Source organism: Falco punctatus, assembly GCF_963210335.1.
Source record: "Falco punctatus genome assembly, chromosome: 2".
NCBI lineage: Eukaryota > Metazoa > Chordata > Aves > Falconiformes > Falconidae > Falco > Falco punctatus.
In genome coordinates, this window is record NC_137581.1 from 75,961,926 (window position 1) to 76,072,256 (window position 110,331).

At 41.4% G+C, this 110,331-nt stretch overlaps 2 protein-coding genes across 4 annotated transcripts; one reads left to right on the top strand and one right to left on the bottom strand.

Moving 5' to 3' along the window:
- Window positions 1–10,320: 10,320 nt before the first annotated feature.
- Window positions 10,321–53,388, bottom strand: RCAN1 (regulator of calcineurin 1). The gene is given in 5 exon segments (XM_080374732.1): window positions 10,321–13,093; window positions 16,149–16,308; window positions 17,296–17,469; window positions 52,685–52,802; window positions 52,804–53,388. Coding segments are annotated over 5 exon segments (1,152 nt in total). The 5' UTR covers window positions 53,340–53,388; the 3' UTR covers window positions 10,321–12,929.
- A 13,107-nt stretch (window positions 53,389–66,495) lies between these two features.
- CLIC6 (chloride intracellular channel 6) lies at window positions 66,496–103,136 on the top strand. Of its 3 annotated transcripts, none has more exons than XM_080374712.1 (7): window positions 66,498–67,529; window positions 67,572–68,339; window positions 93,890–93,999; window positions 94,440–94,565; window positions 95,747–95,853; window positions 96,690–96,871; window positions 98,267–103,136. In XM_080374712.1, exons 1-7 carry the CDS (start codon window positions 66,780–66,782, stop codon window positions 98,426–98,428), a joined length of 2,205 nt encoding a protein of 734 aa, XP_080230838.1. In that variant the 5' UTR covers window positions 66,498–66,779; the 3' UTR covers window positions 98,429–103,136. The 3 variants fall into 3 exon arrangements, with proteins under 3 accessions (XP_080230837.1, XP_080230838.1, XP_080230839.1); XM_080374713.1 differs by having other exon boundaries at window positions 66,501–67,784; window positions 67,911–68,339; XM_080374711.1 differs by having other exon boundaries at window positions 66,496–68,339.
- The last annotated feature ends 7,195 nt before the right edge of the window (window positions 103,137–110,331 follow it).

The following is a 110,331-nucleotide window of genomic DNA, read 5'->3' on the forward strand; positions in this document are numbered from 1 at the left end:
TGAGTCCCAAACCGCCTCTGGCAGTGCATTGGATGTATAAGGGAGGCAAGGGCAGAAAGGTCAAGTATGAGCAGTACTATCACCCAAATGCATTTTGGAAACCTTTGGGAACAGAAGGAAGTTACAGGACATGTAGCTGAGTTCATTCATTGCCATGCTCTACGGAGAGGACAGATAGGGTGTTTACTACTAACCAGCAAAACACTCCCCCAGAATGGTGCTAGTTCATTCCCTGGATGGTTCCACAGACAAAGCATGGAAAGTTCTTACTAAATGTCTCTCCCACACAACACAGTTTGGCAGAGAGATTAGCAGCATAGTGTACTGCACCTTTTTAATCTCATGTAAAAATTTTGACGGCTAGCTAAACCACTCTCCTTAATCAGCAGCAAGCCATTAGAACCGCTCCTCAGCAAGTACATGCTGGAACACCACACTATGCTCGGGAAGCTTTTTGACCCACCTACAGGAACTGTATTATAGCAGCACTAACCTATAATTAAGGTTGCGTCAAAGTTTCCATTCTGTAATGCTGCCCTGAAAGGAGAGAGTATCCAGAGCTGAAGGTACCTAGAAAACTCATGGTTACTCATCAGTTTGCTTGGGGGTTTTATTTAGCAATTTTTAAAATATATTTTTTTAATAATCTAAATTGTTTTGTATATCTGAGACTTCAGACTGAATACTTAGTTGTGACACACCCAAATAAATTCAAGACCTTACTGGGAGGTACAACAGCCCCATGTCCCTTCTTGAAGATTTCCTACAGCATAAACTGCAGTATTTTCATGAGCCTGAAGTTTTTCATCTCATCTTCCCTCAAGAGATCTAAGGCAGTAGAAGTCTTCACTTACACTAGTAGCCATCCAGAATAATTAGGTTACCTTTTCCCTGCTTATTGTGAGCACACTGCTTCTCAATGCACTTCCTCATGGTGTAGTAACACCATCCTTCAGGTGATGAGCTCAGCTATATAGTATAGAACGCATGTGCATGTGCACCTGCTATCAGACTGAATTGTGTATTCTCCTTAAAGCATTAAAAAAAAACCTCCCAGAAAATGCCTAAATTCTTAGCTTTAAAAATAATCTAAGAAATTATATTCGCTCATAGTTTTAAAAAGAATACCATAGTTGTCCTTGGTTGAACCTTGAAACACAGAGAACCTGATCAGCAGCACCATGACTGACAAGGCCATTAGACCTGTCCCCTTGGTTCAAGTTCAAGTGGTGAAGGAAGGCCAGTGAATTACAGATGAGCAACTGGAGCATAAGAAAATAGAGGCTTACTCTCTGTGAACCTCAAAAATCAGGAAAGGGTAGGGAGTTGAGAGGTACCTGGTGATGCATGACCAACCTGGCATGTGTTCTGGGGGAGGAAGGTGAAGTGCTGGGGCACAGGTCCAGCTGCTGGATCAGAGCTATTATTACAGAGGATCAGTATGACAGTTCCTACAGCAGTACATTATATTGCCAGTGGGTATGAAGAACCTGGAAGACTCCTGCGTCCACTGTGAGGAGGCATGCGTGAGGGCACAGAGTGGTGGGAGAAGAAACGTGAGCCGAGCTTGCTTTAGTGCCTATGTCAAACTCCCCCTGTTTTGGTTCTTTCCTATATGCAGACTCCTCACCTCCACCTGCGGAATCTTTTGCCTCTCCTTTTCCTAATGAATTCATTCAGGCCTGGCATAAGCCAAGGAAGCAGCGCAGGCATCCAGCTGCCTCGCGCTCCAAGCTGTGAGGTGACCCTCTCATGACCAAGAACAAGCGCGGTTTCTGCTGGCCATCCCAGTTAGGACAATGGCAGAGTGAGAGTGTAGCAGAAGCCAATGTGTGACCCGAGATGCTTGACACTTGGCCACCCTGCTGAGCAGCCCGGTCAGTGGAAATGATGGTGGCAGAGTCCCAGGTGTGGTCTGGTGAGGCCATCTTCTCACTTGGGAACCACAGACTAGACAGAGGGACAGTGCACCTGCTGTGCTCACCCACTTCTTCCCCACACACCTGCTTTGCAGTTCTTGAAGTAGCTTGGATCTAGTCATGGATCAGGTCACAGATCACACAACCAGCTCAAGTACAGCAGCAAACCAGCAAAAGACACTAGTGACACCTGCCAATGACACAAAACTGGGAGGAGTGACTGACACACCAGGAGGCTGTGCTGTCACTCAGCAAGTCCTGGACAGGCTGGAGAGCTGGGTGAAGAGGAACCTAAAGAAGTTCAACAAAGGCAAGTGTAAGGTCCTGCACCAGGGAGGAACAACCCCACGCACCAGCACAGGCTGGGGGTGACCGGCTGGGAGGCGGCTCTGCGGAGAAGGACCTGCGAGTTCTGGAGAACAAGCAGCTGCCCCTGAGCCAGCAGTGTGCACTGGTGGCCAAGAAGGCCAGTGGGATCCTGGGGGGCATTAGGAGCAGCGTGGCCAGCAGGTCGAGGGAGGTGATCCTGCCCCTCTGCTCTGCCCTGGTGGGGCCCCATCTGGAGTGCTGGGCCCAGTGCTGGGTGCCCCAGTTCAAGAGGGATAGGGAACTGCTGGAGAGGGTCCAGTGAAGGACTACAAAGATGATGAGGGGACTGGGGCCATCTCCCTTATGAGGAAAGGCTGGGAGAGCTGGGCCTGTTTAGCCTGGAGAAGACTGAGAGGGGGTCTTACTGATGCATACAAATATCTTAAGGGTGGGTGTCAAGAGGTTGGGGCCAGGCTCTTTTCAGTGGTGCCCAGAGACAGGACAAGGGGCAGTGGGCACAAACTGCAACACAGGAGGTTCCATATGAATATGGGGAAGAACTTGTTTACCTTGAGGGCGACTGAGCCCTGGAACAGGCTGCCCAGAGAGGATGTGGAGTCTCCTTCTCTGAAGATATTCAAAACCCACCTGGACATGATCCTGTGCAACCTGCTGTGGGTGAACCTGTAGGGTTGGACTAGATCAGGGGTCCTCAAACTTTTTAACCAGGGGGCCGGCGCGCGGATGAAGTGGCAGGCAGCCATCTGCAGCTGCTTGGCTTCCCCCCCCAACCCCCAGCGAGGTTGGGGGGGACGGGACAGGGGGGTTCTGTAAATACCGGGGGCCGGATTGAGGACCCTGGGGGGCTGTATCCAGCCCGCGGGCCGTGGTTTGAGGACCCCTGGACTAGATGATCTCCAGAGGCCCCTTCCAACCTTGACTGTTCTGTGATTCTGTGGCAGCTAGTCTGTGTTCATGCTTCCTCCCAGTATCCTAATTCCAAATCAGTTCACCTGCTCCTAGGATATCCTTCTGCCCTCCCTCTGCCTCTTACCACCCTTTCCCATCACAGCATGCCACAGCATCTTCTGTGTTCTGCCTCAGTCTGACTGCCGCTTGCTCTTCCTTAAAATCTCAAAATAGAAAATTTAATGACAAAACCCACAGCTGGAGCAATGGGCTTCCTCATATAAAAGCTCTTCTTGAAATCCTCTTCCCTCTCTTTGAATGAAATCCTGTGCGTGGCTGAGGAAATACAAGCCTGACCCTTTCAGCCTTCAGAATAACTCCAGTATAAGTGTATGTTAAGACAGTTTGGGCAGCTACCTTGTTTCAGACGGAGCCACCTTACACAGACTGGAAAAGAAATTACAGGCAAGACTTTTCCTTGCAGCTTTCCTTTCTTTTTCCTGCCCCCCCCCCCCCCCCCCCCCCGAAGAAAAAAGTCCTTCCAGGTGTCCTTTATCACAAAGTAGCCCATTTGCCTTCAGCCAGAATACTGCAGGTTATGACATGCAACTGTTTCCACCTTCAGTATCAGAAGAAGGATGATGCTGCAGTTCCCTCTCAAGAGCTATATTAGCATGTGTATTCTCTTTGCAGACTCTCCCTCCTTTGAAGGAGGTACAGAGTACACACAACGAATCCAAAATACATGTCTGAGAAATAATTACTTGGCTGAACGGAAATTTCCTTGTAGCCTTTAGCGTTCACTGGCTGGCTGTTTCTGCAATTCTCGAGAGACCAGAAACAGCATTTTTAGAAACATTTGAACAGGACATAAGATACCAGAGGGAAATTAAGAAGATACTAACGAACACTGAAAGATCTGATGCTTTCTAGAGAAATAAACACACACAAAATCTCCACAAACTTGCCCTGGTAAAGTGACAGCTGACTGCTGATTTTTTTGTCCTTACAGTGCAGGGGATGAGCCAAAACAGGGGTGAGTCCCCCTGGCTTACCACACAGAAGCGTTTCAGCTCCTGAACCATTTCAGTCAGTGCTGAGTGTAACAAGTGCCTCAGCACCTTGCTGCTTCAAGCCATGACAGGCAAGCATGATTAAACCACTTCACAGAATGCAGAAAATCTTAAAGAGTGGAAAACAAGAGGTACAAAGGGCCGTGCAACTGCTTTTTATGTCGTCATATGTGTCCCCAGTTCAAATAACATAAATACATTGACTGTTATTTTACTTACCATAACAAAGCTCAAACCAACACTGTTCAGCTCCAATTCTGGAAAAGGCCAAGAAAATTCCATACTGCAATTAAAGGCACTTTACGTAGCTGCTCCTCCCTGTATTTGCCTGACTAACTTACAATTAAGAGATGCCTTTGGATGAATTTCTCTCTTTAGGTCAAATATACCCTGTGAATTAGCATCACTTTATATACTGGCCACAAAGAGCTGGGCATCTGAACTTCACCTTTTAAATTTGTAACCAGCTACTTTTCACTGTGCATCCTACACACCCTTTTAAAGCAAATGGTTTTAAGAAGAAATGTTGACAAAAATATTTTTATATTATGAGAAAAATTTCAAAGTATCTAATCGCTAGCAATTTTTACTCGCATTTATATGGCACAAAGCTAGTCCAAGGCAGCTGGTAGAGTGAATGATAATGCCATACCAACAGGACATCCCAGATAGTTTCTGTCCTCTGGCATAAAATTGTACCCCACTTTTAACAGGTAGCTTACTGCTGGTTATGCTTTGAGCTGGTGTGCTTAAATAGGAGGGTTGGAGTAACACTAGTTTGAAAAGGTATGATATAAAGATATCTGCAAAATTACGAGCATTAACCATCACTGCAAGCCTGCAACGCATACCAGCCTTTCATAACTTGCTTTCCCTGTTACGTCAGCATCGCAGCGATGACTTTTTTCAGTGATGAAAAACTTCTCTCCACTGCACTCCAGCATCAACAGCCCACATACAAAATGCTTTATCATCTGGATTAACCCCATGTTACAGTATGCATGCTCAGTTGCATACAGGGATAGCCACAAAGTTACTCAAGTATTGGAAGCAACATTGCTGTGAAATACTGGCTACACTTTCCACGTCCTTTTTAGAGGTTATACAGCACAAACAGAAACAAAAGTCTTTAAAATCTGTACTGCATCCTTGTGGCCTTCTAACAGGTTGAGCTGTGAAACTAACTGCTAGCTAACTTCCAGTAGTTAACCTGCCCTGAACATGAAGATTTCTTAGCGGGCACATTTTGCATATATGAACTTTTTCTCATGAGTGATATCAATGAAATTAAGCAGAGCACAGTGTGCCACACCACAACTCACAGCTCATGATTACCTTTTAATAGGATTTCACGACAAAATTTTCTATACACCACAGATATGTTTCAAATCAACTACATTCAAAGGGATCAGAGACAAGGAATACTGTACTTTCACAATCTAATAGTGAAATTATTTCTTTTCCACATCTGCTGTTGCGATGGAAGCCTCAGCTGGAGGCTGCGTTTTCAGTTTTACTCAGTAGTATGCAGTGACATTGCTTGATATTTAGCTCCACCTACGGGCACCTCCATGTACCTCTTCCATTCATTGAAATCAAACAAGTTAGTTGTGCCTTAAGGCTGTAACCATGCAAGTCTCCCCTATCCTCCACCCCCAAAGAAAGAAAAAAGTAGCTGCACAATTCCGTTGAGAACTGCATTCAGGTTAGGACGTAAGTTATTACTGAAAACATACAGTACACAGACTGGTTAATGGAAAGGATGGGAACAAGGGAAAACGGGGAAAAGAAAGCAACCCAGAAAACTGCACCTTAGAAATGAAACAAAGATTCAGGATCTCATTTTAGACAATATACAAGATTACTTCCTTATTTTCCAAGGCATTCCTACTGACTGACTCTTTTAAACCAAGTTCTAGTATATTAAGCAGTGTTTTGACTTTTTAAAAGTCACAATTCTGATCGCTTTCTCAAACAAAAGTTGACTTGCAAGCTACAACCTAATTCAAGATCTCCAGCTTACAGAACTTCTCCAGACCTCCTAGAACAGTTTGATATGAATTAGCAGCTCAGAGAACCATATACAATTTCACTTCTGCAGTGAATCACAAAATACAAAGCATGAAAGTCTCTAAAGCTTAAAAACTAAGTTCCTGTGAAAGTTACCCAAAGAGTTGTAACACTGTAACAAGAAATGGCCACTCACTATGAGATGGTCATCTTTTAGTTTTTTAATAGGACAGATGGACTTTGTGAGAAAATCAGACCATTTTATTTCATTTTGCAGACAAGAGACACTATAAGGAAACAACACTAAGTTGACTGCACCAAAACCCATTTAAAAGGCTGTCAGGTTTTGAAAGACGCATTTTAAAGCTTTAGAAGAACTGTTACAGAAAAGGTTGAAAAGATCTTAAGGATCAGGGGACATAAGTGTATGATGTAATGGAGAGGGGAGAGTAACGACAGGATTTTGGCAGATCACAGCATAAACTTTCAACCACTGAAATGCAGAGAGCTCCAAGGGGAACTTCGCAACATGCCTAGATCTAGCCGCACCCCTAGGCACCCCAAAAAGCACAACACATTCCCACAAAAGAAATCAAAATAAAATAATGGTAACATCTACCTGAAAGACAACTCAAGGAGCTCTTTAGCACTTTTATAGGCTTGGTATTGGAGTAATTCCAAATATTCAGTCAGTCAAGAGACATAATGATACAGTGGCACAAAAAGACTCAAAGACAGATACTGAGGTACTGCAAAAAAACTGGAGTAAGAGGTAGAAAATGTAAGCCCTATTCTGTCAAACCTTTAACTTGAATAGTGAGGCTTCAGATATGAAACTGAAGAAAACTGATTTGGAGAGAACGGAGTTGTGAGCAAAACCAGCTACCCACCAAAATCCTCATTATCAAATGCAAGGACTCTGAGGTATAAGGAGTCTATCCTGACTAACAAGTTGAAAAGTAATTAATAAATGATACACATTAAAAAAGAAAAAAAAAAGCAAAAGAGAGATACAAGTCAAACTCGTTCCAGTACCCTAAGGCTCTTTGTATATTTGTCCTTGAACGAGCTTCTCCTCACTGGACTTGGGAAATGGTAGAGTACTACAGACACCACCAAAATTTCTGGAGATTTGGACAATAGTAGGTAGCAGCCAGCACTGCACTGAGTCTGACTTGTTCCCAAACCTACAGAAGGTATCACAACACACCCTGTAAAATAGGGAATTGATTATGGCTTGGCCAGAGTTACAGATGCACGGCATCAGAACACAGTACAAAATCTGCATCAGTAAAATAAATGAAGGATAATCATGTATATGTGACAGTAGGAGACATGCAACACAGAGCAAACAGAAAATCAGATATAATTTCATTAGGATTACTAAGGAACACACCTTGGGCATTAGGTGGATATAGGAAAAGTCCTTAGTTGCACTTAGAGGTTTTGTTCAAGCAGGATGTGGTAGTAATGAAACTGCAACCAGAACAAATTCCTGGTACAATTTCAATGGCAAGAAAACATGCAGACACTCAAAGTGTAGGCAGGTCCACACAAAGTTAAAAATAAAAGTTAAGGACATAAAGGACCTGCTTGGTAGATGGTACACAACAAACTCCAATATGTAGGAAGAAGGACAAAAAAAAGGTAAAGTGGAAGAAAGATTTCAAGATGGGACAAAAATATAAACTACCAAAAAACCCCACCTCAACAAATTCATTCTATGAAAAGGATTGAGACTATGAGGTGCAAGCTATAAATACATAATCACTCTAAATACGGAAGTGGTTATTGACAGACTCTAAATCTAGCAGAAAGAGCAGCACCAGACTGAAAACTACTGAAAAATTTCCCATCGGTGCTCCACCCCCCCCATGCTGTGCTACCAGCATACAAGACCTTTACAAAACCTTTGTAAAGCATGTAGCAACGTTCTGAAGCCACACACACTGAGCTGTACCTACCCTTGGATAACAGAAAAAGTTATTTCAGAAAGCAGATCTAGGAAATGCTTGTAAACCTCGGACTTTCGATCTTCTGGAAACATGGAATAACATATGGAAGAAGGGCAGGGTGAGAGCAGGAAGCAACATTAGGAAGAACTGGAGCTTCCTGAGCTGGTCTTTGAGAACCAGAAAGTCCAAAACTGAACAGGTGACATGATTGCATGAAGTGACGAAGTGCCACTTGGAGCCTATGTCTCTTCCTCCACCTGTTCAACATTTCACCTTAAACTCCCATCATTTTCTTTCTTTTCATACCTCAGATGGAGTGTACTACAGTAAAATGCAACCGGCGGTTACTTAAAAAAAAAAAAAAAAAAGGCGAGATGACAGAGATGCTATAATTTTAGGTATATAAATACAGACCAGGTAAGTGTCAAAAAAGCTTCAAGTGTAATAGTCACTACTTTATCAATGGAAATTTTGTCAGAGAAGATAAATTCAATCCTGCCAGATTCATCCTGTCACCTACTCATTAATCAACTCACCTTTAAGCAACTAAAGCAAGACCACAATGTACAGTACCTTGGGGGGTGTCTTATCTTTGTTTTTACTGGTGTTTTCTTCTTTTTAGACAGCCAATTATGAATTACTAAAAGCATTAAGCAGGAGTAATTTTCTGTGAAATGCTTCTAAAGTGTGTCGGGTAAGCCAGCATAAAAGCCATGATGATACAAATGCAACAACTGAACCCAAGACCTAGTGAGTTTCTGAACTTGGTCTATGTTTAGAGTAAAGGTCCACCCCTTGCTAACATTTTGCATGTTTGGAACTGGGAGAGTGTTTGGGACATACCAGAACAAGCAAGCAAGCTTTATAGATATAAATCACAATTTCAAGTTAAAGAACTTGTCTTCCCCAAGACATTCCTTCTAGTGTGACAAAGCAAACTTGACTAGGCAGGTGATTATGCCTAGGGCAAAATCTGTGTGCTGTAACTGTTAAAATGGTATGAGAGAGAGTTGCTGGAGTTCATTCCTTCCCCACCCTTGACAAGTCTGGACTAGACAAGAACAACTAATACACTTGTCCAGTATTTCAAATATCAAAGTTACTACACTTGTTGCTGCTCTGAAAAATAAAACCCTGATTAGAAACAAACTTTAGTCTTTCATGTTGTTAATTCCCCTTAGTAACAAGTAAGGTCCTTAACGTACTAACGCACGCACAAACATGTAATGCAATGATAGAAACGTGTATTACTAAGCTGGCAACAAGTCTTGCAAAATGACAAACACTAGTGATCACTTACAGATTTATGGAGATTGTGCATGCTATATTTATGCAGAGGGCAAATAACAGAACATAAGCCATACTTCCAAAAAGAAGAAATTAAGTCTTCCACATAAAGCAGGATGGCTCAGCTGGAATTGCTATTTCACCTTCTATCTGTTGCTAGGTCACTTAAGGACTAAGCTATTTCTATTACTCTATGCAGGAATTCCCCTGGAGGGGCCTGCTATTGAAGAGCAGCAACACTTTGTTATTTCAAACCACTTCTGCATATAGAACAATTTCTTACAAACATCAATACCTCCAAGTCATAAGTAAAGAAGAATGATAGGCATGAATACCAGTAACTCCTTTCTGCCATGGAAGGACTTCTCTCCTTAGCAAGGATGAAACCTATGCATTTTTGCACAGCATGTTTTGCAAGCCAAAGATGCTGTTACTAGGTAAAGCCACTTAAATGCTGATAGATTTTCATATTTCAGAAGTTTTTAAAATAGAATTATTCATGTTGTAGAAGAAAACTGGTTAGAATATTACGAACGCACAGGGATTTCTATAGAATAGTAAGATGTTGATATCTTTATTAGGAAGCACATTAACTTCAGGCACAGAAGAATCAGTTTTTAACTGGAATATTCTGGACTATGTTTTATTCATTAGTAGATTCTCATACTTTGATTGAGATCATGCAAGTCTCTTAAGCAGAAAGCTGGAAAGGTTTTCTCTGAATAAATTCATTTGGTTGGCAAGGATATGACCTGGGACAATATTCTTACCTTTTTCAAATCAGAAGTGTTCGGAAGCTTAAAGTTCAGATTTTGGCGCAAAATCTTCAAAGAGATTCATGCATGAAATACCACAACATTTACAAGAAGACAACAAAATATTTTAATTTAAATATGCCCCATACTATACAACTGTATAAAATATTGACTAAGCATTCATTTGAACATTAAAAAAAAAAACCAAACAGAAAAAGCAAGCAGCACACTGTAGTAATGATAACAGAAGGTGGCACAGGCCAGGATGTACAACCAGAAACACAGGCAAGTTACTGTCTCACAACCTTTGTTTATAATTACCACCAGAAGGGGAAAACACACTGTAACCATCGCAAGACTTCCCTGGTTTCTAGTGCCCACCTTATTAGGCAGATGTCAGTGTACTAAAATGATGAAAACCATATTGGTATTTAACATTCTGTTCTTTTTAATTGAAAGGTAGCACTGCTTTCTTAGGATTGCTAGGAAACAGAACAGCAGCTACCTAGGTTTCTAATGCAAAACTAATGCTTCAATTGGTAATGATAGAAAGACGTAAAAAGGACAGAACAGGAATTATTCCAACAATTTCAAATTGAATGAAATGAAACACTACATCCAGCAGTAATTTGAGAAGCATGGAAAAATACCTTGGAAAAGCTTAAAGGCAGTTGTGGCAAACCTACAAAGTTTCTCTCAGTTTTATTTATTGTGTGTTAGTAAGCAGTACACACATATCCAGCTGATTGTTACACCTCAGTAATACAAAATAACCTCATACACTCCCATGTCCATAAAACACAGCTCCAGCAATATACGGTATTAGCTCTTCTTGACACTGTTAACACTGAGATAGTGCCGCTTGAGTTAGGTCCAAGACAGACGCCAAATACCAGTGTTTCTTTCAGTTCACAGGGCATACCAATCAAAACAAGATCATAACTGCAAGTATTACTAAAAGTTCAATATATTCCTGCTCTCTGTAGACACAGGATATCAATTTCTATTTTGCTTTGTATAATGACGGGCCTTCAATAACACCACTTCTACACTGCGCCACAGCTTGGAATGGCCTCATTATACATCTTACTTCTTAAAATATATATTTTTTATTTAAAAAACAAGGTGTGAACCTGGGAATTTAAAGTCAATGTTTGCTTCAAATGGCACAGAATGAGTTTCTTTGTATTAATTCCAGCTACAAACTCATTCTAAGACCAACTGTGGCAAAAGCAAATCAACAGAGAACCATGCTTTGATTTCTAAAAACACACTGAGAAGCTTCAGACACCCCCCTTCTAAAACTGTAAGTGATATTTTCCCACAGATATCAGTTACTGTCTCTTAAAAAAAATACTGCAACTGTTTCAAAGTGAGGATCTCCATTTTAAAAAACAAGTAATAAAATACAATTCTGTCATCTTTCTTCCTCTAAACTTGCATGTCATGAGCTGTTGTCTTTAAACACTGACATATAAAAAACCCTAAAGCTTCTCCCACATAAACCCATTACTTAAGTATGCATCACTACTTGGCATTAAGCATTTCTAAATACCAGCTTAATTTGGAAGCAAAGCTAGCAAAGTTTATATCTATGGACAAAGCCAGTAGAAAAAGATACAAGTGTGCAGCTTGTAGAACAGTTCACGTCAGGAATGAATGAGGAAAAGGCACTCCACCCCTCTTCGCTGTTCTACACACTGCGTGCAATTTTTCAATCACTGTAAAACCTCTGCTCGTAACAATGCAGATTCACATACTGAGTTGAGTTCACATCTCTCCATTACCATTTTTTTCATTGAAAAATTAACATTTCTGTGAATAAGAAACATTAACTTTATTTATACATTTGAGTACTTTTTTTTTCCAAATGAGAAAGTCAAAGCTACCAAACAAATACTATTGAAGATATAAATTATCTGAACTTAAATAATTTAAAATCGACTTATTTAAACAACTTTCCTATTGCACATTTTTCCATTACTTTGCCAGATAAAACCCTATATAGTCATTCAAAAGGTTAAAATTTTAAAAGCACGAGTTACACAGCACCAAAATAAGGTGCCGAAAAAACTGTAAGCCTGCTGGAAAAATGAGTGCCAATAAAACCAAATATAAATATATATGTATATACACATCTAGTAGTAAGTCCAGGATGATAAGATAATAAATACTTTAAACAATTTCCCAGATTTCCAGAAACATGTCAGAAACTATAGAAAATAATGCAAAGTTACTTTAGGAGACCAAGAATACACATGCACAAAATCTATAATAAGAAAAAGTTTTACAATTCTCATACTTTAATCTTCAAAACCACCTCCGTTATCGCTATATACTCCACACAATGACTAGCCTATTATTTTGAGGATTTACATCAGTCAGAACAAAGCAAGCTTCCCCCATTTGCTTTATAATGGAACAGCCTACAGTACCCCCAAAAAAGTAAACCTAGTTTTTCCTGTTATGTCTCAAAAGGTCATCTTCTGCCTATCTTTTGTTCCTAGTGATCTGGGAATGCACTCATGACATCCATCAACTTGCAGCATGAAAAATAAGGATGAAAATTCCTTTATATTTTTCTGAGCAAACATATTGGAATTTCTCCTACTATAACTGCTGCTGTTGCCACCAAACCTATGACCTGCTGTTTCCACAGTAAATGTTTCCCTTGCATATGTCTACTTGTAACCTTGGAAAAACAACAGCAGTTCAACTTAAATGGGTAGGAGTATAATCTGGCCTTCTTGTCTGAATAATTTTTGGTTTGGGTTTCTTTGTTTCTTCTTCCACATCATTTTCCTGGTCACTCTCACACACGTGGACGACAACACTAGGAGTAGTGTCAGTTGCAGCATGTAGTTCATACTTTTCTCCTGTAAGTTAAAATATTAGCAAACCTGGTTAAAAAGGATCTATTCTATAGAAAAAGTATAAAAGGAATTAATAAAAATAAAAGAATATGTAAAAATGTGCAAGTAATACACTGACAAAAGCCTAATTCCACAACACTTCAGACTGTGCAGGCAGCTGCATTGCCAAGTCATGTTCACCACCCTCAAGTATTTAGGTTCTGTTTTCAAAGCAACATAGCTCAGCTGCTCACTTGAAAGCAAGTTTACATAAATCACCCTAGGCATTCAAGAAAGCATTCTGCATGAGCAGGCATAAATTTTCTTGGTGGGTTTTTGTCATTTTAAAGCATAAAACATTTTCTATACACTGTACCATATTCAGGAAGACTTTGTTTTCCTGAATGATGGCAAAACTACAGGACCTTCCTTCCCCCAAAATCCTTTTACTGTTAAGAAAGCTGGATGCAGTTCTTCCCACCTCAGAGGTGCGCTAAGACTGTTCTAGCATTCAGCAGAGCTAGACAGCAAGCTTCATACCTATATAATGTGAAACACAATACACCTATATAATGTGAAACACAATACAATCAGTGTGTAGAAGTGCTATGACACAAATTTTATTAACCACTGATCTGAAATCTGTTTTTTCCATAACAAAGAATTTGTTTTAAATCTAACTAGGTGTTAAATAATTTAATCTTCCATTAGATCAGAGAAAGAGCAAACTATTTCTTTTTACCCCTTCTCTGGTCAGCTACCTTGAATTTTGTTTCTTGTTACTTTATAATCATTACCTCTCTGTGGAAAGAACAGTCTCCATTAAGACCATTACGGTTATCTGTACATCAGCTGCTCAAAAGAGCTAACACCCATGGCAAGCAGCACACACTAGTGTGTCAAGGCTCTGAAGTGGTCTCTGCTCTGTTTCCCCAAGAACTTTAGGAAAGGTAACTGGCACAAAGGGCAGTTCCATAGAAGAAAAGGCTTTTGCCTCCAGTTCTTCAGAAACACACAAGCCACTGGGATAAAGTAACCACTGCCTTGCTCCTGGGTACCAAGTCATTAACTCCATGTTCCAATGGACATCACAGTCAAGAGGCAGAGCTTTACAGGGCTCAACGTTTCACAATATAAATGAAAAATCTCATGGAAAAACAGGATCGCAGATCTTCCAATGACCTTACTGCAGGGCATCTCCATAACAGAACTTTCAGGGGAAAAAAGGACCAGCTTTTACTGCTTAGTAAATGCTTATGTATTTATTTTAAGACTTGCAGGGTGGGGTTTTTTTGTACTGCTAAAACTTAAAAGAAATGCCTGTAGTAAAGAAAGCAGCACTCACGGGGCAAGCTCTGAACTTTCATAAAAATCAGTAAGCTGCAACATTATTTATTTATTCATTCCATGTGCTCCGTCAAAAAACTTTTATTCCAGTGAGCAGAGTCTCATGGGACTTCTCTTTCAAAAACTGATTTCAGGAAAACAAAATCTTTGAAAAAACATTCAGTATGTCAGCTGTAATCTTGACAGATGGTTTTAAAGACCTACATGCAGGCTCATCTGCTTAGTTTACATATTTCTGGATAAACAAATTATTTGTGGCAGCATTTTATACCTCCACTTCTAACTGTAGTATCTTTCCTATAAATTGTTCTTGCCGTTATAATTCACTCACCATTTAAAAGATGGTATTTATTAAAAACTGGCAATAATCTACCCCAATTTTTATGCCAGCATAAGCATAGATTTTTTGTCCTTCCACAAACTGCAAAGGGCTGAATTTTCACAGGTAAAAATAATTCCCCAGCGGTTTGTGAGATGCCCGTTACTTTCACTAGAATCTTTGGGTATCACCAGCGTACAGTCAACCATAAACTGCTACATAGAAAGCTGATGCATGAGGAATAAAAGTCCTGCCCTACCCTCTTCTCCATCCTTTACTACTGACATAATAAGACGCATTCCCCAAGCTGGTAGGTAAACAGCTATATAAAAATACTACAGTAAAATGATTTAGACTATAGTTTTTATTCTCTTTGGTACTGCTACTAAATTTGGCCATTTTTTCTCTCCCCTAAACTTAATAGTACAGTTGCAAACAAGTTAAATCAGAGTTATAGAACTTGGGAAATATAATTTGCACCAATTCTCATTAAGAAGGTTGTCTTAACAGAGATCTAAAATGACATGAAGGAACGCAATCATTAATCACTGAAAAGTGGAACCATATTTAAAATAAAAACTTCAATTTAGTGAAATTTTACATCTATTTCTGAAAGCAGTACTTGGTTTAAAACACAAGTAGCAGGTAGAACTGTTTCTCCTATCTGTTGTGCTATCTATTTTTAATAAATAGACCTATAAACATGGTTAGATGAAATGACAAACACTTATGGAACAACACTAGAAATAAGTGGCAAGTGTACGTCCTTAATATCTCCTTTACTTTGGACAAGGGCGGGGGGGGGGGGGGGGGGGGGCGGGGAAGAGGAACCTGACATAAACTTTATTGCTTTCATAGGGTAAAGCTATCACAGAGTTTCCAATAAATGAATGAATTGCAGCAGATGATAATTAGAAGGAGCAAGGAGTGGCAGAAACTTCTCCCTCTTAACTCCAAAAGAAGACTGAGTTGATACTGATCATTTCCCCTCCTACACATACTGTATCTCAGATGCAGAGGTAATTCTAGCACAGAGCCACACAGCTGTTAATGGTTGATTGTCTCAATCTGAAACAGGACTTTCCCATCCCTTCTAAACTTATACAACTACACAATTGCCTCTTCATTTTTAGGAAGCTGCTTCTTGAAGTCTGATTAACATGCTAATATATTACTGAAGCAACATTCATACTCTCTACAAGCCCCAAAACAGAGCACATTGTGGAGGTCTGGGCCTTCCAAGTGATCCTGTGGAATTACAGTGTGCACAAGAAACCACCATTTACTAACACTTTTTCTGATATCACGGATTTAATTGGTAGGTAGCAATTCATTTAAGAAGTTCTAGAAATTCAGAAAGTTTTGAAAGGTGTTTTACCCAACCAAAATTCTAGTGTTTCTACTCCTCCTTACCTGGTCCTAACTTGGAGATGGCATATAAAAGGTCATAGTTAATAACTGGAGTAGCATCTTCTACTTGCTTCCAATCAACAGGTGGAGAGGCAGGAGGTGAAATCAAGAACTGTTTATCTGGATTTGGTGGTGCCAAATGTGAACTTCCAATGTGCAGAGTCTGAAAAAAGCATAAAAGCAAAAGCTGTTTCACTATTATCAATGAAACCATCATTCATGAGGAGTTTTAAGGTTTGGAGAGATGTTATGCTGTAACAGGCACTCAAGGTGGCAGCATGTAACTATACTATTGAAGAGAGCTATATGAAAGACCCAGTATACAAAATACAGACAAGCCACCACATTCATTAACTCTGATGAAACATGCAATGAAGTATGCACATCCGCATCTTCTCATTATGGAGCTTTACAAAAATTTCACCAGAAAATATCTGCCCTTAAAATACTGAAATAGGAGGAAGCTGGATATGGGCTTTAAGGCCTAATGACAAATGGTGTTGAAACTCATTACCACAAGTGAGAGTGGTGAGAATTCTAGAAGGTATATAAATAAACTGGCTCCTTCAGGACTGTCCCTAGGGACATCTGAAACAGACACACATAGATTAATTTTCCCATTAAATTTACGGAGGAAAATACACAGCAGCTACCAAAACGTACCCAGATTACCAGAACCTGAGAGTTTTGCATCTTTAGCAGTGGATGCTAGTCAGCTATGTTGCTGCACTGATGCTGATCTGCAAGTACAAATATGTGCTAAACAAACGATTTGCAGTAACAAGAGTAGGATCAACAGGCAGAATCCTGAATGTGCAGCTCTCTACACTTTGGATTCCCTCAGATACTACCTGAGCACACGTGTGTGTGTGTGTGTACTGTTGACAGAGCACACTTTGCTTCCCCCACCCCACTAAACTCTATTCCTATTACTATCGTCTATTCCCTTTCCCCAAGGTTATCAAAACAATACAGGAGACAAATGCAAAACTATGCAACAGTCTCCAAATACTTGTAGGTTTGGAACAATCTGTGATTCTTTAATCAAATAAAAAAATTAACAGTGTTTATTAGCATGATTGAAGACCTGTGGAAGCTTATCGTGAGTTATGCTTTAGTACCTTGTAAGGATAATCACAAAAACACTTACCTGAGCAAAATACAGTTTTATTTCCTTTCCAAGGAACTCTGTCTTGTGCAACTGGATCCTAGCATCTGCTGCAGATAAAGGGTTACTGAAATTTATTCGTACTCTTTTGAAGCTCTTAAAATACTGAAAGGTGGTATCTCTGTCGTATGTTCTAAACAGCGACTCAAATTTGGCCTGAAAAGAAGGGAGCAGAGAAGAAAGTGAATAGACAAACTATACATTTTCTCTAAAAAAATACAGAAATAAATTGCAGTTACTAGTAGGGGCATACTACCACTCTTGAATATTGATGTATTTATAACAGCTTAGATTTAGGTTTTTTCTCTTTTATAATGAATTTTTCTAACCTATCATTGTTTCTCTACAGCAGCTTTTTTCTTCCTTATTAAAAAATAGATTATCATCATTAATGACGTGTTGGACGTCATACTCTGAGATAGCAACATACTAGAAACAGTAGTATTAGTAAGATACTGAAAACAAATGCTTGTCTTATAAAATTAATATCCAAAGGCCTTGAAAAAAGTCTGCCAAGCATGCCTTTGTCTATGTGTGCAATTTTCAAGGAAGCCAACACAACAGTTTTAATAGAGAAAAAAATAAAGCATATTGCAAGCTAAATGTAATTTTCTTCAGTGACTCAGCATGCATAATGAAGTTCATGAACATCTGGTTTAATAGCTGCTACTTTCATTTAGGAAAACGAACATATTACTGAACTCTAGTTTAATAGCCTCTTCTATTTCTGGAACCAAATTCTCAAAAGGCTCCCACTATGTTTAAAAAATAATAACAATCTTGAAGTACTAACTATACAGCTCCTGAAGGGTCTTTGACACACCTTCTGTTTTGACTGTGTGGTAAGAGTAGGAACTGGACCAAAACTCCTATCTTCATAGATCTTCAGTTGAGTTACTTTGCTGTCCTTTTGGCATGAAAAGACCAAAGCACCTTTACCAACAGCTGGCTATCTCCATTTTGCACTTCAGGTTTGTGCTCCTAGGGCATCTATGCAAACCCAACTTGCCTATATTTCATATCTTTTTTATGACAACTGCTTACACTCTTACTTCAGGACGCCGGACCAAAGGAGGAGGAGAAAGAAACAGGAGGTTCTGAAGTGGCCATGCTCTTGCCAAGTGAGCTTTCAGGCTCACACTGAGAACACAGTAACCAGTCACAAACCTTATTTCAACAATGGCATGAGATCAAGCATTCAGATTTCAGATACTTTCAAGTATCTTCTCTTCATAAAAGCTTACTAGAAGTTCAATACAAAGCCAAAATAAACAACTATGTAAAATCACATTGCTTCATTTTTTTTTTTACTGTTAGAATTTGACTTAGGAAAAAAGCAACAAAGATTACATAAGAAGGCAGCAATTACTCCAAAATTTCATTTTCCTTCCTGAAAAGCTCTGCTTCACAGACTCACCACAGCTGTACAGAACCACTATATTTCAAAGATATTTTAAAATATCAAGGCTGTCCTGCCCCTGTCTGCTGAGCCACACTTAAGCTTCTTCAAAATGAGCTCTAAAACAAGACCAGGACCCTCTGCACACATAGCTTGTATTTGTTAACCTCCTCTACTCCAGAAAGAGCTGGATGCAACCATGAGAAATAAGCCAAACCCACACTAATTGCATTTTGAAGTTCACGTTCAACATTTAAATTCAGGGAGTACCTGCAAGATTTGTGCAATATATATAGTTTTTAAAATATGTGTGATTATAGAGGTCATAAATGTCATTCTATCAACACAACACTAAGCAAAAAGTTATTTTTGTCCTTAAGATATCTCAGCAGTCAACATTCCGCTGTATCAGGACTGGATTACTCTACATTATATTAAGTCTAATCAGTTAAATATAAATCCAAAAGGACTTCTTATAGTGTTAACATTATGCTCTTAACTACATTGCCAGCCAAAAAAACCCATGAAAAGTGTGAATTGTACTAAAAGTTATGTGACTCTTACTACCAAAACTACTATTTAAACGCTTGCTGAAAACACATATGCAAGAGAAGAATACACTATACAGATAGTCAAGACAGGCTGGAGGTAAACTTCTGATCGTTTTCAAAAACACATAGCTTAAGATCTAATAACTTCCAGAACAGTCATTTATATCAGAGCATATTGTTGCAGACTTGTATGACCCAAGACCCTTACATCAAACTGAAGTTTTCTTACAAGTCAAAAAGCTATCAAGGCATCTATATTTTAAACAGTGTGAATCAGCACCTATATACTTCAGTATTCCAATAGTTTGCAAAAATAAAACACAAAAGATAAAGCATACCCTTGTTTCTGCTTGATTGAAGACATCACTATCTGCCACACAGGCAATCAGAGAACTAAAACTGTAGTTAAAATTTCTAAAATGCATTTTGTGCTTTGCCAAAGCGATGCTTGCTGTTCCACAGAAACCAATGACTTTTAAGGAAGCCGTTGGTCCTGCAGGCAGCGTTTATAAGGGAAACAAGTCCAGCCCCTAAAAAAAAAAAAAAAAAAAAAAAAAAAAAAAAAAGGAAGGTTTCAGAGCATCCTGTATGTGACAGCGAATTCCTGAACAAAGTCCTGCATGCTTTAAGGCAGTCAGGAACAAAATGTAAGCTGGGACTGGAAAGAGGTGACGTCAGCACATTAGTCAGCTTCCCTATGCTAATTACCAGTGCTCGGGAGGATGGAAAAAACAGCTGAGGTTTGCACAGCAGCTGCTTTATCAAGCCTCTTGCAGCATAGTTTCCACTGGTAGTAATTCCATTCAGTGCTCAGACAACATGCTCTTCACTGGAATGGGACAAACCATCTTAAGATGGAAAATGTTACTGCTAAAGGACCAAAGTCTAGAGTAATAGGCTGTAATTAGCCAGGAGGGAAATTTCAAGACTTTGGAACGGAAAACAAATCCCTCAGGTCAATAGCTTTTGGTAATTTTGTGGAAAAAATACACAGACTGAAATGTAGAGATTAGGAGGAATTGATTTTGGAAAATACTTTTTCCCCCCATTACAGCGAGAATTCATTTTGAAGATTTCTTCAAAGCAACTATGTGAACTAATTACCATTCTCACTTTATTAAAAACTCATTCTGAGCCTCAAACTGTTGAGGTGTTTTGTTTGGGGATGGTTTGGGGTTGGGATTGGGTTGGTTTTTTTCCCCCTTTTTTATTTAATAACAGGAGCTTCATCAGAATTCTGCTGGCAGAGTTTTAAGAGGCAACCTGAACTACTGACAGCAGTGATGAGGTATGAAGCCTACATTTCTGACATTTTATGCTTTATTTGTATCCCAGTTACACAACATTTCCCAAAAAGTAGCACAGGAACAGTTTTTTTGGGTGGTGGGTTTTGGTTTTGCTTTTGTGGGGATTTTTGTTTCTTTGGTTTTGTGGTTTGCTTCGTTTAAAAAAATCATTAACACTTAAAGTAATTCATTAAGTTTAAACAGAAGCTTTTGCAAGCTATTTGGAACTCTCCTATGCAACATCCAATCAAAATTTACAATTAAGTCAAAATCCTAAGTGTAGTTCATTTTACTATAACATAGGGCTACAACAGAAGCATCAAGTTTTATGAAATACTACAAACAAGAGGCAGCCATAAGATTACAAATCTTATTTCATAAATATTTCATCAGGTATAACTATTCACACGAATAGCCTTCCCTATTTACATGGGCTCTACTTACTTGCTTAATTAAGGACGTTTACTGTTCCACAGGCTAAAATCCCCATTTAGTAGTCAAAATCTCTGCTATTGTAAAGTTACCTTAGCATGAAAGACTACTCAAGACCAACTTCCTAGCACCATTTTTCAGAAGCCCTCACTTAAGCATAAGCTCAGCTCAGTCAAACAGAAGGTGCTCTCTGAAGGACAACTCAACAAGTATAGATGCTGTCAGTGAGATCAAAATCAACTCTGAAAAAAAGAAAGAGATTACAGTACTCCAGGAGAACCTAACATACTGGGTACCTGACAGACAAAGATAGGAAGAAACAGCAGCTCCTTTCCTCTCCCCAAGCTCACAGGAACACTGTCCAGATCTGGACTGGGCACACATACAGTGAGAACAGGTCTGAGTTCCCAAGCCCATGACCTGTACCCAGAAACACAGATCCTTAAGAAGAGGATTCATAAACATCCATCATGTCAAATCACCTGAGCTCACACTGAAAATCACGCCGAGTATGTCTTGAATCCTGCCCTTGCCCTGGAATTAGGTTGTTGAGTATCTTAAAGACTTCAGAAGTGGAAGCACTATGCATGACTCCATAGACCAGCGGTCAGGATGCTCATCTGGAAAATATGGCCGTGAATCACCTGAGCGTAAAACAAAAACAAGCTTTCCACATACTAGATGAATGTTATAGCTACTGATAAGAAAGTAAAGAAGGTTCCCCCCTTAACCTACTACTGAGTCAGTCATTTGGCACACTCTGAGGCTACAGAGGTGACTGCAGCATCTCTGTGGGTGACAGGTGGAAAGAATACCTCTTTTGTAGAGCATCATTTGGCCTACACAGGAGGCAGTTTGAGCTGCTCAACAGAACGAAGCTTTCGGCAGCCTAGCTGCAGACCTTTATACAGCTAAGTGTGTCAAAGCTTCCTAGCAGTCCAGTGATTGTATAAGTCTTCAAAAGCCTTATTTTGGACTTCACAGTTGAAAGTAGGACAGGTAGATCCTAGGCACTTGTATCTCTTTAACTCTAGACTTACATTTTTATGCCCAGATCCCATGAAGAGTAAGACATTAAAAATACCTCTGATTGCTATCCTCAAGGCCACCAACACATTACTGAGACTCAAGGAAAATGACTTTTCAAGGCTTACTACAGCCATCTTTCAAATATAACTTTATTACTGAAAACAGGACAACAGCCTGCTGTATTACTGTTAGCTGTAAACAAACCATTTTTGAGAACATTTAACATCTCACAAAACAGATTTTTCACAGTGTTCTCCAGATTTAAAATATACATTGAGTTTTCTACTGATACACAGTAGCTTTTTACTTTGGCCATTTAAAAAGACCAAGAAAAGAAACTAGTTCTACTCTGTTCCATTTTATCATTATCAACATTATTTTTTTGGTAAGGTGCCGTCACCAATAACTCTTAAAGAAACAGGGGGCAGGGAGGTTGCATACTAAAAATCCATTTGCAACACAGAATAAACCAGGAACTAGGTGGGGGTGGGTTTTGGGGGTTTGTTTTTTGGTTTTTTTTTTTTTTGGTGGGGAGTTTACAGAATTCATGTTGAAGTGGTCTAATATCCTTACTGATATGCTTGATTAGAAAAAAAACGCAGTCTACAGTGTCTTGATTACTGGATTAAATAAACTACCTTGAATTATTAAAAAACAAACATAAGGACATACTTTCTCAAAATAAAATAAAAAAAAATATCACTACCCCTGCTTCATTTATTGAAGTGCTATTTAGGGTAGCAGCATTATGTTGAGGGCCCTGAGATCTACTGTAGAAATCAAGAGTCAAAGTTACAAAACCACCATTACAAAATCCTGAACAGTGTTGCAATGTTTCTTCTGGCATGTTCAGGTCCTGTAACATTTGCTAACCACATGCTAACGAACTGTCTGGAACAAGAACATGGCAAGACTATCAGAACTTCTAGATTAGACATTCTGATACTTATCAGAGCGCAGTTTTTCATCCCAGAGACTTCTGCTTTCTGTCTTCTCTTTGAGACTCCCTAGTGACCTACACAAAGAGAACAAGGGCATGGAGACCACCTGCGTAGATATTTGCTGTCATCTAGACACCAAATAATGTCTGATATTAAAGAACACAAACTTCATCAGTGCAACAGGATGCTGCTGTACTTTGGGCAACAAGAATCAGGGAAAGCAAATGGGTAAGAATAGTATGACATGGGTCAGCCCTGCTTCCTCAGGTTTCACCTTTCCCTTGAAAGGTACAGACTCTGGAGCTCAAGTTTTAAAAGCTGAGTTTTAAAAATTGCAGACAAGATGCTCAATGAAGACCTAAATTACTCCGTAACATCAATAGCACCTGACAGATTCTCCACTAGTAAGACTTCCCAGGCAGAGAAATTTAACACAGACCATTTTTTGATTACTTTTGGGGGTGAAAAGAGAAACAAGGAGTCAAATGAGCGTATGGAAGAGGGGGAACACAAAACGATTGAATGCCATAAATAGTTCTATATTTTAATCTCCACATGCAGTAAAATAGGTAAGGCACAGAAAAGGAGGAAATTAAATGAGACCACAGAAGGAGAAAAAAAGGCAACTCACAAAAATTACTTTCATTGCTGATAACTACATTAGCAAAGCTGACAATCTGAGGAAGCAAATTAACATGGATGTAAGCATGTTGGCAATTCTGTAAGCTAATAAAATGGTCGTCTACAAGCTATACATTAGAAAAATACAGTCCATTCTTCTCTCATATCCCTGGAAGACTTTTACAATTGCCCTTGGAGGGTGCTCTTTATGTAATCCCTGTACTCCCGCTATATATTCTTGCTGATCTTTTGCTATCAACATATAGTTTCTATTCCTGTTTTCATGTTAATCATCTTGCCTTAGCCCTTACAACAGGGACAAACACCTTGAAGTCAGCTAGAATGAATAATCATACTTACTAGTTTCATCTTCCTAGCGGTTGGAAGAGGGAAGGGCAGACAGCAAGGTATAAAGAGCTCGCAGAACTATCCATGCATGCCTAGGGCTCAGTAAGCTCTGCTCTGTGTACACTAGCACACACTTGAATTCAGGCAACCTTCTAGTCTGCACTGCTCTGTTGGTACAGGGTGCTATGTGTCTGCTTGTTTTAGCTTGCATGCTAAAAGAGAGAACAGGAAAAGCTAACAAATGTTCCTTTTAGAACTTAACACTCATCTAGAGCATGGCTTCAGTGTGCATTCAGGTAAAACCAAAAAATCCCCAGAACTCAGACCCACTGAAAAAGTAAGGAAGTTTAACATACGAACGTCTAAGGAGCACATGTCCTTGACAGTGTATTTTTCCCTACTGCCTTTAACTAACACTGCCATCAGGAGACAGTAACTTTCTCCATCATTGGAAAACCTTCTTTTCCCTGTCCTTGGGATCCAAAACATGAGCTGTTTTCATGTGGAGGTTTGTGTTGTGGGGTTTGCTTTGTTTTGAAACTTACTTGATGAGTGAGAGAAGTCACATCAATGCCGGCTGGCTCAATCAAAGAGCCAGGAGCAAGAGCAGCGAGTTAAGTCACTTGCCTTAAAATGTCTGCACAGTTCATTTTTGGCTGGTAAAATGAGACTAAGAATCAACATCCCTGCCATCCACCCCCACCCCAAAAAAAAACCAACCCAAAACAAAGACAACGTGGACATGATTCCTTTTTGCAAGTCTAACAGGATCTGTTAGGAAGTAAAATTCACAGCAGACCAATCACACTTTAGTATGCTTTTCTCCTAAAAATCCTTACAATCGCATAAGCACTGGGAGACTGGCAACCTTCATGTCTAATCCAGAACACTGGAATGGCTATACACCTACTCATGCAGTCAGGCAGTAACACACAGCCCCTAACTTAGCAGTACAAATTTTTCTCATGCCAGTCAAAACCAGATCAAAAACAGAGGCAGAAGAAGGGAGTCAGAATTATCATACAACTGAAAGCATTAATGGACAGTTTCTTCTGATTTGTGATTATGAAAACCAAAGTTTTTCAAACTTGTGTACTCATTGATTATATAATCTATACATTCATCAGATCATCAGAAAGATACTAACTCAATGTATATATTTATTTCACTTGTACCTCAGCAGAGAAATGATCTGCAGCAAAACACCTTTTTAACAAGCAAAAAGAGTCTTCAGTATTACAGAATAAACTGCACAAATAATATTTGCAAATTTATTTACAGTAAAGAAATCACAGAGCACAGCACTATAAGTACACAAACTGGTTTTACAAATTACACAGTGCTACGTGCAGCATTTTAAGTCAAGGTAACACCCACACAATGACAAAATGGAAAAAGGGGCATGAAGCATGGAGTTAAGACTGTCATCACCAGCTCCTCTCATTAACTTTGTTTATAATGTGGAACAGCAAACACATGACCATTCACTATTTCATATGCTTACAAGTATTTTAGTCACTGAATTTCCAGTCATAAAAATAGAGACAAAAATTTGTGCAGTTCTAACAAAATTTAAGCATCTGATTCCATGTAATAGGACACACAAAAGAAAAAACTATCTATCTGCACTACATCATTATGCCGAGTACTATATAGGAGCACTATTTGAAAAAAAGTATTCAATGGCTATAAACCTTTGAACTGTTGGATGTTATTTTCAGATCTAAAAAGAAATGTTTCAAAACTGAAGCTCAAATACTTGTCAACAATATTTATCAAAACATTAGTCCTGCACTATTATCACTAGCATATTTTGTATATTAGTGTAGATACTTATTGCAGATAGACATGGCTAGACTCAGTTTACGCTAAAAATTGAAGACCACAGTCCTGGTGTGCAGTGCCACCTCCATTTTTAAAGTTTTAGCTGTTCCAGGAAAATCTTTTCCTCTTCCAAACAGAAAACAGAGCAGAGAAATGAGTGACCATTTTCTAAGAGGTCAGGGAAAAAATGTAAAAGCAAAGCAGAAAAGCTATGAAGATTGTGCATCTTTACTAAGATGATACACATCTTAGTCATCTTAAGATGCAAGACTCATATACCTTTATATACCTAAAATTACAGAATAAATGCCAATCAAAACAAGTTTTTCCAAAAAACTCTACCCATTTCTCCTGTATTTATTTCTATTTAAATTCATTAACTGATTCACTTTAATTACAAAATTATCTACAGGTAATATATTTACAATAGAAAGAATATATCATGAAAAACAAAGTCTTTTTGCAGTATTTGGGTAGAGGGACTGAAAAAGGGAAGGAGAAAGTTCCTGCAAGGTCAGTCATAAACATTCCTCCACCCCCATCACAGAGAGAGAATTTGGTTTCAAATGATCAAAACAACCTTCAAGAAGATGCTTCTTAGAAGTATACAAAAATACCTAAAAAAGACTGTCCAGCAATACTGTAGTTCAATCCATTACAAGATTATAATCTTTAACCAAGACAAATGTAAACAAGATCATTCCCATGGCCGGATACAGTTGCAGTGTTGATTATCTATTTCTATTTAAGGCAGAAAGGAGAAAGAAAAGGCAACAGGGACAATAGTGCAGTGTATAACTCATCATGGAAGCAGTGCACATGCAACACTAGAAAAGGCTAACTATGGAAAGGGAAGGGCAGGAAATCCTTAAACAGCTCTTCTAACTTAAACTCGTTGAAGGCTTCTATAAATATAGGTGTCTATATAAATCCTTTCCTCCGAGTGGAGATTAAAAAAGGGGAAAGAGGAAAATTCTCCAAAGATCATCTATATTTATTATGAACTAAAAAAGAACAAGGGCTTTTAAACCAAAATGTGTTAATAGGCCATTTTTGCATACTATAGAAAAAGCATCTGTAAACTACTTACAGCAGAACTGAAGGAAGTTATTTGTTTAAAAAATGTTCCCACACCCCCCAAGATATAAAGTAATGTCTCATAAGCACTGTGTAACTATGAAATAAAGGAAGCATGAGGTATTCTTCCTACCACTGTAACTAGGAAAAATCAGCAACAGCCTGACCTTTTCAAGGTTATTTATTTGAATGCCAGCGAGGGGAAAAAAAAACACAAAACACCACCTAGACAGTAATTAACAGATAGGTAGACTTGTATGATGAAACAATTTAAGAAAGAAGGGACATGCTACACACATCAGCTACTAAAACAAAAACAGCCCTTCCGACAGTTATTTCTTGAGTGAGGGGCCACCTTCTGAAGATGAAGAACACTTTGTTTTGTAAAGAGGGAACAGCTGTAAAGTTATTTATAAGTTAGATTCAGCAGAGGGAGAGGTCCAGGGGATAGGGCACATGCTTAGAGTTGGATTCATGCATTCTTTAAGCACGTCATACATATTCTGACACTTACCACAGCTGGAGCATTGCACTCCAATGCTGCCTCTGCACATTGCCCATGTATTAGGGTGAACTAAGGGGCACTAAAGAAATGTTGCTGCTGGACTTGTACACTGGCATCTAAAAGATACCATGTTTCAAGACTGAAAAGGGACCAGATTTCAGAGAAATGGGCCTTTTAAGTGTTGACAGTGACATAACTAGAACTATCTTCAGCAGCCAAAGCAAGAAGTGATGAGGAATGGAAGTTCTTGCATAAAGACAAACACATCACGACAGTTTACAAGAGAGGATGTTAAGTGAAAGACACAGAAACCAAGTTCTGTAAATCTCTCTCATGGTCAGAAGGAAAAAGACCCCAGAAAGTGATCCAGCAGTACATCACATCCAGTCCCAAAACTGATACTATTTTATTCAAACCCTATCAAATCGAAGCCAGTGTGGTCACAGCTCCCCAATACCCAGATGTTCCAGTAGCAAGCACGCACTTTCAAAATGTCTGCCTTCCACCCTGGAGCTAGAAGCAGGATATACAACACAAATCAAAAACACTAACAGAACACCGAACCTAGATTTGATTTATGAAATAAAAAACCCAAGCCACTAAACTATGATCTGTTTTGATATATTCATATACAAGTACAGAGACGAAGACATGATAGGTTTTACAAAATGGGAGTTTTTTAAAACTAAACTTTGAGATGACTGGGTAAGGTTATGATCCAGATTCATATATTAAAGACTGTCTTCTAAATATACATTTATATTATAATATGTCAGAGTAAAAGCTTGATGTCAGCATCCTAGTCTCTTAAATCACTTGAGAAAAAAAATACTTGGCTTTCTGGCTATGAGAGACACACTGATCATCACAGCAGGATTAAAAGGCAGGTGGCATTTTTGGTTCAATATGCTTCCATATCCATTGAAACTTTTCTGAAAAGACAAAAAAAGTAAAGATATTTTTATCTCACTTTGTACATTCTAGATAATGAAGGAGATAATGATAAAAGGTCAGCACAGAGGAAAAAAAGCAGAAGGAATGAATCTATGTCAGCTTATCTTTATTCCCTACTCAACATCTAAATCAAGAGTTACCATTATAAAGCATGAATCATTGCATATCAAAGCTTCAGATAAACCAGTTTAAGATGGCCAACTATTTTTTCATTGAGCAGCCAAGGTTTTGTTTTCAAATCTTTTCTGAAACAGTCAGCATTTTAGTGGTTTCCAGACCTATGACCAAGGATCTCCGATGGGTATTTTGGATCAGCTGGTTAGACAAGGACTTCCAAAGTTTTGTAGTGCCAGAAAACTCTGAAGCCAGCCATCATTTCTACTGATGATTTTGGAGGCTGCTAGGAGCATTCCACCAACCTGTGTTTTGGTATGACTTACACCATTATCTCTACTCCTCGATTCCACAGAGTGAACTGCCATATGACATGTCTAGAATACGTTAAGCAAAAATTTCAAAACAAGTAAGTGACAACTGATGGTGGAAACCAAAACCCAGTCATTCCTATCTGACTGCACTCAAATAGAATCAGAGCTTTTGAGCTGCAAAGAATCTTCCATGATCACATTTGGGAATCAAATCAGTTCACCATGGCTAGTTAAACAAAACAGTAATAAATAGGGAAGCATACAGCTGTATTCACTCCTCAGTTCCACGTGTATTTTCCTATTGGAAGGCCTCGCAATTCTGCAGTCGTAGTTTCTCCAGAACAGATGCAGGCTCCTCAAGGCTAATGAAAGTAAAAAAAGGCAGCCTGGCCCATCACTGCAATAAACACTTTATTTATTCCCTCAACATAACAGCAAGGTGCTACCTTTATTCAAACCAGTGGTCTTGGTGGTCCTTCCTCACAGAAGCGGTTTCTCAATATTACTCTGGTAGACTTTTTAGAATTTGGGTATAGTCTTACACCCAAAGATAATACACAGGAGTTATTCTGTGGACTACTCCCCCTCACAGATGGAGTACAGCTGATTCAAAACCTTCACGAGCTATTATTACTCTTTGATGATATTTGCTGAAGTAGCATAACATCTTGTCTACAGTCCCATAACTTCATAGCAACTTTGAAGCACTTTCCTTTTGGAAAAAAAAAAAAAAAAAAAAAAAGACAGAATGGTTTGGAGCAATCAGTCTTTCCTCATAGGATCTCCAAAAAGTGTGAGAGAATTTTGTTTACCGTTTAATCAGTAATTCTTGAAAGTTCCAACTTTATTTCTTCTCCCTTCACTTAATTTCATCTATTTAAGACATGTGAATTGCAACCTGGGCTTGCTCCAATGAATGCCAGTTAACTTACTAATTTTCCTGATCTTAATTCAACAGCATTTCACATGACACAAGAAAAAACCTTTCAGAATATTACCTGCATCTATTGCTATTATTTCAAAAGGAGAATAAAGAAGAAATCCTACTCAGATTAGTTCTCTACGCAATTACAAACATTTATTTGAAGGCTGAAACTACAGACTGTACCCTGAAGCTGTGTGTCCTTTCAGCAGAAAGCCATAATGCCATGGGATCCAGAGTTTTTAACCACAGAAGTATGCATCACCTATGGACATCACTAAGGTTTCTATGAAGCCAAGCAATGAATTCAGCCATTTCTCTGCAGACAGAAGCTATCCACTCCACAATTACTCCACCAAGGGATTAAAAAAAAAAAAAAAAAAAAAAAAAGAAAACCCACACACACAATAAAAACAAAAAAACAGAAAAAGATTGAAATAACCCACTGATTATTTTTTTTAAACACGGATTTCAAAAGCACTGCCAAGAAGGAAAGTAGTTGTTTACTGAATAGACCCTTAAAAGATTTTTTAATAGGAGCTTAAAATACATGAACTGTTGTCAAGTTTGCATTATGTAGCCTACATATGTTCAAACAGAATACAGAGCTGTGCTCTATCACAGAAGGACTATTTACAGATTCAGTGTGTGACAGATTTCCAGCCAACCATCTGAAAAATAAATACCTACAGTGTGCTTATTCCTTCCTTGGAAAAATCCATGACTTACACTTCCATTTCCAAGCATTAAACACTAAATTCCTGTTCACTGACTGGTAACATAAAAGTGGTAGTTTGGAAATTCCACTACAGAATATTTGAGTAACCAACTGAGACTCACTTAGAAGACTTTTTAATATGGCAAATCAAAATTTAAAGTCTTTTTTTGACATGTTTCCACTCCTGCAACAAATTTACTCAAATGATCCATAGTAAATTGATTACAATTCTGCCCTCATTAAAATATTCTGGAAGGAAATAAACATTTTCACCCAGTATATTTACTGGCAGGTATTTTTCTATTCATATTTAAACACCATTCCCCCTGGAAAAACAACTTGTAAGTGCTAAAAACTAGCATACAAAAGTTTGCAAAATTGCAGTGACTAAATAGAACAGTGGACTTATGGGGGGAAAAGTATTTTAGGATTTTATATGCTGAGAGCATTTTAGATAAGATAAACAACTTCTGTTTAATTAAGTTTGTTTCATTGAGAAAAACATTTTTAGTAAGAGGCAAAACCAGAACAAGTAAATAAGAGCTGCATAGCATTCCATCAGTCCATACGGACAGATTACACAAACAGAGGCTATTCAAATACTCTAACGCTTGTGCAATCCAGCATCTTAAACTGATAATAAACCTCCTGAGGAAAGAACAGTACCCTCTACGAAAAAGTCTCCAAGAAACCTACCTACTTTGTTTAAAAGGTGACATTTCGGAACAAAGGTGATAACCCAAACTCAGCAACCATGATGCTCAGTGATCACAATTCACATCATGCCACCTGAAAGCCTGATGAGCACTAGAACTCCTTCCCATTCACTTATGCCTCAAAGCCAGAATCCTACATTTGGGAGCTACAAACCATTCAGTCCAGAATAGCTGGTGTCTCTTTGGAAAACACAAGAACAGAGCAAAGAATATTATGACTGCTGCATACCTACGAAGTGTGTTAGAAAGCCTATAAAGTTTATTCTCACCTGGAAAGCAGAAAACAGTCATAAGCAAATAGCATCTTAAAAGGAAATTCTGAAGACCATGCCACATTCGCTCAGAGGATTATCAAGAGCCTATAACCCTATATTCAGACATCATTCAGGGATAATCTCCTCAAGACATTACTTAATCCTTTAAAGCATGATCTGGAAAAAAAAAGAAAAAAAAAAGAAAAAAAAAAGGCATTGTGTTTTACTTTGAAAGAGCTCCTTCATGCAAGTATAAATCCACAGAAGAAAAATGTCCCTTAAAGTGATAGCAAAGTTTTCTCAAAGTCATCAGAAAACAGCAAGAAATGGACCGTCTTGAGCCTCTTATCAAGTTTCAATCAAGTATGATAGTGGGATAAAGGGTTACAGGATAGCATTTGTGATAAAGAGTTGCATAAAAATATCAGATACTGGGCAGAGTAGGAAGACCAAAGAAGCAGCATGCAGAACACTGTTATCAGCTATTTTGCTTGGCAGAAGCCAGCCAGGCAACTTATGTGGGCCTCCAGAAAAGCTAGAACAAGGCTCTAAAGAAGGGATAATTCAGAACCTTTATAGAAGGTGATGGCCAAGGACACAAATGCAAACACAGTCAGACATTTGTTCCACCATCTGAAATATGCTCATTGTACAAAGGAATCCGCAAGCTTTAGGGGCTCACTTAATCCACACACTATAATAAAAATTTTAAAATAAAAATCACTGAAGTTATCTTAGGAAAAAAATTGTCTTTGTTTTCCAGGAGTTTCCAGAGGTTAAAACAAGAGTTAAGAATGAGTGAGAGCTAAGGATAATTTAGAAGAACCACCTTCTAACCCGTACATAAAGGCTGAAACGCATACTGAGCAAGCAATGTGAATCTGAAAAGTATATCTGGCACAGTATGCACACTTTTGGGTTTGGAATTAGAGCGCAAAGGCCAGAGGTGACAAAGAATTAGAAGTGGCTATCTGGGGCATGGTAAAATGGAAAAAAATAAGGAGAAAAAAAGAATCCAAACGGATGGAGAAGTACAGTGATAGGTTCAAGCTTGGTTCTGTATAAGGAGCAGGGAGGACAGTGTTCAGCTTAACAGTATCTTGTATGGCTAAGAATTAACTTTTAAAAGTCCTTTCCTGTAATTAAATTTCTTCAGATATATTTAACTGAAAATGAAGCACCCATCCACTTTCGAAAGAAACTGGAAGTTAAAGTTGCCTAAGCACCATTCCTTTATATTGCCCTCTCAGAAATAGCCCAGTAAGTTAGCAAGACACAGTTCAGTACATCTGAACAGGAAAGTGAATGCAGCAGCCATCACTGACCTAACTGGTCTAATCAAGACTATATGAGTGCACAAGCTGTTGCCCACAAAAATACTCAACATACCAAAAACACAACAATAAATAAACAAACAAACAAAAAAAATCAGACCACAAACCAATTTCCTATGTAGCCACCTGAAGGAACTTGTATGCAATCATCTTGGCAGAACCAGCTCTCGTCAAGGAAGAGGAAGCAGCAAAAAGTGAGACTTGTCAGTCATCCAATACTCACAGCTTCATATCTAAGAAAGGATGTCAGTAAGTCCTCATTCCAAACACCAAGAGCTCCCCTAGGCTTTTGGATCAACAGCCTGTGTCACAAAAACTACTGCAGGATTCACACCAATGAAGACTGAAAGCTGTACTCCCTCACCCATGCACTTTTCTCTGATACACCAGATATATTTCTGATATACCCTTTTAGTCTTACAATGTCATAATTATTAACGCTATTCAGATCACACTTGCCAGTGCAAAAAGCATGAAAGTTTACACACTTCAAGGTATTTTAATCAGTGAGACACACAACAGACTGTAGAACTTGGCCGATAAATTGGAAAAAAATTATCATCCAGTAAGGACATATTTGGCCAATTTACTGCATATGAGGATACCATTTTCCACCAGTTCTCTGAACAACAGCAATCAATACTGCAGTGGATGTACATTATCAAATACATAACTTGGCTTCTGCGTTGGTACCCGACTTCATTTCTACAGTTAAGTTGTTCCAATTATGCATTTTTTGACTTTGCTTAGTTGTTACCTAAAAGTAAAAGCCTGACAAAGGAAAGACGACAAGTAACAGTTTCAGAAGAGAGAGTAAGAACACCCCCCCTTTTTATATTATACAAACAGGAAAACACAGATAGGAGAGGCAAGTTCAGGGAAGAAAGCAGGGAAATTCCCTGAGCATCTTAAAAACTTGGAAGATTTCCCCCCAAATACCCACACCTTTTGCCCAATATTAAATTTCCTATTTATTTCAAAATAAGCATCTTTAGAAAGCTATGAGAAAGTCAAAAAGCAGAAGCTGTAATTGCTTGCTATTCTAACTATAGCTTTTCTTACTTCTGCCACATGATTTGTATAAAATCATGGAAAGCTGCACTATTTCCTGATAGCAAAATGCACAGAGTGGTCACTCAAATATTCTTTGACTAATTCATTCCACTGGGTTTTCCATAAGTGATTCATGGCTGTAGTCAGCTTTCCTGGAAAACATTTCACAAAGTCTGCACAGTATGTAAAGTAGTGAACTCTCATTGTCTAGTTTCTAATTGTGAATCTTGGAGACTCTCTCTTTAAAAGCAAACAGCATATTTTAGTAACTTCATTCTATCAAATATGATTTTGTTAACTCAAGCACTCCTATATCCAGAATAACTGCCATCACAGCAAACATGCACACACTTGTTTTCCTAAACAAGTTACTCCAGGCTTACACACAGTTGTACTTCGAAATATAACTAGACTTAGTACATCCTCTAATAGTCCATTTCATCCTCTCACCCGTCCTGATCCTGAAATCACTATTTTGTATCTTGATTCTGTTCCCAGTTAAAGTTAATGCCTTAACATTGCCACTTTCCTAAATAAAAGGAGGATCAAGTCCTTATCTGTAAGCTCTTCTTACAAGGGATTTATCACTGTTTACATGTTGCTGCCAAAATGATACAACGAACCCCCTGAAACTATCAATAAATACAAAGTTACCTGCTCCATTCAACTGAAGACAAGACTATGAGGACAAGTTACAACAATTTGACATCACAGCAACCTGGACAGCCAGAGACTGTTAGGCTCCTGCAAAAATAGGAACAGTTCCTGCAAAAAGAAGCCTCAAAGAGCAGAGCTGTCAGCAGATCTAATGCCCTTCCCATTAACCCAGAAAATGCTACTGTGTTTAAACAGCAGGACACTTAGCCTCTGAGTGTGTGTGTGGGAAGAGAAACCAGTTAAGTATACGCATTTGAGTCCCAAATCTATAGACACACTCACGAACAGAACTGGAGTTTCCCAAACAATTCTTCTTGCTTCTTTATAGAAAGGTGGTAATTATAAACACTGGCCTGATTCAAGATTTAGGTGAAAATGATATTCCACATGGTGAGAAATTTACTCAGCCTCTTAAAAGCAGCATCTAAAAGGAAACCTCTGACAAATCCTATGAGACAGAGGTCTTAGGAAACTGGAAGGGGGGGGGAAGTGTAATGTGACTATTATTAAAAAATTTTGAAAAGAAATCTAAATGCTTATTTTCAATGTTTATTTCCCCCCAAAATATTAGGAAATAACCAATTATTTATGCATAGTTTTCACTCCATTTACTATATATCCCCATTTACTACAACTCCAGCCTTAGATGCCCTAGGAAATGGGATTTTTTTGGGGGGTGGTCAGGAAATTTAGAAAGAAGCTCTCTGAATACTTGCATCTTCTATTAGAAGTTTGTTCTTTTCTTGGAAGTCACAACACTACAATGAGTTTGTTTACATAGAGGGACTGCAAAATAATTACAAGTTCTCTGAAACTACTTGCCCAACTGGTTTCTAAATTCCCTTGTGGTGTCAATTCAACACAGCACACACCAGTGAGGCTGACTTCAGTGATGAAAGTTCTGGTTACCCTCTGTCTAATCAAGCCCGAGTCAGGAGGGTACTACTCAAACAAATGAGTCTTCAAAGTAGTTCCCTGGACCCTCATCTCCTCCTATTTTCATTAATAAACTTAAGGGAACTTAATTTTGTTTAATATGCAGATAAACTCTGGGTATGGTGAAAGATAATGTAACATCATTTCACATTATTTATATCTGGGCTGCTGCCTATGTGCAATTCAAAGGGTAACAGGTTGATTTCTCTCACCAGACATTCTTTCCTGCTTGAAAGGGCAATTGATTACCCAATTCCTCCCTTCCCAGACAGTCTGTCAAAGCACTGCTCACATTCCTCATGGCTAGAATATGACTTAAAAAATTAATTTTGATCAGAGCTTTACTTGCTTCAGGCAAGTTCTGCTGGACTTCCATTAAGCCCCCATGTGAAACTACTTAAGAGTGTTTACACTCCGTGCTCTATTCCTTTTTACCAATTTTAGAAACACAGGCTATCACACATGTAGGTAAAACAGTGCTATCAAAATAAGTTTTTGGTGTTATAAAATTGTTTGTATTTCCCAGTGAAGGTTAAATAATAAAGAAATTTCAGTGCAATGTTAAACATGACTGTAATTCCTCAGGTTACCCTAGTGCTTTCAAATTTCTTGTTTACTTGTTCTCATAATCCCCCAAAACCTGATTTGGAAAATACAACCACGAAATCTTTACTGCAGCCAAGGAAGAAAGGCAGACAGCTCCCTTCAGGGCGCTGCCCTGAGCTATTCTTAGTCTGTTTGCTATTAATGCCACTCTCCAAGGTATTTCTGAGGAACTTCATTAAGTTACTGCAACAATAATGTCCTAGTCAAAGGAAAGACTACTATTGTATACTTAGCCTTTAAGTAAATACAGAAATAAAGACATCTTTTCCATGTGAGCAGTTAAGGCTGATAATTCTTTCCAGATGAATTAGGTTTTGATTGAACCACTTCTGTAAAAAGCTTGGAGATAAAGTGTTTTGTTTCACAAGTTTGACTATGATGAAAACACACTAATGTGCTCAGGTGTTCTTTATAAAAACAGTTTGTGCATGATTAACAGATACTGTTTTAGGAGCCAGAGTTTCATAAACACTGTATTTTTAACCACCACAGACTGGTTACTTCTCAAAGTCACTTGATTCTGACAGCCTCTAAGAAAAGCACTACCTTGATTGCTTCTAAAGTCAACTCAGAAAATTTTAGCTGACATTTCAAACCTGCCAAGCAGAGCAAAAAACAGCTTACAACAGGCATTTCCAGTTCTACATTATGCAACCTAAATGTTACAACAAGGTTTTTGCAGATTCAGATGCAAAAGAATTAGTCTTCAAGTAAGACAATATGCAATGCAAAGTACTAACCAGAACAGTCAGCAAAAAAAGGGATACTTAAAACAAGTCAAGGGAGTTGTGGCAGGTGGGAAAGGAGGCAAAGAGAAATTAAACCATAATGTGTAAATACATGAAAAGATTGTGTGTTGGAAAAAAAAAAAGGGAGGGGACAGGCAGGAATTTTAGCAGCAGTACCCTTAAGAAACCAGAGTCTTGTGAATTTATACTTTGTAAACTACGAGAAAGAGGCAGCTGCCTGTTTTTGAGGGTCAGAAGCTACCAGTTATATTAAAGATAAATCAATTTGCAATAAAAAAATTTCCTGGGTATGTTCTTCCTTATAGGGGAAAGGGCGAGGAAAAAAACCACAAACAAACCACCCCACACTGCTAAACTAGGAACAATTCCCTTCTAAATTGCTCTGCTGCACACTGTTTCGTCTGTAATTAAACACAACTGCAGGATGTAGCAATTACAGTAATTCTTTTTCTGTCAGATATGAGGCTGCAATATACTATAAAATAAATACAATCAGATCTGTCCAGTAGTAAACTTTGGTGTCCCACATCCAATCTATTAACAAAAATAAGATTATTCACGTCAAGATTTCAGGTGAGCTGGTTGGGTTGACACATAAGACTTTCCAGCACTTACTTGCTTATGGTCATTCTTTGGTTTTAGATTTAGAGAACCAACCATTATTTCCCCCCCAAACCCTCAGCCTGCAACACAGCTAACTTCTCGGTCTTCCTAGCCTTTACTCCTATTAGCTACATCCAGCTGTGTAGACAGAACATGGCTGACCTCCCAAGCTAACAGCACCACTCAGCATAACTGTTGCCAGCGCTGTGCCAATTCCTCAGTGCCACAAGTAGCAGGCTCTCCTGCCCAAGAGCTACCCTGGTGTGTGGGGGCCTGAAAGGCAGCTTGGCTCCTCCACCAGCACCCCCTCAGCTTTTAGACTATGTTAGCACAAACTGCCCACAGCTTATCTGTAAGTAGATGTACTGCATCGCAGTTCTGAAGGACTCAAGTGTTGCAGCCGGCTTTTGTTTTCTTGCGTTTCCCAGGATCCTTTACCTCATACTTTCAGCTTATGCTTGGGCAATTTTTAAGGATAAGAAGATGGGGCAACTGCCCCCCTAATAATTTGGTTAAACTATAGGTCCCAAAAACTGAGCTGCAGGAGTTGAAGCCAGGTTTAGTCTAGGAAAGGGAGACACAAAAGCAAAGACAGCACAGATGTAAGTACCCTCTACTTTCTAATTTATAATAATCAACCGCTAAGTGATCAAAGGGTAACTTATCATTCTGTCTCGTTCTCCTATAATCTAAGATTTTTTTAAAAATATTTATTTAGAAGTCATATTGGAGTTTACTTTTTAAAGCATCACATGCCTTCTGTTTCATTACTCACTATGGCATTTAAAAGAATGGATCTACTACAAATAACTTTAATAGCTGATGAACTGTGGGAAAGAAACACTCCTCAAAAAATAGACAACAGTGTCATCATCTGATTCCCAGACCAAAAGGCTCTCTAAACAGCATCGGTTCAGGTCCCAGCTATGTCATACAATACTCTTCATCACCCCTGTATTGCAAATTGCAGTGGGGCTTGACTGTTCAGTATTTCTGTTTACTTCCTGCACTGACTCCTTCTACAGCAATCTACCATAAGACAGCCACTAAAATATTCTTAATTTAATGAAAGTCCACTACTAAATAAAAAGCTAATTCAGAACATTTTCAGAGATAAAAGATTCAAAATCAGTGTGGTATTCTGTAACACCAGAACTTCAGCGTATTATGGAGAGGAAAAATGGACTCACAGCGGTGCATAAGAATTAGCCAGCTGCACATGATTTTATACTGGTTAATTCTCATTGACCAGCAAACATTTTGTATATCTCTTATGTTTCAAACACATCTTCAGGACTGCATCATCTATGGGGTCAGAGGTTTATTATAATAGGCAGTACAGCAGGCAGTATTATTTTCAGCTGGCAAATTAAAATTTGCTGTCATTTACAGTATATAGACGGCAGCTCTTCAGAGGTTCTCAAGAAAGAAGCTGGCAATTTCAAGTTTGTTTCCATTGAACATGCACAGATCTCAGAATTGTCACCAGCTTTAAGAGTATGCTTGGCATTTTCAGAAGGGAAGGAGCAAACACAAGAGACAAAGGGGGAATGCTCTCACGCAAACCCAGTTCATGCACACCAGATTGCGATGACAGCTTGACAACACTGGACAAGCTCATGCACACATATAACCTAATGCTGGGAATGAGCAAAATCTGATGACAATTCTAAGGTGAATTTCTTAGAAACTGAACTGTGCTATTAGAAGCAACTCACAACCTGCTGCAGCTACCCAGCTGCAGCCTTGCTATCTGCTTGGCCCACTTGAGAGCCTTTGAAAGGCCTGCAAGTCCCTGCCTTAGTGATAAGGGCACTGGAGTGCAGGGCAGCTTTATTGGAAAGAATAGCCACAATTGCAAGGCCAGCGTTGCCAGGATGCTTCCACAGAAGCCTAACTCATCAACACTTCCCTCATCACACAACAGGAGGAACCTCCTCCTCTCACTTTCAGTTCTGCTGCTTCTGTTTTCTAAAAGCAAACTGGGAGCTTGGGACATTTCTGCTCATCCAAATATCCTTTGCTGCATGATGTCAGTGCTCATTCTGGTACACTTAGTAAAGCTTATATTTAAAATTCAGCCTCCATTTATGTGCCAAATTTTACCTAAGATACCCAGTCTATCCTTTAAATGACAAAGATGGTTAACAGGTGAAACTAATATATAATATATTACCTTGGCTTTTTTTTATAAACATGCAGCTTGAACATGTATTTTAATGATTTTTTTTCCCTTTTGAGCTTTAGTTGTCATTTCCAAGAAGTAAAGCAGGAGCTGTCCCCAAAACATTTTTCTAAATTGCCATGGTGTTTCTTCAGCTATGATAGGTACATGAACTGTCATACTGAGTGAAGATATGGCCATAATCCTGAAAAAACTTAATAGAAAATACTTCTACGATTAGCTGTTCACTACTGTTTAAAAATGCAACTGTATTATGCCAAAACTACTGTCTGAGGGAGTACAAAGTTAGAAGGAAGATAAGGACTAAACTGTATGAAAACAGCATGTGTCTGCGGGCTTTTTTAATGACTAGCTCTTTATAGCATGACAACAGTATTTAACTTATGTATGAAAGATACTCTCACAGGCAAGTAAAAGTTACAGTGTTCATCTTCTGACCACTCTTCTCACATGTTCTCTGTGACAAAGGGAAAAACAAAAGTCAGCATATAATTATTTTTTTTTCCCTTAACACAGGGGTCCTTAGAAAACCACAGCAGTTGTTCAGAAGCAGCCTGGTATTTTTGTGAACTTTAAAGAATGACATTTTCCACTGGACTCAGGGAAGGAAGAATGGAAGACAGTTTCAAAATATTTTTAAAGAATTTGCTGGGTGTGTAGCAGAAGAACAACATAGTGGCAATTAGTTATTGTACTTCTAAGAATATACTAAGCACACTTACAAATTTCAAAAGCTTTTTAAAAATATACTAATAAAGATAATAAAAGGAGCCACAGAAAAGTCTGGATTTTAACCTAAATCATATTCATTTTTGTTAAAGTTAACATCTAATACACTGTAATTTTCTCAGGCATGTTAAGTCAGTGACATACTAGTGATAAAATATATAACCTGTATTTGCAAATATATTACAATATAATAAATTACAGCTTTTTAATAGTCAAATAGCCTAATTGTCTGCAAAGTCTGATAAGCTTCCTATGCAACTAACCCTTCTGTTGCAGCAGTCACACAATAGCAAAACAAGGGCTGAATTACTTCAACTGCTAATGGCAATATCTTGGCATTAAGAAAACCTCACAAAACAAACACATGACCATCTGACCTAATCAGAGATGCCTCAGGGAAATTGTGCTCTTGACACACTACTGCTAACAAAAAACACTGGCATTCAAAGCTTTTGAGGTACTTAACAGTAGAGCTTTCAGGATGTATTTAATGTCTTTGTTTATATGGCAAGAAAACATCTGTTTTGATTGAAGAGGAAAAAAGACCAGTATTAGGACATAACTCCTGAAACCATTATAACTTCCTGAATATTCAAGGCAATGCTTTTTTCTTTATGAACTTACGCTTCAATTAACATTTCTGAGAACCATACAGTTCTACATTTCATTCAATCTTCTGCTTCCCCCACCCTCCCTACAGAAATTTTTGGGTTTCGCTTTTCAGCAGGGGACATGAACACTTCATCAGTGCAGTCTAATAATGGTAAGAACAGAATTTTATTTTGACAACTTACAGCTGTATCTGTTGTTTTTTCCTTAGTATCTCAAGTAGTTAAGGAACAATCTCTCCTGAAACTGTCTCCTGTGAAGACTTACTGCACTTAATCTGCCATGGGCTACGTTACTGAAATTGCTTTTAAAGTTTGCTTGGCATATACCAAAGGAAAAAAAAAAACTTCTAAGATGTGTTCAATGTTATTATACACCTCTCAGGCAAATGACCTTTTCCCCCACTCCTTTCTCAAGAGAAAAATACCTGACTCCTGATGTGAAGGCTTTATCTATTCATGTCTAATATGTGGGCTTTATTTAGTGTCCTTAAATTATATGCTGTAATGAGGCGTGAACACATGGGCTAACAGCGTTTTTAATAGAAGTCACAATGATTTAACCTAGTCTCTGATCCGATTATTCTTTTGGTTATACAACCCCAGGCAAGAGTTATTCATACTTTCCACTGCCTGCAACAGCAGCTGTTTCCCTATCACCCTGGAGCCTCAGGAAAATTCAAGCCCTTAATCACTGTTTCCATTAGCCAACCGATCTTTGCTATCAGCTTGATGTGATATGGCCAGAGTGCCAAGTAGCCTAACTACAGGAAATTGATTAAAAAAACAAACATCCATCCTGCAAAGAAGCATCCACATACATCAGAAGTTGGACAAATACAAATACCACTCATGAGCTCCCATTAATTCCCTCTTCCTACACAAGCCACAAACATAAGCTTTCCCACAATACTTTACAAGTATGTATGTTCTGCTTAGCACAAGAAAATAACTCCTATTATTTAACACCCTGCAAGACATATACATTTTAGTTCTTACTGTTCCTTCTTTTGCTCATATTTAATTTCATCCTCCTCCCTGAACTGGGCAAGCCAGTCTGCGACATATGTATTCCCACAAGTAGCCTCAGCTTTCTATAGTAAAGGACATTAGTACTGCAGCTTCCTAGCAAAGCCACCAGCTCTGAGTAATTATCAAAATTCTATGAAGAAAGATCAGAGATGCAAGTTGTGTTTAACACATTTCATAATGTATTATCTACATTTGTTGTTATACCCTCCCTTCCTCATATTTGCACTAGAAGCCCACAGATCTATTTTATTTAACTATACAGATTATAAATGGCTTCTTCACCTACAAAAACTGGAAAGAGGAAATAAACAATTTATAACAATAAAGCTTGCATCTGCTGGCAGTTCACTAGCTTGGTTACCCTGGCTTCCTATCTCTACAGAGAAAGGGAACAGTACCTCTAGGGAAAAGAAATAATTCTCCATGCCTTTCATCCAGTTTTTATTTGGAAGGCATCCTGATTTTTAAGAGGCCTTTTCATCCAGGCAGTCCCTTGCTTTGAAAGAAGGCCCAACCCCTCATGGATGCTTCCAGAAATAGTATTCTGTCAATGAAAAAATAAAGTGATTTTGTTTTACTTGCCTATACAGCATCTAAAAGTCAAAGTCTAACTCTTCTTTTTTTAATGTATGTGATATAGACACACGTATATATCAATCCATTTATCAAACAATCCTCGTCTCACCATAATCTTCACTCAAAGCCACTATGCAATCCATCATATTTACAGCTAAAAGACTGGACATAGACTTGCCAGTTGTCTGCCAAACGACTCAAATTTATCCCATCAGAAACATCCTTCAGTCAGGCTGAATATAGACAAGAAAAATTAATCACAATACTTCAACTCACTCCTACTTCACTCTCATTATAGGACAGTTTCGGCACATTTACCACCCCTAAAAGCACTGTTGCAAAAAGATATACTGTCTCAAAGCTTATGGTGTTCAAATGTATGTGTGTGTTGCATTTTCATAATACCTTTAGTACTTCAGGAACAACAAGTAACCAAAATCCAACTCATTAGGCTCGCGATGTACTCTCAGCTTAATAGCCAAGAGTGTGTTTCCGTTCCAGGAAGTCAGCCAACAACAAAATAACTCTTAAAAAAAGAACACCGCAAAAAGGAAAAACGGTTCAAATCTAACTATTCATTTCTGAACTATCTGAAAATCTGACAAGTGAAGAGGAAAGTTCATTTCGAACAATGAGATTACATTTTAATAAATGAAATCCACTGTACACACTGAGTATCGATAGCTCTGCTTTTATGAGTGGGACCAGTAATAAATAATGACTCACATAGTTAATGATAAGAAGAAACTCATTCTAGTTACCTCTGGGAGTAACAAAATGCTTGGAGGAAGAAACAAAAGGCATAAAGTTCAGTACATCTCGACTACTCTTCTTCCACCTAAACCTGGCAATAGCACTTCATAAGCTTCACAAACCCTGAGGATTAAGTTATACCCTAATCACTGTGCTTGACAGACACCACTCATGAATCAGTCCCACCCCTTTTTTAATATTAGCCTCCTAAACTCCCAAACATTCTAGGACAATGACTTCCACAGTGTAATTATGAATTACACACATGCAAAAAAAAAAAATAATCTTATTTTAAACCTCAGTCCCAACTTCTGGTTCATATTTCAGTTTCACTAATGCATTTCCAGCATATTCGCACCTTCTATGAGAAAAATAAAAGTACAAACATTCTACCCAGTGGCTCACTCCCACACCTCCCCTCTCTCATAAAAATGACAATCCTTTATGTTTCAAAATGTTTTGGTAGAATTTGATGGAGCCCGAGTTGTTGGTTTTGTTCTGGTTTGTTTTGCGTTTTTTTTAGAAAAAAATCCCGAGCCTGAAAATCCTTCATAAATATCACATTACAATAATTCATAGTGCAAGAATAACCTCTTCAGCCTTAAAAAATACAGTTTCCCTTGAGATGTAGGGGCAGGTTCTGGCTATCTGAATGGAAAAGACTTTAACTAATTATAAAGTCATTCCTCGTTGCTTTTAGGCCAGAGGTGTCTAGAAACCTCTCATCACAGATGAAGTGAAGTCCTTACGTTACTGACAAGAGTCTCAGTTGGGTCCATCCTTCAGATACTTACATAGTCAGCTATATCAACCCCTGAGGGCAAAAAAAGAAAGCTTAAAAAGCCACCCACAGTCTCTATGCCATGGTTGCAGGACTTCTGTTTCACCAAGTTGAAGTTTTGATGAAAAGCATGGCTTCTTATATTTTTTTATAAATTAGCACACAGAAAATGTTAACTAGCTTCACCAATTCTTTTTTCGCATTCAGTTTTACCTGCCACGTTGGTGTCAAAACAGCTCTTGTATTATTTTCCAGAAGATACAGTGACAGTAATAACAAACTTAATTTTTTCCTCACTAACTTGAGAAGCATCTCCATGAAAAGCCTGAAGTATATAACCATGATTTGGACCTGGTCATACTTAGAGCAAGAGGAAAAAAACTGAAATGAACCACAATTAAAACTACCTAACATCCCAGTTGAGGAAGGTGGCGCATATTTGTTAATATGCCATTTAAAAAACAAACCAACCACCAAACAAAAAAACCCAACCCACATCCAAGATGAGGTTGTTAATTTTATTAATGCTTATGTTATTGAAAGGCATTTGGGTATCACATCTAATAGTCTGTAGTTATTGTCATATTTTTATATGGGTATGTATGTGCCAGTATTCCTGAAGAACAAAGCTAAATTTGTTCCTAAATAGAGATAGATAGCAAATAGAAGGAAATGTACTCCATAGTGTTCTAATATATACTAGACTTGGTGTGTCCAGAGCCCAGTGATGTAAACCAGATAAAGTTCTTCAGAGTTTCCATCTGATTCTCCACGAAGATTAAAGCTCTTAATCTCATTGTAGCACAGATCTTGTCTATGATCTTTTTTCATTACTTGAGCTAATGATTAGAGCATTGGATCATATGAAAATATTTTTTGTTAGTTTCTCCAACATCTATGCCATTAATAACAATTTTACAATATTTGGGTTTATTTCTAGGTATTTTTAAGCCACCCAACAACCATCTTGTGCAGCATTACCAAAATTGTTTCTAAACGATGATAAATCTGATTGTTGCTTTACTCTTATTTTCACCCCATGTCTGACTTATGTTAACTTATTATCCAAACATTAAATATTTCCGTTTTATTTCTACTTACAAAGGTATTTGCATTGTTTGATTGAAGAACAAAATGATCAGCACACTTCAAGGACTCAACTAGCAATGGATTTTTGACATAGAAATAAGTATTTTGTTATTTTCACCTGACCTAGGAGACCTACAGAGGGTCCAAGTGTGATATAAACCTGAAGCTGCTCTCAAATACCTCCCTTTAACAAGACCAATATACTCAGAACTGCAGTGTGAGGATTCTCTATTAGCACCTTATCAGGCTTCAACTGGTTATGATGCACTCCAAAATGCCTTAAGAACAACAAAGAGCTACAGAAATGAAAACAATTCTCCCTCCCCTTGTGAAATCAGCATTTCTACTTCACTTCCATGGTATTATCTGTACTCTCGCAAGAAGTATAACTAAATAGAGCAGAAAAATAGAATCGTTTAGGTTGGAAAAGTCCTTTAAGATTATTGAGTCCAACCATTAACATAGCACTGCCAAGTCCCTAAAGCAGGAGCCTAAACCATGTCTTCAAGCGCCACATCCACATATCTTTTAAATACCTCCAGGAATGGTGACTCAACCACTTCCCTGGGCAGCCTGGTCCAACGCTTGACCACACTTGCAGTGAAGAAAGTTTTCCTAATATCCAATGTAAACCTTCCCTGGCACAACTTGAGGCTGTTTCCTCTTGTTCCATCACTTGTTGGGAGAAGCTACCAACACCCACCTTGCTACAGCCTCCTGCCAGGCAGTTGTAGGGAGCGGTAAGGTCCCCCCTGAGCCTCCTTGTCTCCAGGCTAAACAACCCCAGTTCCCTCAGCCACTCCTCATAAGCCTTGTGCTCCAGACCCTCCACCAGCCCCGTTGCCCATCTCTGGACACGCTCCAGCACCTCAATGCCTTTCCTGCAGTGAGGGGCCCAACACTGAACACGCCATTCCAGGTGCGGCCTCACCAGTGCTGAGTACATTGGGATGATCACCGGTCCCTAGTCCTGCTGGCCACACTGTTTCTGATACAAGCCAGGATGCTGTTGGCCTTCTTGGCCAACTGGGCACACTGCTGGCTGGTGTTCAGCCAGTTGTTGACCAGCACCCCCAGGTCCTTTTCCCCCAGGCAGCCTCCCAGCCACCCTTCCCCAGCCTGTAGTGCTGCATGGGGTTGTTGTGACCCAGATGCAGGACCTGGCACTGAGCCTGGTTGAACCTCATACAATTGGCCTCAGCCCATCAATCCAGCCTGTCCAGACCCCTCTGTAAAACCTTCCTACTCTCAAGCAGATCAACATTCCCACCCAGCCTGGTGTCATCTGAAAGCTTAATGAGGGTACACTAGATCCCCTCGTCCAGATTGATAAAGAAAATAAATGGGACTGGCCCCAGTACTGGACCCTGGGGGACACCACTTGCAACCAGCCACCAACTGGATGTAGCTCCACTCACCACCACTCTTCGGGCTCGCCCATCCAGGCAGTGTTTTCCCAGCAAACAGTGCACCCATCCAAGTCATAAGCAGCCAGTTTCTCCAGGAGAATGCTGTGGGAAACTGTGTCAAAGGCTTTACTTTACATGTGGACAACAGTTAAAGGAAGCCACCTAAATCACTATTCAATGCCTCAAAGCCCAAGTATATAAGAAAAAGCAGTCAAGCACTTTGCTTAACAAAGAAATTTTATACTGTACAGTTTCTCTTCAAATCCCTCTACTCCAGCTGAAAATAGTGTATTCAGCTCAAAACTTATTCAAATCACCTTTGTGATTTGAATTTTACTGAATTATTTATTTGAAATTAATTCAAATCACCTCTCAGCATCCCACATGAGAACTGGAAAGGAACAATTAGAAAACCTACTCCGGGTTCAAAGGCCAAAAAAAAGCTACTCAAGAAGACTGAAGACACTATCCTTATACTAAACAGACACACTAAGATTGAATATAACTTTAATACCTGATAATATGTAGAATAGTATTCATATTTTAATTCCATTTTCTTATTAAGGCATAGGATAGAAAGAATGGACAAAAAAACAAGAGAGCATCATCACCAAGCAAACTACAAGCATTAAAATCTCTATTTACTTTGAGTCTATAAAGCTTTTGTCTTCAAAGTGAGGAATACTCTAACTTCACTCTCTCTGGATATTTCACGTCTTCATGACTATGTTAAGGTTTCCATACAGAATAAATATATAGTATCAAGAGTGAGAACTCTTCCTATTATTCATAAAGTGTGTCATCTTTTTAGGCAAAAAAGATTTTTTTCCAAAGACCCTTAAAAGCTGAGGAGGTTAGGCATCCCAGGAGTCCATGTTTATCCTCAGATGCAGAGATATGAACAAGTTCTGCTTGTGCACTTGGCAGACTGGATGCATCCCAGGAGCCATAAAACTGCACTAGCATGGTATTATGCTCTACTATAATGTCAAAGATTATTACATCAGCCACAGCATAGTATTTATATGGCTTCCAGACTTCAAGTCACTCAAAAGTCTACCTTAACCTGTTAACACCTGCAGAATATATCTGCACCATCTGAAAGGACTGGAGCTAAATGTTTCCAGAAGTTTTATTGCAAAAATTTTCACAATGGAAGTTTTTATTTTTTAAATCATCCTTAATTGTTTTACTGTTCAGTGTAAAAACAGGTTATTGGGATATGATTTTGACCCATAATCTTAACCCTGGGGTTCTCTGGAAAGCAACAGCATAGAAAGAACTATGAACATTGTCAAAAAAACAATTTGAGAAAAAAAGATTGCGAGAGAGAGAATGAAAACCTTCAAAATATAAGCAGAAAAGTATAAATGCTATTAAGCAATTTTTACATTCCCATTAGGGAATATTTTGCCAAAAGCTGAGCTGTGGTCACAAAAAAATAAACACCTAAAACCACTCACCTTTGTGAAATTTACTTTTAAAATATTTTTTTTAATGTGATCTAAGAGGATTAACAAACTGTAAGTAAAAGGATTAATGAGGCATGCGACTGAGACAGGAAGAGATTACCAGAAAACCCTAGTATTATTTTGTAAAGAAAGTTTTGTAAATACTCCTGAGAAATTTTACAAACTTCCCCTAAAGCAGAAGTAATCCCCTAAGTATTTAAAAAACACAAAATACATTCAACATCTCACAATTACTCCAGCAGTTTTTTTCTAAAAGCATGGCTCATTTAACAATGGCTTTATTTTCAGACCAGTTCACAAACAAGTTTTTCCGTACTGAAACTATATAAAGCTAAAGGAAAAGTAGAATTTTAAAGCTACGATAATCATTAACAAGATTTAATACACTTGACAATCCTGCTTTTCTTGGTTATACTACTGCAGAGATTTCTGACATTACTTAGGCCTTATCTTCAAACACAATTATAACTTTTTATTTTATTTTTTTTTTAAATAAGAAACCACAGACAGTTTCACAGCCAGTTTTACTTTTGCTTGCCACTGGAGGTTATATCAGGACACAGACTACTGTAGGAGACTGGCTCACTCCTCCTTCTAGTGCACTTAAAAACAATCAAGCTAAGTTTCTTCAAAAATCCAGTTTTCAGTGAAGTTCTCCTTTAACAAGCTCCACAGAAAAAACCATTATTGTGATATAACAGCCTGTTTTTGAGAGTTATCTATGAATGCAAGTTTTCATTACTTACAGGAAACCTGCAACATTCATTAGTTTGCAGTAACTTGCAAGATTAAGATATCTGTAACTGCCTTAATATGCTTAAAGTAATTTAAAGAACTCCACTCATTCTAAGGAAAATTAGCTGCATCAAAAATCTTTAATCTCTTAGCCCTAAAACCCAATTATTTTCTCAGTAGCCCAAAGTTTAATTCTTTCTATGTACTCTTTATGGTCGTCTTTTCACAAATTAAATGAGTGATACTTGTCTACAGTTAAGCTGAAATGGAAAGCTGACAGTTAGAACAGGCCTAGGTAACCTACTTAGCAAGAGACTACCAGGGCATAAATGAAGTTATTTAGCCCCCCTGTGGCTGTACTCAGAACTTTAAAGTCATCAGTGAAGTATGCCACATCCCTTCAGGATTACAAGATACAAGACAAGTGTTATTACCTAGTGGAGTTGTCATTTGACAGTACAAGTTCTATTAAAAAAAAACAGAGTGTCCTCTACTGACACAAAAAGGTTCTTAAAAATTGAATACTAGTTGAGGAGGATGGAAATATGCAAAAGTATAATTGCTGGCTCTGTTAATTAGCTACTGACACTTTTTTTTTACATGAGTGCACAGGAATACAGTTACAATAGATCAAACTCATCTGCATGTTGTATGAAGAAATACTGCTTTTCTCTAAGAAAGAACTACAATCCTCGAGCATTGAGTCAACATTAAAAATACCAAAGGCTGGGGTTAGAGGCAGAAGACATTTCAGGAATCAGAACAGCATTTTTCCAAGGTAGCCAACTTGAAGATCAGATAAAGGGTTTTCATTTAGGATAATTTCTTGTACTTCAGTGAAAATAAAAAAAGGATGGAGAATCTATAGGTAACACTCCAGCTGTGCTTTAGAAAAACTTGAGAGTAAGAATTTAAGCATTCTCTGGAAGATTTTGGAACCGACACTGAAAAACTAGCCATGAGGGCTTAAAGCAAGTCAGAATCATTCTTATGAGAATAAAGCAGAGAAAAAACTGTAATTCACTAGAACTATCACCTTACTTGATAGGATGGTCCATTTTTAAGACATTGATCGCAAAAAAAAATTCTCAACTGTGACATCAATACAATAAAATAAATTTAAAATTAAAATAAAAAAAGGAAGAGCAAGAACATACAACCAGCATTTCAAGTACAAATCAGTGTTTGGGAAGGGGGAGGGTAAAACAGAAATAGTTGTTGTCAACCATGCCTAGCTGTCCTATCTTACCTTTGATTGGATCAACCCTCCTCAAATAGGGCAATCCAGGATTATTAAGGGGCCTACTGAAGAGAAAAACACTAACTCTGTAGACAAAGTATTTTAGGAGTGTTGCATGCATGGGAAAAAGGAAGTTCACAAAATAGAAGGAAACAAAATGCACACACCAAAATTCATAGAATATTTATAAAACACTGTCTGACGATACCTTTTTAGGATACCTTTACTCATTTCTTTATCCTCATGGAAACAAAGTTCCACACAACTGTTTGCTATACTGATAAGAGCAAGTTAGATTTTTCTGTATACATTCTATAATGAACTAAGTGAATTTTCTTAAAATTAACTCTCTATAATTATAAAGTGTAGCCCTTTAAAATTATTATCTTGGAAACATTTTCAGATGCTAGGTTGTCACTCTAGAACCAAAACACCTTTTTCTTGGATACCAGAATCAATAAGCACTAAGGTAAAAATGGCTGCACGCAAGGAAGACTCTGTAATCTTTTCCCCACTTCTAATAACCTTATTCTTTTCATACCATCCAACTGCAGTATGCTGAAGCACCTTTCACATCCAGTCTGAGATCCAGCCTCAGTGCCTCATCCCACCTTTTATCTCTTTGCAACTGCCTGTCATTTGGCCAACAGAACACGTTAAAAATGTATCCAATCCTTGAATCTGCTCTTTTCCTACAGAGCAGTCATACATTTCCAGCTTTAAAGAGTTAGCTCTTGCCATCTCCATAACTGTATTAACTGAATCTACATTATGTTTTTCAATGGCTGAGATTCAGTTAGCAAAAATCCTAAGTTGTTATTTCAATCTATTAAAAGTCTGTGTACCACATTTACAAAACACCAGGTCCCAAACACCTCAACTTTTTTTTATATTTTGCATTGCTTATAAAACACCAAGACAGACTTTTCTTCCCTCTTGGATAAGCATATTTATTCAGGTTCAAGATAAATCTTCCATTCTTTGCTTTAGGAGTTTACATTTTAAAAGCAACAGCTACGCTGCAGTAACTGCACATGCTGCCATCCATGGTTAAGATAACCCAGTTTATGCTGAGATGATTAACCTCAAATTAATGTTATTATTTTAGTAATCTGCATTCTTTCCTGCTGCAGATCTTGTCAAGAAAAAAAAAAGTATTTAAAACAATTTTTTATTGTAGCGTTAAGGATATATAAGACTTTGTACAGATCTAAATTAGGTGTGTGAAGACAAGATTCTTTGGAGTCAAACCAGGAAAACAGAAAAACGGTTTAAGTGTTCAGATACCTCCTGGTCTTGCGTGGGATCTTGTGTCTATGTTGTATTCCATCTAACTGAAATTTCAAAACACGCACTTCAAGGTCACACGAATCCATGTGAGAAAACACTATTACTACGCACAGCTGTTGACACTACACAGAATTGATTATAGGTCTTTTCCTATGCATACTTGGGAGTAACTTGAATTAAAGTAAATAAGGTAAAACCCAGTGAAGCTGTCATACCTATCACACCTGCAGGTGCCCCAAGTGATACAAAAGTATACTTACATTAGAAGTTATATAACCTTAGAAAGTAACTGGAATACAATGTAGCTGCGTGTCCTATTTCCAGATCATTTTTAACACATATCTGTTAGCAGTTGGACTACTACAACAACTCTAAGCTGTTCTTCCACATAGACAGCTAATTACTTTAATAAGATTTTAAACCAGTGCAATTATTGCCTAATTTTTCAAGTCCATTTCATTTAATTTCAGTCTGTTTAAAACAGAAATATCTCCTTCAGTATCAAAGTCACTAGAAAATAAGAGCTCCAAAGCAAAGCCAACTATAAAAGCCAAAAGAAAAGTTAGCTTCACTCATTCTTTAATTCTCACCAGGGCTGAGGCAAGTAAAATAAGGGTAAAAAATTAAGACTGATTTGAATTCCTTCTTCATCAAGAAGGCCACAGATAACATGAGAAGCAATTCTGAAATATTTATGTACACTTATTACCTAGAGCTGCCGTTTACTTTGTACGGCGCACAGTATTCCTCTGACAGCTGCTGTTACCTTTCTCTCCCCTGGAACAACGGTTGGCAATTTTGAGTATTTTTTTTAAACAAAGCGGTCCTCAACTCAGACATGCCTTACAGATCTGCGTATGTCACCCACCAACTCCCTTTGCCTGCAGGCAGGCGGCTTCTGCGCCCACCAGACCCCTGCCCGCCGCGGGCCTGCCACGCCGCCCGGCCTCCCAACGCTGCCTTCGGCCTCGTGTCTCACCGAGCGCCTTGGTGTGCGCCAACAAACCGCAGTTCCCCGCTAAAGCACGACCGCAACGCTCTGAACAGGGTGGTCGAGGGCAGGGGGGTATTCTTTCCCTTCTGGTCTGTGCAGCTCTTCGCCCTGACCTAGGGGTGCGGGTCAGTGGCCGCGCCGGAGGGCTGTGGATCAGGCCCGCGGACAGGGGTCTCCGAGGAGACTTCGCGCCGCGGCGGGGCCGGGCCACCGCGCCAACCCAGCTTCGCGTCGTGCTGGCAGCGCGGCCGGGGACGCGGCGCCGCAGCCCCGGCCCCCCCGGCCCGAGGGAGGGGGCGGCCGCGGAGACCGAGGCGCCCGCCGAGACCCGGGCGGAGGCGGGCCGCCCCTGCCTCTCACCCCCTCCCCCGCCGCCGGTCCGCAGCGCCCGCCCCCGCCGCTCCCCACACGGACGGCCTGAGGCGGCGGGAGCCGGCCGAGCCGAGCGGCGGCGGCTCCTCGCCGGCAGAGGGAGCCGGCCCGCGGCCCTGCCCGCGGTCCCCCGGCGTGGGGCGGGCCCGCCCGCCGCGCTCACCCGGCACGGACCGTCCTGGAAGACTCGCGGGTCTAGGTTGCAGGCGATGGTGGCGGTGGGCAGGTCCCGCAGCGCCACCGCCTCCATCTCGCCGTCAACGAAGCTCCAGTCCGTCTCGTCCTCGGGCGGCAGCAGCAGCGCCTGCGCCTCCGCCTCCTCCCCTGCTCCCCCGGCCGGCGGCAGCTGCCGGAGCGGCGGCTCCTCCTGTCCCGCCGGGCCCCTCCCGCCGCCGCCGCCGCCGCTCTCCATGGCCGGGGGCGAGCGGAGCCCCCGCGGGGCGGGGTCCGGCGGCCGCTGAGGCAACGCGGTGCGCCTCGCGCCGGCGGCTGCTCCTCCTCGCCCCCCCGCCGCGCGCGCGCGCCGCCACAGCAACAGGTGGCCGGCCCGAGCGAGTCGCCGCGTCCGCCATCTTGAGTGAGGGCAGAGGGCGGGCTGCGGGCGTGAGGGAGCCCGCGGGACCGGGGGCGGCCGCCCGTGGGGCAGCGGCAGGGGCACGGGGGGCACGAGTGGTGGCCCGGGCGAGGTGACCCAGCAGCTGAGGTTGAGGCACACCATGCCTGGTGAGCGTGGCCACTCGGGGCCAAGGTGACTGGCCGAGGCCTGCTGCAGCCACACACTTGTGTTTGGTGGCCGACTGGAGCAGGGAACAACGCATCGCGATTTGAAGGACAAGGAATATTATGCAGCAAGCAGATGAATAACACACACACACCCCTTATTCATGCCCTTACAAATCAGCCAAAGGTCACTGTCATGTCCATCTTAATTCTCTCACCTTCCTCGAGGGCAACCCTTGCAGTTCTGCAAATGGTTCACTGAACATTTAGCAGAAAGGAAGCATAAAAGAAAAAATAAAAGGCCCTAACATAATTTATACTGCTGCATCTCCTTATGCTGGCAATTGACGCAGCTCATCCTTTCATTGTACTTTTTTCAAAAGTTGGGCCAAGGCCAAAAGTCTTTTGACTTTAAAATTTGTGGAAGCTGGCATATACAGCCATGTCTGCACTTTTCTCCTTACTGTGGGCGTGAAGGAGATGTTTTCTTACAATGTTTCTTCTTTACCTGTGTCAATAAGGCCATAAAAGACAGCTGCACCTTCCCCGGCTACCTCAAGGAACTGCTTGTGTCAGACATTTCCTACATACAAGAATGAGGTTTACCTGGTGTTCTGAGCTGGTTAGTCCAACCTAACTGACCTAGACAAACAGTTCTCTTACGTACATATACGTAGCATCCCCTTCCAGGGGAAGGCCCAAAAGTAAGCTTCAGAGGTCACCGTTTCTTTTAAAGTTATTGTGACATTCATGTATATCTCAAATGTCCTATACTAGCACAAGGAAAACGTGGAATAGTACAAGGCAGTAAGGAGTGAGAGGATGCTGGGCAGTAGCTGGCAAAGTACTAACTTAATATTCTACCCCTGCAGGGCTGCATAAGAAAGAATGGGGTCTAAAATGTGGAAAGAACAGTCAAAAACCTGTTTTCTCACCTGAAACCTGCTCAATACCAAAAACTTGGCTACTAGCAAAATGTACTCCAGTTCCTGTAAAGAACAAGAACTGGTGGCAAAAATATGGGAATTCCTTCTGACAATCAGAAAGCCTCTGAGGTGCTAATCCAGTTCTCATTTCCAGTTACAAGAAGCTTCTCAAAGACATGAATGAGGAGACAGTTGACATTTATACTACAGCTCAGTGTCCCAGGGCTTACTTAGAAAGTAACATTTCATTATGCATAGTGATCTTGTCATCATGTGTCATCTATACAAAGACTGAAATAAAATTGTTTCATAATGTCTGGTTATCTAGATCACAGGTTTCTAACTGTATTTGTGTAGATAGCATGTTAGCGTGCACTTGGAAAATGTTACTATGCCAAATACAGGATTGGATTTTGTAACTGGACTATAAACACACTGACGCAGCCTATGATGGGTCACTTGTTCTGGTACAGCAAATATTTTCAGTGATGTTCAAAGTAAAATACTCTTACAGATCTTTTCTTCCAAAATGCAGCAACACGAAAAACTAAAGTAGGTGAAAACGTAGTTCTGACTGTCGTGAATGCTGTACCACCTACTGATCTGCACTGTGCTAAGTTTACAGCAGAGGCAACAGCTCCACCCCATGAGATACCACTGTTGCCTTATCTTAAGTTAGCACTGCTGACCTTTTTTCCCCAACAGCCCAAAGACTTTAAACTGATGAATTACTGGTCTCAGTACATTTTAATGAGATCTTGCAGGATTCAACAAGAAGGAGAAAAATACCACATGAAAAGATAATTTTTTTCCTTCTCCCTCCTCTTCTGTTAGAAGTTTCTTCAGACTTTCTAATCTGTTTTGAACCATTTAAGCCTTGTTCAGGAGATAAGCTCACATCTTAGATACAGGATATTTTTGTGAACAGTTGTGCAAAGTGACATAAGCCTGTAAGTTCTCACATCAGTTTTCACAAAAATTCAGACAAATGGTATCTTAAAAGTCACATATATGAACAAGTTGAAACTTTTTAATCCTAATTTAGCATTAAAACCCCCAGACAAGCTGATGCCATTTTTAACCTTATTCTTTGATTTCAGAGTTGCTTCCTGACAGGAGTGGTGACACTTGCCTCTTTGAGAAGAAGCTATCTGTCTGTTTTCTCTGTATCAAGAGCTCTAGCTCCCTACACAAATCCCATTGAGGAATCTGAATGGAAATCTGCTGTTACATATAGGTAAAAAATTAAAGTCAAGAAGCAAAACCTGCTGACAACAAATTCCCACAATTGCAGCCTGCCACCTTATTATTACGAAAGCCACTGAAAAATACTAATCTACCCACAATTGGTCTAATGGCATAAGCCACCCTCCAGCTGGTTATTGTAACTCAGGTGTCAGATTTGCGGGTGAAAATAAGTTATTAATTGTATTTGTATCATAATACTGCCTGAAGCTCAACCGAGATCATTATCACTTCCTACCAAATGCTGCAGTACTCCACAGCCAAAGGACCTATCTGCCCTAGGGGTTTAAAAGTTCAGACAATTCAGAGAAAGCAAGCATTGCTTTCTCTAAATTCCACCCCCCAGCATTAATTCAGTCATAGACTTCAGAAGAAAAATTAAACCTGAATCTCCCTAAACTCAGAGTTTAATGACAGATTCGTTCTCTCTTTTTGTTACATATGAAGGTAACACAACATACACTTTTGACTGGAAGAGCCGGTAAGCCAAGAAAAAAACAGATCTTCACCCCTAGGTTCAGCTTTGAAGACAGAGTATATCGTTCAGTGTAAGTGACAGTGATTAACGCTAATGATTTCTTTACACGCAGGAATAAAAGATGCCTGGGGTAAATCGCTACATGTGCACTAGAACAGAGCCATTTAGATGTTTTAAACAATACACACTACCATCTAGTGGTAGAAAGGAAAGCACGAAGGATGTCAAAAGGTCTGCATTCATTACATGCATCTGCAACGGAATTCCTCACTTCTCAAGTGAAAAGTAGCCAACCAGAATGAAGAAAAAATACCCAACCCAAAACAAAACAAAAAAAACCCCACCAAACTATACAGAACTTGATTATAACTAAATGGAAAATGTTTGGAGAAAGACTGAACATGTGGCCCTATGGGCAGCTTTACTTCCTAAACCACTAATTTATTTAATATTTCTCAGAACAGACTTTCATTTCACCTATTTAATGGCTACACATAGGCAGATGTAGTGATCAGTTTGAACGCATGGCATTGATATCAGTGACAATACTTCAGAAGACAGTACTGCAATCATTCCTTGCCTATAGACCTTGACAAAGGATATGTGTATCTAAAATATTCATATATTAACACTGAAGATTAATTTTGGCTATCAATAACAGTTTAATTTTCATTAAAATAAATTTTCTTTGATTACTCCCATATCCTGCAAGTACAAATGCACATCCTGAGCATCTTCCTTACATTGACATTGAAATATTTGTACTATCAGTTATTTGCGTATATATGTAACAGAAAATCTTGATTTCTTAAACCTTAACCAAATAACCACCTAGATTTACAATAACAAATGTCCAACACATTCACTGATTTAAAAGCTCAAAGCAACCCAGCCATCCAGTTGAATCTCAAAGATGGGTCAAAGGAACTTGATCTATACTCATACTTTCACCACAGTCAAGCATGGCAAACCAGTATATGATGCAGCATTTTAGATATTTACTTTATGTCTCTTGTTAGATCATACAAACTTCATAAAAGCCTGGCTGGTTCAACAACACTGACTTCTGGCCATCTTCTTTATTAAAAAGGTTCACGGAAGGGGTTCTCAGGCTCGCATGTGGAAGGGCATAACTTAAATATGCCAGTCATCTTTTAAGTCCAGTTCTTCTGTTGGAGGGAAAACACCCATCGCTGATTCCTTCCCAGAGCCAGGAGGACCTTTCCACACAGTGATGTCTGCTTTGTAGGCTGCCCAAAGAGCTTTACCTCCTGCATTTCCTACAGCCATTCTGAACACCTTTTTTTCTAGGAGGTTTCACTAAAAATCATAGTAAAGTCTTCAGTTTAACTCTTTCAAGTGCTTATATTATCTGCCAAGCATCCTCTCTGGGCTAATTTCTTACAGATGGACTTGTTCCTCTTAAAACAGACAGAGAGAGGTCTGACCCTCTAAAGCAGAGGTCCTCAAACCACGGGCAAGATACAGCCCCCCAGGGTCCTCAATCTGGCCCCCGGTATTTACAGAACCCACCCCCACCCCCCACCCCCGGCTGGGGACTGGGGGGAGAAACCAAGCAGCCACAGATGACCACCTGCCACTTAATCTGCACACCAGCTCCCTGTTTAAAAAGTTTGAGGACCCCTGCTCTAAAGCAAGACAGTCATTTTAAAGTAAATATATAAAGTACACAAAATCTTTTACTTTAAACTCAGTCTGAGCAAAGCACATGCCCCCAAAAGGAAATAGTTACAAAGAAAATCCCCAGACTTCTTTAACAATTTGTTCTGATGTTAAATGTTGTTTTATTAAAAATTTTGTTTTCTTTCTAGCTTAAATTTGCCTGGTTCTCACTGATAGCCATTCATTCTTCTCATGTTTTTCTCCACTGTAATAAAAAGTCTCTCGGTGCTTGATGTTTTATGTTGATGTCCCTCCTCACTATTATTTTTGTTCAGCTAAGCAGATCAAGTCCTGCAAATCTCTCAAGAGTCTTTTTCCTCTTAGAGCTGTTGAAAGTGGTTTCACGCCTGATCCGTACTTATCACCACCATGTTCCCTTGCCTTCCCTTGACTTAATCCAGACATTCCAAGGGATTCCCTTTTTAGAGTGTCATCACCCTTGCCCTCAGAGGGTCTGGATGCCACATCCAGTGCTGCTTGCCAACCTCCTACCATAGGATCATGCCCCAACACTGCCTTTCCTCCTGGATGCCTGCAGTTGTCACAGCTGCTTGCTTAACTTGGCTTCTCTCCACCGATAGCTGCAGTAACCACAGCAACCAGGTGTCCTGGGCGCAGTTTGACAGCCTTCCCCAAACATTACCAAAGCAAACACATCTTAAAAAAACATCACCACAGGTCTGATTTTTATTGGCTTAGAACAATTTGTATAGTTCACTTTTCTATATGTTTTTTGGTCTTTTTAGCCAACAGCATTCAAGGAATTGCTACAGCCTGTATCGTATCAATCATCTACATTAGCTATTTCCAGCTGTATTGACTGAAAATATCTCATGACTCTGGCTCTAATAGCACAATGTCTCTAACAGCACAACCTAAAGGGTTATTTCTGATAGCAGTTCAGTGCACTGCATTTGCCAGTACAATATGCCGTCCTGGTTTTTTTTCCCCCTCCTTCTTTAACTTGTGCAGACTGATCCTTTTTTGTTTTAAAACCACAGTAGTGAGAACAAGAAAGCAGAGTGATAGCCTCTTCATCCCATATTGTGTACATGGGTCTTTTGTAGAAGGACCTGGCACCCACAGGAGGGGTAGGTTTAGCTGGAGTGCTTTTGAGAAGAACTGCTAATGTTTGGAAGAGTAGGAGTTGTCCCAGGGCAGAGGAGAAACATACAATTAAAATGCTGTTAAATAAAATAAATGCAGTGAAGCTAATGTTTCTTTACCTTGGTACTGGTAGGAGGCTAAAAAAATCTTGAGGTGCAGAAGCTAAGGCTTGTTAAGGAATCTTTGAAGGGGTGGGTGATGTGCAAAGCTCATGGAACTGATTCAGGTCAGTTGCTTTGTTAAATGTCTATCAGCACAATCTCTTCTCTTCTATACTTATCTTCCCCTTCTCCCATGGTTCACTATGCTCCTTTCCTGCTGCTCTTCTCAGTAAGTTGCTCTGGAATGCATATTCCTATATTTGCATTGTGCCTGGCAGGGCTGGACTCCCAAGGTCAATGCCACCTTTGGATGCCACCCCAGATCTCACAATGATATGCTTTTCATTATACTAATGCAGCAGGTTACCGTGTACCTTTTACAGATTTATAAACTATGCTTTGGTAAGTCAGCTCCTAAATAGGTAGAAAAGAGTAATACATAGTAGAGGTAAAAGAGCCATTTATTTCAGGAGCACTTAGTAATTAGCCTGGTTACTGATTTACCATTGAGCTCATTTACAAGTGCTGTAGAACAAATGGGTTTTGCTGGTAAGCATTTCTGAAAAGGAACAATAAATATAAAAAAATTTCAACAAAAACTGTGTAAAAGCTGTTAATAGTAAGAATAAGGTAGGACTACTAATCCTAGGAAAAGAAAAATTAAAAAGAAGGTAAATAAAAGCAAAAGAGAAAAAAAGGAAAAAGAAAAAGAAAAAGAAAAAGAAAAAGAAAAAGAAAAAGAAAAGGAAAAAGAAAAAGAAAAAGAAAAAGAAAAGAAAAAGAAAAAGAGAGATTGTGGTATAGTCTGCATGCAAATAAAATAAAATGAACATTAGTGAAGAATGGACTGGGGCCCATACAGAACAAACTGTGTGTAATTCTATCCCAAGGCAGTGCTTGCCTTTTTCTCACTAAAAAGCTGCAAAAACAGCAGTTTCTTTGCTGATGATATGAAGAGATATTTTCAAGGCTATTATTACAATGTATAAAAGTATTTCACAAAGCTCTGCTGAAGTGAAAGCTATATATTAATTTGTAGACAACTATATATAGGTGTGATCTTTTTTTCTAAAAAATTAGATTTTTCAGATCTAATGAATTGAGTGATTTAACAGCAAGTGTAACAGTCAGTCTCAAACTAGTGCAACACTGGGAACATAAGACAAATGATCATTGTACCTCTTGATTGCACATGTAACTTCTCTATCAGTTAGGTATTAACTCAAATAATTTTATTACTAGTTTGAAATATTCCAAATCTTATTCTCCAAATCTATAATTATTTTTAAAGCTATAATAATTTTAAAAGTTCTTTGAGTTTTGCAAAGAATAATTTTATTAAAAGCCAAGTTAAAGTGGAAACAGTACAGGATATGACTCTTTTACATGGGAAAAAAAAAAGCTGTTAAGAGCTATGAAAGGTAAACTGAAATGTAAAACAGAAGCAAGTGTATGAAAAAGATCAAATGAGCTGTGATTAGGGATTAAATATTAAGAAACTATTTCAAGAAGCAACAGGCACAATAAAATAGGAAACTAATTTTTAATAAATGACAGTTTGATGTAATAGGAATTAAAATATTAGAGGTGTTCCAGAAAATTTAGACAATTTATTAAAGTGAAGAAAACCTCTTGGACCTTAGAAAAAGCTTTGAATTATTTTCAGGTTTCACAGTAAAATGCTCTAATGGGTCTAACTAGGACTTCATATATGATTTTGTAAACCAGGTGAATGTGAGAAAAGCAGCATTTGTAACACAGATAACATGAAACATCATATGTAATTTATCCACTTAGTTTTGAGTATACATATGTCTTGGGCACTTTGCAAAACAAGTAATGGCGTATTTTCCTCCCCAAAGAGCTTTTGTTTTAAGGACTTGTTTTCAGATGCCTTGAGCAGGTGAAATTCAGCTGAAGCTGGAACACTTCACCACTGTTGAAAACTCACTCCCCAAATTCAGTGCCAGAGTATGTGTCAGAAAATATAGGGAGGGAGGAACGATGAGGATGACAATAATGAAATCACAGTTACTTAATAAGACCCAAATCCTTGCAAAGACTCTTAGCTTTAAACATATCAGTAATCCTATTGAATCATGCGCAAATCAAGATGGTCCTTTAAATAGTGTTGTGTGCATCCCCTTCCCTAAGCAGCAGTGCCTGAGGTAGTGGGCGGGAATGGTTGACAGGCATTTGAAAGTGGTGGAGAGGAGGGAGTTCAGTGATGTAAGTTTTACATGGATTTCCCAAGCAGAATCAAAACCCTGGGCAGACGTCCAGAGGTGTCCAAAATGAGAGTAGGTCCAGAAGTCAAGCCAGACATACTGTTAACAAAAAAAGTGAGTGCTGAGCCAGCCTTGTTTAGCTACCAAACAAAATGATAGGAGGCTACAGCGCAGTAATCAGACTTTCTAGGACCTTGATGCTTCTGGGGAACTTTCAAAGTTACTATTTTACTATTTGCAAAGTTACTAGTTTACTATTTGCAAACCACTATTTTATTGAATTAGATATGATACTTGACAATAAAAAACTACATATAAGCTTTGTTTGTTATCTTGTCCGAGACACATAGAGGACATTATTGCTTCATTAAAATAGTGCTGCTTAACAAAAATAAAAGTAAAAAATAAGAATAGGAAAGTCAAAGACATTTGGGGAAATTAACAGATTTTAAGTACTTAAAAAAATAGTAAGCAGTACAGACTTTATTTTTGAAAGTTTTATTGTTGGTATTCTTCTATATTTTTAACACTTTGTAGAAAGATTCATTCAGAAATGAAGTACAGGCTGCTTTGGCACCTGCAGCTTTGTGGGATGCCAGGAATTTGGCAAACTGAGTAACAAAGAACAGGAAGAGAGGGACCAGTAGTATCTGACAAGAAGGTGCTTCTGCTCTCCTCTCTGCTTTTTCAGCCTTGGTTAGAGGTGGCTTGGCTTTCTGTGCTTCCTAGCCCAGCAACCAGGCTTTTTCCAGCCTTGCACGTCTACATCCCTACCTTGTTCCCAAGCAGACTGCCTCTAAGCAGCTGGGAAGGGAGCCGATTGCCCCTAATCAGCTTAGTGCTGGGAAGCTCAGAACACTAAATACAGATGGTATCACCCCCCGCAACATGCAGCATGCTGCTGCAATTTTCAATGAGGCATCTCTCCCACTTAATTTTGTTTGGTTAGAAGGAACACACTCTCAATGAAGCAACAGAATGCCACACTGAGTTCTTGACAGAAGTTTAACCAGGGACTTCCATAGCAAACATACATGTATTTTGAAAGCAGTAAAAACTACAGTTCTCCAATACCATTGTTTCCATTTGCAACTTTGTCTTTGCCATAGTTGAAGTAACGTATTTTAAATAGGAGAACACAGAACTGGCTTACATGCAAATGTTAATACAGTTTTGGGTTTTTTTTTTCCATCAGAAAGAGCTAGACAGTCATATTTTTACATGGGATAATGTTTTATACCACAAGTAATATGGGTTAAACCACCAGCTGCAATAAAAATAATGCAGAAAAAGTGATTGGGCTTTGGCCCACATTTTGCTGACTGTCCACTTTCAAATTCCAATGTGTAAGGAAATCACCTTGGACAGGATTATTCTCACATGAGTTTAGATGTGTCCAGCACAGACTTCATCTCCCTGAGCCAGTCACCCTCAGGTCCTTGTACACTCAGTGTAGAGAAATAGGCACTTTTCTGTAAAGGACAATCTACCCTGCTTTAGATATCTACCTTGGGATGAGAAGAGTCATTTCACTGACTCTGCTTACTAGATCTCTGTCAGCTGTCTGTCGACATGCAGTTTATACCTGTCTGTGTTTACTCTGATAAATCCCTCCCTCCATCCCACGGTGGGGAACCCAATTAAATGACACCCAATTTCCAAAGGTGTTGCTCACCCCTATATCCCACTGAGATCTGTGCAAAATAGCAGTTACTCAGCATCTGGCAGAAACAAGCAGAATTCAAATCGCAGCTTTCGGCCTGGGGAGACATAGCTTCACTTCTGAAATGTGGCAAACTCAGGGAAGAGCAGATACACATGATGGATGAAACAGCACAACTTCAGCCAGAGCAGGCACCAGCGAACAGGCAGAGCAGGCTTCTGTGGGAGGCAGCAGCCTGCACAGGGAGGCAGAAATGCCACGCTGACTCCATTACCCCAGTTCACTTATGGTGAACCATTAAATACTCGGCATATGTGTATTTGGCACTGCACAGGAATGTAAACTAGAGTTGCAGAAGCATGAATGAATACCCTGGTCTGCTCCCTTTGCAGTGGGGCTAAACTGTCCCAGGAGTTAGGCAGGGTGGTGGGGAGGCTCTCTCCAACACCCTTGTAAGGCAAGAGGCCTTTTTTCCTTGCCTCAGGCTGCAAAAATTACAACCTTGATCTGCAACTCTGTACAGTCAGGGCAGAAAAAGAAGCTACAATAATCCAGGCAAGTACAGCCTAACTGATAACCCCCAGGGATATAACTTGTTTGCTAACAGACTATAAAGGGATATTCATGTTGTCCACTAATGTCTAACATCTGTGATATTTAATTACCTGAACTCATCTTTTAAATGAAGAAGGTGTGCAGTAATCCTTCCTGAAGCCGAACTGAGAAAATAATATTTATTAGTTGAGGGCCTGTTTTAGAAACAGATGGGGTATAAAGAGCTTGAAGATAGTGTACAGGAGTGTGAAGCAGGAGAGATTAATTGTTAAGTAATTGAGATAGAGGGGAGGTGTGTTGAATTCCGAGAGCACAGAACGTCAGATATGCAAAGCTCTGGGATTTCAGTGGGACAAATCTAATTTTAATGGTGTGTTTCCAAAGCTGCCTTTGTGAAATCACGATGCTGAAGAGTGACAAGGAGCAATGTTGGGCTGTGGGCAGCTGTCCTCTGAACTGTGCCCTCCCCATCCTTCTTTACCCTGTCCCCTACCTCTCTGAGTTCCTACTTGGTCTCTCTTGCTTGTGTGGGAACCTCATGGCTGGAGCACCAGTAACATTAACCCAGTGCCTGCACATGTCGTTCTAGCACTAGGTCTCAACATGAGCAGAATTAGAAAAGTTCCTATACTTGAGGAAAAATTCAGCAAGATCTGTCAAAAACTATTCAGTCTTTACCCCATAAATATGGTAACTGTACCAAGCAGTATACGTCAAACTTTTCTCTGTCCTACAAAGATAATTAACTTGGCTATGTCAGCTGTTGGCCCTTTTCTGCTCTGCCTTTGTCAGACTTTCATGAGTATTTAAAGAGCTAATCTTTTGTTACACTTAAACATTGCCCAATGTTAATCATCAGGCAGTATTTATCACTGAAATATTTAATATTTTTTTTGCCAGCCTTGAAATCCTCAACTTGTATTGTACTAAGAGCTACAGAGCAGGGAATAGGCATATGAAGAAAAAGAAGATACTGATATTAATGAATAAGCTCTGCAATTAATAAGTACCGGTGAGAGACAATCATCTTGCAGTTCCATCAGATCAGCAGGATGCAAGTCCCATGTCAAACTCACAACCTGAGCAAAACCTGAAACTGATACCTGAAGGAGGTGTACACAGAAAGTGGTGCAAATCCAAGGGACAGTTGAAAAAAAGAAGCACTTAAGCACAGGCAGCTCCAGTGAGCCAGAGGAGGCTGTGCCACATGGGGCTGCAGAGGGAACCCAGCTGTTGGGGCCCATCAGCTACCAGAGCTGAGCACAACTGAGCTCATGGGGACTGGGAGCAGGAGGGGGCTTCCCAAGGGGTACAGCCAAAAGCAGTATTCATATAAACCCAGCCAGCTGACTTCAGTGGCTGTGTCTATGACCTGCAATCGTTCCTCCTGCAAAATTCCCACCACTTTCATGCCATGGATGTTGCTTTGCTCTTTATTCCCACTGTGAAAACCTGAGGTGAGCCTTCTTCCTTCCAGCCAGCGTCCTATCCAGTGCTGGACAGCAGGCAACACGGCAGTGCTTGTGGATGGTCTGTACAGTTGAAGACAGCTCTGTCTCGTATCTGAAAGCTTTGTAAGGTGGGACTTGTATTGCATCTGGGGGATGCGGCCAACCTTCAAGCTAAGGGTTAAGAACCCTTCAGCAAGGGTTACGATGAGTAAACCAATATTATCTATGTAGAAACAGAGATGACTGAGATGTATCATTCTACTGATACCAGAACCGTAAGAAAGAAGTGAAATAATTGCCTTAGGATGAGCTGCAAGACCTCCACTGCCAGATGCTGAGCTGCCATTCCTAAATCTTCAAGAAACATCCCTTCCGACCACAGCTGCCCCGTTCTTGTGTCTCACTGGCAACACACCTCTAAACGAGCATAAATTGTATGGAAGATGGCTGTAGGATTATTTATTTGCCTATTTGTTTATTTTTATCAGAGCAGGTATTTGACCTGATAAGATGGTTTATTCTGCAGTATTTCCCATCTGAGGGAAGATTCTGGCTGCATCTTCTCCCTTCCCATCCATTTCAAAACCCTGTGTTCAGTTTTTCCCCACTCTTTCCACTCTCAAATATAAAAAAGTGTCTTTATATACACACACATAAAACTGTTTAACTGCATGGGTTTTAAATATCATACCTTGCTCCTGTCAGCTAACTTTTCCATCCACTTTTCTGTCTGTACTTAGAAAACTAGAACTATTTTCCATTCAAATAGCTTAAGTAATGCTTTCAGATAAATCACTTCTGAGCAGAGTGCAACTAGAGCAGGCTGCATCTCCTGGAAATTGACTTCTTGTCTACAAGCAAAACTACTGAAGCTTATCCTCACACCAGAACCTGCTGATCGTCTTTTTTTGTGTGCAAAGTGCCTCCACAAGACAGAGAAATTACCAGAAGTGTGAAAAAATGTCTTTCATCTGGAACAGAAGGCCTGCGGGATGAACCAGCAGCTGCCTTACCCAAACTAAAAGTTACCACTTCTTTCACACCAGCTGCCTGCTCTGCACAGAACATGGTGTTTCTCGTCAGGTTTGAATGCAAACTCTCGCAGAGGCATATGGCACTTGGCATGGTCTCATATGAAGGAAAGGTACTTAAAAGTACGTGAATCGAGTTTTGTTACGCAGCATTTGGATCTTCCCTCTTACAACTTCTGCAAGTTGATAAGGTTACATTTTCCTTCTTAATAATGTGACAGCTTGAGAATACATTTCAGAAACTCTGTGGCTGCTGAGACCAGGCATAGGTTCACCTGTATTTTTAAGAAATCCTGCAAAACTTGTTGGGGCTCTGCCAATTTCAGCCTGTCAGCAGCAGTGGGGGTATTAGTAGTTCCCTTCGTAAACCTGGAATTGGGAAATGGCGCACCTCTCCGTGTTCCAGTGGCCAGCAAACCCTCAGCCCTTGGGTGGCTGTCACCCCCACCTGCCAGCGGCCCCAGGGCTGGTGGGTGCCAGGCTGGTGGCGGGGACAGCAGCAGGGTGCCTGGAGGGGCTGCTAGAAACACTGTGCCTGAGTGAGCAGCGGCAAAGGGGAAAAGCGAGGGCAGAAACGGGGCTCGGGGAGCTTTGGGGTGTGAGGCGAGGCCCGGGCACAGCAGGCAGCAGGTGCCTGCCAAGCGTGCCCGGTCAGCCCCGGGGGGGCGGCTGGCGCCGTGCGGCAAGCTTTTGGCCAGCGGGCGGGGAGGAGGGGGCCGAGGAGGGGCCTGGCAGCGCTCGGTGCCGCCACGGTCACGCCCTCGCCGCCGCCTCCCGTGCCAGCTGCAGCCAGGACCGGTGTGGGGAGGTTCGCCGAGGCGGAGGGTCTGGGGCGGGGGGCTCGCAGGGCTCACCCCGTGCGGGGGCGGTGCGGAAGGAGGAGCGCGGGCACCTGCGGCTGCCGCCTCCCGCACGGACACACGGACGCGCGTGCGCAGACGCCGCCGTCCCCCCCGTCGGTGCCCGGCGCTGATCCCGGCGGCGGCGGCTGCGCTGGTTCCCGCACGTCCCGGCGGCCCGACGCGCCCGCCCCGCTGCGCTCTTGGGCAGCGGCCTCGGGGGAGGCCGGCATGGCGGAGAGCCCGGGGCGGCCCGGCGCCCCGTCGCCGGAGGGGAGCGACGTCCCGCGGGAGGGAGGCGATGAGGAAGCGGCGGCTGGGGGGGAGCCGCAGCCCGGGGCGTCCCCTGAGGGGGCGGCGGAGCCTCCGGACGGGCCCCCCGCCGGCGAGGCGCCGTGGCTGAGCGGGGAGTCGGCGGCTGTGCAGGAGCTGTCCGCTGCGGCGGTGCCCCCCGGGGGCGGCGGCGGGACGGGGAGCGGCGCACCCGAGGGGGCGGCGGAGACCCCGGGCGGGCCCGGAGGGGAGCGGCAGGCACCGGCGGGGGCTGAGCAGCGAGAGCTCCGCGGGGGCAGCCCGGGGGCCGAGTGTCTGCCAGGAGAGCAACTGGTGGCAGCGGCCGCGGGGGTAAACGCGGCCGAGGGCTCCGCAGTGGCGAGGGCAGACCCCGAGGACGTGGCGGTGGCCCCAACGGGGACGGAGCCCAAGGAAGCAGCCCCGGCGGGGACAGACTCTGAGGACGCGGCCGTGGCCCCGACGGGAGCGGAGCCAGCGCCGGCGGGGCCAGACCCCGAGGAGGCAGTGAGGGAGGCAGCTCCTACGAAGATAGACAGAGAGGAGGCAGGGACAGACCCCGAAGAGGCAGTGAGGGAGGAAGCCCCGGCGGGGTCAGACCTTGAAGAGGCTGCGGCGGCAGCCCCAGAGGGGAGAGACCCCGAGGAGGCGCTGAGGCAGGCGGTCCCAGAGGGGAGAGACCCCGAGGAGGCGCTGAGGCAGTCGGTCCCAGAGGGGAGAGACCCCGAGGAGGCTGCGGCGACAGCTCTGTCGGGGAAGGAACCCGAAGAGGCGCTAAGGCAGGCAGCCCCAGAGGGGAGAAACCCCGAAGAGGCTGCGGGGACAGCTCCGTCGGGGAGAGACCCTGAAGAGGCGCAAAGGCAGGCGGGCCCAGAGGGGAGAGACCCCGCGGAGGCTGCGGCGAGAGCCCCGGCGGGGACAATCCCCGAAGATGCAGTGTGGGAGGCAGCCCCGGCGGGGACAGTCCCCGAAGATGCAGTGTGGGAGGCAGCCCCGGCGGGGACAGTCCCCGAAGATGCAGTGTGCGAGGCAGCCCCGGCGGGGACAGTCCCCGAAGATGCAGTGTGCGAGGCAGCCCCGGCGGGGACAGTCCCCGAGGAGGTGGCGGCCCCGTCGGGGAGCGAAGCGGCTCCCGAGAGCTGCGGGGAAGCGGAGGTGGCGTTGCCGCCCGGAGGGGAGGCCGACGGCGGACGCCGGTCGCCGGACGGTCCCGACGGCGAGGACGGAGCGGAGGCGGCGGAGCGGGGAGCCGCTGCCCCGACGGGGGCAGGAGCGGGAGGCGCGGCCCCGGGGGCAGGGGAAGGCGGCGCGGCGGCGGAGGGGCAGCGCGGCGGGTCCCCGGGCCCCGAGGGCGGCGAGTGGGACGCGGCAGGTCGGAGCCTGAACGGCGTGCGGGGCCGGGCAGAGGACGAGGAGGACGAAACGGGCTCGCCGGCCGCCCTGGAGGAGGAAGAGGAGGACGAGGAGAAGCAGGAACACGACATCTCCCTCTTCGTCAAGGTAGGGTGTGAGCGGCTGCTGGGGAAACCTGGGTTCGCGACCCTCCCTTCCTCCAGGAGCCCGTGCAGCTTCTGTGATGAGTGGCATCTAAATGTGGCAGGCAAAGCTGATTTCGTTATTAATGCCCCAAATAAACTTGCCTCTTGCTCCTCACTCCTTCAGCAGGCAGCAGGCAGGAGGGGACAGGGCTCCCCGTGCGCTGGGCAAAGTCCAGCGCTGCCTGTCCCCTCGGCCCTGGGGCTGGTGGTGCTGCTGGACCCAGAGAAGCACAGACCTGACCTGCAGGGTGGTCTCCCCCATAGTTTCCCCTCATGGATTCTGTGCTGGGTTACTTGAGGTTTCTCTAGGTTTAAATGGAAAGGGTGTGCAGGGAATCTATCTCTGTTTCTGTTGTCTCAGGAGCTCTTTCTGCTTGTATTCTCCTCACCGTGGGCCTGGGGCAGGGGTGGGGATGTACTCGGCAGCATCTGTTTGGAATCGCTAGCTGTGACTTGTTCTTGCTTCATTCTGAAGATTTTAAAATCCCTTGAGAACACCTTATGCCACTATGGTCAACACTTAGATAATTGCCCCAAAATTTGGCAAGGCTGGATTCAAAGAATCAGTAAATTGCCCAGCAGTGTAGCATCCCTTGTACTTGTCCACTTTGTATATGTTTGGGCAGGGAAGAGTTAGGTTACAAAGAAATGGATGAAAAAGAGAAAAATTGTAATGGTCTTAAAACTAGTTTCTGGTATTTTATGGTATAGAGCTTTAGGGCTTTTCTAGCTTGTGCCTGGAATTCCACCAAAATCAGTGGAACTTGGCATGGAAACAGCATCAGTCCACAGAGATGAAATACCAGATGTGAAATTTCTGTGCTTATAAACCATCCTAAAGTGTTTTCTTCCCTCTTTGACCTTGCTGGACTAAGTAAGTATGGAGCGTGGTGGGATATTTTTTTCAGACTAGGCCTAAAATTAGGGAACTAAAACAGGGAAGCAGAAGGCATTTGGGACCTTCTCCACTACAGGCCATAACTCCCGTGCACATACTGTATCTCCTGAGTTGACTGAGGCTGCTTCTGTAGCAGCCAGAAATAACCGTGAAAGAAAAAATCATTGGCAACCTTCTGGGTGAGAGGGCTTCGGGCCGAAGCAGTGTTCATACCTTGGTTTATCCCATCTCAGCACACACTCCTTTTTTTCAAGGCTGAGCCTCCTTTGAACTATTGTTATGTAGGAAAGGCTGAGGAATGCGCTGAGGCTTATACATAGCAGTGTTGGACACACTGCATAGTGCCCTACTGGAAAGATGAATGATAACGGCTGATGTTGGTGAATGTGCCCCAGTTGCTCCCCTTAGCATGCAAGCCGGGATGTATTCAGTGGTCCAAAAGCAACTCTGTACGTCAGGTTGGTGTATGGCAGCGAGATGGTAAGACTGAAGCCAAAATGTGATTTTGTGTCAAACAGCAGGACCTATAACTTGAGCCTGGCAGAAGTGATACACTGACATTCTGGCTCACAGATCAACAGCCCCTCTTTGCAGAGACACTTTTGTAACTTCTTAAATTCTTGTTTTATGCTCTTATATCCATCAGGGAATGCTGGAGAGTGGCAGAGGCTAAAGTCATAAAGGCTACGTGTGCATTATTGCACTTCAGTGCATGCTTTATGGAAGAACAACGTGGCCAGAATTAGAGAGCAGCCTATAACAACAGCATCTGTTGTGACTGTGTAGTCTTCAAATATTAGGATTAAGCATGGGATTTGAAAATATTTGTGAATTATTAAAGGCAGAAGAAGGAGCATTTTTATGATCAACTTAGCATTAGTAACTGAAGAATGCCTAGAAAATAATACAGCTGCTTTTCTAATGATTTTATTGGAGAAGTTTTACAAGGCTTGAATATTTTACCTCACCTAGAACTAGTTTTTCTTTAGTTGAGATCAGATTAGTGTTATAGTTTGAGATTGGCATGAGTTTCTCCAGTTTAATGGTAGAAAAAAAATGCCTACTGGAGAGCTCAGCATTTCCATATCCACCAAAATGTGCCAGGGCCGTCGTGCTGGGAAATGAGGAGCATTTCTCTTTCCTCGTGTCAGCAGAGTTCATGTTCATGCTGCTTTTGCTGTTGCCTCAAGACGCACTTGCCATCTTTCTACCCTTCTCTTGGCAAAAGGGAAGGCGACAGAAGGAGAATGGAAGTTCTCTGTGGTGGCTTAAAGTAGGTTTTAGGAGCGCATACATAATGCAGTGCTTAAATAGCTGCTGATGTATTTTGATGGGGAAAAAGAGGGAGAGCAGTTTCCAGTGTGGGACAGCATGAACTCTGGCATTTGAGGACTGTTGAATGTTTGTATCAGACCATAGCATGTGGTCCACAGATTTGGTGCTCTTTCCTGAGAAATTACTAAAACTTGAGGGTTAAGGAAGTGAGATGATCCACACTGAATGCAAAGACTTTTTTGCAGCCTGAAACACTTCCCTTCAAATGGATGTTTCTAATGCATGTGACCATGCCTCTTGTGCTCCATTATATCACTACTCTGTACCTGCCTGTTAGCTCTAACGTGCTTTTGAGATGTTGACACCCACCTCTATTTTGCAAGTGCCACTGACCTCTTTCACCCATCTGCTGCATTTCTCAGCAAGCATCTTGTGTGCTTTCTCCCATGCAGCTGGGGACTTCCTTGTAAATATATTATCCATCAGCTCCCTGACCTTCTTCAAACCACTGTTTAAGACTCTGCCCTTCTACAGTGCCACTACAAACTGGGGAGTGATTAGGCTGTTTTAAATACTGAGATTGTTGTCTGTCCTGTTCCTAACTTCTTTTTGTGCCTATTTCTGTTCATTTCAGCTGCCTGTTGATTTCTGGCATATTTGTAAGTGGGCAAGGTGGGGATTGTCTACCAGTTTTCTGTGCCTGGATGCACAGTGCTAGAGACAGGAGGGCTGTGCCATGATTTGATAGCACAATACAAATACGGAGAAATGTTCAAGTCCCATAGTAGGAGAAAACTCACAAGAATACAGTGATAGTGATTGAATGATCCTCACAGTTTCCATGCTAAAGGTGCTTGGTAGTCTTTCAGTAATAATGTTTCAAGAATAACAAACAGGAGGATCATCATCAGAAAGAAACTTTTCAGATATAGCTTGTTTTTAGAGGGTTTGTTAGTTTTGGTTTTGGGGTTTTTTTTTTCTCTCTTCTGCTTCCTGCTGCTTTGCATTGGTTCATTTATTTCTGCATATATGTATTTGAATGTTGCAAATACCCTGTCGCCTTGTGCCTCCCACTGTGAGGTGGGTGGCAAAAGTTCCTGGTAGCTCCACAAGCACGAATACCAGCAATTGTTCTTCTAAGCTGATTTGGGTTGCTATGTGGTGCTATGTGGTTTGAACTCAAAGACACCCAGGATCCAATGTTGAGACCTCATGCTATCTGAGATACTCTAGCACTTAGCAGGGTAAGCAGCATCTGTAGGAGATAATGTCCTTCTGGATCAGCAGCTCGATATCAGATGGACTACACTAAGACGGTTGTTTGAGCAACTGAACTTAATGAAGCTGAACTACGTAAGACTCCTTGGCTATAAAAGCGAGACCATATCAGAATTGCTTTGAGGGTTTCACTAGGTAGTTGCTTGATTTCCATTTTCCCATGAAACAACATCTGTCATATATTTCCTTTAGATAGTAATACTTGATATTTTTGGTGTTTCAAAGTCAAATGTTTGCAAAGGTCATCCAGATATGCTTTCCAGTTGGTCTTTGGTAATTCACTTATCTGGCACCTTGGGTAGGACACTGTGTGGATGTTGAAGTTTGCTAGCTGGTTTTGTAAGGTCAGTGGTATATGTGTGCTTCTTTTCCCTCCCTCTTCTGTAGCAAAAACCCTTTATTTGTCAGAGAATTTCTGTAAATGTCATAGATTTATCCTGCCATTTGAATATAGTGGAACTTTCACTAAACTTCTTTGGTTAATGTTAAGCAATTCAAACATTTATGTAGGACTTAAGAGTTTATTTCTAAATTCAAAACAAAACAAGATAAAACCTCCAAGGTTACATACCAATGAATGTAAAATTTTCTTACAGATAGGAAACTTAAACACCAGAATTGCAACTGCAGATTTCATCATTCTAAAGATTTCTAGGGACAGTGATTTATCTGTAAGTGCTGAACACAGTCAGCCAACACAAGGCCTTCTCTGAAATCGCTCATCTTGCAAAACATTTCTTGCTTAGTTTCTGGGTTAAATGGTATATAGTAAAAGCTGACCATGAGCTTAAGATAATAGATTTTATCCAATGAAAAGTAATGGGCTTTGTTCAGTTTTGTGACATTCTTGGTTTCTAAATCAAAGTAATTTATCTTCATTCAGAGAGCTGTTTTATCCCTACCAGAGACCAAGGTTACTTTACTGAAACAGAATTTCCTTGCAGCGTTCCTGAGATGTGTTTGACTGACTTGACGTACTTAGAGCTGTGCTGAATTATCAAAGTGCCAATAAATGAGGAAAAAAAAAAGCCTTGCTGTGAGTTAGAGGCATAGGAACAACAAGTGTTTGCAGCTGTGCCTCCAAACACCGCCGTTAGTGTATCCAACTTAAATGGTAATGGGTGCTTCATACTAGAGCACAGAAAAGAATCTTCTTTTCCATTATGTGATGGGCCTGTGGTCTATATATAACTTTAATTTGAAGTATAAACTGAACTTCTGGGCTTTGAATGTTGTTGGTAAGAAGCCCATGGGCAGCAGGAGCTCAGATCCCTGGAAAAAACCTCCTAGACTGTATGCCCGTTCAGTGGTCTCTGTGCTGTACCTGATGCCTGATGAAAACATTTACAGTATAATCACTGAGTAGGTATTTCTGCTTAACATCTTGATTTTTGCTCATCGGTGCAATCAGTCTGTAAATCAGTTAGATGGGTATAGTTTGTAAGTAGAATAGCTGACATCCTGTATCAAAATGCAAGTAGGTGTTTACTGTCATTTTTTAGTGTAGATTCACTGTAGGAGCCCAGTATTTATATGATGTCAGGAGAGTGAAAGTAAAGATTTTTATGTGTGGAGTTACACTACTGGCATATTTGTGGATTAAAAGAGGTTGAGGAGAGGTTTAGTTACTGGATATTTATCCAGACAAAGGGAACTACCCAGAGCTTGGCAAAGGTGAGCACACTGGATTTGCGTGATGCTACAGAGGGACAAATTGTCATGAAATGGGCAAGCGAGCATTTGGTATGGTTTGGGCAATGGTAGAAGACAGATAGCTTTTCTTTCCCCCTGTCTTAACCAGTGCTGCTGCATTTTGCTTTCTGTCAAAACCATGCCTTATTTTCCCTCAGAAACACGTCTGCTCCTTTCTCCTCGCTGTCTGAACTCTACTTCATGTACCTTCTTCAGAAAGTAGGACTTTTTCTCAGGTGCCACGCTGCTGCCATTAAAATCCCATCATGTTTTTAATACGTTGTTTCCCTCCACCGTCCTTTCGGGTATTTTGTTTTACAGTTGGCTATGAGACCAATTGGCTTTTATAATTGAGTCGTCATGAAAGTTACCCCAGAACAAGGGAAAACTCATTCAGGAGAAAGCCCCTCCCCTGGAGTAGAGCATGGGCACCGCATAGACTGGTTCTGCTGCAACCAGAATCAAACTGGAGCTGGTCAGGACTGAGCTTTGTGGGGCTGCCCAGCAAAACCAGCATAGCCCCGCCTTTCTGGCTGCTGGTTAATTAGCTGTTTGTATGGTGATGATTTTGACTCTTTGACTACATTCAGCTGTACAAAAAGTAGTGAATCAGCAGAGGTGTGTTTTTTCAAAGACATTTTGGGGTTCTGTTTCCAAGAGTGTTGTACAAAGCAGGAAGCTGGCTCCTTTCCCATGGGTATTTGCCCTTTCTCAGCTACTTTTTTTCATCTGGAATATGGTAATTTCAGGTTCCCTAATGCAGCTTAAGAGGAACTAGCATTACAAATTCTTTTCATAACTCTTCAGGTTATTGTGCATGTTGGGTGCACCTGCAGCAGTTTTTCTGGAGGCTGAGTACTCTTCCAGCAGTCTTCAATAAAACTGTCCTTGGGAGACTTTAGTTTGAAAGGCAATGATGCCAATCTTTTTCCTGAAAGAGCTATGCAAATTTTTTGAATGTGCAATCCTATTCATTTTTACTTCTCACTTTTTTTACTCTTTACTTTACTGGCTTTCCTTTCTGGCCATTCAGGTTGTCACCTTTTTAGAGCTTAGACTGCTAAAAAACCCACAAGGATCCTTTGAGCTGCTGATTAAAGAATAGCTTTGAAAACAACACCAGAATTAGTTTTGCTGCTTTGCTCCTGGAGAGGTGCTTGACAGAGCAGTAGTGTACTCTTTTTATGCCAGTGTTGGTTCTGACAACTGACAGGCCAAGTCTTGTTCCAGAAAGATGCAAACCAATAGTAATCAGCAATATAGAGTTGCCTTTTTTTTTATATAATCTAGTCATAATTCTTGAAGTCATCTTTTTGTCCATACTTTGGAAGTCTTAAAACTGCATGTGCACATAGTATTGTACGAGCCTTAAGCATCTATCTATTCTCAGTGTGGCTGCAGATCTCTGCAGTTTGCAGGCTAGTTTTAGGCAAAAAAAATGTTGAAGTAAAGTAAATGCCTTCAAAGGTACGTTCCTAGACCTTTTCCTATTTTTTATTTCTTCTCAGCTCACTGCTTCAGTAAAGCACCTCACCATGTGTTTTACTTTAAGCACAGGCTTAAACTCACGTGCTATTTAAGCCCTTCGCTAAACAGGGGACACTTTCCTGCTTCAGTCCCAGGACACAGCTTGGATTTCCTGCTGGCTGAAATGAGCAGGAACTTCTGATGAGATCAGCCTGCTGCCTAAGTTCAGCCGTACTGCCTCTGCCCCTTGAGTTTTGTCTTCATTAAAAAGCTGATCTTACCTGTGATCATCGCAGGCCAGGGTAAAGGATGGAAGTTTTCCTTGTCTGCTTTCTGCCTTCGGTCCCTGCTTGTCTGAAGTGAACCTTCGTTTCATAAGTCCTGTTGGGAGAGATGCAGCCTTCTTCAGAAATGTTGATAATTGCTGCATGAAGTGATTATCATGCAGCTGTGCCTGGGAATTTGCATGCTGTCTGTTTCATTTGGGGCTTGATTCATGTTTGTATACAGATGAATAACAAACCAGTCTATAGGACTCACGGCGTTCACAGATACAAAACATTGGAGTGTGGTGAATGATTTTCTGGACAAGGGGAGGAAAGGGATTTGGCCAATTAGTTGGAAAGCATAACTATATTAAAATTACATTATTAATAAATTCAGGTGAAATTTTACAAATGGTCTTCATTAAATAAAACTTAAGAGCTTTTTTTGAGGAAATATCACCTGTCAGTGTTAGGTCTAGATTCATCACAAAGATTGTTTTAGGCACAGTTGCCAAAATGGAGGAGGCAGTAGTAGTTGTATTGTTAGCCCTGTACTTAGGGCACTGGTGTGGGATGCAAGCAATTGAGGTTGAGATGTTACCTGGACCATAAGCGGAGGATTAGTGTGCATCTCTCTCCCAAGCCAGTTGCTCAGACGCAGAGTTACAGAATTATTCCTGCTCTCTCTTTGACACTGTTGACATATAATAATTACTTGCAAAGTGAGACAACATCAGAAAGATAAAATCCAAGGAGCCAGGAATATCCGGCAACCTTATGGTTAGGCAAGGTATTTGCTGTTATTTCCTATTGTAGCAGTATGTAGATTTTGAATGGTATTCGGTGGCCTCTGGTTCCCATGGATTTTGGGATCACTTGTGGAGTTAAGTGTGCTTTGAGAAACCAAAACGTTGTAGGTATTAAAAAGATGAAAAGGTGATGTGTCCCCTTCCCAGCATGGGTATAACAAATTATGCCCAGTCCTCATGTGAATCTGAGTTTTGGTTTTAATAACGCCCCTAAGAGTAAACCATTTTTTTGTTGATTAAAAAAAGTCTTAATTGTATTTATTAGATATCTTTACTATTGAACCAACTTTTTCTTCCATGTCTTCTTCCATTTGAAATCAGTTCTCTCCAGCACTTTGCTGCCCTGTTCACGGGAAGAGGATTAGGCAATTTTGTGATCACTCCGCTTACACAAACAATTCTGTCTTTTTGAGGCTCTTTACTTTGACGGGTACCAGCCAGGGTTAGCCATCCCAGAGACTCTGCATTTCGGCCTTATAGTTTCATATAGATCCATGCAAAATTATATTTATGGCTCTTTTGTAGAAATTTGTTTAAATATTGTGAAGCAGAAGTGATAATGGAAATTATTATTATGACCGCGTTTTTTAGGGTGCTTATCTGTGGTGAAGTCACTTTGAATTGGTGGTATCTGTATGCTTTTTAGCAAGAGACAGAGCCCTCTTCTTCAGAGGTAGTAAAGGGAGTAAGGTGAAATATAATGAAATATTACACATATCTTATGGAAAGGGAAGTGAAGCATAGAGACTTACTCCTGTGCTGTTGCTGACTGTACTCTCTTGTGTCTCCCCTAAAAAACTCCTACTGCTTTAAAAGTAAGAAATTGCATGTTCCTCTTGCCCAAGGAACATAAGTAAATGCCATGTGAAGGTTACTGATTATTTTCTCACTCAGATAATAAAATGTCACGCTGTGATAAGGACTTGTATGCATTTCCATTTGCAATGTCTGATTATTTACTGATAAAAGCCTGAAAAAGTTGAGTGACTCCATTCCAGTTGCTTTCAATAACACCCGCCTTGTCAGCACTAAAAGAAAGTGTTTTAATTCCTTCGTAAAAATATTTAGCTTCTCAAAACAAACAGTGGCAGCTTGCACAGCCTGCCACCAACACTGCCGTTGGGGGTCCTCCCTGCGAGGAGCCTGGGGCTGGCGCACTGGTTGGCTGAGGGACGTGCCATGGGCAGGGAGATGGTTATTGTGAAGCCTTGCAGACTGGTGGAGGTGCAAAGGTGGTATTTCCCATCTTGTTTTTTTCTGCTTCATATGCTGAAATTTTAGCACATGCATGCATATCCAAATAAACTAGAAATGTAATTGTTACAGAACAAAGTAAACTATAGTAGGACTGGAGTCACAGATGCATGCCCATCACAAATGCATGCCCTTTCCCAGGTTATTCAAATGGAGTAGTTACAGAGAAGTTAAACATTTACTCAGATTTCAGAAAAATTCTCATTTGTGTCTTGGACAATCATGAGATTTACCTGGCAGTCACTTTTGAAATTATTTTTGAAAACTATTACAGAACCTGAGTGTTTTGTAAAAAAAAATCAAGTTTCTTTCCATAATGGTGGCAGATGAAACTTGGAACAGGATCCAGATGTACCCTAAAGACTTAAAAATTTTGGGGTCTATACTGCCTGCAAAAATGAACACACTACCAACCCCTCAGCAAAACCATCAGCCTCCTTTTTGCCCGGAGCACCCCTAGGAGCTGGGGGTTCCCCAGGGGGATGAGACAACAGGGACAGTCCTTGTTTTGACAAATATCAATGTTATAGCTGATTGGTTTGCAGTATGATTTGTGTGGTATAGCTTTATTTAAAAATTGTATTTTAATTAGCAGTACTATGTTTCTCATAATTTCCCAAAGCCTGTAAATGGAAGTGAGGTGGTAGGGAGGGCAGGATGAAGAACAGCCTTGAATTTGAATTTGCCTTGGGAAGGGAATGAATAGACTTCAGCCCCCTCTCCATCAATCCGACGGGTTTTTGCTAGTACTTGTGTCCAGTTTTTAACTGCTCTCTCAGGACACATCTTTGCCAGTTGCCACTGGAACTGACAGGGGTTTTATGCGCTATTTTACCTAATAATTTGAATTATTTTCCATGTGGACCAAAATATCACATACTGTTGGAGGGCGAAAAAACACACACTCATAATCTTTCACTTTCACCTCTTGATTTAAATATCAGCATTTAGAATATCATTGGCAAATTATTTTCTTAAGCCTTCAGTGACCTACTCCCTGAAGCTGCATAAATTAGCTTATCTATTGGGTATTTCTTATTTATTTACTTATTCAGTTACAGCACAAATCAGGTATTTTATATATGCATGTAGGTTTTGTATTTAAGTTAAAACAGCACGGCTGTGTGTTGCAAGTATCATATGGTGAAGTGTAAAACAGGATGTGTCATTGAAATACCAGTTAATCTGTTTTTCCCAGGCCTATAATGTGTTCGAGAATATAATGCTCTTTTGTTGAAGTAATTCCCTGTAAGAATTTAAAAAGGATATAAGATTTTTGTCTCCACGTAGAATGTTCAGCTGGCATCTTGCCATGTTATTAAATACGGATTAGAAATAGCATTGAGGTATTTAAACATAATTCTTGTAACAGGATAAATAGCTAATAGCATTTGCTTTGCTGCTTGTGCACTTGTGACCTGGTAATGTTCCCATTAACACAAACACAGACAGCACGAACTCTGGAGGCAGAATTCACAGCAGAAGGAAATTTGGTTTTTGAATTAGTTGGTGTAAGATTAAAGCCAGTGATCTGTAACTGGGCAGCATTTTCCAGCCTCTGTTTTCACCTGTGTTCAGTTAAAAGGCTCTTGGTTTTCTCAGACTTCTGGCAAGTTTTTGAAAATAATCTTGAATCTTAAAATTAAAGAATGGATAAGGATTAGAGCTGTGTATTTTTATTAATTAGCCGGCATATTTCTGCCGTGTTTAACTAGATGATGGCATTCCCTCTCCTCACTTCAGGGGGAGTGGAGCAGGGGCACCTCTGCAGCCATTCCCCTTCGCCTTTGCTTGAAACCTCTTCTGAATAAACCACTTTATTTATTTTTTACAAGCAATGGAGATTTTGTCACATCTCTCATTAAAATAAAATGGTTTTAGTTTTGGAGGAATGGCCCTGAGTACTTACGTTGCTTTGAAAAGTCTCATTCACTGTGTGTAATACACGTATAATTCATTATCATTGTGTACTAAAAAAGTAAACAAAAAGTGGCTGACAGTAATGCTATTTTGAGTGAGATGCAAAACAAGTATAATTCATGCAATATAACAATACCTTGTATATGAGAATGATATTCCTAAATTGAGCAAAATTAATTTAAATTAATTATTAAATTAAATTAATTATTAAATTAAATTAAATGCTAAATTGTAGCTAAAGTTTTTTTGCTAGACACAAGTTAATTTTCCTATTCATGTTTACATTTAGTTTTCCTTGCCTTGCCTCTGTTCTCCTTACCATGCACAGTTCCTGGAAGCTTGCTTGTAACTGTCATCTAGAGTAAGCGCTGTAAAATAAGAGAGATATAAATAATAATACATTGATAATTATGATGGGATAAAGTACTATTTGTTGACATAATCTTCCAAGCTGTTTAAGGAAAAAGGTGACGTGCCACAAAGGGTTACTATATTCATGTATTGTTGCTGGTGGCTAGGCATCTAAAAATACAGCAGAAAGGACATTTACTTTGCCTTAAATTGTTTAGGATCTACGAAGAAAAGGCTGTGCGTGATTGCCACACTTCAACCTGGAGATGGAAACCTGGGAAAATGCTGAATTTTGCCCAGCTGTCTACCAGGGCTTGCTGCCCCCCATCCCTTGGTGCCTGGCTGCAGGAGATGGGGCACGGGAAGCACCGCAGGCTACTTCCCAGGTGGGCATCCTTGCGGCTGGAGTGTGAGACAAAGATCTCCCCTTGCAGCTGAAGCAGCCCCAGGGAAACCTCTTTCTGATGCCCCCCAAATGCTGGTGTTGCCACAGGTGCATACAATTTCCCTTTCCCTCTCCCTGCAGTGCTGTGTGAGAGGATCTGCTTGTGCAAGGAGCCTCCTTCAGGCAGCTCAGCTTGGGATAGCCAGGCCTTGTTACTCAAAGTATTGATTGATTATTTAAGCAAATTATTGGTGAGCTCACGAAGCAGTGCATTCCTGGTCGCTGATTGCTTTTGCAATCACATACTTTACCACATACTTATTATGCTGTGGATGGCAGGCAGCTAGATGCAGGCATCCTCTAGGTTTAATTAGTTGCCATCCCATCATGAGAGCTACCGGTGGTTTTGCTCTGAAGCCAGGCTCAGCATGGTCCCAGGTTATGCTAAATACCGTAGCTTTATTTGAAGACCTGGTATAACTAGCTGTAAGATATCTGAGAAAATAAACCGGTAATTTTCACTTTTCCTTTGTAATTTCATTTGATTTTAGGGTATTTTTTTAAAAAGCACCTACTGACTGCCTTTAACTGCCTGGTAGAGAGCCACAGCTGTAGTTGAAAATACCTGTGACAATGTGAAGGACCTGACCCAAGGCCAGGAACAGCAGTGTGTGTAACATCGCAGAGCTGGTTTACTCTTACAAGACTGCATACACATAGAAGTGTAATCTTTAATCTCTTTAATGTATATAGGAGTGAATATAAGTAAAACCACAGCCACTGTGTGTTACAAGACATCACACACTTTAATTTTCACCTGCGCTCTCTTGTGTTTTGTTCGCTTTACAGAATTATCATTTAATGGTTCATTTATTTATAATCTTTGCCAGAACTGGAAGGGCAGGGTGCAGGCAGACCCACTGCTTGGTAGAAGTACTGGGCAGACTGTGATACTGAAATCAAAAGTAAGTGGGTATTTCATCTAAGTAACAGGAGTGAGCTTGGGCCTTTTGTTTTTCATTATTTATAAAGTAACTGGACAAAGGTAAAAAGTTTATTACCACAAAGTTGCTTCTTAATGAAGGAAAACTTCTTCCTATGCATCAAAAGCATTTAATTACTTACTAAGTAATTAATTTCAGCAATAATTACTTACCCAGCAGACCATGAGTAAGTAAATAATACGGTGAAAGTTAGAATAAAGGAGGCTTTCTCTCCTCTGAAATGGCTGCTGACATGTAGGGGAGGGAGAGACCTGAAACCGGAGGAAATTACAGCTTCAGACTACTTTTCCTTTCTGTCATCTAGAGAGGATTAGAATTTCCAGATGTATATAACCCCTTTAAGCCGTGGCCACTGCTCACTACATAAAAACAGGGTCAAGGGAAATATCCCATAAAGAAACTCCAACACACTATTAATCCCTCAACATGAACTGAGGACTAAGAGCATTCAAAGAACCATTTCTAGCGAAGATCCTTACTGAGTATATGAATTATATATGAATGAAATGAAACAAAGTAATCATAGTAAGTTAATGCAAAGACTGCATGAAAGAAAGTATAGTATCATTTCAGAAACCTAACAGAATGAGAAAAGCCTTAATAATGAAATTGTTAGAAGATGTTATGAAATGCTAATAGGTGGCCGGGTCAGGAGACCTAAATCTTGTCCAAGCTTCAGATATTAAAATGTGAGGTAGCAAGCGTTTAATTATTTCTGCAGGTAGGAGCTCAGCCTGAACCCACATTCAGTGCTAGAAGAGCCCTAAATTGTCATCCTGTTCGTAGGCAGACTCAACCTTTAGCCTACTTTTAAAATCCGTGGTCACACAAAAACCAGTTTAATGGTGTTCTGTGGTCAGTTGAAACTGTGCAGGTGAGAAGTTAATTCCTTTCACTGCCTTGCACCTACACTCATTTCCCTTAATTCTCCTTCCCTTGGCATCTCTTTTTGGCCTAACTTTGGCCTAGCTAAAAGCAGCTTTTTATAAAAAGACTTCCAAAAATCCTTTGGCGTTCCCACATCCCCACTAATGGCCTACATATATGTTTTCTGTGGGTTGTTTAGGTTAGGAGCAGTCTTCTCATTCTGTATGTGTACACTACTTACTTTTTAGTGCCTAGATGCTACTAGAAAGGTCTACATTTCCCTGTCTCTGTGAGGAAAAAAAGAGAGCTGGGCTAAGATATCCTCCTGCCTGAGGATCCTAGGCACGCCTTTTCCATACGTCTATATTTGCATCGATATGGCAGCTGCTCTGTGCCCTGGAGCTCGACACCCTAAGATATCGTCTGTGTAGCCAGTTTTGTGGATGGATGGGCGTTAACATCTGATGGGTACCAACAGCTGCTGGGGGGTTTCAGCAGTTGATCTGGCTTTTAGTCAAGAGGATTGACTCTGCATGCTGTGCCCCAGCAGCGGCCAACCCCAAGCACCAGAGCAGCCTCCTGGTGTCTGGCCCAGGCAATTAGCAACTTAGACCTGTCTGAAAGTTACCACTCCTCATCACCAATCTTTTGGTGGCTCGTAATCTTCCAAGTATCCTCATCTTTGAATCAACATCTCACCCTTTGATGGTATTGCTTTTGCAGGTAGGAGACTTTTGCCCTGTCCATTGCTGCCGTTGTTCGGCTAGATGGCATTCTGGTACCGTCACGCCTGTACCTTCTTTTGATTATCCGCCATCAGGCCAGGTGGTGGCAGAGATACCTCCTGTACTGGGTTCGGCCTGAGCTGCTTGGATGTCCTCGCTGTCCGAGAGGATGCTGCTGCTGCTGTAGCCATCCTGGGTTGCATTTGGATCCTGTAGCTGCCTCAAGACTTGTGTCCCATTGCAGCTCAGACTCTGTTGCCTTTTGCCAGTGCTGTGTGAGGCTGCTGGGCTGAGGAGAGTGCTTTTTCAGTTGCCATCCCCAGGATCCATGCGTTGCTCCTTGTATTCTGTAAGTTGGGCAGTTGTACCTGACCAGTGGATGAATGCTGGCCCGTAGTAGCATGTGTCCATCCCTAGTTTTAAGTATCCATCAAACATAAAGTGTCAGCAGTTAGATTTGCAGTGAATTGCTCAAGCCACTTTAAATAAAATGCCATTTTCTGGTAACTGCTCTCCTGTTCTTCCTCAAAAGAGGATAACCACTGCCACCATTTACTTTTTGCTGTCTGGCTAATCGTAACATATGGACTCTCTTCATTGCCAGCAGCATCCTACCCTTTCTGGTGTCTGGCTGGAGCTCGCTGTCAGAGATACCATATACATAATCTATTGCCTTTTCCAAGGGATCATTCAATTATTTTAGAGTGTAAACTCTGTTTGGGATAGCTGCTGCTGTTTACCGAGCAGTACCTTTCCCTTCCATTGTTGCCCCAGATTTTGCTACACACATTGTTTTCACTTGGGACACAGCCAGTGACACGGAATACAAAAGCGTGGCACTTGCCATTGTCTTGTCCTTGGAGTGATGTCCATGTCATGCAAAGAAACAACAGGCAGCAAGGAACCTTGCAGCAGAGAAGAAGTTCAAGTCCGTGCTGAAAAGGATCAAATCTCATCTTGAAACAATTTTTTTTTCCTTTTGTGCTGTCACATATGCACATATGTATTGCTACACCTGCTAATCCTGCTGGAAGCATGGTTCAAAACCTTGTGGTGTGGTGGTCAGTAGGAACCCCTCCAGCTGTCATCTAGAAATATTCACGGCCAGTTTGCACCCATTTGTTTTTGTTTCAGCATCACCCCCAACTATCAGGGGAAAAATTTTCTTTGCACTGAATCTTTGCTCAGTCTTTGCTTTCCAAATTTAAATAAGAAGAGATTTTCCTGCCCTCTGTTGTAAAATATGTTCCTCATTTTCATTGTCATGTTAATAGCACTTGACTGAGTTTGATTTAATCTTTCATGAAGGCGGAGGATCAGATTTTTGCAGAGAACTCTTCAGGACCATGTACAGTGTCTTGTGCTGTGGCTTGAACGCAGCCCTGCCTCCATGGAAGTGCCAGCTTTGTTGTAATCCAAAACATCACCTTTTCCCTACAACTCCCTCAGGCAGTTGGGTCAGACACGCTGGGAATAATGCACTCCAGTCTGGTTTTTTTCTGCAGTTATCTCTAGCTGGTAAGTAGTCTCCAAGGGTGGGATTCAGCTCCCCTAAATTAAGATGCCTCAACTCTACAGGGCTGTTTAGTGCTGTACTGGGAGAAAGCAGGGCTACCAGAGAGCATGTCATCCCAAGTGAGTGGGTGAGTGAGACTAGCAAGATCGTGGATCCTCAAGGAGTATGTCTGTCTCTCCGTGTATACATATATCTGTCTCTATTAACCAGAGACATGTTTTTTCTGGCTGACTCTATGCAAGTCGGCTTCCAGCTTCTGTGTGTAACGTAACAGTTTGTATCCATTTTTACCACTCTTCCAGGGTTATCAGTTTGTGGGGTATTCAATCTGTTCCAAAAAGCCCTGGTGGTGCTGCCACTGTTCCTGCCTCCTGGGTTGCAGGCTCAATTTGCAGGTCTGGTTGTTATCATTAGGTAATTCTCCAGCATCTTTGACTGAAACTTGTCCTTGTGTTTTACTGAAATGCCAGACAGGACCTCCAAGGCTCCCTCCTGGGCCAGTGTGCATTTTTATTTTTTTAGAGGGGGAGTAAAATAACAGGAAAGCCAGCATACCAAATCACTTCCAGCTGCCCTGGTGCTCTAGAAGACGTGCTTTTTGGTACATCACATTCTGCTCTGTTCCGTGGGACTCTGCACTGCTGCCTCTCCCTGTAGCACATGGCATCCATTGGCGTGGATGGAGAAGGCTTCATGTTTCTGTAACAAAACCAGGCTCTTCCCTCTGGGGTAGTAGCACACCACAGTTAAACCAAGGGCACACAAATTGAGTTGTGAATTCCTCCTCCAAGTTTCCTTCCTGCAGTTCTGCCTGCACCTGTATTCAGGTTTTATGCAGTTTGCTAATCTGGGCACCTTACCGTTTTTATTATGCCCTCTTCTCAAAGTGCCTCAGTTTGCAGACTGGATCATTAAGGTGTAAAGTCAACTGGTGCTCTACTTTGTCATTGCGCTTCCCTTACTGAGTGCACAGGACTTATAATGAAAGTGTGCTTTCTTCTGACAACAAAATTAAATCCACTTGAGCTACCATAATTGGCTGAATTTCAGGTTGTCATTCAAGAGGGCATTTAGTAGATACAAAACTTAATGGACATATCTTTCCATTTGCAGTTGGTGAGCCAGCTTACTTGTTTAAAAGTTACAGGCATGCCTAAATCTATTGACTGATTGTGACTTGATTGAGAGGTGGGAGAGAGTGGAAGACAACCAGAGGCCTGTGGGTCCATTTTTTGGGTGACTATCCAGATTACTAATTTTTCATGCCCTGTGTTGCAATAGATCTTACATTGGCATGGTCTCCTTTGGGTGGGTGGTCATGGGGATCCTTTCAGTCTTGCATTGTGTGGTCTCACGACTGAGACCGTACCTTGAACCACTCAAACACCTGCTTGAGGAGGGGTATATAAAATAAGAACTTGTCTATGATGTAGCTGGAGGCTGCACTTGTGGCAGTCTTTGCAGCCCTAACTTGGTCCTTCTTAGGTAGGGGGTGGTGTGGTGGTGTGTAGAGAAGAGGATCGTTCCTGCTCAGGTGGAAAAGGGCCATGCTTCCTAGAGGGCTGGAGTTCAACATGGACACTCTTCTGTTTGAAGACTCAGCTACTCAACTACTAGAAACTGTTTGCATTGGAAGGAGAGCTCTCAGGGTTTGTCCCCATTTGCATTTGAGTCAGCAGGGGCAGAATTCCAGCTTCAGCGGGAAAAAGGGGACTTGCAAGTGACATCATAGGAGAGGATGGTGAAAGTCAAACCACCCCTTCATTCTTTAGAGGAAACGTTTTAGTGTACTTGCTCCTTTCTTTCCCTGTGTGCTTTTTGGTCTTAGCACCTTAAAAGGAGAAAGAAGCTATTTTTAGCAGAGTGTTTCTAGTTGCATTTGCTGTTGTCTCCTTAACCTGAAAGCTTAATTAGGGTTTAGGATGAAAAGTGTGTTACTGAACTTGCTTGTTCAAAGTTGTAATCCTTTAAGTATGTTTGGTGTTTTCTGAACCCTGTAATACTGTACAAAATAAAAGGTAGATGTTGCTAATACTTCTTAATAAAAAATAAAATAAATTTTCTTTTATAACAAAAATCCTTATGTCACACTTTCAATATCAAGGTGCTTATTTTTCTCTTAAAGAGTGAAAGGTAAGGGGAAATCATTTTTTTTTTACTTGAAGGAGAGTCTTAACACAGCTTTCTCATTGAACTTAACTATTGTGGATGACACACACAGCAAGAGTCTACCCTGGCAAGTACCAAAAATACAATTTATGTGCAGGAATCACAACTACCAGAAACATTTTAAAAATTAATATTTCTGTTATTTGGCTGAGAAATTAGACAGCAGCTGGAAGCATCTGTTTTAAGGGTTGGATATTAGCGGGTAGACAGAGCTACATGACTGTTTAGAAGATTGGAAAAATAAGTGGCAAAATTTTTATTTTTCCATTAAAACGTGTTTTAAATTACAGATGCTTTATCTTAAAACTTAGCCTGGAAGTACAATTTTAGCATCTCAAGTACTCTCAAGAGTGCCATTAGCAAAAAGCAAGGCGTCTTGCTGCAGAGGTGGCTCCAAGGCAGAACCTCTCTTGGTATGTGCCAACCTCCGAGGCTGCCACTGCGCATGGAGCCAACAGCAGAAGTCAAGATTTCCATTTCGAGTCCAGTAGGTGGCATCAAAAGAGTTCTCTAAAATTCAGTGCCTGGGTGTTCGTGCACTACCCTTTAGGCCATGAAATGAACACAATGTTTAGATACAGAAAATTCCAGGTAATCTGTCTCTTCCTCGCAAAAAGCATAAGTTTGAATGTGAGCTGACCCAAATGACATGCCTGTGGTGCTTCTGTGCCTAGCACAGAACTTCATATGTTACTAAATGCATTATAGTTGCCTTCAGTGAACCAGAATGACTTGTAACTATATTTTTATTGTAATCATGACAGAAGTAATATTGCCAATTTTAGGGTTTTTCAGTGTTACAGGAATCTGCATGAATACTGTAGCAGGCATCAAGATTTCAAAACATATTTTGTATCCTCAAAGAGGAGATGCTTGTTGTTTTTTAATTAAAACAATATATCTGTCATAGCACACTAACAGAACATAGTTATGTCTAGAAAATAGACATTTTTGAGTGTAGCTACAGACAAATCCACATGCTTCTCAGAACTGATTGCCAAGGCCGAAGGAGGTCTTTGTGCTGGTGGGAGTATGGGAATGCTGTCATACTACTTCCCTCTGTCTGCCTGCCTGTTATCTTAAAAAAATGGCTTGGACACTTCAAGGTAAACCAGAGGGCAGTGGGATTTCATCTCAGGGGTGAGGAGGAGAGGGGAGGCACTGGGAGCTCCCCTCCCCTTTCTCCTTGGCCATCGTGCAGCCAAGTTCAATGGCTGGTCCCAGCAGTGCCGTAGGGCAGGACACAGAGCTGTCTGCCACAGGGGCCTTTCTTGCATTGCTACTACATGTGCAGAGCCAGCAGTAGCTACTCATAGCAGCTGCTGCCATCAGGCTGGCATTGCAGGTCTTGGTTGAGGGCAAGAGTCGATGCTAGGAATGCAGTGAGCTCAGTTAATCCATGCCAGTGCAGAACAAATGAGTCTCTAGAAGGAATTAAAGCAAAATAGCTGTTGGTCTTGAAAGTCGCACCCAGACTTAAAGTTACTGCCCACAGGCAGCCCAAGCCTGTGAACTCCTTGTAGTTTTTCAGGCAGTAGCTTTGAGACAGTTGCTGTGGTTCCTATTCTTTGACAGGAGATCAAATGGGTTGTAAAATAGGAGAGGGGAGTTGTTGGTGTGCTGTGAGAATGAAGAGCACACGAAAACTGCCTAGTAGCTGAGGATCGAATATGGAAACTTGGAGGAAAGTCCCAGTTCAGGCTGAGACAGCTAGCTCAGCAGAACAGGCAAGGGCAGATCCATGATGTTGGTCCCAGCTGGACGGTTCATTGTCTCCCACTAGGCAGTGGTTCTGCTCCACTTGCTGGATAAACCTGCCTCTTAGCCAGCATAAATATGGAGAAGGAGGTAACTTAGCTCCCTTGTGTCAAAGAAAGAAATGGAACTGGAGTTCAGCTTTTTTGGGAAAAAAAAAAAAAAAAAGTTATGCTCCTTGTTTTCTTTTTTATTGTAGCTTCAAAGGGATTATATAATTATATGAAAACAAATAAAAAGCCTTCTCTGCTCCTTTTGAAATGTTTCTTCTGTGCCTAACCTTCAAAAGGAAACAAAAAGTCCAGGAAAAACAATTTCTACTCATCGTGATTTTGAAGGCACAGGACATTTGAGGTCAACAGAAGAACCTTCAAAAACCTGGTTCCTGAGATGTTTGGACAGAAACAGTACAAAACAGTACAAAACAAATTCTTACAACAGCTCCAGGGGCAAAGCAACTCCAGCTCAGGGAGGACCCTAACTACTGGCTTAAGAATGGGATATGGTGTGTGGCCCCCGGGTAAAGTCACTGTCATTATCCTTTTGCTATGGATGAGGGTGTGGAGGCAGGTGACCTCTTCAAGGCCACTCAGAAAAGCAGAGCTACTGAATCAAGGTGGCAGCAGCAGCTCCAGAAACTGAATATAGTTCTTGTGAGACCCTCTTTAATACCTTGTGCAGAAGGTCTCCCTGCCTTGTGAAATTAGCCTAAAGGCATGGTGGTGCTCCTGCCCGTGAGCTTAAGCAGCAGTGGAAAGAAGGGTGTGGAGATCTTTTCCCTTTCCCAGTCTCTTTGAGTAAGACCCAGAACAGCAACAACAACAATAAAAAAAGACTAAAGAGAGTGTGGAACAGTGGAAAACGAATGAAAATAGAGTGTAGGCTAATAATCCCATTAAGTATTGGCACATGATTATGGAGAGCTGTCATAGGTTGATACTGTCACAATATACGATCGCTGCCCAGGGCTCTGAAGGCTCTGAATGGAAGTGTCTCTGCACGGCCAGACATTCTTCTCCTCTGCAGCTATGGCTGTCTTAATTGTTTGATTAATGAACTCATTAAATCCTAGTATTACTAGAAAAAGCACATTGACCTCCTGACCAATCACAATTAAAACGTAAATGCCACTTACTCAAGACACTGGCTAGCCATCTATTTAAGCAGCAGAAGAGCGTAAAAAACAACTTTGTGTTTTGGGGATTTGCCCCACTTCACCCACGAGATCTGGATGTTTAGAGAATGTCACACTGATCGCAGGCGGAGGCCAACTTGCAGCATTGCCTACAATTACACCAGCATTTGCCTGGTTATTAAGATTATAACCAGTCTGGAAACACAATCCTCCGTTGAATCAACAGCAAGAGACTTCGGCTGACTTCACTGGAGTTAAGATTTCGCCCTGAATCTTGTGAGGAAGACTAATTAAATTCTGTGCGTGTATCAAGCACAGCTGAAAGTTACACATCTCTGAGCAGTCCTGTGGAGGAAAATGCAGCGCGTTTTGCTCCCAGGCTGCAATGCCCTTAGCTGCGTTATCTTCCTGGGGGTATTAATATGGGACAGGCCGGTCTTTTTTGGTTCCCTGACTGCTGCGTCACGTCCCTGCAAAGTAAGATGTCGACACACAGTCTCACCTCTGTAAAAAAAACACCCTTGCTTTGTTGGAAAGTACATTATCGCATGATGACGGCATACTTCAGCTATTGTGTTGCTCGATACACAGCTATAAAGCTATTTCAGTGTCCCAGCTTGTGATTTTTGAGTGGCTGGTGTCATCACAGCAGACTCTTTGTTTGGAAACTTGAACAAGCACCTTTGGCATGTGTCACTGATGCTGTTATGCCCAGTAGGAATTGTAGCTCCCCGAACTAGATGAGCTGAGTTTGGAGAACAGAATAGTCTCCTCTAATCCAATATGTGAGCTGAGGTATCTGAAGGCAGTTCAGTTAGCTGTATTCACCCTGTTTTCTGCAGAAGGCCAAAATATCAGCGTTCTGGGCTTTCAGCAAAGGTTACAGGAAACTATAGCATCTTTGAGCTGCCAGTTCAAGCCATGTCAAGGTCTGAATCAGATTTGGTGCTCAAGGTTTTGCAGTCACTTCAGGCTGCCGGTCACTGTTACAGTAGGGAAGTGTTTAATCACTGCGTGGGCTACTGTCATTTGCCTCCAGCTCTGCAGAACTGAAGGAAACCTGGAGATATCCACCACCAGCCCTGGTGTGGCAAGTCTATAGAGATTTGTCCTCCCTTCACCTCTCACCCAGAGCTCAAGCCCTTGGGGACTAAATGGTTTTCAGCTTCCTAAAGCTTGATGTGGTTCATCAGCTTCCCAGTTGTCCTCACCTGAATGGCTGTGGCCATCCTTACTGTAGGACCGCAGCGGCCAAGGCTTTTGACTGAGTAACTCCCAAAGATCTGCCTGTTGTTCTTAGTCCAGGCACACCAACCCTAGGGGACGTGGCCCCGTCTTAGATGTTGGGATGTACCGCACAGCCTGGATAGCATGGGCTTTTAGACTAGAATTATATTGATGAAGTGCACCAGTGGTTTCACAAGGAAACTGCTCGGGAGATTTCCTCCTTCGCCTGTGAGAAGGGTCGTGGCCACATCGTAAATGGGGAAACATGCTAGTCTCTGTGAATTTAGTTTCTGCTGTAAAAGCCCAGTGTTTACCATAACCACTGGAGACAGCAAAGCTGGGCAAACGCTGCAGCACTTCACTAGAGACCATGGCACCAGCATTGCACAGAACACAGTTAAGATGGCAGTACACTATTAAATGTCCCTTGTAGGCAGCATGGGATGGGAGACAGCACAGTACGTGAAGGTCAGGTGCCTTTTGGACTTCATTGGCATGTTTAACATTATCAGAACTAGCCCACAGAAGTAGTCAAAAAGTACCAAATAAACAATCATCTCAGTTGTTACAGTTGGCAGAGCATTGCTGTCATCAGTGATGCTTAATCTTGTTTTATTCAATTCCTTGGCGTTCAATTTTTTTTTTTTCTGTTTTTTGAAAGGTTGCTAGCAGGCTGAGAGGCATGAAGGTAAAAGGCTGAGATATTCACTGTTTGCTATTTTATCCATTGCAAAACAGAAAACAGTAGTGCTGTAGTGAATTTTCCTCCCAAGCAGATATGGATGTTAAAATGTTTGCACTTAGAAACAAGACAGGACAGGAGGTTGCTTCCCTAAATCTCCAGGGCTGCCAGTCCCTCACCTTCCTGGTCGCCTATATGTCATTCCAGTTGGGGACAAACTGGGACTGAGTGTCTGCTTCGTGCCTGGTTTGTCATGGTCACGGGTCTGTCCTGAGCCAGGTCTCTGGCTCTACCTATGGATAGATATTTCCTCAGAAGAGCAGGCTGGGACCGCCGTGTCCAGCTCCCTGAACTGTACTGTCACCAAGGTGATGGGGGACAAAATGAAGCAACAGCTGTGTTTCCTTAGCTCCCACAACAGAAGTTAGAGGGAATCAAAGTTTTAGCATTTAACAGCCAGCAGAAGATAGTAATTGATCAGGAAAAATTCACTCTGCTGTCACTCTTGATCACATAGCTCTTCTTGACCCCAGGGCTTACCTGGAATGTTCTCCAAATGGTACCTGAATCCTGCTGAGGTTATTTATTTTTTCCTGTCAAAGCCTGAATAAAAATATCAAATCAGATACAGGAATGTATTTTCTGGACACGTGTTCTTCCTTTCCCAGACCATAGCAATCAGTTACTATAAGATTATTTCATCACAGACTTTTTTTAATGGTTGAAATTCCTCTATAATAAACTGTTTAAGACACCAAAGCCCAGCCCAGGGTGGTACCAGGTTGGGCTGCTGTCCCCAAGGTGTTTCCCTGACACCCATCTCAGGCAGGCAGTGGGCTGTGGGCAGCACAGCCGGTGCGAGGGCAGTGGGCTGGGGGGTGGTGGCAGCAGCACCCCCACTGCCAGAGAGCAAACGGCAGCTGGAAAGGAGCTGGCAGGAGCCAACTCATCACTAGATGTACCTGCCTGCCTCTTCCAGACACGGCACATCTGAAACAACGTCTCCTGGCTGCTGCTTCTCCCCTCAGTGCAGCCTGGCAGAGGGTGGGGGTGCCCATTGCTGGCACCAAGGGGTCACAGTAATACCCTTCAGCCCCCTTTTTTTCCTTGGGGGATGGGTAACGCTTGACGTAAGAGGCAGGATGAGACAAAATGGTGGTGTCATGTATTTAGTTCTGTTTTAAGCACATGCTAGCAGCATTTCTAGTCTCATTTTTGTGAAACACACAGTAGTTTTTTATCTTCTTGTTGCTGTAAACTGTACAGCACTGGAAAGCAGTGCCCCGAGTAGGAGGAAAAATACAATGGTAGCTTTTGACCAGCTTTCATTTTTGCCGCCTACAAAACAAGACTTTTCTAACACAGCAGTCCAGCTGTTTTAGCATTTCTAAAATTTTTCTTCCCCTGGTAGTGTTTAAGGCAATAGGCTATTCTGGATTTCACTGCCGACAAAGCCAGTGGTTGTTGCAGTACCAGAGGCAGAAAGCAGCAGGGAGTTACCAGAGCAGAATCCTCCGGGTTGATAGGCAGGATAGGACGGTTTCTCAATCCACAGGAGCGTCCCTCCTCATGCGTCCCTCAAGCTCCGTGGCAGAAACCTGCCTGCTCCAGACCAGGTGCTCGTTTCCAGACATAGAGCTCTTTGTGAAGGTGAGCACTGTAAAGCGGTCCAACAACAGTGTGTGTTTGTGGAGGACTTTTTACTGTATTTGAGATTCATTTGATAGTGTCAAGGAAGGTGGAAGAGCAAGCAGGGCTGGTTTCATTAACATGTGTTGTTTGGTTATAAGGTCTGGAAACCTAAATGAACTAACCTATTAACTAAGTAAATTATACATCTGTTGGTTTGGGTTTTTTTTTACCTCTGTGCCCTTACGTTTAATCTAAGTTTTAAAACTGCTTAAGGAGAATCGTATGAAAGGCTTAAAAATTAGGCCTCTGGTCTCTTCCAACAGTGTTGTGTAAGCCAAACTTAGCAGCTATGCAAGACTTCACCTCCTTGTTATGAAGCCTCTTAACAAAATGCAATGCAAGGTATGTGAGAGCAACACTTCTATGGCCACGCACACAGCGAGTTGCACGTCATGTGCTTTACACTGACACCTGATGATTTGTTTAGCCAAAAAGGAAAGACCTTTATTACAGGGGCACACAGAAAGAGAGGTTATGTGACTTGGATACGGCCGCAGTTCAGTCTTAAAAGTGGGAGCCTGGTGTCTGTAACAAGGAGGATTATCCAGGGGGCTGGGGCACTTCTGCTTCATTAGCCCTCAGGTCAGCAAAGCTCTAAGACAGGTGGGTTCGGCTGGAGCAAGGCTACTGCCGAACTTCCCTCCTTCTCCGTGGCCCTCATCGTTGCTTAGTTTGAGAGTCTTATTTGATATATTCTGTTTATGCCCTTAAGTGCTTTAGATGTTACATCTCAACTTATGCTGGTAATCTTTCTTTGTTTCCTCTGATCGTAAACTGATTTAATGTGTTTTAATCTTGCAGTGACTTAGGTAGATTAATGTTCGCATTGACAAATGAGGTGGAGACTATTTCCTTTGGAAGGACTGCTGTGATTTCAGTTTTATTTTCTAACTTGTGACAATATTAATTATGCATTTTAATGAAAAACTACATCTCCAAAATGACAGGATTCTTCATCATATCTGTGTGCATGTTTGGAGGAGGATATAAAGAAATTTTGCAGGAAAATAAGTATTAGTAGAGATGACTAATATGCTATAGGTGCTCATAGCAGATCTGGGTTTTCTCCTTTCCTACTGCATCTGCTGTCAAATTTTGCTAGCATCACAGATGTATGTATACTTTTTTTTTTTTTTTAATTGTAGGCTGGCAGTGATGGGGAAAGTATTGGAAATTGCCCGTTCTCTCAGCGTCTCTTTATGATTCTGTGGCTAAAAGGTGTCATATTTAATGTCACAACCGTGGATTTGAAAAGGTGAGATTGTAAACAGAATTCTCCTTTTCAGAACAACTTTTCCAAAATGGTGATTCTAGAGGGTGATTCTCTTCTGATAGATTTGAAATGTGCACCATGGCTTGGCATTGCATTAACAATCTGATGCCTGATTTCTCTTTAGGGTTCACTAGTATAAAGTGGACTAACTCCTTTGAAGCAGTTGGGATTTTAACCTGTTTTTCAGTAGGTCTCTGTAACATACCACAGAAGATTTTAGGGTTTTTTTTAAGCATTTCAGAGCACATTCAGATATGGGTTCACGAATTTTCACACCACCAGTGTGAAGCAGCTGGCTAAGTTTTATTTTGTAACAAAGAGCAGCCTGCCATTTTAAAGGTGAAACAGTTCATTGCGATTAAGTGTAGAAATTTCAAATGTGGTTCCTGTTCGGATTAACCCCATCTCTTTCCTCTCATCAGAAAGCCTGCTGACCTGCAGAACCTTGCCCCAGGAACAAACCCCCCCTTCATGACATTTGATGGTGAAGTGAAAACTGATGTCAATAAGATCGAGGAGTTCTTGGAAGAAAAGCTAGCACCGCCCCGGTACTGTATTTCTGACTGCGTCTCTTGCTTTTAGCCCCTCACAGCCCTCAACAGGGGTCAGTGACCGAACCCCCTCGGCTTCGGCAGGTCATGCCCGCAGCGAGCTGCACGTGCTGTAATTGCATGTTGGGAGGCTCACGGGGGCTGGTACGGCCACCGCAGTGGAGCTTGCATGGAGGGGTAACTCTGGCTGGTGTGAAACGGTGCTGAAGCCCAGCACCATGCCAGGGGTGGCCCTGGGGTGGCTCTGAGATGCCGGTGGCACTCCTCCTGCTGATCTTGCCTTTGCCCCGAGATCACTGCTGTGCCACCACAGTTGTTCCCAAGGCATGATATCCATGTCACTGCAGCAAGCATGTGCAGAAGCCTGTGTGCCACTGCAGAAACCTGACCTCTTTTCCACCTGTGTTTGTTCAAGGTTTCCCTCTTCACACTATACAAATAATTACACTTACTGGGAGCAGGTAGTTGGAAGAAAAGGGCAGAGAAAGCCTCCCACATGGCAGACATAGCTGGGCTCATTTTGAGTGGCCAGGTGGGACATCTTGGTGCACACCAGGGTCTGAGTTTTGTACTTGTCCTTCCCCGCCCCAGCAGCAATTCCCACCGCACCCCAAACCCTGCTGTCCCACCATGAGCAGCATCATGTCCCCCACCCACGCACCTTCTCTCCCCCAGGACAGCAGCCCCCTTGGCAGCGCTCCCTTCTCAAGCAGCTGAACCTGACTTAAACTGGGCAAGCAGCTCCCCCCCTCCACTTTTCCCTTCCTATTTGCCCCTGGCAGCAGCAGCTACTGGACTGGCTGCTCTGAGCTTGCTGATGCACGAGGGGTCCAGGTGAGGAGGCTGGGAGGAGCAGCAGCTAGTGTGAGTAGGGACTTTCCCTCCATTCCTTCTCACGGCAGAAGCCATGCTCCACACAGCCTCACCTCCAGTGGAGGAGGCCTGGGAGAGGCGCTGGGCTGTTTGGGCAGTGTTTGCAGCCTTACAGTCATCTCCCGTCTCCCTCAGGAAAAGGTAATCATCCACATGGTTTAGGTATGGTTTAAAATTAATTACTAAGTCATTTGTAGTCCTATGTGGCTGCGTATTGTGACGCTGCACTGTAAATAATATATGTTAGTGGAGACGAAAATAAAGGCTAGTCATGTAACTTCTTTTTGTTTCTCTTAACTCCTCAGGTATCCCAAACTTGCACCGAACCACCCTGAGTCAAACTCTGCAGGAAATGATGTGTTTGCAAAATTCTCTGCATTCATAAAGAACCCAAGAAAAGATGCTAATGAAAGTACGTGCTGCAGTCCTTTTTTCGGCCCTGGTAGCTACTGGGAGAAATTAGAGCTGTACAATTCTAGTACACTGTGCTGGAGATACCTCATTTACAGCTTAGGTTAAACAGTCATTTTCCAGAGCGTAAAGACTGTGGAAATCTGGCCTATTCACTCTCTTATTTGAGGATTCCCAAAGTTAGTTTACACAGCTACCACTGTCAGCATGGGAGCACCAGGTGCAGCTCCTCCTTGTTTCTTCAGCTCTCAAGCCTGTAAGGCTACGCCTTCCGCACAGCTCTGCCAAAAGCACAGCCCACTTGAACTGAGATCTGGCCTTTCTACACCATTTCCATAAATAATGAGGACTCTAGCCCCATGGCAAGTCTTTCTAGAGCAGGACCCTCACTACCACCATGCCTTAACTCACCTCTTTCCAGAGTTTCCCATACACCCCAAAGTGGCATCCCACTGGTTTGCTGTCATCACTCCCAGCCTTACTGTCCTACCTGTGGGCAAGCACTTGCTCCGTGGCTCCCAAGGCAGGAGTCGATGTGAAGATGGAGTGACTCTGCTGGGCCACTCTGCAAAAGCACGCTCCACAGAGGTGTCTGAGGAGCCCTTTTTGGTAACACAGCTCCAGTCTGGTTTTTCTCAGAACTCCCTTTAGCTACTTAAAGCTCTTATCCCAGCATTAAATTTTAAGCCTAGGATAAAGGAATTGCAGGAACTGGCATGGCAAGGTGTTTGCAAGCTGGGTTGGTGCCAGGAGACAAGATGCAGGAATTGCCTTTCTGCTTGGTGTCAGAGAGACCTTGGTACAGACTTAAATGACCTTTTTATTGTCTTAACCTAGATTTGGAAAAATCTTTGCTTAAAGCCCTGAGGAAGCTGGACAACTATTTAAATAGCCCCTTGCCTGATGAAATCGATGCTTACAGCACTGAGGAGATCACTGTTTCCAGCCGGAAGTTCCTGGATGGAGATGAGCTCACCTTAGCGGATTGCAACCTCCTACCAAAGCTCCATATAATCAAGGTTTGCATTTGCTTTTTAGCTTCCCAAAGAGCAGGGTGGCACAGAGGCTTAAGTCCTTTTCTAAAAAGCAAAGGATGCTGTATCTGTTCTGAGGGCACACAGCAGCTGTGTAGGGACATTGAATGCTAATGAGCAAGGCTGTTTCATTACAGCACAGCTAGGCAGATCCTCGTATTGGTGGCTCTGGACCCAGAATATCTGATTTCATGTCTGGGCTGTGACTGCAGTCTCTAGGCCTCTCGCAAGTATGAAACAGGTTCCTATACTCAGTGCTGTTGAGAAGTGTTTTCATTTGCATTTCATTTACAAAGTGCTCATGACCATGGACCGGCAAGGTTAAATTATTTTTTCCATGCCAATTCAAGAATCCAGCAAAAGCTGAAATTAAGATCTGTCTTCCTCACCTTTCATCCAACTCTTGCTTTGCCGAATATCACCACTAGTACCCATAATACTGGCAGGGTAACCACCGCCCGCTGCCTTCCAGCCAAGGCTCCCAGCCTGGCAGGCCTGTGCAGCATCCACACACATCTGACAGTCCTGGTAACTGAGGTGTCTGGGTGTTGTCACAGCCTGTCCCTGGGCTACTCTGGAGCTAACCAGGCTCTGGAAGAGAAATGGCCATGCTGGAAATTTATTGGTTTTCAAACAAACGAGGTCACTTCAGAATGTTTCCTTTTTGACAACTGTTTTGCCAGAGGAAGAGTGGATTGAATTGCTTTCTGAGAACTCCACAAGTGAAAACTCCCCAGAGATGTTCTAGCTGAACCTGTTCCAGAGAGCAGCAAGGGAATGAGCCCTTTCCCACGTCCATGTAAAGCTCAGGCACAGCGAAGCTCAAGAGGGAGCAAGGGTCAGCAGAACCAATACAGGGAGAATCACCTTATTTCAGGTGAATGTACAAAGGATGATAGAGGATGAACATCACACTGTCCTTACTGGCCAGCAGGGAGGGATTAGGTATTGCCCAATAGTTGCTTTCCCTAGCCATCTGAAATTTAGTATTTTAATTCAAGTTTTTCCTTTCTGTTTCAGTGAAAGTGTGGGCCAGTTTGTTACTGTAAGATTATTCTGTTAATTCTGGTTTATGCTAGCTCCTTTGCCGTTTTAAGCTGTGTCTCTTCCAGGTGTGGTCTACTGGTCCACATAGCTCTGCATAGCTCTAGCTGAAAATTTATAACAAATAAATCCTTTAAAGTGAGTTAGCGTGTTAGCTAGCTTTCTTCATCCCATATCTTCTCTTTTTTTTGCATGTCTTTCCTTCTCCTTTCCCCTTGTGTTGCATATAACAACAGACTTACACATTGAAAATTAAAAATGTGCATAAAGAGTAGATTTGGGTTTTTTTGTAGATCATGTGTGTAATGGTATTTTTCTTTTTTCTTTTAATAAAAGGTTGTTGCAAAAAAATACAGAAATTTTGATTTTCCACCTGAAATGACAGGGATTTCAAGATACTTGAACAATGCATATGCAAGAGATGAATTTACAAATACTTGTCCTGCTGATCAAGAAATTGAATATGCCTATTTGGATGTTGCAAAGAGAATGAAGTAAACAGAAGATGCCTCCGTTCTTTATAGCTTCTGAGATTTAGATGGGCACCAGCCAAGATGGAAAAAGCAAAAGCCACCATACATTCTGCAGTGTAATTTTAAGTTCTGCTATTGGCCAATACTTCTTTTATAATGATTGTATAGCATTATTTGCTCGTTCTTAAATTATGTATGTATATGTTTGTGTGTCTGTACAGATGTCTGCACACATGAATGTCTGTTGTGCATTACAAGTTAAAGGAAGGCATCAGTCAATATTAAAGCATTTATTGAAGTTAGGGGAACAGTGTAGGTCACACGATTATAGCAATATTACAGACTAGTGACTTATGCTAAATTACTGAAATTTGAGAAGAAATAGCCCTGTTTCTAACACACATTTAACCTGTCGTTATTGCTGCCTCTGATCTCTGTTTCACAGTTGTTGCCAAACTTCACAGTTACCAGGAGGGTTTGTTTGCTTCTCTGCAAGCCTCGGAGGGCCACAAGCCAGCAGCTGGTGCCCATACAGTGCCCTGGTTAACCCAGGAGAGAGGCCAGCCTGTAGGTGGGACCACACCTTATGTCCCCGAGGCCCTCTCCTCCATGCTAGAGACCTGCAGGACAGGTCAATGAAGAACAACTCCTTTTTACATTGCATGAGTCTGCTTTGATATAAAAAAATAAATTTAAAAAAATTCCTGCCTTCTCTCTCAGGGCTGCATAACCCATCAAACTTCCCTCTCGGTGCTCCCAAGAGAGGAACACAGACTATCACTGATGTACAGACTATCAGACAATAGATAATTGACAAGGGAGGAGGGAGAGGCTTGGTTGTCACTGGAGGCAGAAGAAATGGGTGAACATCTGCCCCCAGATACTGATGTAGATTCTCTTTCTCCTGCTTCCATGACTCTCATTTGGTTTTGGAAAGCAAAGAGGAAAGAAACAGTCCCTCTATACTTCCTTTTCCTAATTGAGCTCCAGCATATTGGCTTTCCCAGGGCAGCTGTTAGGACTTCACTGCTGGGAGCTTTACAGCTGATCCAGACAGGTATCTTCCAGGAACAACACAGACCTGCCTCCTGCCTTAGGCAGGGCATGGATTAGATGAAACCCTCCAGCCTTGCGTGAGTCTGTGTTCAAGGTGGTCAGTACTGGTGAGAAAGACCCCCTAGCCTGGCATCAGGGAGCGCACTATTAGAGCTGTGTGGACTACGAAAAGAGATGTCCACAGCCGCTTTCTGCTGAGCAGGCCCTCAGCAAGCACACAGGAGCAGTGCTTCAGTCATAGGGTCACCTGGAAGTTTCATTCTAATGGATTTTGCCTGTGTGTACATAATAGATGTGAAAATGGCTAAAAATAGCCTTTACAGCACCTCCTGCCACGAAAAGACGCTATAATAAGACCAGTCATTCATCCTTGCCCATGTCAAACATACACCTGCTTTCTAACAAAGCATTACTTAATAGTAATAGTCAAGTGTCAGATATATTGTGTTTGTGGTGTCTTCATCTCACACACTACGCAGTTCTGATGCAAATGTGTTGTCATCACAATGATTTGTAAGCAGTGTTAAATGTAGTTTTACTTCGGCTTTAGAGAAAACGGACACAATACCTTTCCCCTCTCACTCTCAACTGTGAACTCTCATATTGGGGTTGGTAACTGAACACTCATCACATATTACTAACTGTTTCAAATACATACATACATATATATTACATATTAAAAATTAAATCTGTATACTCTTTTCATATGCCTTACAAATTTAAATAGAAAATATACAAATTCATAAGTAATTTGAGCAGTGTTCTGTCTTTTATTTCCTTGAAAATTTCCTGGTAAGCTGCATTGTAACAGTGACCGAGATTTTAAGAAATACAAGGCAAAATTTAACCCAACTTTCACTTGTTTTGGAGGAATCATGCATGTTTCAGACCTGCAGTGAGATCTTGGGAGCAATACATACTGGCTGTGCCTGTTACTGATTAATAAAATACCAAAGGGCCAGCATGTGATCCTTGACTGCCAAGTCACCTACAACTGTCCCACATCCATGCTGCTTTGGGGCTGGCCACATTTGTAACTGTTCGGTCTTGGCGAGATCCAACTGGGGTGATCCAAAACAGCCAGGGACTGCCCAGACCGCTCAGCAGCTCTTGCAGCAATCCAAATGCAGAAGATGGCTCCTGGCTCTCTCTTCTCACCATAAATACAGTTATGGCTGTTTATCATCAATAAACAACAAGAGAGCCTAGGCTATCCTCTGGCCTTCAGAGCACGTAGCAATGTGTGGTTCACATCCATATGGCTCGTTTCTATCTCCTAGAAACAGGGTGGCCACACTGGTTGTGGGGGAAAGTGCCTATCTCCAAATCATGTCTCGACATTGGTGAGGGCTAGTGGTCTTTGGCACAGGTCAGAGTATTTGTAACAAGTCTTGAAGTTGGTGAAGATTAATGAAAATATGTGTGAAAGCACTAGAAGAAATACAAAAAACAGGGTTAAAAAATTCATAGGTTGATCGCTACAGGACATTGTACAAGTAAATTCATTCAAAGGACCTGATAGCAAGGAGGCAAAGAACAAACTGAAGCCTCAAGCTCAAGTAAAGAGATGAGGAGGAACAAGAGGGGTGCTGTAAAACATCCTGATAAAACAACAGAAGAATAGGAAACAGGAATTTTGCCTTTGACTTAAAGATCATGACAAACCCCTGTACATTACAAAAGGCACATCCAGAAAACAGTTTGTGTCACCAGTGAAGAAACCAAGAGCTGTTCCTGGACCTCACAGCTGGTGGCACTGGCCTGTCCCCTCACACAGTTTGTCTGGGTGGGTGTCTGGGTGCAGATGACCCATGGGACACCACAAGTGAGTAAAATATGTGCTGTTTAGAATAAGTATCACCCTTTTATTCCATAAGGTCCCACACTGGGTTCCTTTCCCTGGGCCCACGGTAACAACTACCCTGTGGCCTGGCCCTGCCTGCTTTCCAAATCCAAACTAGCACCCATGTCTCTGTCCAGGGCTGGCTGCAGCTCAGGAGCTGGACTTCCTGGGCTCGCCAGCAGCTCATCACCATTCATTCTTACTGAGCAAAAAGGGCAAAAGCCATACCAGGCTCTGTGTTACGTACATGTTTATGGTTTATAGACACCATGAAACTTCTTTTTGCTTCTAGATCATTCAACCACCCCCCTGCACCCTGTCCTCTTTTTCTCAGGCTTTATCAGAATCACATGCCTGTACTTCCAGTACTGTCAGGTGAAGGGAAAAAAAGCCTCAGTAACTCACCAGAGGTGTGTTTTTCCCTTAAAATCTGACATTGCTTGGAAGGATATTTGATTAAATGCTTGTGGCCACTGATAGTTTTTGAAACCTAATGATTTGTGGTTTCCTTATTCCTCTTAACTCATGCAAAAGAAGTTCATTGCTCCAGCCGTCCACAATGGATTGTTGGGCACACATGATGCTACCTAAACCAGCACATTATGGTTGGTGTTTGTGTATATCTGGCAACACAGGGACGAGATGTTGGTAGAGAAGTCATAGAAACGACCCAGCATATCAGAAAATTGCAGTAACTTCTTTTGTCCTGGGGCAGGGTGAGCTAAAGTGTCTGCACGATCCCACAGGAAATGAATCCCTATCTTCTAAGCATGTGGAGTGTCTGAGCCTCACCCTTCCTAAAACACATTTTAAGAAAATACCTCTGTCCGCATTTGAGTTACTCTATTTCTAAAAGACCATGGAAAGATTTTCTTTAAACAGTGTTCTGGAGAACAAATTAGATGCGATAAAGGGAGAGAGAAAGCAAGCTGTGGTGTTAACAGTACCACCAGCTGTCTGAGTGGCCTTGACATGCAGGAAGATGTTGTATTTAGACACAGATTTGTAGTGTTTGATCCCATGCCAGGGCAGAGATCATGTTCCATTATTTAAAGACATGTTTGTGGAGATAGAGCTACTGATTTCCAAATGCTTATTAGCACAAGAAGTCTCTGTGGTTTTGCTTGTACAAAAAATGGTTTTATTATCATTTCAAATAAAATCTGTTATATGTCCCTTTTAAGCATCTATTATACGCAAGGCAAATACGGTAAGACAGTTATTTTTTTAATTGCTTTTCAACTGCTTGTGTAGAAAAGTCTTCAAAGTTTGAAAGTTTCTTTCTCAGCTTCAGTATCCTAGTCTTCAGTATGACCCATCAACTTGAAGGTCAAACACTATTTGCGCTCAACACAGTATTTCCAAAAGCAAGCTGAAATAAAATCAAATGCAGGGTAACTAACTGTAATGTATTCAATGCATTATATTTATTTAAAATAGCTTCCAAACACAGAAAAAATAGACCTTGTGATAGCAAAATAGTATTCCTCATCTGTATCAACATGCTATTTTTTTGAGTATAAGCAAACATCTAAATTTCACAAGCCCCTTATAACTGGTTGAAGTTTAGTTTAAAAGCAGATTTTTTTCTAGGTTATTAGGAAGGCTATTTCTAAGCTGTCAAGAACCAGTAATCAACTGCTAAGCTGAGGCGTGACCCTGGAAGTTCAAGTCAACAGAAGCTATCCACAGCCTTGACTAGGTTAGCAAACGTCCCTCTCAACTAGCCACTCCAAGTGCTGGTATCACCCAATAGCTGCCAGCCACCCAGATGCCCCCCATGGACCGTTAGAAGCTACTTTAAGGTTCATAGTGGTTTTGTGGACACTCACCATGACTTTACTGACAACGCAAGGGAGCTGCTACCCTCCAGACTGAGTTTCCTGCTGAAAGATCCTGAACACCTGACAGGGCTGGGAGAGCAGAGGTTTGTCACACAGCACACTGCTACGTTCTCCTGTCAGCAGCCTTATCTGGCATCATACCCCTGAACTACTCTTAGTGGTCTCATGCGACAAAGACTCAAATGCAGGCCCTGCTCATGAGCAATGGGATAAATCAAGCTGGTTGCTAAGGCATGGCTCAGACCAGCACTCAGTTTTCCTTCACTAGCAAATGGCAAAGAAGTAAAGGAGCAAGGTTTTTCCAGGTCCTGGTCTAAACTGGACTCCTGCTGATTAAGATGTTTTTATTGATGAGCAGAATGCAAACAGAAAAATCTCTTCTAGAAATTAACTAAGGGAAACAAGTCTTATTTCAAAACTTGAAAATTGTTCAACTTATTGATTAAATCAAACCAATGAACTGAAAGAAAAATAAATGTTCCTTCTCAAAAACTGAAGGCGGTTGTTTTTCTTGGGTTTCTTCCTTCTATCGTTCCCTTCCCTTTTATTTTTTTATTTTTTTTTCAGTGATGGAAGAGGAAAAATGAGAGGTAGAAGTGCTGGAGAAGAAAAGACCACCACTGAATACCAAACTTTCGTTTTCAACTCAAGATTGAAAAGTAAAACAACATGTAAACTAAACCCATATCTTCTTTTGTTGAAAAACTTTTGAAAAGTTGCTTTCATCCAACTTCTTGTTCTTCATTTTGAAAACATTAGGATCAGCATCAAGCTACTAAAAGTTTCACTCCTCTTAAGTGGAATTTGAGGGTTACAGTGATGACAAGGGGTCTCTAGAGGTGAAAACTCTGCTGCTCCTTTGCCTATAGGAGTATTCACAGATCAGATCTTCCAGCTCACTCCATTGTAGGATACTGAAATAGTTGTCAGTTGCTCCAGGTAATAAATCCATACTCTTGCAAGAGGCTACAGAGAGTTGGACCTTACACAGGTTGCAAAGAGGATGCTGCATGTCAAATCCACTGATCCACCGTACAGGCTCCGTGTGCTTTACACATGACTGTACTGTAGCAGGTAGAGTGTTACAAGCCCCTCTCTGCCAAAGGATGCCTGAGCTAACAGGCTGCAAGGTCATATGTCCCTACAGTAAGGGCATTCATTAAAATACTTTGTAATGTGGATGGAAAGTCCTACCATTCTTGCATCAGTAGGTACTCCTACTATCGGTATCCTACTGATAGTCCTCCTGAAGCTTGCTCCTCTGCTGGTATCAGCAAAATCTCCTCTGATAGAGCTGACATCACTGTGGATGTAATTTGAGCTACACTGAAGGCCTCTCCCCACCTCCTTCCTCCCTCTCCCATATCATTCTAGATAAAGCTTGTGCCTTGGGAAATGTAGCAAAGGCAAAGCCAGATAACTGCATCAATGAACTGATAAAACAGCCTGCTGAACCACAGCTGCTGCAGAGGTGAGAGCAGCCATAGCAGCTACTCATGTTCCTGCATCCTCATGAAGACAATTAATCACCTTGGCTCCACAGGCTTGTGTGACAGCACTCCAGCCTGGTTCAGCTGTCCGAAGTGCCTATAAGTTAGCCTGATTTTCTTCACCAAGATGACACTGTCCAGGTTAGAGTACCCTGTTTCACAGGGTATCCACAATTACCTGCTTGTGTCATGTAGACAAACCCCTAATACCACAGCAAGGTGGTTCTCACCAAGTTGAGTTGTTTCTAGATAAATGTGGGAAGGCACTGGAATGCTTTAGTCTCCATCTGCATTTTCCTTATTCAAAGAGTGGCTTTCTTGCCCCTGGTGTAAGCAACATAGAATCTTTACCTGGGGCCTGCAGATGAGCTGCTCACTCAGGTCTCATGCCAGCTGCGGCTGAGTGCACACCTTGAGATAGAAGCTCTCCCAGGGCCCACAGAATAGTAGATCAGAGGGGACACAAATTCAGTTGTCCCTACAGTGTGATAAGCATGTGAGGTGAACGGCTCATGTTGTGCTTGAACCCCACTGTGAGAGGCAGAATCAGGAGATCCCACCCAAGGGCAGCTTCAGGCAGGACTGAGGGGTACTCAGTGTGCAAAAAGAGAGACCAAGATGTAACAAGCTCCAAAACATTACTCTGCCCACTTTGAAATAGACAATAGTTTTTAGTTTGTTGCTTGGCTTTTTAAATCTTCCAGTACATCAAACGTGTGTTATACAATGCTGAAGTGAAGTACAGTTACCACTATTAATTGCAGCTGCAAAAATCATGAATGAGACCTTTGGAAGAATTAACTGACTTTAAAAGTGTGACAGATCAAAGAGGTAAGTGTTCCTTCTTCTGTTTTGCCTGGTTTTCTGTTCTAGCAGACGGCTAGTAATTAGTTACAAATCATAAAAAAAGAAAAATGTGACTTGTGATTCTCACTCTCACTCAGGGCTATGAACTGCTAGTTAGGTACTGAATTACTGATTTATATATCTACTGGGAATATAAATCCAAAGCGCAGGAACTAGAAGGGACAAGAACAAAAGAGAGAAGTAGAAAAGGAGAAGGTGCAAGAACAAAAAATTTAAAAAGAGGTAAACCTTCTGAGAAATAAGCAGGTTTTGTACTGCACATAACAATGTTTTACACACAAATGCACACTCAAAAAGTGTTCAGGTATGATACTTTAACTTTGTAAGAAATTACATGACCAAAATAGGAGTGGGAGAAGTTGTAAATGGAACACCCTTCTCCCCTGAATTGTAATGCAATTACATTATAAAATCTAACGGGTGATTAGTCAAAATAATATAACTGGATTAAAAACATCTCATTTGTAAAGTTGACATTTGAAAAGGTCTGAAAGCCAGTTAAAAATGAGATGTCTTTAAAAAAATAATCCCAAAAGATTTCATGCCAAAAGATGTCAAAACACTTAATCTCTAGCCAGCTTCCTATCTCACTTCTATTGCTGCTGTTTGAATGCCTCAGAAGTACACTTACAGCCACAACACCCTTGTCACAAAAAGAAAGGTGTTATTCTCATTTCATATCCACAGAACTGAAAGAGGCACAAGGAAAATACTTCTAGTCCAGAGACATGAGGCAAACTGTGTTGAAGTGAGGTCCCTCACACACCAACTCCAACCACCAGAGAGCTTTCCTGAGAGAGACTTTTTTATAAATACCTGGGGATCTGTGCATCTGTTCTCTTTGGCAATGTGAGGTCAGATCTGATTCAACTTGATAATGGCTAAAATGTCTACTCTCTGGTTACTGTTCAGTGGTTTTCATGGCCCAGACAGATCCCTCTTTATGGTGGGCCTCACCAACACCTGGCACGATTGGCATGAATCAAGTGTTTGGATGGCCCTAGGGACTGATTGATGTCTCAATCATTTGGATATATGGATTGATGTCTCAAACCTGTGGGTATATGTTAGGTGAAAGTGCTTCAGTAAGAAAGCTATGGTTTACAGTAGACATTCTTTTAGTCAGGCACTTCTAGCACCTTCTACAACACTAGCTATGGTACCAAAGTGACCCAGTGCCTAGTAGACAAGGTACAGCATCACTTCTTAAGTCCCACCTTTCTTAATATTCCAGGAGGTTAGCATTGAAGGCTTCCAGAAGTTCTTCCTATGTAAAGGATTTATTTCCATGAGGTCCTTGCTCAGTTCAGATGGAGGATCAGATGGACTTCCATTTATATCTTCCTGTCCAAAACAGTACAAATGTAGGACGATGTCAGTGAAGCAGCCCCTAGAAACTGAGAACACCGGCAATCCAAGAAACACAAAACATAGCATTGTTTTACTGAATAATGATGACAGTTATATGGGTATTAGACAACAACTAGAGTAACAAATGTGAGAAAACACAGAGCTGCCTGTTCTCACCATTTCAGCTTTCTTTCCATAGTGTTGGGGTAAGCTGAAATGCAAAAAGGGAACACAGTTAGAAGCTGTTCTGGAAGATGATGATTCTGTTTTCTGCACACTTCAGCATGATCTGTCACTTAACAAGATGCATCCATGAGGAAAATTATCAGAGCTGGCTCTTCCCATAGCTCAGCTTTCCATAAACATAGCATTGCCACGTGTCCCTCAAAGGTCAGCTTCACCTCTCGCATTACTTCTGTCCCTGGTTAGAGAATGAACATCTGAGTTGTTGAGACTTTCTAAAGTGGATAGGAAGACGCTTTGACTTCTTGACAGTACAATGAACATTTTACTACTGGTATGACAGTTAAGACTGACAGAGATCTTGGTAGGTGGATACTTTCTGGAGATTCAAACACCGTTGTGGCTCAGATAACAGACATGTGACCCTGGAAACTCTTCTTGAACAAGTACTCAAACCACTAGCTACTGCTATGCACAAGCAATAAAAGCCTTGTGGTTTTTAACAGCAACACCAGATCTGTAAGTGCCTAATTACAGATAAGGAGTTACAGCTTGAGACTGGGGCATTCATTTGCCTGAGACACCAGCACAGAAGGCTTATTTTCAGTCTGAGGCACTTGCTCTGTATTTTAATTATTGCTTATGTAGGTAGCTCCCTGCTCAGGTAAGTTTCCAAGCACGTAACTTTTTTGCAGGCATTAGGAAGGGTCACAGCCCTAACTCAGGAATAGTAGGCAACAGGGTAGCCAGGAAAAAGGCAGCGAAGCGCATGCTTATATTTGAGGTGCTCAGTCAACGCGTGCGTTTGTGGACAGTGGACCTGAGAAGAGCAGTATCAGGTGTGTGCTGGGCAAATGCATCCCTACCCCTCTCTGCCTAGAGAAGCGTGGCCACACCAACCTGGGTTAGCAAGTGGATGAACACTGCCTTGCCACCTTCAGCCAGAACCACCAAGATACAGCAGACAACAAAAGACTGAAGAAAAACCAATCAGACATACAGAGGCAAATATTTAGAGCTTAAACTCCTTTTTAAGATATGTCACAATTATCTAGACACAATGTTATGCACAAAGGCACAAAATGCTTCTGAATGACAGACAAAGGGTAAAAATAATGTCTGCTGGAATAAAAGTCTAGCAAAGCCAGCGTAAGCAGTCCCAGAACATACGTGCTTGTTGCTGGCTGGGTGAAGAGAGCTCAGACTTGGAAAGCTCGGTGGTCCTTGTTATATACCTGTGTGCCTAGCAGAGTTTTTTTGATGAGATTTCCAGACCCAACATATGCTTGGTATGTCTGAGATTTCAAATTTCAAAGATACCGAGAGAGAAGGATACTCAATCTCAGTGCCACGCAGCACCTGCTGAGTTACTCTCCTGCAGTGGTTTCAGGTGGTGCTCCCTGTTTTGGCATGCTTCAGGCTTTACAGAAACTGCGCAAACAAGATGCTTGGTTTCTATCCTGAAGTTAGTTTAATGAGAACATTTTACCCAAATCCTCAAAGAGTCCTTGAGGAGATGAAAGTTCCGGTTTAGGAAAGAGTTACAACTTTCCCTTTCCCTGAAGATAACTCAAAGGGGACCAAAGCTGGGAACAAGAAGCAAATAATGCAATAGTATATAACCAACTTTTCAAATTTGCTAGACTGTGGAGTGTACTCACTATTTACTTACCAGTACATCACATGGGTGTAAATGGTCTACTCAGTGAGTATGCAATTGTCTAATTTCACAAACAATATTACTTAAAATGCAGCTTTTGAAACAACATAGATGTACCTGACAGAAACCTGCCCACAGTGTACTGCAAAGCAAACTCTAAATTGGAGGGCAATGAACAGAAAGTAGAGCCTGGGGGGAGGTTAACTATATTATTCTGTGCTGAACCTGTTGCATTGCTACTTGTAAAACCTCACCCATTTTTCCCACTTACGCAAAAGCTGCCTTTCAAGATACACGTGGCTGTCCTGAGTCTCCAGGAAAGCAATTCTATGCTCTGATGGGATCTTTGAAATTGTCCTGGTACAGAAATACCTAGGTCAGATGATGTGGGTTACACAAGCATAAACCCAGATTGATTCAGACAGAGCTGCCCACTCACAAGAAACACCTCTGATAGAAAATCCAACCAGGCACTGTGGCAGCTCTGGCAGTGACAAGTGTCGCCACAGTCTAATTCAGCTGACTGCAGAGTGGAGAGGGTTTTTAGATGCCTACAGACAAGGTCTAAAATTCAGAAAAAATTCTATTGTGCTGAGACATCTACCAAATTTGACCTGGGAAAGCTGCAAATCTCTCTCTTCTTTGTTTGGGATTAGCCGTATGGTTTTGTTGCACAGAATTTATGTTGTTTATGGACTACTATAATTTAATGCTGGTTCTTGTAGCAGAACATTCATGCCATGATTTGGAGCAGCATTCAGTGCTCACGGGCTTATGTTCTTCATTTAAACATGTCCAGTTAATAACAAGTTTGTCAGCTACGCACATAAATCCTGTTCTTTGTTCCCATTTGCACACTTCCAGCTCTCATTAAGTTAAAACGGATTCCCTGTTATTTTGTGGAAGTTTTATGGGAGAACTATGGACAAATATTCAACCTACATTAAGTTTATGATTGAAGTGAGATCCTTGTTTAACCAGGCCGATGGTAGATCTGGCATACTAAAATATAGCGAGGAAACTTGTTTATAGCATGATGCTATGGTGTACATGAATCAGTTTATATAGCATTCACCCTCTGAAGCTGGAACATAACCTACAAGTGTTAGTAAAAGAAATTATTTGGCCTTTTCTAAGATTTAAAAGCAAAAGATCACTGGTCCAAATAGAAGTAAATGGAAATTATGTGGCTTGTGGGTTTGTTTCTTATTTAAATCCCTCCACCTCCCTGAGTGTGTTTTTGCTTCCAGTTATACTGAAACATGACCACATGACCTCTGCCCTGAAGATATGATCATTATCTCTCCAATATTTGACTCATGCTGTGTCACAAGTGCTGAATGACATGGCAAGTAAATTACAAGTATTACAAGTAAAACATACAGAATCAACATTAACAAATCGGGTGCCCTTAAAATATTAAAAAAGCATCTGCAATGACATATTGCTTGCAGTAAGGTTTTTTACAGCTTGCTCTCCTCTCCATTTTTAAATTTTGTCATAGAGAAATATCTCCAGCACTCTGAAAACTTGCATGCTTATAAGACCTTTCAGCGGAGACGATTTTCTTGTTTCAACTTTCCTTCCCAAAAAATGTTCCCATAACACACAAACAAACACACAGGTACCCCTTCC

What these genes read in the sequence shown, in the direction of transcription:
- CLIC6 (XM_080374711.1), top strand. Translation starts at nt 66,780, where the DNA reads ATGGCGGAGAGCCCGGGGCGGCCCGGCGCCCCGTCGCCGGAGGGGAGC. An exon ending in GAAAAGCTAGCACCGCCCCG is followed by an intron (nt 94,566 to 95,746) that starts GTACTGTATTTC and finishes TTAACTCCTCAG; the next exon opens with GTATCCCAAACTTGCACCGA. An exon ending in AAGAAAAGATGCTAATGAAA is followed by an intron (nt 95,854 to 96,689) that starts GTACGTGCTGCA and finishes GTCTTAACCTAG; the next exon opens with ATTTGGAAAAATCTTTGCTT.